General features: G+C 43.0%; 1 protein-coding gene and 1 pseudogene across 5 annotated transcripts; both read right to left on the bottom strand.

Moving 5' to 3' along the window:
* Positions 1-7,436: 7,436 nt before the first annotated feature.
* NFYC (nuclear transcription factor Y subunit gamma) lies at positions 7,437-90,569 on the bottom strand. Of its 5 annotated transcripts, none has more exons than XM_074380608.1 (11): positions 90,304-90,569; positions 73,812-73,985; positions 42,443-42,555; positions 33,278-33,349; positions 31,119-31,232; positions 27,228-27,323; positions 22,147-22,320; positions 15,874-16,032; positions 12,368-12,475; positions 9,634-9,693; positions 7,437-8,657 (listed from the first exon to the last, which is right to left on the bottom strand). In XM_074380608.1, the coding sequence occupies exons 2-11, from the start codon at positions 73,816-73,818 to the stop codon at positions 8,226-8,228; spliced, it is 1,335 nt and encodes a 444-aa protein (XP_074236709.1). In that variant the 5' UTR covers positions 73,819-73,985; positions 90,304-90,569; the 3' UTR covers positions 7,437-8,225. The 5 variants fall into 5 exon arrangements, with proteins under 5 accessions (XP_074236709.1, XP_074236710.1, XP_010345832.2 ...); XM_074380609.1 differs by having other exon boundaries at positions 7,437-8,342; positions 90,304-90,563; XM_010347530.2 differs by having other exon boundaries at positions 7,437-8,345; positions 90,304-90,562.
* LOC141580240 (BRISC and BRCA1-A complex member 1 pseudogene) lies at positions 18,070-22,093 on the bottom strand (annotated as a pseudogene).
* Positions 90,570-103,595: the final 13,026 nt, after the last annotated feature.

Raw genomic sequence — 103,595 nt, 5'->3', positions numbered from 1 at the left:
GTGTGCCACTGACCTGCCCCCAGACTCGACCAAGCAGGCCAGTCAGCTCGGAGTCACAGGAAGTGGGGAGAGAGCAGTGTTGCTGAGCTCAGTGAAAGTGAACCCCCATTGATCCTCAGGGCTGGAGGGGGCCCCCAGGGAGGAGGCACAGAGGGAGAAAGGGGCATGGAAATGAGGGTCCAAGCCCTCCCTTCCTGCGGGGCTCCCCCTCTGCCTTCAGGATTCTTCCTCCTTAACTCTACCCCTGGAAGACCACGCTGAAGGCAGCAGTGCTGTGTTCCTGCTGGTTAACTCCGTGTTCTTGGTGAGAACCACTGGAACGGTGGAGTTGGCTGAAAAATGAAAAGGAAGGACTTTTCCGAGTTGCTGAGTGTGCAGTGGAAAAGAACTTCCATGCTGCCCTGGTGGGGGAAACTTGGACAAGGGCTCAGGGAGAGAGATGATGTGAGTAGGAGGGGCTGAAGACTGAGTAGCAGGAAAGGGGGTTCAGAAAGTGGACGACAACTTGGTAAGGGAGACGGGATTCAGGGAGGAGAATGGGGGCTCCAAAAAGAGGCAAGAGACTCAGTGACAGGGACGGGAGGCTCAGAGACCAGGACTCCCAGGTCAAGCTTGCTTAAACAATGTCCTTTTTTCTTTTTTTATATAAATTATTTATACTTTTCTTCTTTTTAAAAATATATCCTTGCAGTAATTGATAAGAATGATTAAACACTAAGTTCCTCCTTTTTGAAATATTAGACATGCAAAGCAAGATAAATGCTAAATAATTTTTAAAAAATTGTTTTTTGAGATCATGTCTTGCTCTGTCACCTAGGCTGGAATGCAGTGGTGTGATCTTGGCTCACTGCAACCTCTGCCTCCTGGGTTCAAGCCATCCTCCGCCTCAGCCTCTCGAGTAGCTGAGAATATAGGTGTGGACCACCATGCGGCTAATTTTTGTATTTTTTGTAGAGACAGGGTTTTACCATGTTGGCCAGGCTGGTCTCGAACTCCTGGCCTCAAGTGATCTACCAGCCTTGGCCTCCCAAATTGCTGGGATTATAGGTGTGTGCCACCATGCCCAGCTAATAATCAAAAGAAAAAACGTACATATTCAAGCTCCAAAAGCAAGAATGGGGAATTGTGTAAGGGTATAAATGAGAAGTGGCAAGCAGGAATTGAAGGTGTATTTCTGAGGAGGGGTTGGAGGGTGGGAAGTATAGTTGCCAACCTCACCAATGGCAGGGGCAATAGTAGGCTTTCTCTCTGCTTAAATCTGGGTCTGGGAAAGTGCTGCCTGCCATGAACAGGATCAAAATCTCTGTCTACTAGCTGCCTGGCCCCTGGCTTTAAGCAGAAAGAGGACTCATTTGAGCGTGACACCTCAGCCTGTCCACATGGGTTGTGGCTCAGGATCTGATATCCAGGCCATGCAAAAATCTCAAACCAAGATACTGTTATAAGAGCTGCTTTGAGGGTGGTGCACATTCACATGGCTTAGGCATATACAACTGAGAAATCTTCCCTTAGGGTGTTCTCTATATCCCAGGCCCTGGTCAGGAAAATGTGCTGAAAATAACCTCAAGGATGAGTTCCATAATAGATTAGAAGCACCATATCTTGAGAGATATAGTGGGAGAATTTATACATAAAGACCTAGAGATAATGGAGCAATCTGAAAGGAAATTTAATACAGTTAAAATCATCAAAAAGATAAAGGAAGAAGTAGCATCTACAAAACAAGAATAGAAAGTCACCAAATAGAAACATGTAGCAGAAATGAACAGATGTAAAAATTTTAGAAATGAAAACAAGTCACTAACATTTTTTTAAAAGTAAATAAATAGGTTATTAAATGTATCTGAAGAGAATTAATGAATTAGAAGCTGGAACTGAGGAAATCCTTCAGACTGAAGCACAGAATAAAGAGATTGAACAGATGAAAGAAAAGAGACATAGAAGATTGATAGAGAAACTCTATGCATTAATGGTTTCAAAAAGAGATACCGGAAAGAGTGACTAAACTTGCCAAAAATAATCCATGAATTTCTAGACTTAAAAGGTCCACAGACTACCTAGTAAGCTATCTTAGAAAACAGAACTCTATCTAGACACCTTGTAGTCAAAGTGTAGAATATCAAGAATAAATAGAAATTCTAACAGCCACCAGAGAGAAAAGATGGCTTATCTACAAAGGTCCAATAATTGAGTTGACAGTAAACTTCTCATCAGCAACAACAGATGCCAAGAGACAATGGAATCGTATCTTCAGAGTGCTGAGGGCAAATAATTGTGAACCTAGAATTCCATACCTTGCCAAACTGTCACTTAAATTTCAAAATCAAGACATTTGACACCCACAAGATCTTAGAAAGCTTCTGTTCCACAGACCTTCCCAGAAAGAGAGAGGAACAGGAGCCTGGGGGAGGGGCTGGGAGTTCACAGAGATGATGGGCACAGCTCAGGGCCAGGACTCTAAGGAGGGGGTGGTGGGGCTGGAGGCTCAGGCACTGGAGGGAGGCTGGACTGTTTCAGACCTCTCCTCAGCACCAGCCAGACTCAGGATCCCAGCCCAGCCTGGCCCAGCTCAAGTTCCTCCCTACTGATTGTCAGCCTTACTGTCCTTCTGTCCCCTCTTCCTGAGCCATGGCAGTAGAACAGCACCCAAGCTGGGGAAGACGCCAGCAGCCCGGCTCCGGAGGAGAGGTCAGATGCCGCCTCACTGAGGCCTATAGATGGCTGGAGCTGAGGGACAAAGGCTAAGTCCCTACCCAGGAGTTGGTGGGAAGAGGAGTCCATTCTTTATAGGAGAATAATCACAAATGGAGAGGACAAAACCCATGCGGTCTAGGCCGGTTGGGACAGGAGGCTTCTAGGAGCATCTGGCTCCAGTCAACCAGCTGGTGCCCTTGGGTAATATCTTAATATTTTGGAGCCCCAGTTTCTTGCTTATAAAATGGGGAGAATGCCTACCTAACACGGCTGTGAAGGTGAAATGAGAATCCATGAGTACCAAGCTTTAGACGTATTTTCTTTGCTTTTTTTTTTTTTTTTGAGACAGGGTCTCACTGTGTTGCCCAAGCTGGAGTGCAGTGACACAATCTTGGCTCACTGCAACCTCTGCCTCCTGGGCTCAAGTGATCCTCCCGGGCTCAAGCGATCCTCCCTCCTCAGCCTCCCAAGTAGCTGAGATTACAGGCATGCGCCACCATGCCTGGCTAATTTTTGTATTTTTTGTAGAGATGGATGGGGTTTCACCATGTTCCCCGGGCTGGTCTCAAACTCCTGGCTTCAAGTGATCCTCCCACCTCAGTCTCCCAAAGTTCTAGGATTACAGGCATGAGCCATCACACCCAGCCTTAGACATATTTTCCTAGACAGAAATTTCTTGAAATGATAATCTCCACCGAACACTCCTGCCTGGCATATTATCAGAGCTCAATAAAAAAACTGTTAACAAGAAAAAAATGTCATGGTTAGAGCAGATGAGCAGAAGTGGGAATGTGTGCAGTGTCAAGGATGGCTTTGTGTTCACACTCGCTCATCAGTAACAGTTACCCTCCTGGTGCCAGGCTCTGGACTGCGCTCTGGAGGTGCAGAGATGACCCTGGCCTGGAGGGCCACCTGTGAGGAAGACAGCCCAAACCAGAAAACACCAACAGAGGAACAGGGCGTTTCTTCAGAGGCTAACTTGGTCTTATGTTTGTCTCTCTCCCCTGTTCCCAACTCAACTCCTGCCCTCAACCCAATTTTCAATATAAGTCCCATGGTAGCAGAGAAGTCAGACTTGTTTTAAGCTGTATTCACAATGTTGAAAACAAAGTCTGACACACAGAAGGTGCCAAAGAAACATCTGCTGAGTGACTGGAGATGAGCTCTAATAATAGAAGTTGTAGAAGTTCGAATGGGAGCACTGAAGAGGTCTTTGTTGATTCTGGCCCAGGAATTAGAAGTTTTCTCAGCAAGGGCCATTTAAATTGGGCCTCGATGGATGTATAGGAGCTCAGTAAGTGAAAAGGGAAGTAAAAGGGCATTTCAGGCATTGTAGCTAGCGTATTCTGAAAATGTGCGGTTAAGTTCAGAAATCAGTGAGTAATTGGGTGTGACAGGAGCATAGAGTACAGGAGGTGGTGGGAGAGAGAACGAAAAGAAACAAAGCTGGGGGGATAAGAAGGACCTTGAGCCAACCTGAGCTGTCAGAAAGTCCTTATTAAAATCTGACCACCTACCTTGAGGCAATACTCTGCAGAGGGTACAGTTTCCAGCCCTCACGGTTATCCTAGGGAGGACCCTCCCTTCAAAGGGTCAGAGGGTTTTATCAGGAAGGGGGTTAAGAAAGGGGACAGTCATACTCCCACTAGTTCCTAGAATTATCTCCAGTTGGGATGAGGACAGGGCACCTCCCAGAGACGCAGGTGAGGACTGCATGCTGCCCCCTTGTGGTCTCCGCAGACCTGCGCTGCAAGGAAGCCAGCCAGATCATCCACTCCTGATTCCAGGGGTCTCCAGTCTCCAAGGTCATCCTTGTGGAGTTATCCCAACCACCAGCTGTCCCCAGACTAGACCCAGCTGCTTTATTTATTTCACGTACACTCAGGGCTCGGCCAGTCAGTTCAGGTAGACCGAACAAAAGGGGATAGTTCACATTTCAATAGCCTGGCTCTTTCTTACACATATACACGTCACCTTTGGCCAGAGAGCAACTGTGTATGCACAGGGGGTAATGAGATCAGTGTTTTGGTTTCAATTCCACCCTTAATTCGTGGAGTGACCTTGGGCAAGTCACTGCACTTCACTAGCCCTCCCATGGCTCCATCTCTGACACAGGGATCATGACGCCTTTCTGTCTCCCCTGCAGGGTCACTGTGAAGATCATCGGGAGGGAGGACGGATGCTAGGAAAATGTTTAAAGAGTGCTCCGGATGTAAGGGGATCGTGCTGGGTATTAGATAGGGGCTCTCTTGGGCTGCACCAAAGGGTTTGTTTACACCAGGATGGGCCCTGCTGGCAGGGCAATTTAAAGAGAAAGTGTTCAGCAGGGAAGCTGCTTGCTAATCACAACTGATCGAAACATCTCTAAAACAAGAATATAAGTCTATGGGGAAATGGGAACTCATTCATTGGCCTGAAACTCCAATCACACTTGGGTTTTTAGGAATGAACCAAAGAACAAACAAGGTGGGACACAGGGCACTGGGAAATTAAATTGTGGAGCTTCTGCCTTTTCTCCAAGCTCAGGGCCCCTCTGCATGTTCGCTTTCTCCCTCTTGCATTCCCGACCTGCAGGGCTGGGCACACGGCTAACAGAGAAAACTTGCTGATTATATGATGTCTCACTAAGACCAAGTTCAGGACAGCTGGAAAGGCCAGAAGAACCCCTTCAGAAAAGAAGTCCAGAGCTAGAATGAAAATAAGGAGATATAGAAGGGACTGATTTGGGAGTCAGGAGCATGTGGGAGCTGACCCTGATGTACTGTTATGGGGTCAGACTTACTGACTTCTGATGATGAACTGTCACCTGCTTTACTTTTCGGATACACAGTATCATGTATCCAAAACCTTAAAGCTAAAAAACGTACTTTTGAAAAAAAAAAAAAGTTTTTTCTTTTATAATGTGAATCCTTCATCTGGTCTCATCTCTTTTTGCTTTGGTGGCCAGGAAGCTCAGGGTCAAATAATTCTAACAACTACATAGGTCTTTATAACCATGATATTTGTGTTTTTGTTTTCTAGTAATCCTGATTTCCTACTCAATTCTATTTTTCCTAATTCTAATTTATCCTGCTTTATTATTTCATTGTGTTGTTTTCATTGCAATTTTTTCTTATGGACTAAGAGGTTGGACTAAGAGGTAAGGTATAGTTAAGGAAATGAAATAGATGCTTGAGTATAAGCCACCATCATCAAGACAATATGCCAATCTAGAGGAAAGGGCAGAGCTGGCCAGACTTGAATCTAGGCAATGTATTTAAGCAGATCCCAGAGATCTGAGGAATCTCCTGGGAGGAAGAAAGATCAGAGGGCAGTAGTTACCTGAAACTACTCGTTGAAACCCAATTCATGTCTTACAGTGGATATTTGGTGAGAAAATCATAAAAGCATCAGGCTCAGACTTGAAACCATCTAATATGAGCCTTTCCCCAATTTCCACCTCACCCACTGAGACAGTCCCAAAGACAAGGGAGTTGTCCATGGTTTTAGGGCAAATATCTACATTTCCTGGCACCCAGCTCAGTCCTTCCATCAACAGCAGCTTGTTCCAGTTGGAAGGATGGCAGGGTGGAGGTAATAAAGACGGCTCATCTCTGGCCTCTGTGGCCAATGAAGAAGTAGAATGTGCTCTCTAGTCTCCCTGCTTCAATTAACAGGAAGCAGGTCTTGGCTGTAGAACTCCTGGCTGGCACTGGCCCTGGGCTGCTCTCTGTGGCAGATGTCATGCCATAGCAGGTGATTGGGTATGGCCATAGCAGGCAGCTGAATGCCAGCCTATGCCAGGCAGGACTGGAAGGATTTACCCCAAACTTTGATAGAGCCAGCTTTCTTCATGAGAAAGACCCTCAACCAAGCAGGACACAGCTCAATCTGATACACGGGTGAGAATCTAGTAAGTCCAGCAGGCAGGCATCTCTGAGCAGCAAATATACTCCGATGTTCACTTTTAAGACTGGCTGAGGTAGGCCAGGCACAGTGGCTCATGCCTGTAATCCCAGTACTTCTGGAGGCTGAGGTGAGAGGATCACTTGAGCCCAGGAGATCAAGACCAGCCAGGGCAATATAGTGAAACCCTGTCTCTACAAATAAAAAATAAAAAAATTAGCTGGGCATGGTGGTACCTGACTATAGTCCCAGCAACTCAGGAGGCTGAGGTGGGAGGACTGCTTGAGCCCAGGAGATTGAGGCTGCAGTGAGCAGTGATCATACCACTGCACTCCAGCCTGGGTAACAGAGCAAGACAAAAAAAAAAAAAAAAAAAAAAAAAAAAAGCCGGGCGCGGTGGCTCAAGCCTGTAATCCCAGCACTTTGGGAGGCCGAGGCGGGTGGATCATGAGGTCGAGAGATCGAGACCATCCTGGTCAACAAGGTGAAACCCCGTCTCTACTAAAAATACAAAAAGTTAGCTGGGCATGGTGGTGCGTGCCTATAATCCCAGCTACTTAGGAGGCTGAGGCAGGAGAATTGCCTGAGCCCAGGAGGCGGAGGTTGCGGTGAGCCGAGATCGCGCCATTGCACTCCAGCCTGGGTAACGAGAGCGAAACTCCGTCTCAAAAAAAAAAAAAAATCGGCTAAGGACTGCAGTTTGAATTAGACACACAGCATGAAGTTCACTTAGCTTTGAACATGCCCTTCTCACAAGGGTGGCCCTCTCTCCCAGACACCCAACCTGAGGGCAAATGAACCCTTCCAAGCAAAGTGGCCCCATGAATGCCCCCAGACACAGAAACCCAGACTCTCAATTATCTAAAATGAGATTTATTGCATTTCATGCAGTTTGAAGTCCATGCAAAGGCGACTAGCACAGTTTTTAATGCATTTAAAAAATAAAGGGGAAGTGGGCAGCAAATGCACAAAGTCCTTAGTCTCCTGGGTCCCTGGGAGAAAAGAGTGTGGCAATGAACCCACTCATTCTCCATGGGGAGTATATCTGTCTCTTAAATGCAAGGAATGTTTCCATGGCTTCTGGATGCAAATACACAGAGCTCTACGGTAAGAGCACGGGATGGGGAGAGGACCACTACTGAAGCAGCGGCTACACACATTCACCTAATTCCACCTGAGGGTAGAACAGAACGACATGGCAAATCTTGGGGGCAGCAGCTGTTCCAAGAGTCAAGAAACACCACACACCCCTGGGAAGATTTGCTCCTAAAAACAAGTGGCGGTTAAGAAACCAAAAAAAAAAAAAAGAAAAACAAAAGGAGAAATATTTCTTCAACCACACTCTTCAAGAAAATGCCATAAATATGTTATTTAATATTTTAATTTCATAGCATTGGACACACAGCTCAACATATTGAAATATTGATTCCTTCGAGAAAAAAAATGGAAAAAAAGGAAACAAAAAAGATTGCATCTTTCAGTTGGAGAATCTCGGCCCCCAGGCATGGGGCGTAGTGCACCAGTGTCCTAGCCTGCAGGAGGCGCTGAGGTCGGCCGGGTCCTCTGGGGAGAGAGGCTGTGCCCATCACCTGGGGCTGTATGGCAAAAATTGTGTTGGGTGTCCTTGGCCTTGCCAGCTTAGGCCCTCAGTCGCCGGTCACCTGGGGGGCCTGCCCGTCGGAGGGCTGGTTGGCTGACTGGATGAACATGGGCTGGGCGAGGTCCTGGCCTGCAGGCATGGTGACTTGCTGGATCTGGTAGAGCTGCTGCGAGGGGTGGAGAGGAGAGAGTGAGGTCACCCCTGGGAGAGGGGCATGCAGCTCCCTATGGGTCTCAAGCTGGTTGGGGGTCCCAGATACCTCAACCACCACCCACTGCAAGGCGTCAGAAGGAGGAGGGGATGTGGAGCTCTGCTGGGGTTGGGAGCAGCAGACACAGGAGGCACCAGCCCGGTGTGAGGGGGGGTGTGTGGTGGGCAGGGAAGAGGTGCAGGGAGTTGAATTTCCTGTGGCTTTCACTTCTCTGGGCTCTGCCTCTCCCGTTAGCTCAGAGACTCGAGCTTGCTGCACGCTGTTCCTCTGTGGCAAACACAAGCAATTCGAACCACTGTACCAGCAGCTTGGAAGTCAGCATTTCCCCATCTCTTGGTAATCCACACTGGCAGGGGCAGTAGGATTACCCCCTCCTCTCCTCCTTTTCTGAGAATATCTGGCTCAGGTAGAAGCTAAACTGAATTTGAATTTTCTCCATGGGCCCTGCTAAGGAGGTGGCCTGGTATTAAACACTTACTATAGTCAAGACCCTCCAAGGGTGGAGAAGATACTCACACAGCCACTTAGGAAGGTCAGGGCCAACTGACTACTAGGTTTCTCAGGCGCTCCCCCAAAGAAATCAAAGCCAAGACCTCACGGGACCCCTGGTATGTAAGCCTAGCCTGTGGTGCTGGCAGAAGCCAGAGGCGGGTTCTGATGCCAGCTCTTCTCCCTTTTGAGCAGCAGAGGGCATAAGTTTGGGCATGTCATCCTATCATATCCTCAGTGGTCTCTGGAACTGTACTGTGAGGGGAAAGCAGAGGGAAAAGGGAAGATTCTGTCCTCGCATGGATTGAAAATTACAGAATTTCAGGCACCCAGAGAGCTCAAGAGGTCACATGTTCCCTGCGTCTCAACAGTCCATGTTATTAAAAAAAGCATCATGGCTTAGGGGGAAAAAAAGTTCTAGAGAGGGAAACAGGAAACTTGGACTCTAGTCTGGCACTGCAATGAACAGCTAAGGGAGCGTGGACAAGGCACTTCTCATCTCCAGGGCTCAGTTTACTCATCTGTAAAATGGCAATTGGGGCTACGTATCTAAGATTATTTTTAGTTCCCACTAAGTCTATAAAACCAAAGGACAGGTGCCCTGATTTAAATACTGTACTTGTTTTAACAATTTCTTTCCACTGATTGTTAGTAGAGGACAGGAGAGTTGCCCTAACCATTCAAACCCAGATACTACCTGCTACCCTGCCCCCCAAGTCCTTCCCTCTGCCCCTGCCCAGGCTGGGTACCCTACCTGTCCATCTGTGAACTGGCTGAACTGCTGCTGTCCTTGCTGGACCTCTGTCTGTGTAATCTGTAAGAATCAAGAGGGCAGAGTTGACATGTCAGCTACAGGGTCTGATCCACCAGCCCACCACCCAGAAGAGGGTCACGAAGATCAAATGAGACAATGCATATAAAGTGCCCAGCAGGTGCTCACTGAGTAGTAAGAAAGCAAAGGCCCCTCCTCATCTCCTAGCACTGATCTGATGGCTACCCCAAGAGTTGGCAGCACAAAGGGACACAGAGAAACCTGAAGCACATAATATATAGTGCCCACACCCATCTCTCTAATGTCTGCCTATTCCCTCAACCACCCACTCGTCTCAGGGTCTGAGGCTCAGACAGAACACACAGCTCCTAGGTGCTGTGGTTTGGGGCAGAAGTCCTCAGACTCGGTCTTTGAGCCAGTGAAGGCGGAGTGCAAAGCGTTAGACAAAACGGTGAGTGGTCTCTTTCATTCTTGGAAGGTGGGCTCCAAACCAAACCCGTATCACCCAGATCATCTGACTGGAATATGAAACACCCTGGCGAGCAAGTGGCCTTGGCCCCAGCAGTCCTCACGGCAAACCTATGAAGTACTTTTTCCGAGAGAGGCGCTGCGCAGCCCTCTGGGCCAAAAAGGAGGGGAGGAGGAAGGGGGAGGGACGGGGAGTGGAACAAGGACATTTATCATATGTACTTAAAATCTTACATGTAGACTGTAAATGGATTTTTGACAAATTTACTGACATGTAGATACATGTATAGTGACGACTGCCGGGAGCAGCTTGATAAACTACTGGTAAACTAGAAAGAAGACTGCGGTGTGCACGCATGTGTTTCTGTGGAACATAATTTGACCTGCAGTGTCCTCTGTGTACCATTTCCTGGAATCATCACAGCCAGCCTGCAAGGCAAGGACTGTCCTCTGAAATGTCCTCACCACCGCCAAAAACAACCCCTGCAAGCCTAGCCATGAGGCTACGAGGAACAAGAAAGGGAACAGGTAGAGAAGGCTTCATGATTATTTTTTACTATTGTTCCTTCTTATTTTGGGTCCCTTTCCTTCAAACAGCCTAGAAGCTGCGTGAGGGCAGGACCCCATACAAAGTAAGTATTCCAGAAATGTCTGCAGAATAAACAAGTGAGCCTGAGACAAATGGAAAATACTCCTCATAGGTAAGAAGGTTAACTGCTCTGTGGACAGCAGGACTGCCATTCATATTAGCTGAGGTTTTGTTTACCTTTACATTTTATTTACATATTAGTCATTCAGCTTCATTCAACATTTACTGAGCGCCTACTAAGTACCGGGTTGTCACAATTACAACCTGTTTTTATGGAGATTTTCACTACCCTCAGCCACCTCTTTCTTGCTTCTCCCCATCCTCTCCCATTTTTTGGCTTTAGTTCTGTTCCCAAAACTGACTTTTTTCTTTTTTCTTTTTTTTAGAGATGGAGTTTCACTCTGACGCCTAGGCTGGAGAGCAGTGGCATAATCTCGGCTCACTGCAACCTCCACCTCCTGGGTTCAAGTGATTCTTGTGCCTCAGCCTCCTGAATAGTTGGGATTACAGGTATGTACCCCCATGTCCGCATAATTTTTGTATTTTTAGTAGAGACAGGGTTTCACCATGTTGGCCAGGCTGGTCTCAAACTCCCAACCTCAAGTGATCCACTCGCCTTGGCCTTCCGAAGTGCTGGGATTACAGGCGTAAGCTACCGCGCTCATCCCCAGACTGACTTCTGAGAAACCAAGAAGCTTCCTTCTCATTTCCTCCCACTCCCATGCCATTATGTTTTTTGGATCCCAGGGAAGAATCTTACAAGGTTAAAAAGAGGGGCTGGGGGAAGGGTGTGAGTATCAGTTATGAAAAAGCCAAGTCCTTAGGTAAGCCAGGGAGTGGGCACAGAAAGAGCCCTTAATGATCCCAGAGACTATATGGAACTCAGAAGCCTTGCTTTTGGCTCATTCCTCCTATTTTCCCAAATGAGATCTTCGGAGACCTGCTCTACAAACTCAGCTCTGTCACCACTGTCAATAGATACATCACCAGAAATGCAACTGGGCCAGACGGGTCCAGCTCTTAAACGATCGCTGCTTTTTTTGGGTCTGAGGCAAAAGAATCCATTAACAATGCCTCCTCTCAACCAGCAGCCCCCCCATCTTGTGTAAATGATGCCCACATCCCTCAATACCCCCAAGCCCAGGGAGGCAACCCCCTCACCATCTGTGACTCATAGTCATCAATAGTGTAGGGCACAAGAGGAGAGGAGAGGGGCAATTTTTCTGGTTAGGGATGCAAGAGGCCGTGGAAATAAAATCTAAGCAAGTTTTTCAAAGGGCACAGAAGGTGCCAGAACACAACAGCCACTTGGGTTTAAAGATGGAAACTCAGCCTGACAATCAGGCAGTCTGTCAAACATTTCCAGGGTCCAATGGGTGTGCACACCTATAAGGTTTCTTTCAGGCATCTTTGAGGCTCCCCCATGACTTGCACTTCTCTGCCCCTTGAAAACAAGATGGTAAGAGAAAACCCTTTGAATGTGATCTTCCAATTACCACACATGCCTCTTAGGGTGCAGAAGAGATATGGAGGATGTAGGGGCAGTGCCTCTGGCTGAAGGATGAGGTGGCAAGAGAGCTGTGTGCTCAGCGCTCCTTTCCAGTCAGAAGCCATCTGCTGCTGGTCTCCAACACAAGCCTGTGTCTCTGGGGCACATACCTGTTGAGCATTGGTGGCAAGGGTCTGGATCTGTCCCTGCACAACTTGGGTGCCTGATACAGGCTGGGCTAAGCGAATATACTGCAACTGGCCGGCGTTCAACTGCACCTAGGGCAGGGGCAGAGACAAAGAGACCATAAGACATTGAGTATAATCTCAAACACGTAAACTTTCTATGACCACAGATGGTGATTGCCCCCTACCCCTCAAGCCCTCCAAAGAAGCCTGCCCTGAAAAAAGTCCCCTTTAAACAGAGGTCAAAACAAGCAAAACCGGAGTATCCACATCTCACGAGTCACACAACACAGCAGAGAGTACGTTCCCTGAACAGACTTCAGAAAAAACTCCCAAAAGATCCTGTCACAAAGGTGAGAACAGCATGGCTGTGTGCTCATTATTTGCTAGCTCTTAGCTACATGAGCACAGTTTAATCTTAGGAATTTATTTGTCTGACATCGTAAGAATGCCTGTACATTAAGTGTGGGCCTCCTTCCCTCCCATCTCCCACAATTCCCAATACTGTAAAGAGATCAAGCATCCGCCAGGAGCCCAAAGCAGTCAGCCATCGTTCCGCGCCACAGCCCTCGCACTGCCCTGCCCCATGCTGCACATCTTGGAGGCAACAGCTGGCCTGCTTAACCATCTCTGTCCCCAGGAGCCAGGCAGGATGGGGGTCTGCGGGACTTTTAGGATCCTTGGTGATCAGCACAAGCTTCTGGCCAAACACCTCCCAAGGGGAAGTAGAATCAATAAACCTTTCACGGAAAACCCCACCATGGGAAACGAACGCTACAAAAGTGCCCTTAGAGTCTCTCATGCTTACGATTAAATCTCAGATAATACAATAATACCACATGCTGCATTTAATTGTGTGCTAAAAGCCTTAACTCAGGCTCTTAACGCTCCAGTGTACCATGAAAGTATTAGTGCTTTGAGCTGGGATGAGAAGAGCAGCAAGGCAGTTACCATGTGAGAGAACTGTAGCTCAGCAAAGAGAACGGGCAGCAGAGGAAGACTGCAGACATTCACGCCCCTGATTTAGAGGCAATGAAAGGGATTCGGGGAGCATGGATACCTAGGTCTTTCTATCTGGGGGCCCCAGAAACCACCTGCTCTGGATGCCCGGCCTACCCTTGTTGCAAGGGGGAGCTTCTTGCGGCTAACAGGTAAGTGTGGCCTCTGCTCTGGAGGAAATTTCCCTCTGGCCTTCAAGAACTCACTTCACTGCAGGACCCTTCCTTCCATGAGGAAAATGCCAATGGATGAAGCTTCACTCCTGCATGCGGTGTTCAATCAAAATGCTTCTCTGAGACTTCCAGCCTCACAGAATTTCAACTACCAAGAAAAAACTACCTCTGAAGTTCATGGTAGACCATTCCAGAATTGCTCACTTGAGGCAAGTGTCAGGGACACACAATCTAAACCCATTAAAAATCTGGTTCAAAGGAGACAGGGCAAGAGTATTATGACCTGCAGTCATTTCTTTCCTGAGAATATGCCAAGAGTAGCTGCTGGGAGGCTGTGGTGCCAACCCTGAATTCCCCACCTAAATCCTATAATGCAGCTTCCTGGCAACAATGTGAAGTGGCTTGTGGGGAGGAAGGCAGCTGGGCGGAGGCCTGGGAAACTTCGTCTACAGAGACTGATGGTGGCTAGTCCCAGAAGTCCCCAGAACTCCAGTCAGGGATCACACGGTGAAAGACTAAAGCCTTGTCCCAGGAGTGGGAGAAGGTATACTGACAGCCACAGGATGTAAAATTTTCTAGCTGGGAATAGCTCTTTGCAGAAACCCAAATGTGATTGAAAAGCTGTGAGCCAAATGGCTCCAAGCAGCTCTTCAATAAAAGCAAGAAGCTTTCCTTCTAGGCTTAGGTTACGACATTTGGTGACGATCTGTCCCTCATTCCTCTACAGTAGGCCAGGTCTGGGGATCCTCATAGCTTTTTTACATTGATTACTGAGAAAATAAGCTCTGGATTTTTGAAAGGGAAATAAAGATTCCTTCCTAAAGCTCATCTGTTGGGAACATTCCAATTAGCTGCCTAAAGAGTCTGGAAATGAAGTCTCCTACAGAAGGTACCTGAACCAGTGAAGATGAAATAGTGAATTCTGCCACAAATCTTCTGGGCTAACGCTCCATGCCCCAGAGGGTTAAAGTATCTGCCAGGTGGAACTCTTCTCTGCTTAAATGAACTTGTGGTGGTGCCTTCACTTGCAAAAATGAGAGCCATTCAACAGCAATCTTGGGGTTGGGGACTGAAACAATGAAGCAAGGCAGAGCCCAGTCACCTGCAATCTATGGGTATCGAGCACACATGAGAGAGGTGGAGAAAGAGACATACACACTCCACTTTCCTAAGCTTTCTCTTGGTCTATTACTATGTTAACTTCAGATGAAGAATAATTCCTAAACTGATCTAAGGATGCTTTTAGTTTTCACAAAAGAAGTGGTTAACCAAGTCTATGTGAGTTTCTGTATCTGCCTACATTTCATTTACGACAGAAAGGGCAAAGGGCAGGAAACAGAAGAACTGCTCTGTTTCACTCACTTTCCAGTTTTGAGGGTAAAATGACCAATGTACAGACTGCAAGTGTTAAGACAAAGACATATTTTACAAAAGAAGGGGTACAAGTAAAAAAGCCAACAAATCTAAGAAATGAAATCCCTCAAGGCACACAGGAAGCAGCAGTCCACAGTAAAGGAATGGATAAGTTATATGAAAGCCAAAAATACACTTTGCTGCAGGCTCCACTGGGACTGACTCATGAATATGCAACAAGTGTATTTATGGCCTTTCCTATACACCTCCCTCTTATCCTCTGCTAATCAAAAGACAGGACTGCCTCACAGGGCCTTTGGGCCTTGGCATGAGTAGTGCTTACAATGATTTCCTGTGTAGGTGGAATGAGGGAAAACTGAGGAGCTGACCCATTGTGGTGAACCTGAACCTGCATTAAAGGAAAGCAGGGAACAAACACAGTGAAGCAAGCTGTGGTCAGGAAAACTGGGTATATAGGTTAAAAACAACACACACACACACACACACACACACACACACACACACACACACACACACATATATATATATATATATATATTAAAAGTATGTGGGCCCAGCATGGTGGCTCATGCCTGTAATCCCAACACTTCGGGAGGCCGAGGCTGGTGGATCACCTGAGGTTAGGAGTTTGAGACCAGCCTGACCAACGCTGTGAAACTCCATCTCAACTACAAACAGAAAAACTAGCCGCCGTGGTGGCCTGCGCCTGTAATCCCACGTAGTAGGAAGGCTGAGGCAGGAGAATCACTTGAACCTGGAAGGCGGAGGTTGCAGTGAACTGAGATCAAACCACTACACTTTAGCCTGGGTGACAGGGCAAGCCCCGTCTCAAAACAACAACAACAACAACAAAAAACCAGTATTGTGCATGTGTTTAAATATATATATAGCTTTAAGTATTTCCTTCTACAAAGTCGTGAAGACAGACCTCAGGGCAGGACTCACCGGGATCTGCTGGATCTCTCCTGTGTTAGTGATGATCTGCTGCATCACCTGCATGGTCTGTCCAGTGCCACTCTGGGCCTGCTGGGCTTGACCCTGAGGCTGAGCCTGGACAATCTGCACCTGCTGACCTTCTCCAACCTGCATTGTCACAGGCGTGGTCTGAAAGGAAGAGTTATGAGAATGCTGCATGAGTTCAGGCTCAGAGCCTACAGGATTACCAAGAGGTTAATAACGAGCAATTTGCCAGGAGCAAACCCTCTCCATGAATGTCTAAACTCATCTCAGTATTAGTAATACTCAACCTACAGTCCTTTGGATTTAGAGCATTGTTAAAGTTACTCTCCAAAATGAAAGGAAAGCCAAAATATTTTTAGGCTCATAGTACACAATATTTGCATGGGTCCCAAAACATAAACCTCTGTGCCCCAAATGCTGCCACTTTTTCACAGCCCTGTTAGTGATGATTAAGTCATATACAATACAGAAAAAGTTAAAAGCAACCATGACAGTTTACTTCAGAAATAGCCAAAGTCAAGCCTGGGGCAGGTGAATTTGGAGGATAACATTAAATGGAAAGAGTTAATATGAATGTATTTAGTTCAGGATCATATGCTCTTTCTTAGGTATATAAGACATTGAGAGAAGCACAAGGGTGCATCTCCAAGGCTGGCCCTAGTGCACACTGGCTCTCACCCCATTCAAGCTGCAGAGCAATTCCTGCCCACACCGACCAGATGGCTGCTCTGGGCGACAGTATGCCTTCATACAGGAGAGCAACCACACTGCTAACTCACTGGACACTGTTAAGACACAGACTCTTACCTAAGTCAACCCCAAATTAATAGAATTTAAGCAAGCAAGAACTCTAACTTTCTAAAAATAGCATTCTCGGATTTAAGACATTTCTGCCCAATGTATGACTTAGCAGATTCTGTCTCTCTCACACACACTTAATGGCTGTAGTCCTATGAAATGTACTCTTTCAAGAGACGTTAAAGTCACGAGCTGCCAAAAGGGTCAATCATTCTTTCAAATCTCAAAACGTTAGTACTAGTTGTGACTTTTAGAGGTTACCTAGAGAAGTGAGCGTATCTGGCTCATCTGGCAATGGTAGTGATGGAGTGGGGGTGGTAGAGCATTTTGAACTACACCTGTACACCCAATCCCTGACTTGAATTCCGTCACTCTCTCTCCCCACTCTGAATTAATCACCTCGGTAAGAAGACTATGAAGTCTCTGGGCCAGGCGTGGTGGCTCACGCCTGTAATCCCAGCACTTTGGGAGGCCGAGGCGGGTGGATCACAAGGTCAAGAGATCGAGACCATCCTGGTCAACATGGTGAAACCCTGTCTCTACTGAAAATACAAAAAAATTTAGCTGGGCATGGTGGTGCGTGCCTGTAATCCCAGCTACTCGGGAGGCTGAGGCAGGAGAATTGCCTGAACCCAGGAGGCAGAGGTTGCGGTGAGCCGGGATCACGACATTGCACTCCAGCCTGGGTAACAAGAGTGAAACTCCCATCTCAAAAAAAAAAAAAAAAAAAAAAAAAAAAGACGACTATGGAAGTCTCAATGAAACACAAACATCAACTGATGTTGCTATTCTGATGTTCTTAATTCTGACTGCATAGGTTACTGAAAATTACAAGTATGCATCCAGAGTTATAAGGGAAGGGGACTGGATGTGTTCTGTGAACAACAGATGAGATTCAAGGAACTACTAAGGAGAAATTACTATAAACTGGAGGAGAGCAGGAAAGAAAGACGGCCGGGTGTTCTAAAAGTACATGCAGTGGGCTAGGCCAACAGAAAACATCTCTTCCATTCCTGTACTACAATTTTCAACTCAGCCTATTCCCAAACCTCCAGAAATAAGTTTCCAATTTATGACAGAAAACACAGGATTCATTTAACCAAAATATTCATTCTTTCCAACTGTTTAATACATACGTATTCTGTCCTACAAAGGATATCTGCACTCAACTTGAAATAGCCGTCACTATGGGTCCAGGGAGGTGTGACACAGCACAAGGCCACCCTGAAGCAGCAGGATGGTGAAAGAACAGCCAGGAAATGCTGGGAAGGACCAACTTCACCATCCTCACAAGCCTTATCAGTTCCAAGCTGAGCAGGTCTGGGTTGGCAGAGAAAAGGATAGATGAAATTCTTGCTGACTAAAAAGAAATGCATGTTGCCAACTCATCACTGTACTATATCAACCCAGTTTTCCCAAGAGGATTTCCAAGGTATTTCTACATCATTTCAGGAAAATGAGGGCTTGTGTTAGCATGGCAGCTGTCAAATCATGTATGGTGCGCCCTGCTGTCAGGGCACAACAGCCATGAGCTTCTTAGGATGATCAGCCAACCAGAGCCTGCCCTTGGCAGACTCCCTCTAAGTTTACTCTTTAAAGGGATAAAGCCTTTGGCAGGTAAAGCTCTCACCACTGCAGAGGCACAAGCATTAGCCAAAGAAGGTCCCTTAGGCATCATGGTGTAGTCGAGGCCTTGAGGCGGTGACTGAGCAGCCATTATCTTTGATCCACTCCTGCCTAGCACAGTGTCTGGCATAGAACAGGAACTAATTTTTTTTTTTTTACATGGATAAGTAAATGAGCAGGGAATAAATCCTAAAATCATAATTATTACATTTTATTTTTTTGATGGAGTTTCACTCTTGTTGCCCAGGCTGGACTGCAATGGCACAATCTTGGCTCACCACAACCTCAGCCTTCCAGGTTCAAGCAATTCTCCTGCCTCAGCCTTCCAAGTAGCTGGGATTATAGGTATGTACCACCACACCCGGCTAATTTTGTACTTTTTAGTAGAGACAAGGTTTCTCCATGTGAGTCAGGCTGGCCTCGAACTCCCAACCTCAGGTGATCCACCCACCTCGGCCTCCCAAAGTGCTCGGATTACAGACATGAGCCACTGCGCCTGGCCCTCATGATTACTTATTTTTAGGTTTTTTTTGTTGTTATTGTTAACGAGTCTCAATTTTTATTTTGATGACTTAAAAATTACACAGGGAAGGACAAAATTATCCATGACAAACTAGGAGTGGGAATGGGTTGGGAAACACGGAAGATCGGCACCCAGAGTTCCTAGAATTCCTCCTGGAATCCTAAGTTTCCCTCCCAGGACCCTGCAAGGTACCCTAGGTGCCTCCTGGCACCCCTTGGGGGTCCCAAGGAACCCGGTTTAAGAACCAAGGCTTTAGGCTAAGAGGTTCCTTGTACAAGAAGGTGCAGATGTACAAGGATGGTTCAGACAGTGGCCTCATCCTCCTCCTCTAGCAGGATGTAGGAAGCGTGGCTCTGGCAGGGCCACTGCAGGGGTGAGCCAACAGTTTTGCCATGCAGTCCAGGCTGCCCGTAAAGGCAAACATGTCCTTCCAGCTCATCTCCTCCTCCTTTTCCTCAGTGCCACTGTGGATGTAAACAACATCAAAGAAGAAATACGGGCACTGGAACATTTTCTTCATGGGCTCCATCAAGGAAACTGGGGCTGGCTAGGCGGATGGCTGTCGACAAGGATGGTGCAGACCACATATGGCAGGGGAATCGCCTGCATGTTCTCTGTGACTAGAAGCCCAGTTTTCTGCTGGATCAGGCTGAAAAGTCCTTCTAGATGGAAGGTGGAACAGGAAACCAGATCATAGAGGCATGTCTCCAGATCATAGAGGCGGCTGCAGAGCTCGCGGGGGTCGGAGGTCAGGCCAGATAGCCAGGCCGTGTCATTGTTCACCACCACCAGCGCAAACTTGCGGCTTTTGTTGATCTTGTGTTTTGTCTGCACGAACATCTCGATCATCTGGGAGATGTTGAGGGCATTGGTTCTGGAGCCATTCAATGACTCCACCTTTAGCAGTGACATTTCCTCTGACAGGTCCAGGCAGATAATCAAATTAGACCCTTGGTGTTGAAATTTGGGCCTCAAGGCCTGGTGGAGGCTCCTGAAGTGTTGGGACTCCCATCATCAGCATTGGCAGCCTCACTCCTCGCTGTGGCTGCCCACGCTGCCCTGTGCCCCCACTGCCTGGTCCTCAGCCCCTTTAGGATTGGAGCGAGTGCTCCTCTTTCCTCCTCCTCCTCTTCAGTGGGGCTGCTGGGCTCTGCCACTTCCATGGCTCCTGTATAGTGTAGCCTGAGCCTCCCTCCAAATCAACTGCCAGCTCTCTAGGAAGTCACCATCTTTTCAGCTGGAAGTTGTGCGTCACACTTAATTTTAATTCTTTGTGTGTTTATTTGTTTTTGAGACAAAGTCTTGCCATGTTGCGTAGGCTAGTCTCGAACTCCTGGGCTCACATGACCCTCCTGCTTTGGCCTCTCACAGTGCTGGGATTACAGGTGTGAGCCACCGCACCTGGCCAAATCATAATTATTTAAATATACCTCCCAACTGGGCATGGCGGCTCATGCTTTCATCCTACCACTGTGGGAGGCCAAGGTGGGAGGATGGCTTGAGGCCAGGAGTTTGAGACCAGCCTGTGAAACATGAGACCCCATCACTACAAAAAATTTAAAAATTAGCCAGGTGTGGTGGCACATACCTGAAGTCCCAGTTCCTCAGGACGCTGAGACAAGAGGATTGCTTGAGCCCAGTAGTTTGAAGCTGCAGTGAGCTACGATTGTGCTACTACACTCCAACCTGGGTGACCAAGTGAGTACCTATCTTTAAAAAAACATCAGTGAATAAATCAATTAATCTACCTCTACCCCATTTTTTTTTCTTCTAGGCAAACCCAGCTCCTTATTAGAATACACAAGGTTGTCCAGAACGTGCTCACTACCTGTCTTTTCAAACTTGCTTAGATGGTGCCCTATGCTGACTACTTTCCCACAACTCCCTGTACCGTTTCTCACCTCTAAGCTTTTGCTGTGCTGTGCTGTGCCCTCTACTGGCAATACCATCCTTTCCCGCTTTCTTTCATTAACTTCCACTGTTCCCTAACACTCATTTTATTCGCTTTAGGAACATTATCTGACCACCTCCTTCATATCTTTCTTAGATACTCATTCCCTCCCCTATTTCTTCTTTTTTCAGACCGGATCTTGCTCTGCCACCTTGACCGGGCTGCAGTGGAACAATCACAGCTCACTGTAGCTTGACTTCCTTGGCTCAAGCAATCCTCCCACCTCAGCCTCTTAAATAGCTGGGACCACAAGCACATGCCACCATGCCTGGCTAATGTTTTGAATCTTCTGTAGAGACCGGGTCTCACCATGTTGCCCAGGTTGGTCTTGAACACATGGGCTCAAGCAATCCTCCTGCCTTAGCCTCCTAAAGTGCTGTAATTACAGACATGAGCCACCACACCCCTACTACCACCCCCCCCCTTTTTTTTAAATTAAAGGTCTTGCTGTGCTACCCAGGCTGAAGTGCAGTGGCATGATCCTACCTCACTGTAACCTCAAACTCCTGGGTTCCTCCCACCTTGGCCTCCCAAAGTGTTAGGATTACAGGTGTGAGCCACTGCACCAAGCCAAGGTACTCCTTTTGATGTGCTTCTATAACACCCTGTACACGTTCCCATGTGGTGGTACAACCTTTAAGTATTTGCATCCACAACTAAATTGTGAATTCTTTGAAAATAAGGACTATTTTATTCATGCCTGTATCCCCAATACATAGTGCAGGACTTTCCCCTCAGAGGATGCTCAGTGTTTGATGAATTAATAATGACTGACAGAGAATGTGGATTCAGAGCTCATAGTACAGAGTTCTGCAGCCTCTCATGACCCCCAACAAACATGAATGCTACCGCTCTCAACAATACTACTGGGGAGAGAAAGAGTCCTCTGATTACTATCGTAAAAAGAGCAGGTCACTTGACACAAACATGGGACAGAGAAATGATGGGGAGGAGTATGCAACCTGGTAATGACACCTAATCTCTCCCTTTAAGGGCACAGATTCCACTTCTGACATAGTAGGCATGGAGTTCACTTTAGTATCGCTACAGAGATCCCACTACTCTTCATAAGGCATTACAGACATGTTTTTTTGCCTTCTAAAATTTCGGAGCTAATAGGGATCCTGGAGAACATACTGTCCACTGCTTTCTTCATTTGACCTTTGAGAAAAACAGAATTCAGAGAGATTAGGGTGACATCTCACCCCAGGAACTGAATCTGGAGAGAAGTTCCGGTTTCCAGACTTTAAATGCAGTGCTCTATAATGATCTGGTTGCCTCTGCCCTCATCAAGCTCTGCCCATCCAAAAACCTAAGGGGCACTGTCTTGCTGGATGGGCATCCTCAGCAGCTCACAGACCTGGCCCTGCTGAGGCTGTGCAATGATGATCTGCCCAGGCTGGATGGTGGTCGTGGAGCTGGTGGTCTGCTGGCCTTGCTGCTGCCCCTGGACTTGGACGGCGGTGGGCTGCTGAGCCAGCGTGAAATAGTACTGGACTGGCTCGGCAGGAGTTACAGACTGGCGTACCTCCTCCTGTTGGGTGGAAAGAGAGACAGGTAAGAGGAAAAGAACAGACTCAGCAGCCGCCACAGTGAATTTCCACTCTTCCCCCAAACAGGCTATGTGCAGTTGCCTGCTGAATGCTGAGCTCTCCACATCTGAAGCCAAAGGAAAGCAGAATTCGAAGAGACCAGTTATGCTAAATCAAACTAAAAATAACAGATCCTATAGGCTTCACAAAACATCCAGCCAATTTTTGAAGTATGAAATAATCACCCATTGCATGGTAAGTTGCAAATGGGCAAATAATTACCATTAACTAAAAACCGCGCAGCAGCAGTGCTTGTCAGTAAATGCTGTCAAGGCCTGTGATCTGAGAACAGTGCTAATTATAAGTGCTGGGAAGATGCTACCCAAACATCATGCCTCTCAGGCCTGGTCCCAATCTCCCAAATAGGGAGCGTTCTTCTCATTTTATCCCCACCACTTCAAGAGGCACTGGGCAGAAATTTCAGAATCAAATTTCAGGATCGAGAGCACTGGTAGACAAGTACCCAGCTTTTCACAGCTTGTTGAAAGCTGTGTGGTCACTGAGGGCATGTCTATCCAGCTCACATCTGGTTCTGGTTGTACTTAGCCACAGAAGCGCAACCCAGGGGGCCTGATGGACAGCTCTCCGCTGGGGTACTGCCTTGGCTGATTAGGGAGGTCGCATTCTGTCCGATCTGCAGAGTGGAGACTGTTTCTTCTTCAGCTGATGTTTTCCATGGCAGAAGGAGTAAACAACCCTCTCCCAGCCACCTTGAGCTCACAGCTGAGAGTGTAGGATGTTTACACACACTACAGCATGGTTACAGCCCACAGGGTCCAGGGTTGGGCAGCCCCTGACCACTGACACAGAACGACGTCTGATCCGGAGTGACCTGTGACACATGGTGCCCCTGCCTGGGACAACAAAAACAATAAAAACACAGAACCGCTTGGGCTGTCTGAGTAAAAATAATATTAGCTAAATTTACTCACATCCCTATTCAGTGCAAAGTTCGCCATATTCCAGAAAAGAGGAAGACACTTCTTCAACGTACACAGACCCTGTGGACTGCCTCAAACTCCCCCAAAGTGGCATTTACAAAGCTGGTATTGACACCATCCCCACTACGTTAGGTGCCCTGAACTGTGCTTCCACAGTATTGTCCTATAGTTTAATTTTTGCACTTGCATGTCAAATTAACTATCTGTCCTGGTAAAATGTAATCACCATGAGGGTTCAAAGCCTAGCTCTCTTGCTCCCTGCTATGCCCCGCATTCCCAGGTAGGCACTCAATAAGTGCTTGCTGAATGATAAATGGATTTATTTAGACAGGCAGACAGTTAGAGGCAGGAAAATACTTCTCTGAATCCAAGTTGGTGGTATGACAAATTCTCTTGAACCCAACAGCTGTTACCAATAGAAAAAAGTCATCTCTAAACTCTCTTTTGGTACCTCTAGGACTCTGTGGCCATAGGGTATGGGAGCAGCTGGTGTCCCTGTGGAACAGGGCTGGGTATTCTTTGTTTGCCTGATGACTGGGAGCCAGGATACTAAAACTAGAACCACCAATATCTAGCCCCGAAGAAACATGGGTCTCTGCATGACATGGTTACTTGACAGCCATTTACCTAGCTTAGGGAGATAACTGTAACATTTTGGGTTTCTAAGCAAGTCCTTAAACATGAACTGACTTTCTAGGTTAACATAATCTGTGCTTCAGACCCAAACAGTTTTAACCCTCAATACGATTATGCTGAGGCAGAAGGAAAAGGAGATTCTCTTTCATTTTCATCTATGTCTCAATTTCAACAAAGACTTTAAAATAGCAATGTCAACTCCATTTCAACGCCAACTTCTCATCATTATAAATAAATGTCAGCCTGGAAACGAGGCCTTGGCTGTGGCAAGACTAAAATGCTGATACCCTTTTCAGCCAAGAAACAGAGGCCACCTGCTCTTTGCAAATCTGTTGAAGTAAGTTCAAGGTACTTATGTTCCACGGAGATCTCCCTTCTTATTTTACAAAAAACACAAATCACTGAAATCCAGACCTAATTTGGAAAAGCTCTTGGGTAATGAGAAGGTATACAGGAGTAAGAGCCCCAGAACCAGCTGTATAGGATGCTGGCAGCAGGGAGACACCTGCATTTTCTAGCCCTGACTTGTGATTGTTTAGTCTCTAGTTATCCCCAACTACAGCTGATCTAGTAATTGAATATGACCATTTTGTCAGACAAAAAGCAAAACCTTTAAAAACCCCTTCCAGAATCCAAAATACCTCTTGCCAAAAGCTGTGAGAGCAGGGAAAGAGCTCCTCCTATGCTGCTTACCACATCCTCTTAAACCGTTTATGAACTAGACAGTATCTAGGACACTTGTGAGTGTCAAGTGGAGGCACCTAGGTTTGTGTTGCTAGGACAAGGCACAACTGTTCTCAAATCGCTGGGATGGAAGAAGGCATATCTAAGGCTCTGCTGCATTATGAAGACTCATTCGGCCAATGGAGGTCAAGCTAGCAAGAAAATGATTATGCTTTGTTTAAAGAAATGGGTGAAAAGATAATGACATTTCAATGGGCAGGAACTTTCAACTCATAGCTTTAGTGGGGCAGAAGTCATGCCTCAACTACCTCCTACTTTGAAATAGTCTTTACTTGCTTCCCTGAAGAACAAGCAAAACTCCCAAGCATCTTTGAGAAGTCAAGGGCCTTAGATTCACAATTCAGTATTTCTGGCTAGTTCCTTTTCCCAGCAGTGGGAAGCTGGCCCAAGTGGCAGAATAATCCTTTAATGATTGGATCAATCCAGAATGGGGCACTTGCTCAACTTTAGCAGAGGCCTCCCCAACTAGAGGGCTGGCCCTTGGAATCCTTCCAGAAGCTGAGACTAACAAACAGTGCCACACAAGAGCAGCATCACATCCTAGGGCCATCTCTACAGTGTTGTGCAGCCAGCCCTGACTGGAAAAAAGTACATTTGCTTTAGTGGCAAGAGTGAACTGCTGCTTCCTTCAGAAAGGGTGGGTTTTGGAGAGTAGGCGTTTTAAAGGACTTTAAGAAGTGCCAGCCAATTTGGAGCTTGGGAAAACTTTGCATCTACAGAGGATTAAAAACGCTATCTTAGAATTTCAGGCCAGCTTTCAGCAATCTCAACCTTTCAAAGGCCAGGCAGCAGCTGTCCCGAATACGATGCCAATCAATGGCTTGAACACCTACAAAGAACTAAATCCAAGCAACAAGAAGCTGTTTCAGCTAGACACACACACTTTAAAAGCAGATGGATCATAGCACTTTAGTCTGGCTAAGATGGAATAAGGATCTGTGCGACACCCCGAGAGAGCCAGAAGCACTGAGGAATTTGGAGGAACTGGCAGGATGTGACCCTTCTCTCCAGCCAGTGTATTCAGCAGGCAGCCCATAGAAAACAAGGAGTTAGCACAGTGAGAGTGAGCAAGGCCTGATTTCATCACGGAGCTCACCATCTTGTTTCAAAGGGGGCTTCTGATAGATACAAGGAGATAACAATTTCAACAAGGAAAGCAGGTGTGTGATACTCTTTGTTCTGAAGGAAAAGAAATGGCCTGAGTTCTTGGGGTTGTGACTTCTGAGAGAGGAGGGAAGGACCCCAAGAGGAGAAATTGAGCCTGTGGGCACAAACCTGCAATGTTTCAAAGCCGATGCGCAGCTGGGGACGACCGTGGCAGCCTGCCGCTGTAAACATCCGACTGAAAGCTCCTCTGAACACCTTACAGCTTCCAGTCAAGGATGTTTACAGTAGCAAAGACTGCCCAAAAAGAACGGAGACACAGTGAGGCGCACCCTACTCTAGTAAGGAGGTGACAGGGGGCCTGCTAATCCAAAAGCCCCCATGCAAGGTCAGAATTATAAATGTTCATTAGGATGCCCACTTCTAGACTTTCTCTGACTGGTTATTAATTCAGGCCGGCATGGGGAGAATGGTTGTCACTGAATGACTATTTCTAAGGATAATATATTACGAAATAACTCTTGAAAAATACTTAAAGTTTTATTTATATAACAAAGAAAGCAGAGCAAGGCACAGCTTTGCTCCTGTGAGATCCTGCCACTATTTCCCAGTGTCTCTACTACACCTAGTGAATCATGCAATCTACCTGCTTAAAACAATGAGCTCTACAGGACAGAGGTCTATTACAATCACAATTAGGAGCTACATGCACCCAAGGTGCTGAAAAAACAACTAGTGTGATCTTTGGAGAGGGGCAGACAGAAGAGAGGGGAAGGCAGACATTCACATTCTTTCTTGTGATTGATGGGAAAACAGCTCAAGCGGTGGTTCTCAAATCTGGTTGCACATTAAAAGCATCCAGGGAGTTTTAAAAGGTACTCATGCCTGGGTTCCATCATGAGATTCTGATTCAACTGATGTGGGGTACAGCCTGGGTGCTGATAGTTTTAAAACCCCAACAGGTGATTCTAGTGTGCAGTCAGGGCACTACATAAAGATATAAAGAATCACAATACAGAGGAAGAGAAAACGTAGTCCATTTACTCCAAATACCACTGTGCACACAGAGAAGCTGTTTCTGAAAAATCTAAAGTCTATAACTTTCTGGGAATATTCTCCCATCCCAGATGAAGAGCTCTGATAGACTTCCTAAGATACCTTGAAATGAGCTTCACTTTACCATTTGTAACCAAAGTCTTTTATTTTCATTTTGTCTATTTTCACTTAAATACCACTTCAGAGGCACTGAGTTAAAAGTATCCAGAAATGAGTAACAGAAGGAGATGTTAAGAATGAATCTGGTCTAGAGACAAAGAGCAAAAAGAACAGCAAATGACTTGTGCTGAGAGGAACAGGCATGTATCTGACACCAGTATGCAAAGCGCTCTTCAGTCAGCAGCAACCGCAATGCATGCACAGCTCACCTGACGCTTTGGAGGTTTCAGTTCATCTCTTGGAACAATATCGATGAGAAAGTCAAACTGATCAAATTTTGTAATTGCCATGGCGATATCATTTCTCTGTAACAAAGAAAAGAGGAGTGAAAAATTAGCCTGGGAAGAAAACTAGTTCACTTGGCTTTATACCCTCCAAATAAGGTAAGATGACTTTTAAGCCAAACTAAACACCTATGACCAGTTCTATGGCTGAAATAAGCACAGCCAAATTCATATACTTTAAATGATCAGACTTGGTAGACAACCATCAACAAAAAAAGGATACATGTAACACACACTCTAAAATGGGATATCTGAGCCTCCAACCACTGCTACTCCTGCTTGATCCTCTCCCTGCGATTTTCAAATTATCATCCTCCAGTACAAACCTAGTAAGCTCAATTAGTAGGGTTCTGGTCATTCTGTGGGTTAGCAAAGTTAGTTTTATAACCTTTTTAAGGCCCTAAATAATCCCTTTGCTTCATAAGTAGTTACAATCTATTTTAGATTTCTTAGGTCAAAGCTTAATTCAGTAACTTTCTAAAACATTTTCAAGTCACTGGATCTATATACACTAAGTTCTCATAAGCTATGGTTTTTATTTGGGAATTCAAAACTGCAATGCTTAAACCATATCATTGCAATTTTGAATTCCCAAATAAAAACCATAGCATAGCTTGTGAGAATTCTGATATTCATAGCTTCTGCTATTAACAGTGGCAGGAGACGTGAGAGAACATACAAGTCAGATGGCTAATGATACTGAAACCAAGACCTGCTCTAATGGAGTTTTCTCTCAAGTGTGATACTTCCTTTCTTGGAATAATTAAAAGATTTTTACTAAAACCCAACATATTATGTAAAGATTTGTGTACTGAAGATTTTAACGCCAAAGGAAAATATACATATATATATATATATATATATATATATATATATATGAAAAAACACTGAACTCTAGTGAATGATAGCCATTTTCAAGTATTTAGGGGAAGCCAGACATGGTGGTTCATGCCTGTAATCCCAGCACTTTGGGAGGCCGAGGTGAGCAGATCATGAGGTCAAGAGATTGAGACCATCCTGGCCAACATGGTAAAACCCCGTCTCTACTAAAAAAAAAAAAAAACAAAAATCAGCTGGGCGTGGTGGTGTGCGCCTGTAGTCCCAGCTACTCAGGAGGCTGAGGCAGGAGAATTGCTTGAACTCAGGAGGCGGAGGTTGCGGTGAGCCAAGACTGCGCCACTGCACTCCAGCCCGGTGCCTGGCGACAGCACAAGACTCTGTCTCAAAAAAAAAAAAAAAAAAGTATTTAGGAGAAAGTAAACTTTATAATGCACTGAAAAACAGATGACTTGAAGGATGGATAGAGGGACAGACAGATACAGGAATAAAATAAGCATAGTAAAATGTTTATGGTAGAATCTGGGTTGTAAGTATACAGGTATTCACTGTAAACTTTGCTTATGTTTGAAATTCTTCATAATAAAATGCTGGGGAAAATGTCAACACACTAACAGAAATCCTTAGCAAACTCTATATATACCACACCTTAAAAGGTGACTTATCAGACAAAACAGGAGGGGATGGAAATTTTCTGTTTTTCCCTTCCCGTGTATCTGTGATGGCCTCAAGCCACTGAAATGCAAAACTCTAGTCCATCCTTCGTGCCAACCACCAGCTTGAAGATAAACCCTCCCAACTGAAGCAGGGCACATCTTAAGACTGCCAGGACTCATTTAAGATGACTACAACATAGTGTCACATTCTTGATGTCACCTACTCAATCAATCTAAATGGCTCATCTAATGATGGAACAAAGGGAGGAAAAGAAAAATAATAAACACCTCCAACATATAATTAAATGTTCTAGTATGTTTTGGAAACATAAATATACTTAAATTGATCTTCCTAAAATTTTTATTTTGCTTTTTAAATTCTCTGAGGCAGGAGGATCATTTGGGCCAGGAGTTTTGAGACCAGCCCTGGGCAAACAGTAAGGCCTCATCTCTACGAAAAAAAAATAAAAATAAAAAAAATAAATTTTTTTTTTTTTAAGCCAGATGCAGTGGCACACACCTGTAAGTCCTAGCTACTTGGGAGGCTGAGGTGGGAGGATCACTTGACTCCATGAGGTTGAGGTTGCAGTGAGCTGTGACTGCACCACTGCATTCCAGCCTGGGCCATGGAGTGAGACCCTGTCTCAAAAAATAAAAAAGAAATATAGAAAGTTCCTTCTAGCCCTTTCCATATCATTCCCCACACTCCCCTATATATGGGCAACCACAACTCTGATTTCTATCATCACCACAGGTGGTAATAATGCATTGTATCACGCACTATGTGATTTTTTCCCTCTGGTTCCTTTTGTTAACATAGTACCTCTGAGATTTATCCATGTTGTATGGAGCAATATTTGTTTCTTTTTATTGCTCAGCAGGAATCCATTTCATTAATACCTCAAAATTTGTTTGTATATTCCTATATTGATGGATACTTGAGTTGCTTACAGTTTGGGGGTAGTATAAATAAGGTTAAGAGCATTATTATTTAAGACTGGCCACAGTTCTTCTGGGTACATACCTAGGAGTGAAATGGCTGGGTTATAGAGTAGGGATATGTTTATTAGAAAGTGCAAAATAGTTTTTCAAAGTGACTTTACCATTTTACATTCTGACCAGCAATATATGAGTTTCAGACACTCCACTTCCTCACCAACCGTGGTATTGTCAGTCTTTTTTACATTAGGTATTCTAGTGGGTGTAAACCAGTATCTCATTGTGGTTTTAATCTGTATTTCCCTGATGATTAAGGATGTTGCACATCTTCTCATGGGTTTATTAGGCATTTGTTTATCTTCTTTTCTGAAGATCTGTCCAAATGTTTTATCTATTTTATTTTCTAATCTGAAGTGATCTCGAAGGGAGCTTTAACTGGTTCTCTCTGGATCCACAGACTAACTTCAAGGCAGCATAAATTTCTTCGACATGCATTATCATTTACCGAAATTCAGTATTTTTAACCTTTTTTTGCTTTAAAACTTTCATATAGTTAACGTATACAAATCCTAACTTTATGTTCCACTGACAAGCTGTACTAGAATGCAGGCTTCCCACAGATAAGGATTTTTGTCTGTTTTGTGTATCGCTAATCCCCAGGGCCTAGAAAAGTGCCTGGCACATCGAGGGTGTTCAGTATTTTTAGAATAAATGAATAAACACATGCATTTTCTACTTTGTAGGTAAAGAGAGATGGAGAGAAAACAATTTACTTTCTTGGCTTTGTTGTTAAAATACCGCTACTATTTTGTACCTGTTACACCCTTCTTCTTGTATCTGGGAAACTTTTCCTCTAAGAGCTAGGACTTGGCTATTGAGTGAGAGTTTCCAGAACCAAGGGCTCTGCATACAATATTAATGTTTATTTCCTTGGTTAAAATTAAAATTTTTGAAAAAAAAAAAAAGAAGAAGAAAAAGAAAAAGATTCCCCAGGAAGGCAACACAAGGAACAAAAAGCCTAATGAAGCCAGTGAAACTGCTGATACTTCCTGGAATCTCTTAAGGCTCCCAACCAGCAACTGTTTACATCTGGAAACAGGTAAACAATCTATCACTTGAGCATCTGTTTACAGTGAGGGGTCACCAACATAAAGGAGTTCAGTCACTGAACTGTGAAAATCAGGACAGAATTAAATTTTTGGTGGAGAAACACAATCATCATGACTGGAAGGTATGTCTGCCTCCCAACAGTGGCGATGCCAATTACATGTCCGACTGATAGAGGGCTAAAGAAGAACAACAATCTTTGGTCCAAAGCCACACAGGAGAACAGGCAAAGGCAGCTGCTTACCCCAGTTTTCCCAATCTAAGTCTGCAATAATACCTGTAAAGTCCGGCGCTTGTTATCCTCTGTGTGAATCCAGGCTCGAAGAGTCAACTCTGTGATAAAAATCTGGGCTGCCTTGGCAAAGAGTACAGGGGCTTCTGCACTGATCATCTGTAACAGACACAGGCCCTCCCTGTCAATCACCAGTAAGTCATTCAAACCAGTCAGTTTATCTCTTGCCTCATTGCCTGGCATGAGACTATGGGGCAAGGGTCAAAAAATGAGGTGGTATGCTCCAGAGAGTCCAAGGTAAAATAAATCCATAAGTAGGAACAAAGCAGGCAACAAGGGAGCAAGGAAAGAGAATACTTATTAACACCTACCATGTGCCAAACTTTGTGCAAGGTGCTTTCTTACCCTTACAATAGCCTTTCAAAGAAACCAGGGTTTAAGAATGATGAAATGTTTTTCCCATAGCCATAGAGTCAGTAGGGTTTAGGTTCTAATCTGAGGAGAAACAATATGGGGAAGGAGAATAAGCTTGAAAGCCAATGGACTTGGGTAAAGTTGCAGGCTTCCCCTCCTTTTGGGCTTTGTTTTGTACATACTGAAAAAGAGGATAACCTTCCAGTTTTATTGTGGGAATCAAAGGAGATAATACATGAGCCAGCACAGGGCCTGGCACATAGTTAAGTGCTCAAGCATATAAACCTCCTTGATATGTCTGACTTCAAAGTTGAAGCTCTTGGTCAAACAAGGTTCTCAACCTTTGGTGAGGTAGTCTGTGCAGGCTACAGTCACAGAAAGGGCTCTGGCGTTAAAGCAGCAGTAGATGAGAAATAAGATCTTGGTCCTATCACTCTGGGTGAGTCACTTAACCTCTGTCTATTTCCATTGTCTATAAAATGGAACTGATAATTCTTATTATATCAAATCTCACAGGGCTACTGTGAGGAAGAAAGGAGCTAATAAAAGGGAAAATTGTTATCAATTGTTAGTTTTCTGTGCAAATACAAAAGACTATTAATTTTGAGTGGTAAAGAGACAGAGCTGCTCTTTCTCTGAGATCTTTAATGGAGATGAACTCCTAGGAATACAGAAATGGCCAAGCCCAAGCATACACTCTCACAAGTACTACTCATGTAAAATAAACTCACAGATCAAAAGGTTAGAAAAGGTAGACACATTATCAAAAATTTCTTAAGAGTTTAGATCAATAAAATATACATTATAAGATGCTAAGATGATGGTACTGTCCTATTGATTTGATGATACATGTATATACTACACTGTGAAAGAACTGTGAAATACCAGCTTGGCCTGGTGGTTCACACCTAATCCTGGCACTTTGGGAGGCTGAGGCTGGAGGATTGCTTGAGCCCAGGAGTTTGTGACTAGCCTGAGCAACATAGTGAAATCCTGTCCCCGACTCCAAAATATATTAAAAATTAGCCAGACATGATGGCACATCTGTAGTCCCAGCTACTTTGGAGGCTGAGGTGGGAGGATCATTTGAGCCTGGGAGGTAAAAGCTACAGTGAGCCATGATTGTGCCACTGCCCTCCAGCCTGGGTGACAGAGTGAGACCCTATCTCAAAAAGAAATAAAAGGCCAGGCGTGGTGGCTCACGTCTGCAATCCCAGCACTTTGGGAGGCCAAGGCAGGCGGATCACCTGAGGTCGGGAGTTTGAGACCAGCTTGGCCAACATGATAAAACCCCATCTCTACTAAACATACAAAAATTAGTTGGATGTGGCAGCGGGTGCCTGTAATCCCAGCTACCTGGGAGGCTGAGGCATGAGAATAACTTGAACCTGGAAGGCAGAGGTTTCAGTGAGCCAAGATTGTACCACTGCACTCCAGTCTGGGTGATAGAGTAAAACACTCCAAAAAAAAAAAAAAAAGAGCTGGGAGGGATCAACTGATTCCAAAAAAACAAAAACAAAAACAAACGAACAAAAAAATCCCCCACAACAATTATTTTTTTCAACATCTAAAACCAGGATATCCTTAATTTTCAGGATGACCCATATAGCAACCAAAACTGTTCAATTTTGGCTCACTTAACAATTTTAAACAAGAACCAAATAACAAAGCAACAGACAGTAATTTTTTTGTGTTTTTGTTTAATTAAACTTTGAGCTCTAGAGAAATGAGCAATAACCTACCCAGCACATAGCTTCAGTAAGAAATAATAAAAATGAATGTGAATTCACCTTCACATCTTCATCCAGTTTCATAATCTTCTTAATACGAGCCAGTGGGAGTTCCTGCACTCGGAAATCTTTCTGAAATGAACAACAAGAGGTGCATAAATGGTGGGGACAATCAACAATGTGGCATGGCAGGCAGTAGGAAACACTCTGGCTTAGTCCTTCCTGTCAGGAAGTGTATTGGGAGAGGAAGTACAGATGAAATGAAGAAAATACAAGCATCAGATGAAAATTTTCCTTACTTAAGTCATGCAGGTCTTCCAACAATTAATGGGCTTTAGAGAAAAGTGAGGATGGCCTCTAACAGTGCTCTCATAAAAAGTAGCCCCAAGCAATACGGTTGTTTTGTTTTGTTTGCGTCAGCACAACCTAGAGGGGCATTATGAGCGCCTTCTCTTTTTTCCAAGTAAGTTTACCAGTCTGCAATAGGCAGATTAAAATGAGACTTCTGTCTCAAGGGTATTCCCCTAAACTGCCAGTTCTTTCTTCCACTCAGTGACTAGTCTGTAACAGCAATGCCAGGGGCACCTGACCACAGTGACCCACAGTTCTTTACAGCTGATAGTGGCCATTTCTGACGTTTGGACTAACCTGGCAACAGAAACTGGAGAAGACAGCTTCTTTCTCAACACAGCAGCAATGGCTTTGGCAGAGGAGCATAGAAAAAGGATGAGGGTGAATTTATCAGCTGCCTTTTAGGAACAGCTGTGCTATTTTTTTTCCTTAACAAACAGGCATGTAAAGAAAAGGGATCTGGGAGACAAAGTGAAAAAAAAAACAACAAAAAACAGGCCTGGAGTAGGGGAAGACCATATAACTTCATTCCGGATAGAATTTAGCAAAGGGCTTTTTTTGACCAGCAGTACTCAATAATTTGCCATTTAAGCCCTTTTTGGCTATATTTTGAAACTACTGGTATTTAAATGCATGCATTGCGTTTAAATGCAATTCTAGGAAAAAAATCAATTTTGAGTTTCAGAGCTGCAATGAAGAGAAAGGTGCAAAGGCAAATACTAGCTAAAATCAGCAAAATCTCTACTGGGACTAGGTGTCAAATGATTGATTCTATAAGTGGTCTGAAATGTGACTCACTAAACCCAATATGCTCACCTGGGAATTTGCATCCTCACATTATGGAAGGAGTAGCTATTATTTGAGATTTGATGTAATTAACAAGCATCAGTGAACTTTCTTTTGCAAGACCAACAGAAAATGTCAAATTTAGTCAAAAAAAGGTATTTTGAAAAAACATTGACAGTCTTCCCAGAATCTATTTTATGACTGCAGAAAGAAGAGAATGTATTGGGATAAAATGTACACCAAGACACCTAATTTTCCCACACAAACCCAACAAGCTGCTTGGCTACCACTCTGCTCTATGAACTTCAGACACCAATTTTTCATCTTTTCCTTTTCCAAATTAGGTATCAACATTTTCCATGAAGCCTCTACTAAAACTAACCCTGGAGTAACAGAGACTTAGAAGTTCAGTTTATTAAAATTTCAACAAAAGGAGACAATAGGGCACATTCATTCTATTCTTTTTTCTCCCCCTTGCTCTTTCACTTACTGATTCAAGCAACTCAACTAACAGTAAATGTATGGTACCTACTACTGTGCAAAAATTATACATGTAGGCTGGGCACGGTGGCTCACACCTGTAATCCCAGCACTCTGGAAGTCTGAGTGGGAGAATCGCTTGAGGCCGGGAGTTCGAGACCAGCCTGGTCAACAAAGTGAGATCCCATCACTATTAAACAAAATAAAACAAAAGAAAGAGAGAAAAGATATACATCTACTCCTACCTTTGAAGAGCTTGTGGTTTGTCAGAGACAGTCACATGAAAACATTATAGTCCCCTATCTAATACTGGAAGGTAGGGATATAATATCCCACAGGGACACAAAGAAGGGAACAACCAGCTAGCAATGCAGGGCTGGAGGGAGAGTGAGGGATTAGGAAATGTTCCACAAAGGGGATGACATCTGAACTGTGTCTAAGGGATGCTGAGAATTTGCCTGTTGAAAAAGCATAAGAATGTTATTCAGAGAGAACAACAAAGACAGAAAGAGATACAAAAAAATCACAGCCTATTTAAGTTTTAAATCTATGACCTGAGTACAGAAGGGAGAAGCAGGAAGGAGGATACTGCTTAGGGGCCAGATCCTAAAATTTTTTTTTTTTTAAGTTTAATCACAGAAATGAACCATTGGTCTTCCTTCTTGTGTGGCATATCACAGAAGATGATGACACTACACAGAAATGCCAAAGAGAATGCTTGGGATGATCATTCCTTTGGAAAGCCTCCCAGGCTGATACATACAGCACAAGATTGTGTTTAGCTCTCTTGCAAGTGTGCTCTCATTTGGCTTGGTTTTAAATATCATTTCTACAAGAATCTTCCATAATTACTTAACTAAAGCCCAAAGCTGATAAAAAAGACCGCTTTCCCCAAATTGAAAGAGTAATAAAGTCTTACTATTTCAATTTCCATTCTTTAATCAAAAGCAACAAAAGTTAAGGATCAAGGGATCACTCCTGCCTTACAAGAGATGTAAAATGAGGCAGAATTTTATAATAAGCTCTGCTTTAATCCCTTTCTCAAAGCTTTTCTTTGTGACAAACTACTTTTTCATGTTCCTGAAACTTTGAGATCTCAAGGGGCACTGTGTGAAAGTGGATATTGAGGTATGTGTATGGTTCATCCCTGTTGACAATCACCCAGTTTTCTATAATCCTATCCTAGCTTTCTAGTTACATGTAAGGATTAAGGCCTTCACAATCAGTAGATTGAGGCCCATGAAACCGACTTTCAATTCATGCTCCCCACTTCACTGGCTACCATAACTGAGGTGAGTAACATTTAACTCCTTAACTCCTTCTCCTGATACTGATCCAACTGTAAGAACAAATGACACATACTTTTCCTCCCCCTGCTTTTGGGAGTTACGTCAGTAAGGCAGAAGAGCAGATTACCTCAGAACATTCTCATGCTCCTGACCACTACCAAAGAACTACATTAAAAATGCTGCCATCTGAAACTCACATTTCAAGACAAATTCAAATCTGAATTCACTCAATGAAGAGTTTGGAGCCAAAGAAAAGTCAACGAATGTTGGGCTGCACTAAGGAAAATCCAGAGTTTCAAATAATAAAGAAAAATCTTTTCCAGGCCTACTCTGGCAAAGTCAAGATTCTCCACCCTTTGAAAGCAATGATTCTCAATCTTGGCTGCATGTCACAATCACCTGAAAAATTTTTGAAAAACAAGATACCTGAGCTGTCTCCTGAAGACCAGCTGAATCAGGAACTCTAGGACAGCAGTCCGCAACCTCAGGAACCGGTTTTGTGGAAGACAATTTTCCCAAAGATGGGCAGGGTAAGCATTACAATCTCATACGGAGTGTGCTGCTTAGATCCCTCACATGGGCAGTTCACAATAGGGTTCACACTCCTAGGAGAATCTACCGCCACTGCTGATCTGACAGGAGGTGGAGCTCAGGCAGTAATGCTTGCTCACTAGCTACTCACCTCATGCTGTGCAGCATGGTTCCTAGGTTCCTAACAGGCCATGGACCCATACTGGTCTGTGGTCCGGGAATTGGGGACCCCTGCTCTAGTGGGTAGAGTACTGGCATTATGTTTTTTGAAAACTCCCCTTGTGACTATGATCTAAGTGAGAGTTAAGGACTACTGCTTGACAGCCCTGCTACTCAAAGTGAGGTCCTTAGACCAGCAATGGCATCACCTGGGAGCTCAAACACAGAATCCCAGGTTCTATTCCTAACGTACTAAATCAGCACCAATATTTTAAGAGGATCCTCTCTCATGTGGTTAATACAGACAATAAAGTTTGAGAAGCACTGCTCTACGGGAAGGGCTCACACAGCACAGGACCTGTTTTGTAACAGTCCCCCAACCTTCACCACCAAGTTCATTTAAACAGTTATCTGATTTGATTGTAATGTTAGAAATGTCATCATCGAATCAGGAGGCACTGAGGAATAAAAAGATGAAACTGCCAATTAAAAGAAAGTGACCTAGGCATTAAATTACAGTTAATTGAAGGCTGAATGGGATGCAGACAGTAAGTAGAGAATTAGATTTTTCTTTTCGAAATTCAGCATCATTGCCCACCCACTCCCAACTCACCTCCAAAAAGACAAAGTTAGCTTTCTCTTCCCTACTTTCAAAGAGTCCCAGTGGGGCAAAGTCTGTTATTTATTGTTCTAGAGCTCTGCTGAGCAGGAATATAGTATTTTACACAATCACTTTGGTGCATAATCATCTTGGTATGGTTTTTAACTCATTTCAATCCCAGCTGAACACCACCTGGATTTATAGACAACTGCAGAGCTTTTAAGTGTCGTAAGAACAAGGTAAAATGAAAGATAAATTGCTTTTACAGGACTCAAACCAAAAGGACTTGAGGCCAGTATTTCTAACACATCATGAAATACATCAGCTAGCAAACTTCAATTACTTCTTTTTGGAACAATGTGTGTCCCAGTCTGAGATCACAACACCTTATGAATATTCTCGTAAGTTTTACTTATGATTGGGTAGTTTAAACATAAGGATTTTTTTTTTTAATCTGTTAAGATATTTTCAGGTGTCAACCTAAGTAGCTCTGACATATCTGAAGAAGTCTGGTTTTAAGTACTGCTGAGTTCTGGAAAGGCACAGATTAAATGGTAAAATGTTTGGTCATGTTACACCGGCAGCAGTGCAGTCAGAGAAGCAGATGCCACCAAGTGTTAAACTCCTGAGCAGAGGGGAAAATAAGAGTCATACAAAGGGAAAAAAATTACCCTGACTTTACTGGACTGCATTCTTACTCAAACATGGAACTGATGTTGCTTTGCACTAAACCTAAAGTGGAGACTAATTTGTTCAAATGTTTATTGTGCATCTACTATATGCTAGACATTGTTCTAAGCACCTGATATAAAAGACATAGCATGGTAGAGGTCTAGAGTCCTCTAGACTAGGGACTCAAAAGGAGTCCCTTTCAAAAGTACATAGGAGGAGAATATTAGTCAGTCACCAACAGAAGAATGATTAAAGACAACTCCTCTTTACTTCTCTTTCTCTTCATCCACAAAACCTGAACCAAAATGGAATCCTTCAAAGTACTTCTCTTTTAGCTTCTGATAGACTAGAAGTCTATGTACTAAAATTTGGTCAACAGATCAGCTTTGTTGGCAATCAAACTTGTAAACCGAGTAGGTTACAAATCAAAGCCCAGGGTCTTGAAGAGATATTTACACACTCATGTAACACAGCAGCACTTAGCCAAGAGATGGAAGCAACCCAAATGTCCATCAACAGATGAACAGATAAACAAAATGTGGTATGTATATGTACATATATATATATATATATATATATATATATATATATATATATATATAAAACAGGGTGTGATTCTGCCTTAAAAGGCTAGGAGGAGGCTAAGGCAGGAGAATCACTTGAACCTGGGAGGCAGAGGTTGCAGTGAGCTGAGATCGCGCCATTGCACTCCAGTCTGGGTGACAGAGCGAGACTCCATCTCAAAAAGAAAAAGGATAGGCTAGGCTAGACATGATAGCTCATGTCTGTAATCCCAGTATCCCAGTGCTTTGGAGGGCCAAGGCAGAAAGTTTGCTTGAGTCCAGGAATTTGAGACCAGCCTGGGCAATACAGCGAGACTTCCATCTCTCCCTAATTTTTTTTTTTTTTTAATTAGCCAGGTGTGGTGGTACACACCTGCAGTCCTAGGTGACTAGGACATTTAACAGTCTTTTGAGCCCAAGAGTTCGAGGCTACAATGAGCTATAATCCTGCCACTGCACTCCAGCAATGAACAGCAGCATGAAACCCTATCTCTTTAAAAAAGAAAAAACAAAGACCACACATGGTGGCTCACACCTATAATCCCAGCACTCTGGGAGGCAAGGTGGGAGGACTGCTTGAGCCCAGAAGTTTGAGACTAGCCAGGGCAACATAGTGGGACCCTGCCTATTTTCTACAGAAAAATAAAAAAATGAGCCAGGTGTGGTGGCGTGCACCTGTAGTCTCAGCTATTCAAGAGGCTGAGGAGGGAAAATCGCTTGCGCCTGAGTGGTCAAGAATGCAGTGAGCCATAACTGTACCACTACAATCCAGCCTGGATGACAGAGTGAGACCTTCTCTCCAAAAAGGGAAAAAGAAAAGAAAAAAATAAAAAAGGAAAGGCATCCTGTCACATGCTTCAACGGACATGCTAGGTAAGTAAGATAAGCCAATCACAAAAGACAAAGATATTGTTCGACTTACGATGGGGTTACATCCTGATAAAGCCATGTAAGTTGGAAAGATCCTAAGTGGAAAATGCATTTACTCCACCTAGCCTATCAAACATCATAGCTTGGCTGGGCGCGGTGGCTCAAGCCTGTAATCCCAGCACTTTGGGAGGCCGAGGCGGGTGGATCACAAGGTCAAGAGATCGAGACCATCCCGGTCAACATAGTGAAACCCCGTCTCTGCTAAAAATACAAAAAATTAGCTGGGCATGGTGGCGTGTGCCTGTAATCCCAGCTACTCAGGAGGCTGAGGCAGGAGAATTGCCTGAACCCAGGAGGCGGAGGTTGCGGTGAGCCGAGATCGCGCCATTGCACTCCAGCGTGGGTAACAAGAGTGAAACTCCGCCTCAAAAAAAAAAAATCATAGCTTAGCCTAGCCCACTTTAATGTGCTCAGAACACTTACAGTAGCCTAAGGTTGGGCAAAATAACACAAAGTCTATTTTATAGGAAAGTGTTGAGTATCTCATAATTTATATATTGAAAGTGAAAAACAGAATGGTTGAATGGATACTCAAAGTACTGCTGCTACTGAATGCACATCACTTTCTAACCATTTTAAGGTGGAAACAAACATTAAGTTGAATCATCGTAAGTAGGGGAACTGTTTGTATAATATGATTCCACTTCTATGAGGTATTAAAAATAGTCAAATTCATAGAAAGCAGAATGGTGGTTGTTTAGTCAGAGTTTCAGTACTGCAGGATGAAAAAATTCTCGAGATATGTTTCACAACAATGTGAATATACTGAACACTTCTGAACTGCACATTTAAAAATGGGTAAGGGGCAAAATTTTATGTGTTTTTTTTTAGTACAACTAAAAAAAAAAATCAAAGTCCAACAAAACAGAAAAGTTAAGTGCTGAGCTTAAACCTCCAGAGTTTACCTGGCCACTTGCCTGATCATGGACTTATGTCCCTCGGCTCAAGCTGTGGCACAGATTTGCTCAATTGGCCCCGTCCCACCACACCCCAGGAGGGCATTCGTTTTACACCAGGCTGGCCCCAGCACCAAAAGCTGATAAGCTTAATCACGAGATTATTCCCCTAAAATATGAACAAAACACCCCACTTTTGACTTTATAATTTCATTTTTTCCTCTCTTCTCTTTTATATCTGAGACAGTTTGGATAACTACTACCTAGACTGCAGAAGAGAAACAATGACTTTTCAGTGGAAATCCACTTTGAACCCAGGCCAGTCTGAGAAAGGTCAAGCCAAGTTCAACTGCTGAAAACTCTTCCTATAAACAAACATGACCCAGAGGTATATCCAAAACATGAATTACTTTTTATCCCTGAAGTCAGTGAGCATTTATTACACTATGTTATTTCATTAGTTACTTGTTTATTAGCCTGTCTCATCAGAATATATGTTCCAGGAGTACAATGATCCTGTCTGCTTCATGTATCCACAGTATCTAGAATAGCCTTAGCTGGTGCATAAGTATTTGTTAAGTGAATGAATAAACTGATATTGTAACATCAGAGGTTAAAGGTCACTAACCCTAAGCAACTGCAACATTAATTCTAGATCAGGAAAGAATCCAATGTCTACTCTGCCAGGATGCTAGTATTTCCAAGGCAGGAATGATACACCCAACACAGGGAGCTCCTTCAGTATATGTTAAAATGACACCCTAATGAACGTTCTTCATGAAGGACATGACAACTGTATTACGAAAATATTCCAATTCTAATCTGCCTCACCTTCCACTACCACTCTCATACCACATACTCCTCCCCTCAACCTCCACTAAATACACAGTAACCTCCATGCACTCTGAGTGTCTTTGTTCCTCTAACTTTATAGTTAGAGGAACTATAACTCTGGGCCTTCAAGTCTTTATGCATGCCCTTGTCTTTGCCCAAGATAAACTCTCCCATTCATTCTTCCCATCTGGTGAATGCTTAACTCATATTTTAAGACCGCCCCCCACCACCTGCCAGCCAAAAAAAAAAAAGACCCAAAAACAATGTTCCTTTTACTTAAAGCCTTCTCTAATGAGTTAGAAAGAAACAAGCACTATGTCCTCTGTGCTCCTTGACTTTTACCACTTCAGGACTCATCACTGTGCCTGATTCAGTAAGTACTTAATAAATACCTATTGACTAAATGACTCCGGTGGTAATTACTACATTGTAAGCTCCTCACAGGCCAAGGTTATATTTAATTCTTCTGAGTCAGTAGTTCTCAACAGGGGATGGTATTTGCCCATGGGGAAATTTGCCAATGTCTAGAGACATTTTTTGGTTGTCACAACTTGGGGAAAGGTGCTACTGGCATCTAGTGAGTAGAGGCTAGGGGTGCTGCTAAACATGCTATTATTATGCCCCTCACAACAAAGAATTAACTGGCCCAAAATGTCAAAAATGCAGCTGTTGAGAAACTGATCAAAGTATATCTTTTAACACCTGGAAAGAGTTCCTGGCTCACAACAGATTTGTTGTTGAATAAATTGCCCAATAGATTTTACCAAGTTCTAGAAATGTGGCAGGGCCACTAAATCAGGCCTAAGAAATTGAGCTACAGCTACTGAAGGAAGATGAGATCTGTTTTTCTACAAGTCCTAAAGAATATGCCTTACATTAAACTACTTCGAAGTCAAAGTATCCACTACATACCCACATGCCTATGGAAGACCATTGAGATATAAAAGATACCCTTGTAGTTAACTCACACAAGGCAAATTATATTTTCATTTTCCTACCCACAGGTCAGGGATGAACTGTGCTTTTCTAAATGCACTTGAAATTAAAATGCTTTAGTGTGAGTTTTGGTTAATTTCCCATAGCTCTTTACATGCTTTAAAAGTTTCAAATAAAAGTTTCTCATTCTTCCTCACCACTGTTAAATTCCGAATTTCTTCCATGACCCGAGGCCAGAAGGACTGTAGGCTTTGCTGGGCATCACTGCTGCTAGTACCACCAAATCCTCCTTCTGTGGACATTTCGACAACTGAAAACAAACACATACATAAGACACATTAGGAATAATAAACTCTAATTTTCTGTCCAGATTAGGCATTGGTATCTTTGTGAATGTATGAATCTATTCAATTTTTCAGTTTGATAAGATACACAATTATGCTAAGAAGATTTTAACAGAGACTTACATCTTAACAAAACACTGGGAAGAAAGTTTTTCCTTTTACCTAGCTTATACCATAGAGCAGGCGTCCCCAAACTACGGCCCGCGGGCCGCATGCAGCCCCCTGAGGCCATTTATCCGGCCCTCCGCCACACTTCAGGAAGGGGCACCTCTTTCATTGGTGGTCAGTGAGAAGAGCACAGTATGTGGCGGCCCTCCAACGGTCTGAGGGACAATGAACTGGCCCCCTGTGTAAAAAGTCTGGGGACGCCTGCCATAGAGACTACTGAAGAGCTCCAACTAGAAAATCAAAAGATGCTAGAAATGTTAGCTGAAATCCTAACGTGAATCAAGGGCTTTTAACTTATTCTGTGTGTGGGGTAAGGAAAGTACTTTGTTGCCCTAGTCTAGCCCATAATTTCAATGCCATTCCCTCCAAAGCTTTTTCAAGTACTCGTGGCTTCTCATACTCCACGTCACAGCCTTCAGCAAATTTCTGTAATAAAAGTCCTCAGTGATTAATACTGTACAGAAATGTAAACCCAGAGTTTTAAAAAGTAGGACCCAAGCTGGGCACAAGGTACATGCCTGTGGTTCCTGTTACTCAGGAAGCTGAGGCAGAAGGATTGCTTGGGCCCAAGAGTTCAAGACCATCCTGGGCAACATAGCAAGACTCTGTCTCTTAAAAAAAAAAAAAAAAAAAAAAAGAGAGGGAGAGACCGGGCGTGGTGACTCATGCCTATAATCCCAGCACTTTGGTAGGCCAAAGCGGGTAGATCATGAGGTCAAGAGATAGAGACCATACTGGTCAACATGGTGAAACCCCGTCTCTACTAAAAATACAAAAAATTAGCTGGGTGTGGTGGCACACACCTGTAGTCCCAGCTACTTGGAAGACTGAGGCAGGAGAACTGCTTGAACCCAGGAGGCGGATGTTGCGGTGAGCCGAGATCGCGCCATTGCACTCCAGCCTGGGTAACAAGAGCGAAACTCCGTCTCAAAAAAAAGAAAAAAAAAAAGAGAGAGGGAGAGACAGCCTGTGCCAGGTTTCTTCTTTTGTTTCAGACACTGTGGCCCCATTTCTCTAGGGCTCCTGATGATGATGATTCCTTCTAATCTCAGGCAAATCTGCCTTAAAGGACATGAGCCCAATAACTGAGTAGGAAACATGAAGTCTCTGAAATGAAACTACTTGCCAGTTCTTCCCAGTTCCTTCCTAACCTGAACCGTGTTATTAGACACAAAGCCTAACACAGCACACTGGCAAATGGAGGCATTAAAGACAGTTAAAAAAACAAAGGAGAGGTCAGGTGCGACGGCTCACACCTGTAATCCCAAAACTTTGGGAGGCTAAAGAGGGTGGATCACCTTAGGTCAAGAGTTTGAGACCAGCCTGACCAATGTGGTGAAACCCCGTCTCTACTAAAAATACAAAAATTAGCTGGGTGTGGTGGCAGATGCCTGTAATCCCAGCTACTTGGGTGGCTGAGACAGAAGAATGGCTTGAACCAGGGAGGCAGAGGTTGCACTGAGCTGAGATTGGGCCACTGAACTTCAGCCTAGGCAGCAGAGTGAGACTCCATCTCAAAAACAAAAAACAAAGGAGAATTAAAATTAGGATAGAGCAAGAGGGCCAGAAACTGCATTTAGTCAACTGCTTTGTGACGAAGGAGGGAAGATGAATGAGAAGGCCCATGTCAGCTGTAACTGTAGATAACACAGGTTGAGTATCCCTTATCTGAAATTCTGAAATGCCTGGGACCAGAAGTTTTTGGAATTTTGACTTTTTTTTTTTTTTTTTTTTAAGACGCAAGTTTCACTCTTGTTGCCCAGGCTGGAGTGGAGTGGCACAATCTCAGCTCACTACAACTTCCGCCTTCCAAGTTCAAGAGATTCTCCTGCCTCAGCCTCCTCTAGCTGGGATTACAGGCATTCGCCACCACGCCCGGCTTTTTTTGTATTTTTAGTAGAGATGGGGTTTCACCATGTTGGCCAGGCTGGTCTCAAACTACTGATCTCAGATGATCTAACCACCTCGGCCTCTCAGAGTGCTGGAATTACAGGAGTGAGCCACTGTGCCCGCCCCCCCAACTTTTTTTTTTTTTTTTTGGAATAAGTTTGCACTACACTTAATGGCTGAGCATCCCAAATCTGAACATCCAAAATCCAAAATGAGCATTTCCTTTGGGTGTCATGTCAGGACTCAAAGAGTTTTGGATTTCAGATTTTCAGATTAAGGATACTCAACCTGTACTGTAATGTCTTAAGCGTTTATCTGGCAAATATTTAAATGCAAGAACAGTTTAATTAAACACAAAGAATAGAGAAACTTAGTGCTCTCCTAAGACTTTCTATTCTGAGGAATTACTTAAAAAGGTTTAACATGCCAGTGACAGGATGCTGGCAGAGAGCTACGTGAGTCATTAAGAACTAATTCTGAGGGGCTGAAAGAAAAGCACCAAAGCCAGTTGTCACATGACCAGACTTGTTACTTTCCAGGCTCCATGTGGATACACACTGGGCAGAACACTCTACCACAGCAGAATGGAATGAAAGCTGACAACTCTAGGGTTTAGCCTATGGGGATGTCCAATTCACCCTAAAATGTTTACAGGTCTGATTTTTTTTTTCTTCCCTTTTACTTCTAAAGGAAATGATGAGGGGAAAGAAATGGAAGGAAAACAAGAATTCAAGCTTCAAAGCAGATTTCACTCTGGTGTAATGACATTAGTGGGTGATGATGTAATGGGAAAAGGTTTGGAGCCAATTTCTGGTGCTAGAGGCCTATAAACAGCTCTATACATCAACAGAAATTCTAGTACCTGGGATGCAATATGATCTTGGAGTTTCTGAAGGGAGTTAAAGGGAAGTGTTCAATCACAGTTGAAAATGACTAGATAAAATCTTAAGTCCTAAATAACCAAGTAAGACCCCTGTATTTTCACTTATCATGAATCCACATGTCCTATATGGTACACTCTTAGATGTACTGAGAACAACAACAACAAAAAAAATTAAGATAATCGAGAGAAGTTTAGTTATTTATCATTAGTAATAGTTTCCTACAAGGTACTCAAGACAATGAAGAGAGTGATTCAATTTAACCTTTTTCAAATGGGGCAAACAAAAATATCTGTCTGAAAATAATAATTATCAAGAAACTTCAAAAGAATCTAACCTTTTATTGTATGGGTCCATGGACAAGCCTCATCTTGGCACAATCTGCCATGCAAATTGCTAAGGTGAAAGGAGAGAGATGCACAATTGCGAGGATGATATCTCTGTTACACTTGCTAATGGACGGGTAGGTTGAGCTGAATTTTAAAATCTGGTAACAAGTTCTGGCTGTCCTCTGATATCCCCCCAAAACATTACAAAGGTACATATTCAAAAAGCAGTTCTAGAACCATCTATGCAGTTTGCTTTCAAATTTTGAACTATCCCAACTATGAATGTGCAGGCATGATCAGCCCCCAAACATCTGTGTAGACAACAGATCATGATCTTTGGCTGGCTCAGAGCCCCATACTGTGGTAGTGGAAGTTAAGTACAAAAGAGAAGTTATCAAATTTTTTTTGAACTGAAAAATGTACTAAAGGTTAAGTTTTAAAATTGAGAAGCCCATCTACAGTAGGAAACCCCAAACAGATAAAGGCGAAAAATACAATTTGATAATATCTTTTATATTTTACTGTATCACAGAACTTTAGGACTGAAAAAAAAAAAAAGGCATAATGAGACACTCAGGTCCACTTCTTTATAAGATGTTTGAAGTTTTTCTTCAACCTCTGCCTAACTCCAGGTGATTCTACTTTAAGTGATCATCCAGCTTACATTTGAGTGCCTCCCACTCTAGTTTCAGGAAACTGGCTTACTGGTAAGACATTCTTTCCCATCTTTGGACAGCTCTAACTGTTCTTCTTTACATTCGGTTTTAGAGTTATGGCCTTTATGATTTTCTATCCAGCAAACTCTTTTGATAACTTTCTGACTTCAAAAGACTAAAGTACTCTTCCTTTGAAAGACACAAGATCTTTTCACAGGGAAAACAGAAAAAGCTTTGGAGCATGTTTTCTAGCATCTTTGCAGATATTATTAGTAATATCTCTTAGAAGAATATAAATTGTTAACGTAAATTCCTGGAAAAGGTGAGCAGTTTTATTCAAAAGGCTTTCCCTAAAGCAGATCTATTCTTTGCATGAAGCTTTACAAACACCCTAATAATTAAAAAAAAAAAAAAAAAAATATATATATATATATATATATATATATATATATATATAAAGCAGGCCAGGCGCAGTGGTTCATGCCTATAATCCCAACACTTTGGGAGGCCAAGGCAGGTTGATCATCTGAGGTCAGGAGTTTGAGATCAGCCTGGCCAACATGGTAAAACCCCGTCTCTATTAAAAATACAAAAATTAGTTGGGTATAGTGGTGCAGCTACTCAGGAGGCCAAGGCAGGAGAATTGCTTGAACCCAGGAGGCAGAGGTTGCAGTGAGCCAAGATCGCGCCACTGCACTCCAGCCTGAGTCACAGAGCGAGCCTGTCTTTAAAAAAAAAAAAAAAGAGAGAGAAAAGAAAATAATAAAGCAACCTTAGCTAATTACCACCTCTTATTTTAATGCATTAACTGCAAGTAAATTGATTTTGCTACAGAAGTAGTCCATTTACAACATCTACAAGCCTATGGAAAATGTGCTGGGTTCATCTTCTAGGATAATAAGGGAAAGAGTGTATTTAAAAGTAAGAGGAGGCTGAGTGTTGTTGCTTATGTGTGTAATCTCAACAACTCTGAAGGCTGAGACAGGAGATCACTTCAGGCCAGTAGTTTGAGACCAGCCTGGGCAACACAGTGATATTGTCTCCAAAACAAAAACTTTTTAGGCCGGGGGCTGTAGCTCAGGCTTGTAATCCCAGCACTTTGGGAGGCTGAGGTGGTGGATCACTTGAGGTCAGGAGTTCAAGACCAGCCTGGCTAATACGGTAAAATCCCGTTTCTATTAAAAATACAATACAAAATAAATTAGCCGGGCGTGGTGGTACATGCTTATAAACCCAGCTACTTGGGAGGCTGAGGCAACAGGATCACTTCAACCTGTGAGAAGGAAGTTGCAGTGAGCCAAGATAATGCCACTGCACAACAGCCTGGGCAGCAGAGTGAGACTCCATCTCAAAAAAGAAGAAAAAAAAATTTTTTTTAATAGGCATTGTGGCACATACCTGTAAGTCTTAGCTACTCAGGAGGCTGAGAAGGGTGGATCTTCACACTCTTTCTCTGCAAAACCTGTCCCAGGGTTTTGCTCTGTTGCCCAGGCTGGAGTGCAGTGGCACGATCTTGGCTCACTGCAGCCTCTACTTCCTGGGCTCAAGCAATCCTCCTACCTTAGCCTCCCAAGTAGCTGGGACTACAGGCATTCAACGCAGTTGCTATCTCTCCAGGAAGTCTTCACTACTGCTTTCTGTAACTGGTCCCTCCTTTTTGGGAGCCTTAAGGAGCCCCTGATCTGTACCTCTCTTTCTGTCCTCACCATATTACCCTGTACAATCATTGTGGGATACCTTGTATGACATACACATCAGTGTGTATGTCTTATTTCCTCTCCTGATATACAAGCTCCTTGAGGGTAGGATCTGCATATGATTCATCTCTGGATCCCTCACAGTACCTAGCACACGATCTGATAACTACCCCTAACTGAAGGGGCAAGACAGTTGCTGGGTATGGCTTTTCTGAGAAAAAAAGCAAATCTTGGAAAGCTTGACCCTGAAATACTTATTGGAATTGCCTGAAGAACCAGAGGAAATGGTTATACAAGCTATTCCAGTAAGCTTAGAATAAATGAGCTCTGGGATGTTAGAGCAAGGACTACAATCAGAAATCTACCTGAAACTGACTTACTGAAGTGAATTTAAAATAAAAGGAGATGACAGAAAGGACACACACAAACATCTAAGACAGTCCTGGAAGCCTCAAGGCAGACTTAAAGGCTGGAAATGTGGGTGCATACCATTCCCAAGTGTAAATCTTTTGAAAGTCAGAACCTCTTCAGAAAAGTGACCAGGATAGATTAGCAAAGTCTGAAATATTAATGACAATGGGTAAGTAGGAGGAGGATAAATACCTCTGCCTGGACATCCATTAGCAAGAAGATGAGAAAATCATGCAGAAGTAAGATGATTTAATCAGACCACTCAAGAGTGGGCAATCTAGCGTTACTGTTATATCCAGTTACTCTTTTATCATTCTTAAAGAGACCTCAGAAGTTTTCAAAACATCCCAAAATCAGAGTGCTCCTCTTTTAAAATTGTCCTGGAAATCTTTCAAGCTCTTGCTCTCAACCAGGTACCATGCCTGCCAAATCTTCCCTTAGTGATATGCCTAGGCACGGAACAACAGGATGTATCAAAATTATCAACCTCATAAATAAAAAGAAATCTAAGGTTTTACTGCAATATGACGTGGTTTCTGAAACTCAGTACCTTTAGACTTCAGTTCAGCTCTCTATGCCTTGGTATGTACTTCATTCTATACTAAACTCTTCATTATACACGCCTAAACCCACGATACAGCCCTTTGAGGTAACTAACACCAAACAGATTGTTGTTGGGAGATAATACCTGAAAACCTAACATCATAACAACTGTTCAAGGGGAAAAGACCACAGCAAGCTCCCCTAAAATGAAACTCAATTCTTGACCAATGCTGCTTCCAATTAAAGCAGAGTAAGTCCTCCCTTCATGTCTTTAATAAGCTCCTGGAAATTGCAACTTAAGCCAAACATAGAAAAAAAAAACAATTTTAGCAAAGGCTAATTGATATAAATAAGGGTTAGTTCCTATGGCATATTTCTGGCCACAAAAACATCATCAAACTTCTAAATAAAGATCAAGACACTTCTAATATTCAACACTGAAATAAGTATGAGCTATACATACATTTAAGAAAGATTGAGAAAAATAAAGGCCAGGGCCAGGAGTGGTGGCTCACGCCTGTAATCCCAGCACTTTGGGAGGCCAAGGCAGGTGGATCACCTGAGGTTAGGAGGTCGAGACCAGCCTGGACAACATGGTGAAACCCCATCTCGAAACCCTATCTCTACTAAAAATACAAAAAATTAGCCAGGCATGGTGGCTGGCACCTGTTATCCCAGCTACTCAAGAGGCTGAGGCAAGAGAATCACTTGAACCCAGGAGGCAGAGCTTGCAGTGAGCCAAGATCCCACCATTACACTCCAGCCTGGGCAACAGAGCAAGACTCCATCTCAAAAAAAAAAAAAAAAAAAAAAAAGTGCTGAGATGGACCAAGAACTAGGCCTCTTGCACCAAACAACCAAGCTGTGACTACAAAGAAAAAGTTCTTGAAGGAAATTAAAAGTGCTCCTCCAGTGAACACACAAATGATAAGAATGCAAACAGCTTTACTGCCAATAGGAAGAAAGTTTCAGAGGTCTAGATAGAAGATCAAACCAACCACAACATTCCTTTAAGCCAAAGCCTAATCCAGGGCAATGTCCTAACTCTCCTCAATTCTATGAAGGCCGAGAGAGGTGAGAAGGCCACAGAAGAAAAGTTGAAAGCTGGCAGGGGTTGGTTCATGAGGTTTAAGAAAAGAAGCCATCTCCATAACATAAAAGTATAAGGCAAAACAGCAAGTGCTAATGTAGAAGCTGCAGCAAGTTATCCTGAATATCTAGCTAGGATAACTGACGCAACTGGCTACATTAAACAATTTCAGTGTAAATAAAATGGACTTTTACTGGAAGATGCCATCAAGGATTTTTATAGCTACAGAGGAGAAGCCCATGCCTGTGGAAGCCAATGGTCATTTACCATTCCAAAAACCCTAGGGCCCTTAAGAATTATACTAAATCTACTCTGTCTGTGCTCTATAAATGGAACAAAGCTGGGATGATAGCACATCTGTTTACAGCATGGTTGACGATTGTTCAGACCTATTGTTCAGGAAAAAAAAAAAAAGATTCCTTTCAAAATATTACTGCTCACTAACAATATACTTGGTCATCAAAAACTCTGATGGAGGCTGGGTGCAGTGGCTCACACCTGCAATTCGAGCACTTTGGAAGGCCAAGGTAGGCAGATCACCTGAGGTCAGGAGTTTGAGACCAGCCTGGGCAACACGGCGAAACCCCGTCTCTACTAAAAATACAAAAATTAGCCAGGCATGGTGGCGAGCACCTGCAATCTCAGCTACTCAGGAGGCTGAGGCAGGAAAACTGCTCGAACCCAGTGAGCCAGATTGTACCACTGAACTCCAGCCTGGACACCAGAGCAAGATTCTGTCTCGGACGGGCACGGTGGCTCAAGCCTGTAATCCCAGCACTTTGTGAGGCCAAGGCGGGTGGATCACGAGGTCGAGAGATCGAGACCATCCTGGTCAACATGGTGAAACCCCGTCTCTACTAAAAATACTAAAAATTAGCTGGGCATGGCGGCGCGTGCCTGTAATCCCAGCTACTCAGGAGGCTGAGGCAGGAGAATTGCCTGAACCCAGGAGGCGGAGGCTTCGGTGAGCCGAGGTCGCGCCATTGCACTCCAGCCTGGGTAACAAGAGCGAAACTCCGCCTCGGGGGAAAAAAAAAAAAAAAGATTCTGTCTCAAAAAAACAAACAAACAAAACGAAAAACATTAATCTCCTTGCACATCTCCATCAGAGTTTTTCTGTTTTGAGACATTCTTGCTCTGTCACCCAGGCTGGAGTGCACTGGCACCACCTTGGCTCACTGCAACCTCCGCCTCCTGGGTTCAAGCAATTCTCGTGCCTCAGTCTCCCGAGTAGCTGGTATGACAGGTACATGCCACCACGCCCAGTTAATTTTTGTTAATTTTAGTAGAGATAGCGTTTCATCATGTTGGCCAAGCTGGTCTCAAACTCCTGACCTCAAGTTATCTGTGCACCTGAGCCTCCCAAAGTGCTGAGATTACAGGCGTGAGCCACCACGCTGGGCTGAGATTAATATTTTAATACCTACTAACACAATATCCATTCTGCAGCTCATGGATCAAAGAGTAATTTCAACATTCAAGTCAAAATTTCTTATTCAAGAAATACACAGCAGTGGCTCATGCCTGTAATCCCAGCACTCTGGGAGGCAGAGGCGGGTGGATCACCTGATACCAGGAGTTCGACGCCAGCCTGGCCAAAATGATGAAACCTCATCTCTACTAAAAATACAAAAATTAGCGGGGCTTGGTGGTGCATGCCCGCAGTCCCAGCTACTCTGGAGGCTGAGGCATGAGGCTGCAGTGAGCTGAGATCACGCCACTGCACTCCAGCCTGGATGACAGAGTGAGACTCTGTCTCAAACACAAAAACACTTCATTCATAAGGCTATAGCTGCCACAGACAAGGATTCCTCAGACATATTTGAGTAAAGTAAATTGAAAATCTTCTAGACAGGATTCATCATTTTAAATTCCATTAAGAATATTCACGGCCAGGTGCAGTGGCTCATGCCTATAATCCCAGCAATTTGGGAGGCCAAGGCGGGAGGATTGCTTTAGCTCAGTAGTTCAAAACCAGCCTGGGTAACATGGCAAAACCCTGTCTCTACAAAAAAATACAAAAATTAGCCAGGCATGGTAGGTGGCACATGCCTATAGTCCCAGCTACTTGGGAGGCTAAGCCTGGGAGGTAGAGGCTGCAGTGAGCTACTGCAGATCATGCTACTGCACTCCAGCCTAGGCAATAGAGACCCTGCCTCAAAAAAAAAAAAACCAAAACATTCAAAATTCATGGGAAGTGCTCAAAATGCAAACATTAAAAGGAGTCTGAAGTTGATTCCAATCCTCCTGGATGATTTGAGGGGTTCGAGACTTCAGTGGAAGAAGTAACTGTAGATGTGGTAGAAATAGCAAGAGAACTGTAATTAGAAGTGGAGTCTGAAAATGTGACTGAATCGCTGTAGTCTAATGATAAAAGTTAACAGACGAGGAGTTGCTTCTTGTGGAAGAGCAAAGAAAGTGGTTTCTTGAAATGGAACCTACTCCCAGTGAAAATGCTATGAACATTAGAATATTATATAAACTTAGTTCACAAAATAGTGGCAGGATCTGAGAGGACAAACTCCAATTTTGAAAGTTCTAGTCTGGGCAATACACTATAAAACAGAAAAGTATGCTACAGAAAAACCTTTCATGAAAGGAAGAGTCAACTGAAGCAACAACGGACTTCACTGCTGCCTCAAATTTTAAGAAATTGGCAGCCGGGCACAGTGGCTCATGCCAGTTATCCCAGCATTTTGGGAGGCCAAGGCGCGAGGATCGCTTGAGTCTAGGAGTTTGAGATCTGAAGACCAGTCTGGGCAACATAGGGAGATCCTGTCTCTACAGAAAACACAAAAATTAGCTGAGCATGGTGGCATGTGTCTGTAGTCCCAGCTACTTGAGAGGTTTAGGTAGGAGGATGGCTTGAAGCTGGGAGACAGAGGTTACAGTGAGCCAAGATCATGGCACTGCATTCCACCCTGGGTAACAGTGAGACCCTGTCTCAAAAAAGAAAAAAAAAAATGCTAAAAGCCAGGCAATGTGGCTCATACCTATAATTCCAGCACTTTGGGAGACCGAGGCGGGTGGATCATCTGAGGTCAGGAGCTCGAGACAAGCCTGGGCAACATGGTGAAACCCCGTCTCTACTAAAAAATACAAAAATTAGCTGGGCTTGGTGGCGGGCACCTGTAATTCCAGCTACTCGGGAGGCTGAGGCAGGAGAAATCTCTTGAACCCAGGAGGCGGAGGCTGCAGTGAGCTGAGATTGCACCATTGCACTCCAGCTTGGGCAACAAGAGTGAAACTCCATCTCAAAAACAAAACAAAACAAAACATACAAAAAAAATGCTACAGAAATTGCCAAAGCTATCCCAACCTTCAGCAGCTACCACCCTAATCAGTCAGCAGCTCTCATCATCAAGACCCTCAAGCAGCAAAACGTTATGACTTGCTGAAGGTTCAGATGATTATTAGCATTTTTACCAGTAAGGTATTTTAAAATTAAGATATGCACATTTTTTAGACATAATGCTGTTGTACACTTAACATACTATAGTATAAACATAACTTCTATTTGCACTGGGAAACCAACAAATCTGTGTGACTCTCTTTATTACGATGTTAGCTTTACTTCAGTGGTCTGGAACCAAACTCACACTATCTGCAAGAGGTCCCTGTATTTTGCCCTAGTGGTAGCACTGTCACGAGCATTTTATGTTCCAGTACTGCTCAAGTATTTACTGAGGTTAGTTCTAGGTTTCTTCATTTAAATGAGCTAAGGTTTGTAAGATGTTGTATTTTAGATGATGATGAGAGATACAGAGAAAGGAAGAATATTAATAAAAATAAATGGATGGATGAGGGAAAGAGGGGGTAGGATTTATTTACTAACAGACAATTTGGTTTTTATGTTTATAGAGATGGACCTTAGGACTTAGGCCATTATCAATCACAATAGCTAAAAAGCATTTCAAGCCTTAAAAAGGCTTATACTCTCCAAAATAAAACCAATCTAAAACTGACAATTTCACAAGGAGAAAAACAGCACTGATTTGGAAATTAAAAGACCTATGTTTGTGTACTGGCTGCTTGCTGCCTAATAGCTGGTGACCACAGGCCAGTCACTCTATCAAGCCACTCTGGGAATGATGTATACTGAACACATTCCAAAGGGGTCTTTGGTGGGGAAGCCATACACTTCACTATTTCAAGATGTAACAGATGAATGAATACAAAGGAAGCCAAGGTGACTAGAGAGAAGAGAAGGTTAAATAGTCTCTATTGAAGCTCATCTAAGGTTTTTACGTAGTCATGCAAGAAAGGACTAAGTTTAATGCCTGAAACCTTATTACTTATGTTCTAAACCCTTACACAGCTGGGTACCAGCTGGTCATATTTACTAGCAGCCTACTAGTCTTAGTCTTCGCTACTAGAATACTAGAATAAATAACACAGTTCTACTTCCCCAACTCAGATTAATGCTAAGTTTGATGTTTGAGGGTATGTCTGTCATAAGAGGAAGCTGCTTTTCAAAGCACTTACTGGAAAAACATGCTTCCTAAAAGACTAAGGCTTGGAAGGGGCTGCACACTGCTCTTCCTCAAGATCTGTTCACAAGGACACACTTTCGAACTGGCAGAAGACCCACTTTTCCTTCAAAAACAAACATATTTTTCTATTTGGTATCTAGCACAATATAATCTTTGAAACAGGGGCCAGATCATAATATAGTTGTAGTATAACTAGAAAAAAATGAAGGCACAGCAACTGGTATAAACAATGAAAGTGATGGGAAGGCATGAACAGAAGATTTGAAGACTTATTTTTGTGGAACAGAAAATGATATGTAACATCACACATTCTTCCTCATCCTTTCATTAATGCTCAAACTTAAACCATCCCTGCATACATGACAGCAATAAAACACTATCAGTATTTTGTATGATGGAAAAAAAGGGTCAAGTATTTAGCGAAGTATTCTAAAGCAAGGGTCTAAAAACTACAGCTCACAGGCAAATCTGGCCTATAGCCTGTTTTTAGAAACAGTTTCACTGGAAGACAGCAACCCTAATTAGTTTATTTTTTATTTTTTCTAGAAGAAGTCTTACTCTGTCATCCAGGCTGAAGTGCAGTGGCACGATCTCATCTCCAGGCAACGCAAGGCCGCCTGCGAACGATTCTCCTGCCTCAGTCTCCTGAGTAGCTGGGATTATAGGCACCCACCATCACGCCCAGCTAATTTTTGTATTTTTGTAGAGACGCGGTTTCACCATGTTGACCAGGCTAGTCTTGAATTCCTAACCTCAGGTGATCCACCCACCTCAGCCTCCCAAAAAGTTGGGATTGCAGGCGTAAGCCAATATGCCCGGCTCCTAATTGGTTTATACTGTCTATGGCTGCTCTCATGCTCCAACAGTAGAGTCAAAGAGTTAAAACAAAAATCACATAGCTGCAAAGCCTAAAAGATCTGGCCCTTTAAGGAAAAAGCTTCAGCAGGGTGCGGCAGCTCAAGCCTCAAATCCCAGCACTCTGGGAGGCCAAGGTGGCAGGATCGCTTGACCCTAGGAGTTCGAGATCAGCCTGGGCAACACAGTGAGACCCCCATCTCAATAGAAAATAAAAAACTAGCCAGGTGTGGTGGCCCACACCTATAAATCCCAGCTACTCAGGAGGCTAAGGCAGGAGGATTGCTTGAGCCTGGGAGATCAAGTCTGCAGTGAAACATGATTGTGCCACTGCACTCTAGCCTGAGCAGCAGAGCAAGACCCTATCTCAAGAAGAAGAAAAAGAAAGAAAGAAAAAAAGAAAAGAAAAGAAAGAAAAAAAGAAAAAGGGCCGGGCGCGGTGGCTCAAGCCTGTAATCCCAGCACTTTGGGAGGCCGAGGCGGGTAGATCACAAGGTCGAGAGATCAAGACCAACCTGGTCAACATGGTGAAACCCCGTCTCTACTAAAAATACAAAAAATTAGCTGGGCATGGTGGCGCATGCCTATAATCCCAGCTACTCAGGAGGCTGAGGCAGGAGAATTGCCTGAACCCAGGAGGCGGAGGTTGCGGTGAGCCGAGAACGCGCCATTGCACTCCAGCCTGGGTAACAAGAGCGAAACTCCGTCTCAAAAAAAAAAAAAAAAGAAAAGAAAGAAAGAAAGAAAAAGTTTCAGCTAATATTCTGACCTTGTTTTTTGTTTGTTTGTTTTTCAGATGGAATCTTGCTCTGTCACTTGGCTGGAGTGCAGTGGCACGATCTTGGCTCACTGCAACCTCCACCTCGGGTTCAAGCAATTCTCCTGCCTCAGTTCCCCAAGTAACTGGGACTACAGGCACGCGCTGCTACGCCCAGCTAATTTTTGTATTTTTTAGTAGAGATGGGGTTTCACCACACTGGCCAGGATGGTCTCGATCTCTGGACCTCGTAATCCACCCGCCTCAGCCACCCAAAGTGCTGGGATTACAGGTGTGAGCCACTGCGCCCGGCCAATATTCTGACCTTGTTTTAAAACACTGTTAGGTGTTTTATTTACCCCCTGATTTACTGATGGGGAAAATGACACCAGAGGTTGAGAAGCTTGTCCTAGATCACAGAACTGTTACTTAGCTCCTCTGCCTCCCTTACCTATTCATCCTCAATTAGAAGCAAGCCGGGCCAGCCCCTCTGCCCCACAGAAGAGACTCTTTGACCCTCCAGCCTAATAAGTGAATAAATCCTTGTAGGAAGAATGGTGAGTACTGGTTTTTCAGGCCTCAATCCTGAAAAGGAATTGTGACATGAGCTAGAGCCAGAAAGAGTGCCTACAGCCTAAGTTAGGTCATATTCTAAAACAAAGCATCATTTTCTTACTGGGTCCCTTCCGAGATTCACAAATAATCTCTTGCCCAGTTTCTGGCAGTATCTTGTGTTTGTGTGTCCAGGAGAGGTAAGAAGTGTGATTCTTAAGAATGTTTCAAAGATGCCAACTTACGGGCTTTAGAGTGCATAAAATACACGCCACATACATCATCCTCAATTGAACCTTACTTAACTCAGTGTTAAATTTATCAATACCATTCCAATTTTATAGTTAAGGTTAAAGGTTGGGTATCGAGTTACCTGCTCAAGGTCCCAATACAATAAATGATATAGTCAAAGTGCAAAAGCTTGCCGGGCAAGGTGCCTCACACTTGTAATCCCAGCACTTTGGGAGGCTGAGGTAGGCAGATCATAAGGTCAGGAGATCAAGGCCAACCTGGTTAACAAAGTGAAACCCCGTCTCTACTAAAAATACAAAAAATTAGCTGGGCATGGTGGCACATACCTGTAGTCACAGCTACTCAGGAGGCTGAGGCAGGAGAATCGCTTGAACTCAGGAAGCAGAGGTTGCAGTGAGCCAAGACTGTGCCACTGCACTCCAGCCTGGTTGACAGAGTGAGACTCCGTCTCAAAAAAAAAAAAAGCAAAAGCTCTAAAACTCTGTTCTTGATTTATCATAACTTGTTCATTCTCATTTTCTGCACCATTTTAAGGTATATGTATTTTCAAACTGTTAAGACAAATGACTAGTCTCAAATTGGATCACTTCCCTTTGCATGTCTCTAGGCGGGTCGGCAGCACCTATGAATACTCAACTGTGAACAGTTGGGGGCAGTAAGCACAAAGTAAACACATAAATAAATAACATGTATTGGACCTGGGGGTTCTTGCTCTCTGGCAAACTGTGATCTTGAGCAAATCTCTTCACTTCTTAGAAACTTCTCTGTTCATCTACAGAAACAACCCACAGGGCAGTTGAAACACATCAATGGTAAAACACATATTAGAAGGCCTCAAAAAATAGTAAGCTTCATACAAATGCCAGATGGCATCATATCATTATTACTGCTCAAAGCTGGACAAGACAGCAACTACTGGTCTGAATAGTCCCAGATACAGTACCAAGCCTAAAGACCAACTAGCTTCTTTCTCTCTACAATTTAGACTACTTACTTTGTTTTTAACACATTTCTTTTAAAAAAACTAGTTTCAGATGCATGGAAATACATATTAAAATAGAGAAAGATGTTCTCCCATCTCTTTTATAAACACAAAACAATTTTTAAAGCCCTTTACTAAATTTGGAACAAATGTACTAGTTCCAAAGAAGCAAAGAACTCAAGCTGAAAATGACTGGGAATGATCCAAATTTAAATCCCTGGGAGTGTCAATGATCAATAGGGACACTAGGTTTTCTCTCCATACTAATCCAAAAACATTTAAATTCTTAAAATATGTCTCCTTGGGCTAGGAATGGTGGCTCATGCCTGTAATCTCAGCACTTTGGGAGGCCGAAGCAGGAGGGCTGCTTGAACTCAGGAGTTCAAGATCAACCTGGGAAACAGCAAGACCTCGTCTCTACAAAAAAGGAAAAAAAAAAAAATTAGCCAATGTGGTGGCACACACCTGTAGCTCCAGCTACTCAGGAGGCTGGGGCAGGAGGATCACTTGAGCCAAGGAGCTGGGAGACTGCAGCGAACCATGATCGCACCACTGCACTTCAGCCTGGGCCAAAGGGTGAGATCCTGTCTCAAAAAAAAAAAAAAAAAAACACAACCACCACCATCACCATCACCATCTCTTTGGACACCTCAGAATTCCAAAGCTAGGAGTTCATGCCTGTTTTGTCTTGTGAAAGGAATCTTGTTTATGTTAGAGGGTAGAGGAAACCTGGAGTCCAGGCAGCTCCCAACTCAACCTGGCCCCACTGTCCGAGCAAAAGATTCTGTTTTGAGCTCTAAAGAGAGTTCTGCCCACTTTCATCTATATCCGAGGTCCTGAAGTGAACACGAAGGGAACATGTTCTGGAAAGTTGGAATTTCTCAGATTATCTGGTGGATGTTTAAGGTTCTTCTGGAATAGCATTGATAAGAAGCATGCCTTTACAGTACAACTGTAAAGAAATTAAATACTATATACCCATTCACTAATCAGTGATGACTAAATTTTTTTTTCTCCCTGAGAAACCATTCCTGGGACACAAATCTTTCTCTAATTAGCATATTCACTTGCTTCAGATTTGTGTGACGTATTATCGTTTTTGGGAGATATATTATCTTTTTTGGGAAGCATATTATTTTATAACCTTAAATTTTTCATGCTGCTATTTTTTCCCGTTTGTCTGACATTTCATTTTGTTTCTGGCACATTCTCAAGGCAAACATGCTTTGCACACAGTGGGGATCCAATACACATCTACTGAATGAACAAACACAGGCTCCTCAATAATTTTTTTAATTTAAAACAATTTTTTCTTTATACAGTGCCTTGCTCTGTTGCCCAAGCTAGAGTGCAGTGGCGTGATCATGATTGACTGAAGCCTCAACCTCCTGGGTTCAAGCAATCCTCTCCTGCTCAGCCTCCTGAGCAGTGGGGACTAAAGACGCTTGTCACCATACCTGCGTAATTTTTAAAATTTTTTGTAAAGACAGGGTCTTGCTAACTTGCCCAGGCTGGTCTCAGGTTCCTGGGATCAAGTGATCCTCTCGCCCTGGTCTGCAAAGTGCTGGGATTACAGATGTGAGCCACTATGCCTGGACAAGAACTATTTTAAGACCCCAAGTATCCCTAGCCTCAATCTAGGTGCTTTTCTTTCAAATTGACAAATGGGAAAATTCCTTCTTAAGCATCTGTGCTCAGTTGTGCAGTAACCTTTGTGCAGTAATCCAATGGAAGAGTCACAAGAGTGGGGATGGAGAAAAACTTGTTCTACTTTGGAAAATGTAGCACAAATTTAGACAATTATCTAATCACAGGCTCCACTGAAAAATGGAAGACTGTGCTGGTGAATTAATACATCTAAAAACCAGGGAGTTGGGGGGACGAGGGAGGCAGAAAATTTTCTAAAATTTTCAGAAAATTAAAAACCTAGAGGGCATTATAAGAATGTCAATATGAGCTTGGCTGTATTGATTTAGCTGTCTAGATTCTGCTCATTCAGACACACTGTGAATTCTTCCCCCCTGCTTAGTGTCTTTTAGCATTGATTTAAATGTTTAAAAGAGAAGAAAGGAAGGAAAAGGACATGAAACGAGACAAATCTTCCAAGCCAACCAAACTCTAAATCTCTCACCTGCATGTATACAACTGTCAGGAACTGAGAACATAAAGACTACTTCAAAGAGTGCAAAGTGACTGAGATAATTATGCTAATCCCTTACATTTGTACACACTTTATACTTTTTAAAGTAGCTTCACATTATTTTATATGTTTCTCACTATAAACATGTAAGATAAACAACATAGGTACAAATATTCCCATCTGATAAGGATACTTTATCCAGGTAGACTGAGGAATTTGGCTGAAATCACCAGAGCAAGTTGTATGCCACAGCTGAAATTAAAATTCATGTCCTCTGATTCTCAGTTCTGTGCTTGTTCATTAAATCTTCTCCTTTTACTTTAGAATTGATAACAAAAACTACACAGCTCTGAGCCACCATGCCTGGACACGTACGTAGACAAGTTTCTTAAGAAAACTCAAAACTTAAGAACCTATAGCTTTCCTCAGCCTAGAAGACAAATCCACCATGCCTTTTACCTTTAGTTTTCCTGATCACTCTCCTGGAAAAAGTACTCCAAAAAATCAAGATGCCAGATTCTTACACATTTCTTGAGACAAAGTCTCACTCTGTCACCAGGCTGGAGTACAGTGGCGCAATCTCAACTCACTGCAACCTCCACCTCCCGGGTTCAAGCAAATTCTCCTGCCTCAGTCCCCTCACCCCAACTAGCTGGGACTACAGGCATGCACTACCACGCCCAGCTAATTCCTGTATTTTTAGTAGAGATGGAGTTTCACCATGTTGGCCAGGATGGTCTCAATCTTTTGACCTCGTGATCTGCCCACCTTGGCCTCCCAAAGTGCTGGAATTACAGGCGAGAGCCACTGCACCCGACCCAGATTCTTATACATTTCAAAGTAGAAAGCTTAAACAAGAAAGCTTAAGGTTTTCAAGCTTGCTAAACTGCAGTTGCATCAAAGATGTGGGACTAGATCATCTAGTTACCAACCAATAGAAAGGATCAGGTAGCCTGGTGATGCGAAGTCACTCTATCCTTTCACTATAATTCAGAAGAACAGCCTTAGCCCAGCCACTTCATTGGAGATATTTCCATTGCTACCCACTTATAGGAGGAATCACCTGGCTAAATTCTATATAGTGTTTCAAAATTATAGCTGTCGCTACATTGTGAACATGGTGATAATGTTATCTTAATTATCCAGCCATTTCTCCAAGAAATCTGAATTCCTTTGTTCCACCTCACTAGGGGTAGGCAAGAATTATAAATCACAGCCAGGAAATCTAAAGCAACTGATTATTTAAGAACACCATGATTCATCTAAAAATATCAATCTCTGTGGTTCAAGATGAGAACCCAAATTTGAGAGCTACTCAATACATACCACAAAGTGTGCATTCACATAGCTAAGGAACACCACAGAACACCTAATACAATTCTAAGCACATATCTATTTGGAAAAAGTCCTTCAACTTCTTATTTGACCTTAGTGAATTTAGAATTCATTAAAGACAATTTCCCAAAACACTAGCAGTGCTCAATTTTAAATTATCTACCTACTTGTACTATGCTTTGTTCCAAAACATGACTGTGTTCACCTATTTTGACAAACTGAAGGGAATTCAATTTGACTATATGTTTGCTCCCTTTATGATTAGCCTTTTAAGTAGCATATAATATGAGATTCAATGATAACTCTGGGAAAGTTCTGTGCTTTTCAGGAGTTCTGTGCTCCTCCAGCAAGTACAGGAAAAGGGGAAGGTAGGAGAAAGAATTAGTCCCTAAGATGGACACAGCTATATACTGTTTTTCATAAACAATAAGAAAGTGCAGTATAAAGAGCAAAGTGACTGAGATAATTATGCTAATAGAAGGCTCTGCCTTCTATTTTCTCACCCTCACGATGGGGACGATAGTCGTCTGTCCTACTTACACTAGGTAAATACCAAATAAGAGAATGAGTATAAAATCACTAACTATAAAGTACTATGTTTCATATAAACACTGCATACTATTACACTGCTTAACCACCTTTAAGGGGAGCTTCATGGACATCTGGCCAGTGAATTTCCAAGAGGAAAATAATCATGAACTTCAGATTATAAATAACCAGATAAAATGGCTGGAAATTTACCACTATCTCTAGTGAAAATTTCTTATTGCCTTTATTTTAGATTGAGGATAATTACAACATACGTAGCCTAGAAACTAAATATAGGTGTCTTATATTAAAAATTCTGCTACATCCTACAGATAAGGCTAGTCCCATTCCTGGTAATTAATTGTGTGTGCTGCTCATTGGTGCTATAATGATCATGTGGCTATAAATTACTTGCTCAGCAAATGCTGCCAAATTCCTACATATGTATTTTTGGTCAGCTTCATGCAGTATGCTGCCATTTGAGATTTTACAAAGCTAAAATCAGTAAGATTAACCCCAATGCAACTCAGCAAATAAAATCCCGTCTTTGTACCGAACGGAGATGTGGTGTATGTACTAATCTCAAGGAAATATTTGTACATCTTCAAAGCAAGTGAAGGTCACCAGATTCTAAGGCAGTATTGCCTTGATAAGTAAAATACTTATCACGGCACACAGAGAAAATGTTAATATTAGCTTCTCAAATATTTAACCCATGAGCTGATACTGATGCTCTCATTTAGTTGAACTGGTACTGCGAGGAAGATGTAGGCTCACAATGACACCCTTACCTTGTTGTATATGCCTGGATTAGGGGGAGTTACAGATATTCTCTATTTTTACTAAACTAACTCTCAAAAGCCAAGCAAGTAACTTTTTGGAGTAAAGAATATTAATTCATATACGGGAACTGCACACTCAGATACTAGGGGTGTGCAACCAATAAAAGCTTAGAGAACACTGACCCAGAGGACTCGACCATGCTCATTTCTGGATTTCTCAACTTTAGAATCAGACCTTGTTTGTGCTTCCATCTTTGATATGCAGCATTATTCTTCTGTCGATTCTCTTTCTTGATTCCCTCCCGTGTCCCCTAGATTCAGCTATAATCTCTATGAGCGTAAATTTCAAATATACATTACTAATTCTGATATTTCTCCAAAGCTTCAGCCCTGCATGTACAAGCTGCCTGGCTGGACATCTACAACTGGAAAGCTGCCCAGAACTGAAACTCACATGCCCCAAATCAAATCTATCTTTTTTTTTTCCACAAACTTGCTCTTCCTAAATTTCTGTTTCTATCCTCCAGTTACCCAGACTTGAAATCTCAGTATCATTTTGCACTTTTTCTCCTCTGTTCCTCAATTCTAATCAGCTACTAAACACTGTAGTAACGGTGTCCAACAGTGGCCATGTTCTAACCTTTCTTCATTCTACCACTATCTCTGTTCAGACCCTCATCACCTCCATGTGATAACAATGATGATGATGATGATGATGGCCACGCTCATCAGGGGTCACTGTGTGCCAGGTACAATCCTAAGCCTTTTATGTTACTACCTATTTTAAACCTCCTAATAATTCCATAAGGGTTGTGAACCTATCATATGAAGTGACTGAGTTACTCAGTTTCTAGTGTCTTCTCAAATTCATTCTACATACAGATGTGTAATAAATCTTATAAAAGCACAGCTCTCATAATGCCATATCACTCTACTACCCCAGATTTTCGATGGCCACCAATGTCAAGCAGAGACCGTTCAAATTTCTTAGCCTGGCAAACAAGGCCCTTCAACATCTGACCCAACTTACTTCTCCACACTTCCTTCTTTTAGCACTCCTTCCTGTCCCTAACTAATCTCCTTATGCTCTAGAGCAGCTGACCATTTAACTTCTCTCTTTAACCCAAGATGTACTTTTTGAATCACGATCTTGCTCTTTTTGCTCCCAATGCCCGGAATGCCCTTGTCCCTACCTCTCCGAGTCCAATACAGTTAAACAGCTTCCCTTCATTCCTAAGCCAAGGTCTCCCCTCCTCTGAATTCTGTGTATTTTGCTTGTTCTTTCCATATCAGTTTGTAATACTTGATAAACATCATCAGTCTCTGAGTAAAGTTTTATTTGTATACATTTTTTAAGTCTCCACAAAAAAGACATGCATGCATGGCCAATTAGCGAAAGGAAGTATAAAAAGCATCCAACTGTAGCATTTCCTTGAAGGTAAGAACTATATAGCTGAGGTAGACAAAGAAAATTTCATTTTATCTGGATATTTTCAGCCAAGCAGGTGTTCCCTTTAGTTTTTCTATGTAATTGAAACTATGGAAACAGATCAAAACAGTAGTACTTCCAAGAAGAAAGGATAACCAAGTGAATTAGCACTGCTATTTGCTGTGGTTATTTTAGTCTTCTTTCTTTGAACTAAGGAACACAAGGTCACAATGTTATGCTGCTTTAAAGTTAAACATTTACTATGTGTTTTTTTCTTTAGTTCTTCCTTTATACTGGAATTTACCTTCATTCCTTATCCTTCAATTGCCCCTTTTCACTGCAGGTGCTAGACTGTAATTTAATTTAGAATAAATATTGTAAGCAGAGAAAAACTTTTGGTCAATTATTGAATAGCAGGGTCTGGCTCTGGGATCCGGAAGTGAGAGAGAAGAGTGATAATACAAATAGAATCTGACCACATTATAAAGAGATGGGTCCCAACACTGAAGTAGCAGAAAGAACAGATTAAAAAGAAAACTAGCCAGGCACAGCAGCTCACACCTGTAAATGCCAGTGCTTTGGGAGGCTGAGGTAGAAGGATCCCTTGAGGACAGGAGTTCAAGACCAGCCAGAGAAAATAATAAGATTCCATCTTTACCAAAAAAAAAAAAAAATTCTTTTTTTTCTTGAGACAGAGTCTCACTCTGTTTGCCCAGGCTAGAGTGTAGTGGCACGATCTCTGCTCACTGCAACTTTCCGGTTCAAGCAATTCTTGTGCCTCAGCCTCCTGAGTAGCTGGGACTATGCTAGGCTAATTTTTGTGCTTTTTTAGTAGAGGCTGAGTTTCACCATGTTGGCCAGGCTGGTCTAAAACTCCTGACCTCAAGTGATTAGCCCGGCTTGGCCTCCCAAAATGCTGGGATTACAGGCGTGATCCACCACACCCAGCCAATAACTTTTTATTAATTAGCCATGCCTAGTAGCATGCACCTGTAGCCCCAGTTACTCAGAGACTGAGGTGGGAGGACTGCTTGAGCCCAGGAGTTTGAGGTTGCAGTGATCTATGATTACACCACTACACTCTAGCCTGGGCAACAGAGCAAGACCTTGACCCCAAAAACAGAAAGAAAGAAAACTAAACTTCTGAGAAATTGAGACATGAGGTATATTCTATCCAGCTTTGTCTATTATAATTTTCAGTCACAGTAAACTTTAGGATTTAAATATTACATAGCTTACATAATTCAAGCCCTCACTCTTTCAATGAACTACAACTTTTATCTAAATATATGAAGGTCATCACGTTCAGAAAAATTAAAAATGCTAAAGTACATTATGATCTATCAAAAAATATAAAGATAAGAACAAAAACCACCCAAATACACACAAACACATAAACAATACCACTTTGCTAACGGGAAAGACTAAAGTCAGCATAGTTAAGATATTATTTTGGGTGTTATATAAACAATGATTCCTATTTTAGTCTTGTCAAATGCTTAAAATAACCCTGGAATCTTTATTAAACACAGGTTAGCTTGCGGACTCACTTTAAGAGCCAGGCCCACACTTGCTCGGGAATTATCTTGTTCTTGAAATGAGGTAAAGAAAAACAAAAACAAAAAATACTAACTGGCATGCAGGTGATGTGTCTGTATACCTCAGTTTACCTCCTCATAATTCATAATTCATACTTTTATGAATTAAAGTAACTCAGCTCTCTGGAATACCTCACAGGTGAGCACCATTAGCTTCCTAGCCGGTTCTCAGCTTTCTGAATAAGCAACTGGCTGAGGCAAGATAGCTTCAGATTGATCCCAAAGGGCACTAAGTCTGCTGCAGCAGACTTTCTAACCAACCCACTTCAGGTAAAGACTTCTGAACCTCTTCCAGGGTCCATTTTCTCTGTTCTTTCTACATCCAAATAGCAAACCTATATAAAAGTGCCAAAAGGAAAAGAAACATGAAAAATAAAAAGTAAAAACCACCTAGAGAAATAAAAGAAACATGCAAAAAACTGAGTGGGAATCAAATCTCCAAACTTGTACAGGCCAGTTTCTAAAAAGCTTAAAGGCAGATTAGGACACCTGAACTCGATGGGCCTCAATTTCCCCACTTTACAAAAAGGGAACTAGATTAGATCCCTAAGTGATTCCCGTCAGCCTAATTTAGGAGTATTCAAACTCTGTATGCATATATTATCAGTAATAAGGATAAGCAAAAATCATTTCATTCATGAAAACAGCCATGATCAGCTTTTAATACACTTTTTGGGTTACTGAAACCCCCACAAAAGTATGTAGCTTCCTTAAAAAAGAGGCCTTTTCTTGTCTTAAGAACAAAAGCCCCAAGTGACCACGATTGTTGTTTTTAAACCTACACATCCCTGGAACTGGAATTTTACTTGGTAAAGCCAATATCAATTTTGCCAAACCTCACTCTGTCTGAATATGATTCTTTCAACGCACAGATAGGAAGCAGACACCAGTGCTGACTGACCATGTCCAAGAGGAAGTGACTTAATAGGACAGGAAATCAAACAGATCACAAAATATCAACCCCACCCCTGGGGGGGGAAGGAAGTCCTAAAAATAAATGACACTAGGCATGCGGACTAGATTAGAAAGAAACCCCCTTGAGTTTCCACCAATTATGTTAGGAAGGTATCTCATAGTAGGTATCAACTGTGTGAAGTTTATGCTAGTGTTTAGATTTTTGATGAGATCAATGATTTATTTTTTTTTTTAAAGTGTTCATCCCACAGTTGGGTACAGTGGCTCAAGCCTATAATCCCAGCACTTTGGGAGGCCAAGGTGAGAGGATCACTTAAGACTAGGAGTTTGAGGCCGGGCGCGGTGGCTCAAGCCTGTAATCCCAGCACTTTGGGAGGCCAAGGCGGGTGGATCATGAGGTCAAGAGATTGAGACCATCCTGGTCAACATGGTGAAACCCCGTCTCTACTAAAAATACAAAAAATTAGCTGGGCATTGTGGCGCGTGCCTGTAATCCCAGTTACTCAGGAGGCTGAGGCAGGAGAATTGCCTGAACCCAGGAGGCAGAGGTTGCGGTGAGCCGAGATCGTGCCATTGCACTCCAGCCTGGGTAACAAGAGCAAAACTCCGTCTCAAAAAAAAAAAAAAAAAAAAAAAAAAGACTAGGAGTTTGAGATCAACCTGAGCAACAAATCAAGACCCAGACTCTATTTAAAAAAAAAAAAAAAAAAAATCAGTTGGGCACAGTAGTACATGCCTACAGTCCCAGCTACTCAGGAGGCTGAGGTAGGAGGATTGCTTGAACCCAGGAGATGGAGGCTGCATTAAATCATGATCGTGACACAGCACTCCAGCCTGGCACACCAGCCTTGGCAACAGAACAAGACCCTATCTGCAACAACAACAAAAAAGCATTCATCTAACATTTACTTGCTTACTACACTCCAGGCTATAACTAACTCCCATGCTTGAAAACTGAAAGGATAATCACAAAGCAAACAAAAAAATGGTTCCAGTTTACTTTATAAATATTTGGTATACATACTAAAAATGTAACCTCTGCTTGGTAAACATCTACAACCACTACAACTTACCTGCATTATAACACAAATCTCATAATGCAAATCGAACTGGCGCTGAGATTTTATTCTGAGAGGTTCCTATATCTAACAAGACTTCTTAAAAAATCAGCATACCCATTTCATCTTATTCTGAGAGGCCCTTAAGTTTTGAAAAAGGGGTTAAAATTCTTTCACAGAAATCTTGATGAGTAAAGGATTGATGGTCTCAATGTATGCATTAAATAAATAGGGTCCTGTCAGCATAAATAGGAATATACAGGTGAAGGCAGTTTGAAAGGAAATGTGTCAGGTTTAAACTAACTCCTTTGTAAAAATATTAAAATACTGGCATTTTTTTCTTTGATACCATACCTACCTTCATAAACTTTTCATCCCCCACCCAAATAGTCTGAATTAATAACAACTAATATTATGCAGCTCTTCACAATTTACAAAGTACTTTGACATACATGATGTCATTCAAGACTCACCACTAAATAAGAAGGCACTATTTTTAGGTCCCATTTTTACAAGTGAGGAAGCTAACTGCTAAATGGCTGACTCTCCCAAACCTACAAAGCTGGTGATAAAGGTGACTAGGGCTTGAACACAGACCTCTTGACTTTAAATGGTTTGTACCATGCTGCCTCAAATATTGTGATCAGAGCAAATAAATGTCCACATCTCTAGACCCCATCTAAGCCTCCCCCACTTACACACACAGCCACCAATGTCCTAAATTACAGTTAGCTCTCTAGGTCTTTGCTCTTTCTGGAAGCAAAGTTTTCTTCATTTGTTTAGAAAACATTTATCTGGCTAAAGTGTTAAACACCATTTGACATACACTAGAAAATATCTTAGTCACTAAAGGTCTTGCACAGGCATGCCCATGTGCATTTTTCCAGGTAGTGGGTTAGATTCTCAAAGAGTTTATGATCCAAAAATGGTGAAGAACCTAGGCTAGAGGCAGTGGCTGGGCATCTTTCCAAGAACCCAAATCCACAAAGTTCTCAAGTTTATGGTTTAAACCTCACACTGTACCACACCTTCACTTTTGCCTCCCCTGCTGCAGGCCTTCTCCTAGGGCCAATAGGGTCAATTCAGTACCTACAACTGTTTTTTAAATCATATATAAAACCTGGAACAATTGATAGTATATAAACAATCAATGACTTTTAAAAATAAAGTTAAATCAAAATAATTACCTCTTAAAACATAATCCTTAACACATACTTGTTTCTTTTAGGATTTAAATTACCAGAATGAACATTTTATTATAAGCATTCCAATCCCCCAAAAGTTTCATAAATACAACTACTCTGAACTTCTAAAATACTATCCCCTTCACTAAGAACCCTCTAGATTACAAAGAAGACAAGGTAGCATGCAAAGAATTCTGAATCTGTTAGGCAGTTCACTCAACCATCATACCAAAAGAATTTAGAATTTTTTGCTGGGGGAGGGAAGTAAAAAGAGTGGGAGAAAGAATGAATGCAGCCCTATTGTCTTATTGCCTGAAAACTCATAATCTGAATCTATAACATATTCCTACTAACCACTCGACTTGAGTATCAGAAGTACAGTCTCTTTTCATCTTAAATAGAGCTTTTCAGTCCAAATTTGTATAAACAAACTTTGTCCTTCAATCTTTCCACTCCTCGGCAGTTTTTCAAGGTCACTTTTGCAAGCAGCGACAGAGGCCTGCATCCAGGAACTTTGACTTGCTCTTATCATTCCAACTCCAAAAGCCCCAAATCTAAATCCTGTCAGTCCTCTCAGGTAAATCCTTTTTTAGAGGGGAAGCTAGAGAAGGCAAATCAACACCCTCGAAACTTCTCCTCTAATAGGGCCTGCTCCTTTTCCCTACCCAGAGACTGAGTGCTGCTGGCTCACGGCTCCACACTGAGTCTGCTGCAGAAATGTTCCAATGACCTTCATTCCGTATTTGCAAATAAAAAGAAAACAAAGAATTGCTTTTTAAAATCAGGTGTATTACAGATCTTAGTATGTGGGATTGAAGATTTCACTGTTCATAAGAACGGGCTGGTTACTGATTAGCAACTTACATTAGCTTTATATCCCTAAAGAGAAATAGAGAAATATAAATACATAACATATATATATATATATATATATATATATATGGCAAAAGACAGGGTGCCTATACTTTTAACTTTCCTATTCACAAACTGCAGGATTTTAAATATTTCATACGGAAAAATGAAAAGCACTTTGCTCTTATCATTTTAAAGAACTAAATTAACACCTGATAAAATGTGTGAAATCTGTGGAAAAAGACCTGCTCTTGTCACTGTCAATATAAGTGAAGATGTTTCTCACCAGCATTCTAAGCTAAAATGTGCATTAAAAACAAAGATTGTTACTACATTAATTAGTATTTATAAGAATCTAGAGCTAGACAGGTAAATCAAGAAAGTTATGGGAAATTTTCACATTGGCATGTGGGCCTTCACCATTAGAACCTGCAGCAGTGCAAATCATATTTTCACACAAATTTCTAACAGCAACAGTGTTGCTTCCATCTCTGAAAACATAGATGTCAACAAAGTGCGTGGAAATAGAAAAACTTACAACAACTCAGCTTATTCCGTAGGAAAGCTTCAGTGCACTTGAACAAAGGAAAATTATTTGGAAAACAGTTAAGTTTACCCAATGCGAAGAGAAAAGTGCTTTGCTTCTGTGTGCCCCTGAAAAATGATTAGCCTTTCTCCATGTACCTGATCTTGTCGATACCCAACTAGGAAAGAAATCCTAGTTGAAGGACATGCAATATCTAAACACAGCAAGGTATTCTAGGTGCACCAAAAGGTATGCATGGAATGTAAAGTGGCCATTTTCTGAACAGTGCAACTTGTCTACACTCTCTGAGGCTAAACAGTTTCTATCATTTCAACACAAAACAAAGAATTAAACTTACCGGGAACTGCATTAATTTTACATGTAGTTATTTATACCTCCTCGGACTGGGAGAATTTAAGTCACTCCTATCCCTCCCCCCCAAAGGACGGAGGAAACAAAAGGCAGCAGGAGATGCAGAAACCTGAGTCTGGAATGTCCACTCCAGTGAAAAACCGAACAGCTGTCCTCCCACCCCCCAACAAACTATTCGCCATTTTTCTTTGTCTTTCAGCTGACCCCTGCCTCAGTGAAAAACTCCGAGGCTCCAATGAAGCCCTGCAGCCTCCTTCCACTTTAACAGTCAAAGGCATTCAATCTAGCATGCTATTTGACACCAAACCTTGCCTCCACAGTAGTCCCATTGGCTGAACTGCTTTATCGGCTAAGAACACAAAGCCACGATTGGCTGTTCACGTCATCAGTTACCTCTTTTGTACACTTCCTGTTTTAAAGTTACCTTGAGAAGCAGAACAGGGGTCAGATTCAGACTTCAAACTATGGGGAACTCTAAAGCGTGGAAATGCCCAGCAAATGCACACAGCAGTTGCACTAGGACATCATGTGCTTCTAAAACAGAATACTGAAAATTTATAATTGTTCTTAAAAACAAGCCAAAGGGTTGTTACTGTTCCCACCCACGGGATTTCTTATTGGCTGTCAGAGTTCCATTTAAAAAATTTAAGGTAATTTAACTGCTTCTGATTGGCCATTAAAGACGTCTGTAAGATATTGCTACGGTATCCTATGGCAATAGATCAGAGAAGCAATGTGCACAAGGTCGGAAAGTTGTGACCATCTTCAGTTTTGTTAAGCATTAACAGAAGAAGAAAAACAAAACTAGGTACGGCAAATCCAAAGAAAATGCAGCTTCTTTAACACTAACAAAGAGTGATGCCAATGGTCATACGATAGTTTGCAAGATTTCTAAAAGGCATCTGTCATTATGTTAGCGGCACTTTAAAAGCACAGATTGGTATCAAGGCAAAGCACTTTATTTTAAAACACAAACTAAATAGGAAAATTTTAAGGTAATGTATGAAGTCAGTGGCAGGGGCAGGGGCATTTCCAGAAAGTCAACCAGAAACCCAAGAAGGAAATATAATGATGGGGGGCGGGGGGTGACAAATAAGTTAGAAATCAATGAATACAATCAATCATCCCTTGGAATCCATGGGAGATGGGTTCCAGGATACTCCCAGCCAACCCTCTCAAGGATACCAAAATCCGTGGGTGCTCAAGTCCCTAATATAAAATGGTATAGTACTTGCATAAAACCCTTGCACGTTCCCATGTATACTTTTTTTTTAAGATAGTGTCTCACTATGTTGCTAGGCTGGAATGCAGTGGCTATGCAGGTGTAGTAATCACAGCACTACAGCCTCGAACTCCTGAGCTCAAGCAATTTTCCCACCTCAGCCTCCAAAGTAGGTGAAACCAGAGATGCATGTCACCTTGCCCAGCTTGTTATATAAGTTAAATCATCACTAGGTTACGTATAATACCTAGTAAAATGTAAATGCTATGTATGTAGTTGTTATACTGTATTGCTTAGGGAATAATAACAAGGAAAAAAGTCTGAACATGTTCTGTACAGACACAATTTTTTAAAAAAATTTTTGACCCATGGTGGGTTAAATCCATAGATGCAGAGGGCTGATGATGTATTATTAAAGGCACATTATAATTTGATGGCCTAACTAATTTATTTAGGGCAGACACAGAGTTTGACATCACAGAGGATAAATTTTTTTTCCTTCTTTCTTTTTTTTTTTTTTAAGATAGGCTCTGGCTCTGTCATCCAAGCTGGGGTGTTGCTAGAGTGTAGAGGCACAATCTCAGCTCACTGCAGCCTCTGCCTCCCGGGCTCAAGCAATCTTCCCACCTCAGCCTCCTGAGTAGCTAGGACTACAGACGTGTGCTACCACGTCCAGCTAATTTTTTTTTATTTCTTTTCTTTTTTGTTTTTCTTAATTGATAGAGAGAGAGGGGCTCTCATCATGTTGCCCAGGCTGGTCTGGAACTCCTGGGCTGAAGGAATCCTCCTGCCCCTGCCTCCCAATGTGCTGGGATTATAGGCGTGAACCACTGTGCCTGGCTGAGGACAAATTTTTTTCTCCCTTTTTTATTTATTTATTTTTTTTTTGAGATGAGTTTCACTCTGTTGCTTAGGCTGGAGTGCAGTGGCACAATCTTGACTCACTGCAACCTCCACCTCCTGGGTTCATGTAATCCTACTGAGTAGGACTACAGGTACCCACTACCAAGCCCGGCTAATTTTTGTATTAGTAAAGACAGCGTTTGACCAAGTAGGCTGGCCATGAACTCCTGACCTCAAATGGTCCACCTGCCTTGGCCTCCCAAAGTGCTGGGATTACAGGTGTGAGCCACCACACCCCAGCCTTCTACCATATCTTCTTCTTTTTTTTTTTTTTAGACAGAGTCTTCCTCTATCACCTAGGCTGGAGTGCAGTGGCACAATCTCGGCTCACTGGAACCTCCACCTCCCAAGTTCAAGCAATTCTCCTGCCTCAGCCTCCCAAGTAGCTGAGATTACAGATGTGCACAACCACACCCAGCTAATTTTCATAGTTTTAGTAGAGACAAGGTTTCACCATGTTGGCCAGGCTAGTCTCAAACTCCTGACCTCAGGTGATCTGCCCACCTGCCTCAGCCTCTGAAGGACTGGGATTACAGGAAGGGCTGGGATTACAGGCATGAGCCACCACGCCCAGCCCCATATTTTTAAGGATAAGCACAGCAGAGTTGATTTCAGAAGAGATATTATAAGTATTCTTACTTGTTTCACTGTGGTTATTGAAAACATTCCAGGGTGCTGAAGTCTACCAGTGGTAATCAAAGATTTTCTTATGGATTTTGGACCAACTGCTTAGGGTTTTTAAGAGGTAGCTCCTAATATGGTGAAAATCAATTAGTATGTTTTTTTCTTTTTTAGCAAAACATTCAAACACAAACATCTTACCATTCATTACTTGAAGCCTTTAACAATCTTCTTAGATCTGCTTCCTACCATCAAAGCTAAACATCCGGCCGGGCGCAGTGGCTCACTCCTGTAATCCCAGCACTTTGGGAGGCTGAGGCGGGTGGATCACCAGGTCAGTTCTAGACCAGCCTGGCCAGCACGCTGAAATCCCGTCTTAAAAAAAAAAAAAAAAAAAAAAAAAAAAAAGCTAAACATCCTACGACTGAAAAACATAGTTGTTTTGCTAGGTAGATGAGATCTTTCCTAGAAATTCCTGATTTGACCATACTTGAGAATTCATCTCTGCAGAGATTTAGAAGAGACCCGAAATTGAAGCAAGGTGGTCTGTCCTATCACTTTGCCATATTAACTTCTCTACATATATTCCATTCATTTTCCATGATGAAATGAAATCATTTCTGAACACCAACTAGTGCCAGGTTCTGTGCTAGGTGTATCATAGACTTTACCCCTCTAATTCTCACTACAATTCCCTGTTACCTGTGAGAAAGAGTGAGGTTCCAAGAAGTTAAAAAACTAGCCCCTAACCATACATTTAGATTCACACTATGGTCCCACCTAGAGTGGTACTCTTTCCACTGCACCGCACTGCTTACCAAGACATGGAGCACCTCGGAGCACATCCAAGGAAATTCTTAGGTGCCATATATATATGTGTGTGGGTAGATGGCATAAACCATTATCCAACTTTGACAAATTCAAAAATTAAAAATCTAGGCCAGGTGTGGTGGCTCATGCCTGTAATCCCAGCATTTTGGGAGGCCAAGGAAGGAGGATCACTTGAGCTCAGGCATTTGAGACCAGCCTGGGTAACATAGTAAGACTCCATCTTTTTAAATTTTTTTTGAGACAAAGTTTTGCTCTTGTTGCCCAGGCTGGAGTATAATGGCACAATCTCTGCTCAATGCAAATTCCACCTCCCAGGTTTAAGCGATTCTCCCACCTCAGCCTCCCAAGTAGCTGAAACTGGAGGCATGCACCATCATACCCAGCTAATTTTGTATTTTTAGTAGAGACGAAGTTTCTCCATGTTGGTCAAGCTGGTCTTGAACTCCCAACCTCAGGTGATCTGCCCGCCTCAGCCTCCCAAAGTGCTGTGATTATAGGCATGAGCCACCACGCCCAGCTGCAAGACCCCATCTTTACAAAAAACACAAAAATTAGCTAGGTGTAATGGCATGTTCCCATGGTCCCAGTTACTTTGGAAGCTGAGACAGGAGGACCACTTGAGCCCAGGAGGTCGAGGCTGCAAAGAGCCGTGACTGTCCCACTGCTGCATTCCAGCCTGGGTGACAGAGTGAGACTCTATCTCAAATACGTAAACAAATACATAAATATGAAAATTTTAAATCTGATTAATGTTAAATTTGATCTGCTAGTTACAGACCTAGCTTAAGACTGACAAAATAGTACCCTAAAAGTTGTTACAAATTTTGCTACTAAATTATTAGAAACATTTAACCAGTAACAAACCACATTTATAAGGACATGAAACAACTACAACTAAATAAATCATTAACAAGAGTACACTGTTAAAATTTGAAGGGGTTGTGAGACAATTTCACAATGGCATCCAAATAAAGAGTTTGGTTATGCTAACAGGATGTGTTACAGGTACTGTAATTTCTTTTCTCAAAAGTTTAGATTACAGATTCTGAATAGCTACTCTCAGCCTGGGAAGAAAAGGCAGAAGGCCAACAGGCTAGTTGGCCATACCTGTACTGGAGTTTCTCTTAACCCCAGAACACTGGAGGGCCAGTCAGCGGACAAGGCAAAGAAGCTCATCTGAAGGGTGGGAATGGGAGGCAGAAGAATAGGGAGAACACATTCACCATCTCGCTGATTCTTAGTGCCAATATGGTAAAACAACTAAGCACTTGGAAGTCAGGCAGTGTTAGTTTCAAATTCTGACTCTACTTATTAATTATATGACACTGAACTAACCCTGAGCCTCAGTTTCCTCAACTATAATGTATAGATATCACCATGTATATCAGAGAGCCACTGTAAGGATTAAACAAGCTAATATATGTAAAGCATATTGTACTATGCCTGAATAAGCACTGAAAAAATGGAAAATATTAAATGTCATCCAATTCAACTTCCTTGATTTATAGAAGGTTAAGTTTCAGAGAGGGAGAAGACCTGCTTAAGGCCCTAAAGCTATTTTGAGGAAATACCTCTCTTCTATCTCTAGCACACTCTGCAGTCCTGCAGAAACCAATTCCTTAGCCATAAAGGACAATATGGGAAGACTACCAGGTGCCATAAAATTCTCCAGTTTTTATGCTGAAAACCCATGCTTTTCACCACTAATCCCAGTGAACAATCTCATCACTATTCCAAAAACTGGCCCTTCCACTCTGCTTTGGATGTACGAGATTAAACCAATGATGACCTCTGACACTCTGTGAAGGTCTTCAGCATCAGTACTTGGCAGTTTGCAAGGAAAACACTTCAACTCCTACTTCTCATCAACGCCTACCTTAGAACTCAAGCCACACTGGGAGGAGAACTCAAATTATTCTTGAATTTCCATTTAGCAGCTGAATCCATTCACTTACTATAGCTTTCTCTTCTCCTGTGTGTTATTACTGTGGACTAAGAACCTAACGGAACCTCTAGGATTTCAGCTAACATTCTTCCCTGGTCCTGGATCTCAGCAGCCCTCTACACTAGACAACTGCATCTTCTTACCCTAAAAAACACTCAAATCATAATGAAACAAAACCAGTAACTCTGGTTACACAGTTGAAGCTTCAATACTCTCAAAGAAGGTAAAGTGAGAATTGATGCTCTTAGTTGGGGGACTGATTTTTGAATTACAGCTACCTGCTTACTAGCTGTATCATAGTGGTCAAGATATTCAACCATTTCTGAGTTCACTTCCTCATGTGTAAAATGGAGGAAATAATACCAACTCACAGGAGTGTTGAGGCTTAAATAAGTGAAAGCACTCAACATATTATCTGGAATGTGGTAGGTGCCCAATTAATATTTAAATATACACTTGCTTATATAGCATGTACACATTATTATTTTTTAACATGCCATTTTTTTCATACATTTAACTCTATTTTACAGATGATAACATGCCTCTTTTACCAGAGAAGGGCTTCTTGAAGGCAGCAAGTGTCTTATTTGTATCCACATATATCCATCCCCAAAGCATAAAGATATAAATCAAATCTGATTCTAGCCACGTGTCAGCGAAATAACAGGGAGTAGCAGGGACTCAGGAAAACTGGCAAGTGTGTGTCCCATCTAAAGGAGTGATCATTGCACAGCTCCAACTGAAACGGGCCATGAATGAACTCTGGTTCACTGCAGTAAGAGTTTCTTTTTTTTTTTTTTTTTTTTTTTTGAGACAGAGTTAGTTGCCCAGGCTGGAGTGCAGTGGCATGATCATAGCTCACTGCAGCCTTGACTTCCTGGGCTCAAGTGATCCTCCTGCCTCAGCCTTCTGAATAAGTAGGACCACAGGCACATGCTACCATGTCCAGCTAATTTTTATTCTTATTTTTTGTAGAGATGGAGTCTCCCTATATTGCCCAGGTTGGTTTCAAACTCCTGGGCTCAAGTGATCCTTCCACCTCAACCTCCCAAAATGTTGGGATTACAGGCGTGAGCCACTGCACCCAGCCCAGATTCTTTAGAAGAAGTAAAAGACAGATTGTTTTAATGTCAAATCTTTCTATTTTAAATTTTGGTTCAAGTTTAAAAAAAAAAAATTATAGCTGGGCGCGGTGGCTCACAACTGTAATCCCAGCACTTTGGGAGGCCAAGGCGGGCAGATCACGAGGTCAGGAGTTTTGAGATCAGCCTGGCCAACAGTGAAACCCCCTCTCTACTAAAAAAAAAAAAAAAAAAATACAAAAATTAGCCAGGCATGTTGGCAGGTATGTGTAGTCCCAGCTACTCAGGAGGCTGAGGCAGGAGAATTGCTTGAATCCAAGAGGCAGAGGTTGTGGTGAGCCGAGATTGCACGCACCATTGCACTCCAGCCTGGGCAACAACAGCAAAACTCTAGCTCCAAAAAATATATATATATATATATTCTAAGAAAATTGAGGACTGCCAGATTAAAACTTCTGACCCATTATCTTTTACCCAACTTGGTCCTGAACAACTAGTAGCTATTTCTCATATCAAATCAAATCAAATCCACCTTCAAGGTTCAACAAACAAAAATGTGTTTACACATCTTCAAAATAATCTGACAGAAGTTCTGAAGATAATCCCCAAAAAAGGCCCAGAGACATTCTGAGCAAAGACCACATCATTAGAATAAAGGAACACTGCACTGGTGCTCAGTAAATGGTTACTCAGTGAATGAAGGAATGAAATAAACTAATAAATGGACATTAACGAGATGATAAATTCTGAATTATTTTTTTTTTTGAAAATAAGTTATATTCTCCAAAGCATAAATTAAGACCAATGGATGGGAAATTATTCTGCAAGGACCCACTTCAGCTTTCAGAGCTGTCCAAAGATGACACAACTTGTCTTAGAAGCTAGGCACGGGCTGTTTGAACACTTGACAGGGATGTATAAAGGCAACATGAGAGAGAGCAGTCAGGTGCAGCAGCAGCAGCAGCAGCAGCAAAAAAAAGCCCAATCTTTGCAGCTACACAGATTTAGATTTTAATACCTCCTCACCACTTTTTAGGTGAGTGACCTCATGCTAGTTATTTAACCCCACTGAGGCCAGTTTCCTGCACTAAAACATCTTGCAAGCTTTTAAGGCCTAGGATAATTTCAATTGTTCAATAAATACTTATAAGCATAGCCACTGTGCTAAATAACCTCTGGAAATCCTAAACAAGACACAGTTCCTGTCCTTAAAGAGAATAAAGTCTACTGTAAGAAAGAGAAATGTTAAAATAGACAATCATAATGCTGTACATTAAGAGTCACAACACAGGCAAATGCAAAATGCTACTGGAGGACAAAACTATGGCACCTAACCCAGGGCTTAAGTAAGTTTTAGGCTGGTCAGAGGAAGCTTCTTGGGAGATTTAAAATCCTGAGAATAAAAGTCAAGACAGACAAAGCAAACTGCATGTGCAAAGGCCTGAGGCTGACAGAAAGCATTACCTTCCTGAAAGGCCTACAGTTTGGTATAGCGGCAGCCCAGAAGCAAGCAGCTAGTGAAGTTAGAAAGGGAGGCCGGGGGCAGTTGTTCATGCCTATAATCCCAGCACTTTGGGTGGTCAACTGAGATCAGGAGCTCAAGACCAGCCTGGCCAACATGGTGAAACCCCATCTCTACTAAAATGCAAAAATTAGCCGGGCGTGAATACCAAGAGAGGCTGAGGCAGGAGAATCACTTGAACCTGGGAGGTAGAGGGTGCAGTAAGCCAAGATGGTGCCATGGCACTCCAGCCTGGGCAACAGAGTGAGACTCCCTCTCAAAAGAAAGGTAAACAGGGTTGGACAAAGCTAAGATAGTAGAACTTTACTCTAAGGACAATGATAAGCAACCAGTGAGTCTCAAACATGAGACTGGCACAATCAGTCCCACGTTTAAAGTGTAATTCTAATGGTGCCAGCCCCATGTTTAAGATTCTTTAGCTCCTTACCACTGGGTACAGTGTGGAGAATAAGCTGGAGTAGGGGAAAGGGTGGGAGGACGCCAGCACACTAGACCACCCACTAACGTGGAAGACAGGATGGTAAAGTTATCTGGGTAATGGAAAATGCAGTAGTGAAGACACTGAGTTCAAGATCAGCCTGGACAACAAAGCAAGACCCTGTCTCTACAAAAATTAAAAAATAAAAAATTAGCCAGGCATGGTGACACACTTGTAGTCTTAGCTATTTGGGAGGCTAAAGCAGGAAGATTTCTTGAGCCTAGGAATTTGGCGTTACAGTGAGCTATGATTGTGCCACTGCGCTTCAGCCTGGGAACACAGTGAGACCCTGTCCCTAAAATAAAAAATAAGCCGGGCACGGTGGCTCACGCCTATAATCCCAGCACTTTGGGAGGCTACAGCAGGCAGATCACTTGAGGCCTAGGAGTTCAAGACCAGCCTGGCCAACATGGGGAAATCCTGTCTCTACTAAAAATATAAAAATTAGTCGGTCATGGTGGCATACGCCTGTACTCCCAGCTACTCAGGAGGCTGAGGCAGGAGAATTGCTTGAACCTGAGAGGCAGAGGTTGCAGTGAGCTGAGGTCACACCACTGCCCTCCAGCCTAGACAACGGAGTGAGACTCCATCTCAAAAAGACCATACAAAATAAAAATAAGCCAGGCACAGTGGCTCACACCTACAATCCCAACACCCTGGGAGGCCAAGGCAGGAAGATCACTTGAACCAAAGAATTTGAGACTAGCCTCGGCAGCATAGCAAAACCTCATCACTACTGACAATAAAAACATTAGCTGGGTAGGCATGGTGCTGCATCCCTATAGTCGCAGCTACTCAAGAAACTGAGGCAGAAGGATCACTTGAACCCAGGAGATCGAGGTTGCACTAAGCTATGATCATACCACCGCATGCCAGCCGGGACAACAGAGTGAGACCCCACCTCAAAACAATTAATTAAAATAAAAAATAAAGAAGATTTAAAAATCAGTAAGACCCAGCAGTTAATAAAGCATGTAGAACAACAACACTGTGCTATGCCTGATAAATAGCATGTACTCAAAAAATGGCACCTCCCACTATTATTGTTATTGGCAACTGGATTAGATGACCTTTGAAATCACATTCATCCCTAAGTGTCTATGTTACCTTGAAGATGTATCTTGTTCTCAGAAAAATCCTCTCCCACAATTACCAAGCTATCTTATGCAAAATGATTCATTTTTTATTCATAGACTTTACCAGAACTGCTCAACTGGGCTCCTCTACACGACAGTCATAACATGAAACGTTTATTAGGTGTTCTCACAAACAGCAGTCCATGACCAAGTAAGTCTGAGTAACACTGCATAATGCATATTCCTCTTGAAGAGTCACAGGCACATAAGCACCAAGGCTCTGAATAATAATTCTGCGATAAAGAAAGGCATTTCACTTTGGCCATGATTTTGTCAAGGATCCTTTTCTTATTCCCAAAGGACACTGATTAGCACAACACAGAACTAATGTTCAGTGGAACAGCTTGGAAAATGCTGCTCTAAACCAACTTACAAATTTTAGTGGAGTAAAAAGGCTACAGGAAAGTATACTCTGACAACTTTCCAAAATGGTTAGAGTTTTACACACATTACGGCGTTTTCCTTTTTAACTTAGTACTACTGAAAATGACATTAAATACCACCATAAATAGCAATCCTTTGCCTCCTAAATGATTGCCAACCAACCATGCTTGGCTTCTTAAAAGGCTCCAACTTTGTCATTTCATAATGAGCAAATTCTATACTACTTACCTTCAGGGTACAGTAATAATTTTTAAAACAGTTTAAAATGACAAGGATGTCAACTGTGCAGATAATATAGACTTTATTAACCCTTTCTCTCTTCCTTTTAAAATGAACAGATCTTGCCAATGTCAAAGGGATATATCTTCTTAACGCTGGGCAAAGAATCTCACTTCATAGTGATCACTGGACAATTTACAGCTCTGGAGGCCAAGGGTAACAGAAATCAGGGATTGTGAAAACCTTCAGTAACTCACATATTTAAGCCAATGACATGATACAAAATATTCTATACTCTTAATTATCATTTCCTATGAGTCATCTCATTCCTCTAACTGAAACACTACTCAAGATCACTATGGTTCATACTCATGAATGTATTTAAGGATAGGACAATTATTAAATCCTATTTATTAAGGATATACTATTGACTTTAAATGAAGGCTATTCAGGCTAGGTGCTGTAATTCCCGCACTTTGGGAGGCTGAAGCAGGCGGATCACCTGAGGTCAGGAGTTCGTGACCAGCCTGGCCAACCTGGTGAAACCCTGCCTCTATAAAAAATGCAAAAATTAGCCAGGTGTGGTGGCACACACTTGTAGTCCCAACTACTGGGGAAGCTGAGGCAGGAGAATTCCTTGAACCCAAAAAGCAGAGATTGCAGTAAGCCAAGATTGTGTCACTGCACTCCAGCCTGGGTGACAGAGCAAGACTCTGGTAAATAAATAAACAAATAAAAGGTATTCATTTAAACAGGACATCTTATATATAGTACCTTGGACATGGATTTTTGTTTGTTTGTTTGTTTGTTTGTTTGCATTTCTGAAGAGGGAATCCTACTCTGTCACCCAGGCTGGAGTGCAGCAGCACGATCTCGGCTCACTGCAACCTCCGCCTCCCGAATTCAAGTGACTCTCGTGCCTCAGCCTCCCAAGTAGCTGGGACTACAGGTGCCTGCAACCATGCCTGGCTAATTTTTTATATTTTTAGTAAGCCCACCTCATATTCCCAAAGCGCTGGGATCACAGGCATGAGCCACCGCAACCAGCCAGACATGGGTATTTCAATTTAAACGTACTCTACTGGAAACATTCAAGTGCAAATATTAAACTCTAGTACCGCTCTCTAAACTACAAGTTTATACAATATAAAATCCTCACTGTATAAAAGAAAGTAGTGAATTTACAAGTAATCTATCTGCAGATCTGAAAATACTGAAATGGAAAATACAACCCCAATACTGAAAATGACTACAGGTGCTGTCTCACTGCTATCAGGTACGTAACTACTAAAACATGGAGAAGTGTGGGAAGGGTGCAACAATTCCTGCAAACTGGCAAAATTTTCTGCAGGCAGAGAGATTTTTCCTGAACCATTCCACAATGCTTTTTTCCTGCTTACTTCAAAGAAAACGTTACTCAAGGGACTACAAATCACACAAACCACACTAACAATCCTACCTCAACTGGTAATTTCTACTGTTAGAAAAATTTTAAATGACTATAATGCAAATCTCTCCCTCCGGTCAGAATGAAAACATTGGTTGTTCTGACTTTAATCATCAGTGCTATTTGTCAAATATGAAAAAGTTTTCATCACACTGCAATCATTACCACTCAACACTCGGGGATCAACAAAAGAGATCAGGAAACAACCTTTCCCTGAAACAAACGATCCTACTACTTTGTGCATTCACAAGTTAAGACTGACCTCACACTGATCCACTGAAAGTCAGCTCCTAAACCACAACAGCACAACTAAATTAGGTTATGTCTTTCATGTCAAGTGGTTGTTCCCCCATATAGAAATCTTTCTGTATATAACAGAGCATATAATTACAAAAGGCCTCCCCCCGCCCATCAAGAAAGCTGTAACTGGCTGAAAGGACAGATTTTATGCTGTTCTAAAATGAAAATGTGTTCTCTCACTTATTTAGGTCCACTAAGTGACAGACATCTACCACACACTATTATATTCATTTCTCTTAACTACCGTATAAGGTTGGTATTATTGCCATTATTTTACAGAGGGAAAAACAAGAGCCTGCCCCAGCACACAGATAGGGTAAACGCATTGCAGACAGAATTCTTCCCTGGGTCTAACTCCAATCAGCAACTAATACTGTCCCCTCCCAAAGGCACTTTTTGGCCAAAGTTTTAAAAATCCATTTCCTCCCACAATTAATCTCCTTAAATTATGTTGAGTGCTTTGAGTCTCTGTAAGAAAACACTAAAATGACCTTGGAGCCTTCCTAAATTGTGACAGTGCATGCATGAAAAACTGAATAAACAAAATGAAAAGAGAGGCTGTAAGACATCAGATAACTCACAACCGGTTTCCTCTGAGAACAAGAAACAGAACAGAAAAGAATAACTTACTAGCTAAGGAATGTTCTTCCTGATTATATGCCTGAGGCCAGTATGAACCTCAAGAAGGTCATCTGTGACCCTACTAATGTCTTCTGCCATTCTGACTCCCAAGAATGAAATAAACTTGTCACTTAAAGTCATCTCTGCCATCAAGTCAATGCTTCTACTGGACAGGCAATGCTAACCAGTGGAATGAACACCTGTGTGGAAATACAGTGAACTGGGCAAGATTCGGCTCTGCCCTTGCATAGCCAAGTCACCCTGTCAAGGTCATCTCACTCTTTTAGAGTCTCAGCACAAAGGACACGCCTGAAAGAACTTAAACTCACTTCCTGAGCTAAGATGCCAAGACTTTTTTCTTTTCCCATAATATTCTGGGTTTTTTTTTCCTTAAGACAGTTTCACTCTTGTCTCCCAGGCTGGAATGCAGTGGTGCAACCTTGGCTCATTGCAATCTCTCTCTCTCTCCCCAGTTCAAGTGATTCTTCTCCTTCCTTAGCCTTCCAAGTAGCTGGGATTATAGGCACCCACAACCGCGCCAGCTAAATTTTTTGTATTTTTAGTAGGGGGGTTTCGCCACATTGGGCAGGCTGGTCTCAAACTCCTGACATCAGGTGATCTGCCTGATTCGGCCTCCCAAAGTGCTCGGATTACAGGCATGAGCCACCGTGCCCAGCCTCTTTTCCCAAAATATTCTATGATGTCGACACAGTGCTTAAGAGTAAGGGCTTCACTTACAAAGAATTAAGAATTACAAATCTATGGCTCATGCCTGTAATCCCAGCACTTTGGGAGGCCAAAGCGGGCAAACCAAATGAGGTCAGGAGTTCAAAACCAGCCTGGCCAACACAGTGAAACCCCGTCTTTATTAAAAATACAAAAAATTAGCCGGAGGTGGTGGCAGGCACCTGTAATCCCAGCTATTCGGGAGGCTGAGGCAGGAGAATCGCTTGAACCCAGGCGGCGGAGGTTGCAGTGAGCCAAGATCGTACCATTGCACTCCAGTTCGGGTGACAGTACCAGACTCTGTCTCAAAAAAAAAAAAAAAAAAAAAAAAAAAAAAAAAAAAAGAATTACAAATCTGTGTGTGAAATCTGGGCTCTGCTACTTTCAGGCTGTGAGACCTTAAGCAAATTACTTAACTCTTCAGTTTCCCCACATGTAAAAATGAGGGTAGCTATATTGTCCACCTCATAGTGTATGAGGATAAACGTACATAATACATTTACATCCTAGCTGGTACAATGTAAGCACTCAACAGAAGTAGTAATTATATTATTCTTGCATTTGATTCATGGATCCTTAGTGACTCAGTACCTTTGAACTAAAAGATGTAAATTTCAAAATTACCTCAAAAACAAACCCTGCATAGCTTGGCCAGGCACAGTGGCTCACCCTTATAATCCTCGCACTTTGGGAAGCCAAAGGGGGCAGATCACCTGAGGTCAGGAGTTCAAGACCAGCCTAACATGGTGAAACCCAGTCTCTACTAAAAATATAAAAATTAGCTGGGCGGGGCACAGTGGCTCACGCCTGTAATCCCAGCACTTTGGGAGGCCAAGGCAGGCAGATCACAAGGTCAAGAGATCGAGACCATCCTGGCCAACATAGTGAAACCCCGTTTCTACTAAAAATACAAAAATTAGCTGGACGTGGTGGTGCGTGCCTGTAGTCCCAGCTACTCAGGAGACTGAGGCAGGAGAATTGCTTGAACCTGGGAAGTGGAGGTTGCAGATTGCGCCACTGCACTCCAGTCTGTCACCTGGAGACGGAGCAAGACTCTGTCTCAAAAAAATAAATTAAAAAAAAATTAGCTGGGTGTGGTGATGCACATCTGTAATCCCAGCTACTATGGAGGCCAAGGCAGGAGAATTGTTTGAACCCAGGAAGCAGAGATTGCAGTGAGCCGAGATTGCATCACTGCACTCGAGCCTGGATGACAGAGCAAGACTTTGTCACCCCCGCGCAAAAAAAAAAAAAGACGCCCCCACATAGCTCCCTAGCATAGATGGGTTGACCCTACATATGGTTACAATCCTGTGGTCTGAATCCTCATTTCGCTTTGCCTCCATTTCTCTGAAAATAAAAAGGGGATAAAAATACCTCGTAAAATATTCTCTAGTAGTTTTGGAATTTTTTTTTTTTTTGAGACGGAGTTTTGCTCTTGTTACCCAGGCTGGAGTGCAATGGCGCAATCTCGGCTCACCGCAACCTCCGCTGCCTGGGTTCAGGCAATTCTCCTGCCTCAGCCTCCTGAGTAGCTGGGATTACAGGCACGTGCCACCATGCCCAGCTGATTTTTTTGTATTTTTAGTAGAGACGGGGTTTCACCATGTTGACCAGGACGGTCTCGATCTCTTAACCTCGTGATCCACCCGCCTCAGCCTCCCAATGGGATTACAGGCTTGAGCCACCGCGCCCGGCGGGATTTTTATTTTGTTTGGAGACTGAGTCTTGCTCTGTCGCCCAGGCTGGAATGCAGCAGCACAACCTCAGCTCACTACAACCTCCGCTTCCTGAGTTCCAGCGATTCTCCCGCCTCAGCTTCCAAGTAGCTGGGATTACATGTGACAACCACCATGCCCAGCTAATTTTTGTATTTTTAGTAGAGACAGGGTTCCATCACATGTGTGAGGCTGGTCTTGAACTCCTGACCTCAAGTGATCCACTCGCCTCAGCCTCTCAATATGCTGGGATTACAGGCATGAGCCACCACATCCAGCCTCTTGTAGTTTTGACCAAAGACAAAGTGTATAGTATAAATGAGATAACAGAATTATTTGTCACAAGAATTAAGATGACATGGACACAGCCTATAAAGTATAAAGCATGGTATGATTTCTGCTTTGAAGAAGAAACTGAGGCCGGGCGCAGTGGCTCATGCCTGTAATCCAGCACTTTGGGAGGCCAATGCAGGTGGATCACAACATCAGGAGTTCGAGACTATCCTGGCTAACATGGTGAAACTGTCTCTATTAAAAATACAAAAATTAGCTGGATGTGGTGGTGCACGCCTGTAATTCCAGCTACTCAGGAGGCTGAGGCAGCAGAATTACTTGAACCCAAGAGGTGGAGGTTGCAGTGAGCCAAGATTGTACCACTGGGTGACAGAAAGAGACTCCATCCCCCAAAAAAGCAGCAGCTGAGGTTCACAAGTTTTAAATATAAACTCAGACCTACTGAGATTTCCTGAGAGTTAAAGATTTTTAGAGTAGTCAACTCCAGGTGATAACAAGATGGCCATGGGTGTAAGGGGCTAACATGGAATGAAGGTGACCAACAATGTTGAAGGGCAGGTTGCTCCAGAAATGCCCGCTGAATAGTAAAGGTACTGTATACATATACACTCATTTTTCTCACTTTGGCTAGCCTCAGTAAAAAAGAAACTAAGTTACAGATCTACACCATTCTTCATATTTGGTTAACTTGATGACGGAGCCAAAGGAGGCTGAAATGACCAATGTACAAAACGCATGGCAAACCCTATTTTCATTTGTAGCTTTGCCTCTATCTTCCACGTGAAATGTTACTGCAAATAAAGATGAGGGAGGGCTTCAACTAAGCACATCAAGACATAAGGCAATTAAGACCTCCAACTCACTGGTCTCCCCTCAAAACCTGATTCAAAGGTTTCCATGCAAAATTGGAACTGCAAATATTCTGTCCCATCCAGTCTTAATTTTACACATTGTTCATGATAAGCATATCCTACAATCAATATCCCACAGTCTGAAGAAAGCACTAGGCCTTTGAATAGGTCCTGGTATTCAGAGACACCCTAAGGAACTGGTGATGTTTGGAAAACCTCTCCACTGAGCTCTTTACACTATGCATGTAGTAGTTCCTCACTGCTTGGCATAAATTACTTTCGTATACAGAAAGACTATCTGCAATATGTTCTGAAACCTGGTTTTAACGAATGCAGATATTTCAAGTTTCTGTACATATTTTTCCCCATTATCTAGCTGGGTTCAGGAAAAACGCAGCAGTTTACTTTGTAAATCTTCCTTTACACAGTAGAAACCAAGGGATATGATTCAATACCTAGCTGAAGAACCCATATTCTATGTAGTTACAATTCTGTGGTCTGAATACTTAAGCAGCACAACAAATTCTTACAAATTATAGTTTTCCATTTAATATACTCTTAACACCCAGAAATCAAAGTAGATGATCCACTTGGAAATATAAAATTATCTGGAAGTTTGATCAGTCAGGTTTATGCTGATAGCATAAGGTAGCAGATAAAATTACAGGCTTTGGCATCAGGCAACCTGGGTTTGAATTCCAGCACAACCACTTAATGAGTGACACTAGACAAGCTACTTAACCTCTCTGATTCTCAGTTTCCTCATCTGCAATATTGGGATGATAATGCCTACCTACTGGTGTTAAAATGTGCCCCAAAATACCAATTATCTTCCTCTATTATCAATTCCCTTCTCCAGAAACTTTAGTTGCATTCATAAAAAACTGAATAAATTTGAAAACCATGGAAGTTTCTTGAATTTGGTATGAAAACAGAAGAGTAACAACCAAAGCTAAAAGGACAACCTAACAAAAACAAGGAAAAACAAATTAGGGAAACACAGGTTTAACATAAAGGTGTTTCCACGGCCCTCACATATTGGGAGGAGCAAATGTAAAGCAATATAATAACTATGATTAAGATTCAGGGGAAAAGGAACAAATCCCCAACAAGTTGAATGGAACGACTCTAAGAGGAATAAAAATCTCGGAATACGAACCAGAAAGTGTTGACAAGTCCTGTTCCTCAAGAAGCCATCCATTGACTTTTTTTTGTTTGGAGCTGCTTATTTGAAAAAGCACTGCTTATTTGAAAAAACAAACAGGCGGACCATGGTGGCTCACACCTGTAATCCCAGCACTTTGGGAGGCCAACGTAGGTGGATTACCTGAGGTCAGGAGTTCAAGACCAGCCCGGCCAACATGGCGAAACCCCTGTCTCTACTAAAAATACCAAAAAATAAATTAAAAAATTAGCTGGCCGTGGTGGCGGGCACCTGTAATCCCAGCTACTCGGGAGGCTGAGGTGGAGAATTGCTTAACCCCGAGAGGCCAAGGATCTCAGTGAGCCAAGACTGCACCACTGGAGTCCAGGCAGGGTGACAGAGCCAGAGTCTGTCAAAAAGAAAAGAAAAAACAAATAAAACATCAAAGTACACATGGGAGTGAGTATACTTTTTAGGCACGTATACAAGGAAATAAAACCAAGATCCAAAATTTCTGGCTAGCTCCTTTCCCCTTAAAGAGGAATCTAACAGTATTTACTCAACAAGTAACTACCAAGTACCTAATATTTGCTAATGTAGCTTTGGAAATTCAGCTATGACCTGTATCCTCCCTAGAGCCGCTGCAAATTTTCTCTTTTTGGGGGGGGGAGACGCAGTTTCACTCTTGTTGCCCAGGCCGGAGAGGAATGGCTCAATCTCACCGCAAGCTCCGTCCCCCACCCACTCGCCCCCAAGTTCAAGGGATCCTCCTGCCTCAGCCTCCCAAGTAGCTGGAATTGCAGGCATGCGCCACCACGCCCGTAGAGACGGAGGGGCGGGGGTTCTCCATGTTGGTCAGGCTGGTCTCGAACTCCCAACCTCAGGTGATCCGCCCGCCTCAACCTCCCAAAGTGCTGGGATTACAGGCGTAAGCCACCATGCCCAGCCAGAGCAGCAAATTTCATATACAACATCTCAAAACTAGCTGCATGGTCCTGAGACTCAATAATCTACAATTGCTCTATTAATACATTCCCCAAGTCTGAAAATGTTCCTTAAAATGCTTCCTACATCAGACTTCCTCACTGTAAATCTGACACTACTTAATGCTATGCTTCCTAGCCTCGGACAGAACACAACTATCAATAGGATCCCTTTCTCGGTTTACTTGCTCCTCACATCACATCCGAGGTCAAAACCTCAGTATTTAAATGCTTACACTCTCCAGCAAAATCCCTGATCTGATTCTACCTTTCATCTATGCCCCTAGTCCTGATGCCTTTTTCCCTATACCATACACTCACACCGTGGACTTCAGGGCCACTTCCAAACTGGGTCACACTAGCACCCCTGGATCTCGAGGATCCTCTCAGCTGGTCACTTGGGTTTCGGTGTCTCCAGGCCTGGAACCCTGTGGGCCAGCACATCCCCATGTTGGGCTATACATGTATCAGGAAAAGCATCTATGAAAGTGAATGTCCCCCATTCCAGGCCATAGCCCAGGTTACCCCCAAAGCACCTGCCAGGCCATCATCCTCTCTTCCCCCCTTAAGGCCGCTAGGCTCGCACCCCCGCCGCAACCCCACGCCTGCGCCGCAGGGGTCATTGCCCCCACCGCCCTAGACCCAGACGCGCGCATCCCGCAGCCTCAGATTCCTTCATCACCCCCTAGGCCGGAGCCGGCGCGACCAATAAGGTGCCAGGTCCGCGGCCTCCCCGCCACCAACCAATCACGAGCGAGCCCCCCCGCCGTCGCCTTCCGCCAATGGGAGAAAGCCCGCGGGCCGGGCCGACGAGGCGCACGGACCCCACGAGCGCGGCGGCGGGGACGACAGCGTCGGGGCTGGCGAGAACACAACATGGCGGCGTGCAGGCCGGACCGAGCTACAGCAGCGGCCGCGCGAGGAAGTGAGGTCTCCGGCGGAGGGAAGCGCTGCCCCTCCCCCCGCTACTCCCCTCTCACCCTCCCTCGTACGGAAGCTCCCGCACACTCACACGCCTTTGCTCGGGAGTCCAGGAAGAGCAGGAACCGCCCCCGCGCTCCTGCGGAGTCGGGCAATGCAGAGGCCCAGGCACGGCGGAAGGAAGGGGAAAGCGTGCGTCACGGAGAACGGAGCGCGCGCGAAGCGGGGGCACAAACAAGATGGCGGCCACGCCGTTTGCACGGTCTCCCCTTTTCCCCTCCCCCTCCCTGGGCCTAGACACTCAGTGTCGTGCTGCACGCAGAAGCTGAGCTGCTTGAAGTCTCGCGAGAATTGGGAAGGGGCGAGGACAGTGAGACCGAATGAGATGTGAGAGTTTTGACCCCACCCCCTTTCGGGGGATCTGGAGGCGTTGCCCGGTGACCTCCACTGAGCTTTCTATCCTTGTGACTCTCTTTGGTGCGAGCTTGAGTTTTTGGAAATAAGTAGGGACGTGTGTGTGTATTTGTGTTTTTAATTTGGGGAGAACTGGAGGATGAAGGTCGACTTGGCATGCCAGATTAAGCATGCTGTTCAGGTAGACAGCTACTGGCGCCTTAAATTCATAAAAGAGAGCATTTGACACCAAACTGTAAAGTGATACCCTCCAGAATAAAGAACAGTACTTAGCAAGAATAGCCGGTAGCTTTACTTCGACATAGACGTTGTTCTCGTTTGAATGCAGATTTTAAAACTTTATCACGCAGTTGAAAACCACAGCTACAATGAGCATGGACTTTTTCAATTATCTCTTTCATTTCCATTGGTCCAAAGGCATCAGGATTTTATCCATTTCACAATGATAAAACTGAAGCTCAAAAGGTTAAGTAACTTGATCTAAGTAAAGCCCCACAGCTAGTAGCTGTCAAAACCTAATCCGAATAACTTCAAAACCTATAGGTACAGTAAGAGTTAGTGCATGAGGTAACAAGCACAGAGAGGAATGACTGCCTCTGCTGATGGTAACCTTGAAGTTTACAAATGACATTGGAGCTTTTCTGACACGTGTTGCATGGGTCCTCAATAAAATCTACACACTGTTGTTACTCCCTGTGGGTTTATAACCCTGGTGATAAAGCAATTGAGCATAGTGGAATAAACCCTTAACTTAAATTCAGGAAAATTGTTTTCAAATTCAATTTAAATAAATCGCGCTTTAGGCACTCAATAAATATTTGATGAATAAATGAACAAAACCTAACTATAAGACACTTGACTTCAGGGAGTCTCAATTTCTTCATTTGTAAAAAGATCTAATTCCTAACTCTTGGTAATGTGGGGAGAGTGAATGAAATAATGTGAGAGTGCTTTGTAAATTGCAATGTGTTATAAAAAAGTTACTGCAGTAAGCTATGAACATGCCACTGCACTCTAGCCTGGGTGATAGTGCAAAGCCCTGTCTCAGGAAAAAAAAAAAAAAATTATAATGACAATGACATTTTCAGACTTCAGAAACGGCGTAAAATTATAAACAGGGAGACTCAGTAAAATAGTATGTTGGGATTGTAGAGAGACAAATTAGCTAATGGAAAAAAGCTAGGTAAGTCTTTCTACAAGTATGTATTGAGCAATTATTGCATATGCTATGCTTACCAAAGAAATGTAAAAATGTGTAGGAAGAGTGATTATTGTTGTAATTAAGTATTGACCGCACTTAGGGTCTGCAGTCCATTTTCTTCCAAGAGCCTGGAAATTGGGTTGCCCTCAGAAATAAATAAAAATCTACGTATTAGGGGAAATTAGCCAAGAATGATATTAAATATATTTAACAACAAGTAGTGAACAAGCAGAATTAGAAATCCAGTTAGGGTCCTGGAGGTACAGCAGCTACTTACCAGACAATACTAGAGTATTTCAGTATTTTAATAGTCAATGCTGTAACTGTTAACAGTCAACTGGTACATATGAGCCTAATGTTAGTCCTTGCTGTAGACTGTATTATCAATAGTCTCTGCCCTTCCCTTTCTAAAGCCCTCGCTATCTAGCTTGTCCCTAGGAGATTCGGGTGAAAAACTTCTCCCCCTAATGTCATCAAGTTTGGCCTTGTTTTGACCAGTGAAATGTGAGTAGAAATGGCATGAATCACTTCTCAACAGAAATTTATGAGCTATCTTGTGATTTCACCGTATTATCTTTCCTCTGACACAAGAGCAGTATGTCCTAAATAGAGCTACCTCTTCAGCTTTTGTCCCAGAATGAAGATGTGCAGAGCCACAACTGACACACATAACATGGAATGTTGTGTGGACAATAAATAAATCTTTGTTGTAAGCCACTGAGATTGTTTTCGTTGTTACTGCAGCATAACCTGCTAGCTAAGCAGACTAATGCAGTCATGAAATTAGCTATCTGTAGAGGTAAGCCAAGACCTTTTTTTACAGACATGACCAAAAAACAAAACATACTCTGGGCCAGGCACAGTTGCTGATGCCTGTAATCCCAGCATTTATGAGGCAGAGGTGGATGGATCATGAGGTCAGGAGATGAAGACCATCCTGATCAACATGGTGAAACCTCATCTCTACTAAAAATACAAAAATTAGCTAGAGATGGTGGCACATTCCTGTAGTCCCAGCTACTTGGGTGGCTGAGGCAAGAGAATCACTTGAACCCAGGAGGCAGAGGTTGCAGTGAGCCAAAATCACTCCAGCCTCAGTGACAGAGTGAGACTTCTTAAAAAAACAAACAAAAAAACCATACTCTGATCCAGGTCATATGAGAAGAATCTCAAGAAGTCAGGTAAGATTGTAATTTAATAAATGGAACCTAATCAATCTTGTCAGCCATTCTGTACCCTGTTTGGAGAGAGATTCTGTGAACAAAAGGGCTTACTCAGCCATGGCAACCCAAAACAAGGCAGTCACAAAGGCTAGCACTAACCATTGCCCCTCTAAGCCTCATATCAGTTAAGCCACTGAGCATTAGAATTTCCTTGTCCATGTCATCTCTGTAGTGGATGAGAATATCTCAGACTGCCTCACTGAGAAATGCTTCTTTCCCTCCATCCCTAGCCGGGAGTCTGGCTCTGTCACCCAGGCTGGAGTGCAATCGTGCGCTCTCAGCTCACCTCCACCTCCCAGGTTCAAGTGATTCTCCTGCCTCAGCCTCCCAAGTCGCTGGGATTACAGATGCACGCCACCACGCCAAGCTAATTTTTGTATTTTTAGGTAGAGACGGGGTTTCACCATGTTGATCAGGCTGTTCTTGAATCCCTGACCTTGTGATCCGCCCACCTCAGCCTCCCAAAGTTCTGGGATTACAGGCATGAGCCACCGCACCAGCTGAAAATGCTTCTTAAGATCAACATGCTTTCCTCTATGTTCACCCAGCAAGCATCTTGGTGATAGGGACAGAATTAATGATCTGCCACCTAGAGGATTCCAGTTCTTTTGATAATTGTATTTTTCATTGCAACTGATCAGTTGGATTCCTCTTTTCGGAAAAATTTCTGTGAGTTTAGCAAATACAAGACACCCCTTCCCCACCTCCAGGAAATAGTTAAACTCTCTGCTTACTATTAAAATCAGGTTTCTGAGTTTGCAAGGTTAAAGATCAGTTCGTGTATCATGGTAAATTCCTTAAGGTTCTAGGACTGTAACGGGACCTGTCTAGACAGCCAGCTGGACTTCCTTAAGCCACACCCGTCTGTCTCATTGTGTGCCTTCTTTGACCTAAAAGAAAAGCAGCGCTAAAGAGAGGTATAGTTCATGTGCTGCTGGAGTTCAAAAAGAGAGCGCTTACTTCCACTTAGTATGAAATAATAGCAGGAGTTTGGGAAAGACTTGCAAGGATGTGAACCTTGAACTGGGTCTTTAAAAATGAGTAGAATTAGGGAAGAGCATGCCATGTGTAGGCAGCCACTAGGGCAAACAGAAGAAGCGAGGGATCAGTTGAGGAAGTACAGAATAAGAGGGAATGGAAGAAGAATCATACGGAAAGATACATTATTATGGTTAAATTAAGGCTCTTGGGTTTTATTTTCTGCTATGGGAAGTGAATGGTAGAAGTTCTTTGTTTTGCTTTTACACAGTTCAGCTATCTTTAAGTGTACATTTCAGTGATGTTAAGCCTGTTCACGTGCATCTGTCAGCAGAATTTGTCGTTACCCCATACTGCAACTCTGTATACATTAAGCACTAACGCCCTATCCCCTCTTCCCCAGCCTCTGGTAACCACCATTCTACTTTCACCTTTTGGCTACTATAAATGATGCTTCTGTGGACATTGATATACAAATATCTGTTGAAGTCCCCACTTTCAATTATTTGGGATATATGCCCATAAGTGAAATTGCTGGATTATATGGTAATTCTATGTGTAATTGTTTGTTTGTTTGTTTTGAGGAGCCACCATACTGTTTTCCATAGCATCTGTGGCATTTTATATTCCCAATGGTAGAAGGTTTTACGAAAGATAGTGACATAATCAAAACCATGCTTCAAAGCAATCTGGAAAAGAGAGTAAGATGGAATGGGGTTGCAAAATGACCATATGGAGACTTCCACAATAGTTTAGGCAAGATATAATGAGAGTGAGGCCTCATCACATCAGCAGCAATGAGAATGGAGGGAAGAGGATACGAATGATGAGGTGATATTGCCAAGGAAACATTGAAAGGACTTGACCTTTGATTGGCTATTTGAGGGGTTGGGGAAGAAGAAAATCAAGGTGTTTAATATGACTCTCATGTGCCACACCTGGCAGGATGGTAGTCTCCAGATGAAGAGTCAGGGTATGGAGAATTTATGAGTTCAGGTTTGGATATGTAACATTGTAAGCCATGGGGTGGACATTTGTTGTCTTGCATGCTGAATAACCCCCGCATTTTCAACTGGTAATAGCACTGTATTTTTTTTTTTTTTTTTTTTTTAGACTGAGTTTCACTCCTGTGGCCCAGGCTGGAGTGTAGTGGTGCGATCTCGGCTCACTGCAACCTCCACCTTCCAGGTTCAAGCTATTCTCCTGCCTTAGCTTCCCAAGTAGCTGGGATGACAGGTGCCTGCCCCCACACCCAGCTAATTTTTTGTATTTTCAGTGGAAATGAGGTTCTACTCTGTTTGCCAGGCTGGTCTTGATCTCCTGAACTGAGGTAATCCACCCGCCTCGGCCTCCCAAAGTGCTGAGATGATAGGCGTGAACCACCATGCCCAACCTACCTTTTTTTTTTCTTTATTTAAAGATTGTAGAATGTATCCTTCTTCATCTCTGTATTGGCTAGGCTGGGAAGGTATGTGTACATAAGAATGTGCTTCTCAGATATCTGACTGGGGAAATTGTAATTTACCAACAATCCAGCTGCTGAAATCCATCCTGAGCTTTGAAATCCATTGTCCTTTACCCCGAGGTATTACTTCCCATAGGTTGCTTCTAGCCTGTAACTGAGCCCAACGGGGATTTTAGGACAGGACTGTGCCTAGGATAAGTGATAACTCTTCTGATGGATGGCTTTGATTCAAGGACTCCTCATTAACCTTGCCAAACTTTCCTTAGAACTTCACTGTAGCCCGAGACACTTTCACCTTGAACACCTTCCCTCGGTCCTTCACTCAGGGTCAGGCCTGCATCACTGTGTGATGCAGGCTCTCAGTCTTCCATTTCCTCTCACAGGTGTTTTTCATGATAAATTTATTGCATTTTATTCTGTCTTGGTGTTTGATTTCCTGGGAGTCTGAACTAACATGAGGGGAAAGAGAACAGGATACTTCCTACCATTGTACATATTCTGTACCCCATTAGCCACAGGAGTAGGAACATGACCCAGTCTGACCAATCAGCGATCTCCCACATCTTGGCCCAGTGCCTCCTCATAGCCTCTTGGGGTAATTTGGCTCCCAGGCAATTAACTACTTGGTTCACCTTAATGACAGACGTAGCTGACCAAATCTAAGCAAGGCCTCATAATTCTGCCGCTTGAAGCCAACTAGTTACAAACATGGAGTCTATGGCTTCTGCAACTTCCAGACCCTGATAAAACACCACCTCACAAATTGTGGGATTTGGCTTCCTGAGCAGCTGCTGAAGGGGCCAATGAAGCAACCCAGTACAGAGGATTTAGCTATCCACAGAGCAAACAATGAATGGGAGACAGGAAGGAGCAGGCTGTAACTATTCATTCTTCCTTCCTTCCTCTAATGGGCTGTTTCAAGATACAATTTCTCCATACAACCTGTCTAGAGAAACATTCTGTATGGCCAAATGGGTGCACCTGTCAAGAGACTAGCTACAGCTCATTGTGAACTAATGAACATTTCCTTCCATGGCTTCTCTTCTTTTCCTACTTTCTCTTATCCCTAATTCTTACTACCCCAGGGCTGTGCCTCTCACATAAAGTGTTAGTACTTAATCCCTTCTTCAGGCTTTGTTTTCTTGGAAACCTTGCTAAAACAGATCACAGTTTTTGAAGAGATGGACACATCACTCAAACTAAGCTAAGCAAAGCCTTCCTAAAGATTTGAAGTATACATGTAGGAGAGAGAGGATTTTTCTTCTGGAGATCTTGAGCTATGAGGAACTGAGGGTGGCCATTATTCTTGCTTCATGGAAAGAGCCTGTCTGAGAATGAAGGCATCACAGAGGAAGGCAGAACTTGGAGAAAGAGAGGTAGACAGAGCCCCGATACATCCTTTAAACACCTAGATCCAACTTTCCCCGTATGTGTAACCATTTTGTCATTGCTTTGTCATTCTGAAGACCAGTTTTCCCAATCCGTGTCATATAAAACATGTTAACTGATGAGTCCCAGGTTGCCTCCATTCAAAAAATCATCAGGTAACTAGATTCTTAGGCTCAATTCCAAATTTCTGGGAGGAAGAGCTCCTGTTTGAGCTAGCTTTGGCCAACTGTCCACCCCTGGACATTGTGGAGAGGGGGACAGGGTCATACATAAACATGGTTGTATCCACTGTAACTCTATGAAAGAAGGTGTGCTGGAGGGTAGGAGATAGAGTAACACTTCTCAGAAAATTAGGAGTAGAGAATTAGACAGACTAAACAATGTCCACTTCCTGAGAATAAATAAAGGGAAAGAGGGTAAAGAAGTCAGATGACAGAACCTTTATCTAAACCAACACTATCTAACAGAACTTTCTGCAGTGGTAGAAATGCTTTATGTCTGTGCTGTTCAATATGGTAGCCACTAACCGCATGTGTCTGTTAAGCATTTGAAAGATGGTTAGTGCCAGCAAGAAATTGAGGTTTTAATTTTATTTTATTTAAATTTAAATAGCTACATGTAGTATCTTAGTTAGTTTTCTGCTGCTCTAAGAAAATACCAAAGACTGGGCAATTTATAAAGAAAGGAACCTTACTTGGCTCATGTGCTGGAGGCTGGAAAGTCCAAGAGCATGGCACCAGCATTTGCTCAACATTTGGTGGGGGCCTTCTTGCCACACCATATAACATGGCAGAAGAGATCACATGGTGAGGAAGTATGCATGTGGGACAGAGAGAGGGAGGGGGGGCAAAATGTATCCTTTTATCAGGAGTCTACTGCCTTCATAACTAACCCATTCCCATGCATTAAGCCATTCATGAGGGCAGAGATCTTGTGACCTCATCACCTCTTAAGTGTTCTACCTCTCGACATTGTTAAAATAGCAATTAAATTTCAACTTGAGATTTGGAGGGGACATTCAAACCATAGCATGCAGCTAATGAGTGCATATTAGACAGTATAGGTCTAGACTATTGGTCCATTTTGGGAAGCAGCATGGAATATTGTCTGTAGCATGTGCTTTGAAGTTCGCCTCAACTGAGTTTGAGTCCCCATTCCATTTACTTAACCTCTCTGAGCTGGAGAGGTGAAAGATACAAAGAAAGTTGTATATAATACCACAAAGAGGGAAAGAGACAAAAGATCTGCAAAAGGTTGGCTGGGTGCAGTGGCTCACACCTGTAATCCCAGCACTTTGGGAGGCTGAGGCAGGCAGATCACAAGGTCAGGAGTTCGAGACCAGCCTGGCCTACGTAGTGAAACCCTATCTCTACTAAAAATATAAAACTTAATAGGGTGGGCACCTGTAGTGCCAGCTACTCAGGAGGCCGAGGCAGGAGAATCGCTTGAACTCAAGAGGGAGAGGTTGCAGCAAACCGAGATTACACCGCTGCGCTCCAGCCTGGGTGACAAGAGCAAGACTTCGTCTCAAAAAAAAAAAAAAAAAAAAAAAGAGATCTGCAAAGGGTCAAAGAATCAGTTGGATTCGGCAATTGGGGGACTATGAGTGAATTAAGACAGAGAAGTGTTGAAACTATGATGATTTAAAATCCAGGCCAGCGCTTCGTCTACCTTTTGTACATCAGCTAAATTCCTTCCCTCTGAAGGGGGGTCCCAGGCAGGAAGAGATTGGGAATGCAAAAGTTACCTTATCTCTTAATCCTGGGGATCACATGGAGAGTGAGAACTCAAAGTGTGTCCTGAAGATAGGGTTCCAAGGACAAGCCAAAAAAAATCGGAATCAGAACCATGGTCAGTAATGCGGTGTGAAGCCAAAGATGGGACTGGCTAGATCAAGGAAGCCACAAGGGAAGAACACCTCAAATACATACCCTCATTACATAACACTTACACTGTGGCTAGATTGTGAGTCCTTCAAAGTTCAGGGCCAAGTGTGTCATGGTAATAGCACCTAGTAAGTGCCTGGTACCATAGTAGGTACTTAATTAACAATGGGTACCTAAACAACAACATTGAATGAATGAATGCAAGTAAGCCAGTTCACTCTCTACTGCATGGTAGGTATTCCATAATACAATGTTCATTAAGTTATTAGAGGGAGGCCAGACATGGTGGCTCATGCCTGTAATCCCAGCACTTTGAGAGGCCGAGGTGTGCAGATGAAACCCCGTCTCTACTAAAAATGCAAAAATTAGCTGGGTGGTGTGGTGAGCATCTGTAATTCCAGCTACTTGGGAGGCTGAGGCAGGAGAATCACTAGAACCTGGGAGATGGAGGTTGCAGTGTGCCAAGACTCCATCTCAAAAAAATAAATAAAATAAAATAAAAGGTTATTAGAGGGAGAAAACCTTGTAATGAGAAGATACCAGGGAATCTTTCTTGACCTGGAAACTCTTGTTTGTCAGGTCCTTACCTGGCACAGAGGAATTCTTCAATAAGTGATCACTATGGTAATATTATTAGATGGGAGTAAGGTTTTGTGTAAGGCTTGGGGAAGGCCTTGATAATAATGAGAACTAAAGGCCGGGCACGGTGGCTCACGCCTGTACTCCCAGCACTTTGGGAGGCCGAGGCGGGCGGGATCCTGAGATCAGGAGATCAAGACCATCTGGGCCAACATGATGAAACCCCATCTCTACTAAAAATACAAAAAATTAGCTGGGCATGGCGGTGCATGCCTGTAGTCCCAGCTACTTGGGAGGCTGAGGCAGGAGAATTGCTTGAACCCAGGAGGCAGAGATTGCAGTGAGCTGAGATCGTGCCACTGCACTACAGCCTGGGCAACAGTGCAAGACTCTGTCTCAAAAAAAAAAAAAAAAGGGGGGGGAGCTAAAATATGTTGATCTCATTTAATCCTTAAACCAACTCAATGAGACAGGTTTTATTAGATTAATTTTACAGAAGAGAATTTTTTTACAGATGAGAAAATTTAAAAAGACATGTAATAATTTTACAGTTGAGAAAATTTAAAGAAGACATGTAATCTCTCCAAAGTCACCCAGCTCAGAAATGGCAGAACTGGTGTTGAATCTAAACTTACCCAACTCCAGAGTTCAGGCTCCAACAGAGATTTGGGAACCGGGGAGCAGAAGGAGGCTCAAGAGATGCGCTTAAAGAAAGCATTTCTGGGGTCAAAATCCACTTCTGATTTTTATTCAATCACACCAGTCTCGATGCCTTCTTTTCTTTTTTCCACATCCACTACTTGCCTTCTTGCCGAGCTTCTCATGCCTTCTACTGAGTTCACCTCTGCACGCCAGTTCTGCTTCCTGTCCCATTGAGCCATATCTACTCTGGTTTGACTCAAGGAAGCAGGAGTTGAAATAGAGCCAAAGGAGGAAGTTTTATTTGTTTGTTTGGTTTTGGTTTTAAGATACAGATTTTAGAGCAAGTGAGTAAATGAAGTATTCCAGTAGACAGAAGAAATTGACAATGCAAATGAGAGAGTATATGCACAGGTTAAGTTCTTGGGATCCTAAGCACAGATCAGGGGAGAGGTTGGCCTTTGATAGGAGCTGGGACACTGTGACTTTCCCTCAGGGTAAAGGAAGACAGAGAATATGAGTAAAGAAGCAGAAAAGTTAGTAAAGGTTAGGATGCTTACAATCAAGAGTTACATTTTGCAACAATTGATAATAGCATGGTTAAGGACAATGTGTTTCAAATATGATTGCAGGTCATGAATCATTAATATATAATGAAATTATTTAGAAGTTTGTAACTAGCTTTTTTTAAATTTTTATCTTTTATTTTAAAAATTGAAGGAGTTGAAAATTTGAATTAATTGTACATAGCAAGGATACTATGAAAATTACTCTGAAACTTTTTGTTTCAATTGTATACATGTGTACTGGCTACAGTGTAAAATCTGTTTGTCCACCACCAGGTGGCTCAACCCTTAATCCCAGCACTTTGGGAGGCCAAGGTGGGCATATCACTTGAGGTCAGGAGTTCAAGACCAGCCTGGCCAACATGGTGAAATGCCATCTCTACTAAAAATGCAAAAATCAGCCAGGCATGGTGGCGGCCACCTGTAATTCCAGCTACTTGAGAGTCTGAGGCACAAGAATCACTTTAACCCAGGAGGCGGAGATTACAGTAAGCTAAGATCACACCACTGCACTCCAGCCTGGGCAACAGAATGAGACTGTCTCAAAAAAAAAAATCTATTTCTTTTTGAGGGTACAGTAAAAAATATCTTTTAAGGCCAGGTGCAGTAGCTCACGCCTGTAACCTCAGCACTTTGGGAGGCCAAGGTGAGCAGATCACCTGAAGTCAGTAGTTCGAGACCAACTTGAGCAACATGGTAAAACCCCATCTCTACTAAAAATAAAAAATTAGCCAGGTGTGGTGGTGCACGCCTGTAGTCTCAGCTAGTCAGGAGGCTGAGGCAGAAGAATTGCTTGAACCCAGGAGGCAGAGGCTGCAGTGAGCCGAGATGGCACCACTGCATTCCAGCCTGGGTGACAGAGTGAGACTCTGTCTCAAAAAAAAAAACATGAGCTGTCTAAGATACGACAATGGGAAAGATGACTGATCCATAGAACTTTCTTTCTCTTCCAGAGTTTTCCATGATGCTTGTAAATTGGTCTTGCTTGGTTTTGCTTTGTTGTTGTTGTTCTTGTTGTTTGTTTTTTGTTGTTTTTTTTTTCTTTTTCTTTTTTCTTTCTCTCTCTCTCTTTTTTTTTTTTTGTCCTCCTCCTCCTGTTGTTTATTTTATTTTTTAATGAGACAGGGTCTCACTATGTTGCCCAGGCTAGTCTCAAACTCCTGGGCTCAACTGATCCTCTATCCTCAGCCTTCCAAAGTGCTGGGATTACAGGCATGAGCCACTGCTCCAGACCCTAGTTTTGCTTTGTGATAGATAATAGATAACCAGAGGAATGTGCACCTGATCAACTATGCTGGAGCTCTAAGCAGTGGCTACAGCATGTAAGTTACGTATGTGCCAAAAAAAAAAACAATCTTCTATAGTCATCCAGACTACTTTCTTCTTGGGTTTCATTCCCCTTATTGTACCAATAGGATTGCCAACAGTTCCCAGGGCCTGCATGTTTCCTCATTTGTGATTAGTAAGGAAGAGGGAGTCCATGTGCCAGCCTTCCCAGCAAAAATCCTGAGATTCATTCTGATTTGGACTGGCTGCATTCATATGACCACTTTGACTCATCATTCTGGCCAGTGGATTGAGTGCCCTGATTTGGCTCAGCCCTGTTCTACCCAAAGGAGTTAGCTTCCTGGAAATATATGGATTCTGGAAAGGAAACCAGGGCCTATTATTAAATAGAAAGGGAAAAATGGAGAAATAAAGCAAATGACTAGTGCAAATACTATTGAATGTTTCAACCAATGTCCAATACATATGGCCTTTAAGATACCGACATTAACTGAACAGTTCAGTAGTATTTGCACTAGTCATTTGCCTGTTTGCTTTGAGCTCCTCTCTATCCTTCCCATGCTAGACCCTGAAAACTACATTTCCCAGACTCCTCTTGCAGCTGGCTTCCTGTCATATTTGGTCAATGGGAAGTACAGGTGGGAAATTGTAAGCCTAGAGAGGGGATGGTGGGAAGAGAGGTGAAGCCATTGTTCTCCTGCTTCTGCTGGAGACCTTGGCAGCGGCTTGTCGTCATGGGTTTGGAGACCTTCAGCATTTCCAGCAGTGGTGGTAATGGCTTCCTTCCCAGGCTCCAGCAGTGTCTGTGGTATGGAGGGGCAGAAGTGGGTAGCTGCAGGCCCCAGTGACCTCTTGCGATTCTGTTAGCAGCATCATTGCAAAAACAGTGCTCCAGTACACTTTCCCTTTTGATCCTCCAGACCTTGGGGTGGTAGAACTTGTTGCATCTATTAATATCTAATCTACCCCTCTTTACCCATTTTGCTCTTTCAAGGCTTTCTAACATATTTCTAACCAGTTCTCTGAAACCAATTCCCTCTGTTTGAAATTCCAGTCATTTCTGTTTTCTTGTCTTCACCCGAACTGACATAGCATTGCCCTGGCCATCAGATGGGCTAACTGCAATTACTAACTTCCCAGCTGTGCATCTGCAGTTGTTGTGCTGTGTGATACCATAAGAGCTGCCCACTAAGCTTTCAGCAGGGCCACTGGGCAAGGGGTGAGCACTGACTCTGGAGCAAGCACAGGGAAAGCTGCTACTTTGTATTTTTAGTAGAGACAGGGTTTCTTCATGTTGGCCAGGCTGGTCTCGAGCTCCTGACCTCAGGTCATCTACCTGCCTCTGCTTCCCAGAGTGCTGTGATTACAAGCGTGAGCCACAGTGCCCAGACAATATAACACCTTTTAACTGGGCTGTGAGTGACATGACTTGCTAAGACTGCGTGCTAAGAATGAGCTGCCACCAGCACAGGGTTGTCCACTTCCAGCCACCTTCCCAGATATTCCTCCCTCCCTGATAGAGCTCAGCCCCACCTCAGCCTGAGCGCCCACAGAGCTTTTATCACAGCTCTTAACTCCCTTCTGCTTTCTGTCCTGCCCCAGCTGTTAGAACTGTGTTATGGAGAGCTTACTGCTTGCCTCCCAAGATAACTTGACTCCGTGTTATAGCTGAGAGGGATGGGCTCTGGAATGACCAGGTAGGAACGCAGTGATGAGCAGTTGGCAAAAAGGCCCAAAACAGAGGAGCCAGGGAAGG

The sequence above is a fragment of the Saimiri boliviensis genome, chromosome 11 (genome assembly GCF_048565385.1).
Source record: "Saimiri boliviensis isolate mSaiBol1 chromosome 11, mSaiBol1.pri, whole genome shotgun sequence".
In the NCBI taxonomy this organism is placed as follows: domain Eukaryota; kingdom Metazoa; phylum Chordata; class Mammalia; order Primates; family Cebidae; genus Saimiri; species Saimiri boliviensis.
Note: the sequence above shows the minus strand (reverse complement) of the source record. Positions and strands in the feature narration are given on the sequence as shown.

Coding starts and splice junctions, on each gene's coding strand:
- NFYC (XM_074380608.1), bottom strand. Junction 16,033..22,146: donor CACAGCCTCAGCAGGGCCAG/GTCTGTGAGCTG, acceptor TCTTCCTTTCAG/ACCACGCCTGTGACAATGCA. Junction 12,476..15,873: donor GAGAGATCCAGCAGATCCCG/GTGAGTCCTGCC, acceptor CCCCTGCCCTAG/GTGCAGTTGAACGCCGGCCA.